The sequence below is a fragment of the Tursiops truncatus genome, chromosome X (assembly GCF_011762595.2).
Source record: "Tursiops truncatus isolate mTurTru1 chromosome X, mTurTru1.mat.Y, whole genome shotgun sequence".
In the NCBI taxonomy this organism is placed as follows: domain Eukaryota; kingdom Metazoa; phylum Chordata; class Mammalia; order Artiodactyla; family Delphinidae; genus Tursiops; species Tursiops truncatus.
In genome coordinates, this window is record NC_047055.1 from 19,442,209 (window position 1) to 19,586,387 (window position 144,179).

The following is a 144,179-nucleotide window of genomic DNA, read 5'->3' on the forward strand; positions in this document are numbered from 1 at the left end:
ACATCTCATGTCATATAGTAACAAAACAATTGGCAAAACTGTCACCTGCAGGGCTTCCCTGGTGGCACAGTGGTTGAGTCCACCTGCCAATGCAGGGGACACAGGTTTGTGCCCCGGTCCAGGAAGATCCCACATGCCACGGAGCGGCTGCACCCGTGAGCCATGGCCACTGAGCCTGCGTGTCCAGAGCCTGTGCTCCGCAACGGGAGAGGCCACAACAGTGAGAGGCCTGCGTACCGCAAAAACAAACAACAACAAAAAAAACTGTCTCCTGCAGTAATGTGGAAGATGGAAAAAAATGTACCTAATGAACTTGTGTATCTAGTTAAGGAGAATGTCTAGTCATGAAGAATGTTGAGGGTGTCATTTGACATTTAGCTGCACATCATAATGTACAGAAAGACAGAGGTGAGCTTAACAGAATTTACAAAAAGAATTTTAGAGGAAATATCGAAAAGCAAAGATTTTCTGGGTCAGAAAATGAAACTGTTTCACATTTTGAGTTTTCCAAGCCAGCAAAGATTAAGAGTGTAACTGTAAGATCCTTTGTGAAGACACCAGAAAGATATAAGCTGGTGCCTAAGAGACACTTTCAAATAGAAAAAAGGCATTGTATGTAGGCAGAACACTCTTTGACATAAATCATAGCAATATATTTTTGGATCTGTCTCCTAAGGGAAAAGAAACAAAAGCAAAAATAAACAAATGGGACCTAATTAAACTTAAAAGCTTTTGCACAGCAAAGGAAACCATCAACAAAACAAAAAGACAACCTACTGAATGGGAGAAAATATTTACAAATGATATGACTAATAAGGGGTTAATATTCAAAATATATAAACAGCTCATACAAATCAACATCAAAAAAACAAACAACCCAATTAAAAATGGGCAGAAGAACTGAATAGACATTTTTCCAAAGAAGACATACAGATGGCCAACAGGCAGATGAAAAGATGCTCAACATGGCTAATCATCAGAGAAATGCAAGTCAAAACCTCAATTAGATACCACCTCACACCTGTCAGAATGGTTATTATCAAAAAGACTACAAATAACAAATGTTAACAAGGATGTGAAGAAAAGGGAACCATAGTACATTGTTGGTAGGAATGTAAATTGATGCAGCCACTATGGAAAACAGTATGGAGGTTCCTAAAAAAACTGAAAATAGAAATACCATATGATCCAGCAATTCCAATCATGGGCACATATCCAACAAAAACACTAATTCAAAAAGATACATGCACCTCAATGTTTATAGCAGCAATATTTATTGATTCAATAGTAAAGATATGGAAGCAATCTAAGTGTCCATCCAACAGACGAATGGATAAAGAAGATGCTTCTTTATGGAAGCATCTTGGAATATTATTATTTATATTATTATAAATAATATTATTTATATTATTTATATAATAATATTATTTATATAATATTATTAATATTATAAATTATATTATTTATATTATTATAAATAATAATGGAATATTATTCGGCCATAAAAATAGAATGAAATTTTGCCATTTACAACAGCATGGATGGACCCAGAGGGTATTATTCTTAGTGAATCTTAAGTCAAACAAAGAAAGACAAATACTGTATGTTATCACTTATATGTGGAATCTAAAAAATAAAACAAATGAATAATATAACAAAACAGAAACAGACTTACAGATATAGAGAACAAGCTAGTAGTTACCAGTGGGAAGAGGGAAGAGGAGAGGGACAAGATAGAGGTAGGGGATTAAGAAATACAAACTATTATGTATAAAATAAATAATCTACAGGAATATATTGTACAGCACAAGGAATATAGCCAATATTTTATAATGATTTTAAATGGAGTATAATCTATAAAAATATTGAATCACTATGCTGTACACCTGAAACTAAGATAATATTGTAAATCAACTATACTTCAATTTAAAAAGAAAAAGGGCATTGTCCCACAGCCCTTAACATGCTACCCAAAGTAGAGAGAAGCCCGTCTCAAAAAGTGTTGTGGGTATAACTTCTGTTCAGTGGAGTCAGATTCATATGAACTCATATTTTTAAGAGAGCTGAACTAGCAAAATACCTTCAAATAGATCTAAGAGAGCCTAGATTGCTCAATTTGCAAATTCCGACTGGGCCCCCAGCTTTCTGTGGGCAGGGAGGGGGAAGGCTGAGAAAGCCACTAAGTTGTAAACACAGGCCATTTCTTATATAAAAGTATGACCCATGGGGCCAAGTCAAGAGCCCAGAGGATGAGACTAAGAGCTATGGATAACAGTGAACTAGAAAGCCACTCCCAGGGAATATAATCAGGATCTAGTCAAGGATATCTCTGCTCCAAGAAAAGGGGGACCTGGCAACATGTACCCAGGTGGATTCCATAGTTGCTATGGGTCAGTGACTCCTTTGTACCTCTATTTTCAAATGGGAGTGTTTATTTACTGTAGTTATCTTTTCCTTGTATCACCACTGTTGGTTAGAGGGTGGTACAGATAACTTGTGTGGCAGATTGTATTTTTCCAAAGATGGTCACATCAATATATAGACTATCCCACATGCTGTTCTCACAATGTGACATTGACAGCTCTCCATCAAGATGGTGGCATCCATGTTCTTTTCCCTTGAACTTGGGTGGACTTTTGTAACTGCCTCAACCAATAAAATGTCATGAAAGTGATGCTGCATGACTTCTGAGGCTAGGTCATGAAAGGCAACAGAGCTTTCGCCTGGCACCCTCTCTCACGTGCTCTTGCTCTAGCTCTCTCTCTCCCCTTGCCCTTGCAATGCAGTGCTATGTTGTGAGGAAGCCCAGTCAATACAAAGAGGTTAGTGTGTGTGTTCTGGCTGACAACCCCAGACAGGCTCCTAGCCAACAGCTACAAGACACACATGTGAGTGAACAAAGTCTTAAGGTGCTGCCAGCCTTCACCTTCAGCTGAAAGGGCCTTCCAAGTGAAGCCCCAGACATCATGGAACAGAGACAAACTATACTCTCTGATGCCCTGTCTGAAACAGAAGCCAAGGAGGTAATAAATGATTTTGTATTGTTTTAAGCCACTAAATATAGGGGTAACTTGTCACATGGCAATAGATAACTAATGCAAATTGCTTTACAGTTCATAAATCTCTGGAATAACAAGAAGCTACCTCTGGGTATGACTGTAGATGACAAAATCCTGAACTTTGAGCTGATGCTATAATTGGATGAAACTTTTGGGGTCTTGGGAGAGGTAAGTATATTTTGCCTATAGGAGGAACAGGAATCACAGGGACCAGAGGAAGCCAGTGCTATATTGTCATATTAATCACCAAAGATAAACGACACCTCTCTGTATCCATGCCCTTGGTTAATTCTCCGCTATATTGACTGGGCTTGTCTGTGTGACTTGCTTTGGTCAAGGTGATGCAAGCCAAATCTTGAAAGTAGTTGCACTTTGGGGCTTGCCCTTTCTTGCTGCTGGGAACCCTAAGACCACCATGTGAAGAAGCATGGCCTTAGCTCCTAGAGCATGAAAAACTCATGGAGAGAGAGCCCAATTACCCCGGTCATTCCAATTGAGGCCCCAGAATTAGCCAGGCAAAGAAGGGGCATAGTCATTCAAGGCAGAGGGGACAGCATGAGCAAAGGCACAGAGTCACGAACCAGCAGGTTGTGTGCAGTTCGATCTTACTGCTGGGTCAAGTTTGAGAGCTGGTATTGCAGTATGTCTTGGAGAGGTAGACAGGGACCAAGTCACAAAAAATGTTTTATGCTTTGTTTTCATTCTTTCTTCCTTAGGATCATTAGGGGTTTTAAGCAGGGGAGAGACATGATCTGTTAGCAGTTTAGAAAGATCACGTTGGTGGCAGGATGAAAGATGGATTAGAGAGTGAAAGGTGAGAGATATTAGGAGGTTGTGATAATGGTGTGGACAAGAAGTGATGAGTTGCTTAATTGGAGCAGTGGTAGAAGAAGTGGCAAGGAGAGGAAAAATAGAGGAAATATTTAGGAGGTAAACACAGCAGGACTTAAGGATGGATTGAATGTCAAGGTCGTGGGGAAAGAGAGGCATCTAGGAGCATTCTCCGGTTTCTGGCTTCAGTAGAACTAGTACGAGTCACTGACAGAGGAAATACAGAAGGAATAATTAGGCCTTTTTTGGTTCTGTTTCACTGAGGAGAGGTTGAGTTGAGTGTTGAGTATGTCAATTTCAGTTGCTTGTCAGACATCTGTGTAGAAATGTTTGGCTGGCAGTAGTGTATATAACCAGGCTAGAGTTTTAAATGCAGGAGTTGTAATCATATATGTGGAATTAAAACAAGAACACATATAAGAGTACAGTGTATTGATTAAGAATATAGCTTTTGGAGTCAGCTAACTTGGATTCAAATCTCAGCCCCATCACAAATTATCCATTGTCATTGTGAACAGTCTTCATCTACAGAGATGGAGTAAATATAGATGGGGTTGTTGTGAGGATTAAACGAGGCAAGGTTTAGCACAGAATCTAAAATTAATAAGTTCTCAATAAGTGATAGGTATTGTTACTAAATGACCAAGATATAACAAAGAAGTAGACCAAAAATATGGAGACAAGAAATGTCCAAAAGGCACATGAAAAGATGCTTGACATCACTAATCATCAGAGAAATGCAAATCTAAAGTACAATAAGATATCACCTCACACCCATTAGGAGAGCTAGAGGAAGGAAGAAAGGAAGGAAGGAGGGAAGGAAGAAAATAAGTGTTGGCAATGATGTGGGGAAATTGAAACCCTTGTGTACTGTTGATGGGATTGTAAAATGGCATAACCACCATGGAAAACAGTAGAGATCCTCAAGAAGTTAAAAATACAATTACCATATCATCCAGCAATCCCACTTCTAGGTATATATCCAAAAAGTTTTGAAGTAGGGTCTCAAAGAGACATTTGCACACCCATGTTCATAGCAGTACTATTCATAATAGCCAAGAGGTAGAAGCAACCTAAGTGTCCATTAATGGTTGAATGGATAAAGAAAATGTGATATATACATATAACAGAATATTATTCACCCTTTAAAAGGGAAGAAACCATACCACATGCTACCACACATATGAACCTTGAAGTCATTATACTAAGTGAAACAAGCCAATCACAAAAGACAAATACTCCTTGATTCCACTTATATCACTTATATAAGGTATCTGAAGTATTCCAATTCATAGAAACAGAAAGCAGAATGGTGGCTACCAGTGGCTGGGGGGAAGGGAGGAAAGGAGAACTGTTTAATGGGTATAGCGTTTCAGTTTTGCAAAATGAATAAGTTCTGGAGATCTGTTGCATAACAATTTGAATATATGTAATACTACTGAACTGTACACTTAAAAATGGTTAAGATGGTAAATTTTATGTTATGCACTTTTAGCACAATAAAAAGATGCATGAAAGAACAGGGAGACAAAGTACAAATTCCCAACAAACCAAGTGCAGCCTCGGCTCTCAATGTATTTACCCGGGCGACCACTGTCTTGGCTGCCCAGACTGGATGTGGGCGTGGAGCGGGAAGGGTGTGCGTGAAGAGAAGAAAGGAAGACTGCTTGCTGCGCCCCAGCCCCCAGCCCCCTGGGGGCTGACGTATGGCCATGGATCTGTATGTACCTCAGCAACTGTTATAACACTGCCCAAGCCGCCGCCGCTAAGGCGGCTGCCAGCAGCCTAACTGCCGACAGGGGGCAGTGCGACTCCGTGAGTGGCGGCCAGTCGGTCCTCCTCCGGGATCCGGGGCTGGTCTCGGAAGGGAAGGAGGGCGGTCAGATGGAAGAGGGGGAGATCTCAGCAGAGGTGGGGATGGGTCTTTGACGCTTGGCTTCTGGCTCCCAGGCCCCCGGCAGTTAGTGCCTAGCGCTGCCTCTGGCCTGGATTAGCTCTGAACGGTGCTCAGAGATAGGGTTGGTGACCAGGGTAAACTGGGAGGCCTTCCAGGTTGTCAGCAGGACGGGTTCTTTCAACCCTGAGTGTGTGATTCTTTGGTTTATTTGGAGGTATTAGCCTATTGAAGTTTAAGTAGATTGGTCTAAACTAAAAGAATAGTTCTAGAAAAAAAGAAACTTTCTAATTATATCTGACAGAGCTCTCAAAAAAAAACCCATTCCAGAGGTGGGAGCTGCTCATCTATTGAATCTTCCTCTTGGGGTCAAGCTGCCTACAAATTTAAGTGAAAAGGTAAACTAACTTTTAATAGTGCTGAAGTGATTTTCTTGACTGTTTTCAGCTTGCTATTAAACTTGAAACACTGCTATGATTCTGCTTTGAGTCAACTTCAATTTCACACACCAAGTGAAGTTAAAATGAGTTGAAGTGTTCAGTGTCTGAACCTCACTTTAATGATAGAAGCCCCCATGATATGCCTCAGCCACCCAATTCAGCTTTATCTCCAACCCAGAGCCTCAACTCTGAAAGGTCGGGGTTTTTTCTGCCTACCCACACGTACCATGCTAATTCCTACTTCTGTGCCTTTGTTCTTCTGGCTCCTGAAACCTGGCATGCACTCCTCCCCTTCCTGACCTTCAATTTGAGCCATCTTTCAAGAGCTACTATATGAAGCCTTTCCCCAGTGTCCCAACCCCCAACTGTCTCATTCTTCCTTAGAATTTACATTGCCCTTGGCCTGCACTATCTCACTCAGCACTGAAAGTACTATTACTGGTTCAGAGTGCTGCACTCACATTTTTACACATTTTAAGTCCTCTGCCTAACACTCCGCACACTGTCCTTAGCTTTAGGCCAAGCCTGAAGGAGGTTGAGAACTCTCTGGTTGAGTGTGTGCTTTGATCACAATAGCAAAAGGTTCTACAGGAATATTTATGACATCCTTACCCTTCCACTCTCTAGGGTGTCATCAAGGATGAGTACAGGGCTCCTTGGTATTTCAGACATTTGTCTAATATATATGATTTTTTAAAGTTTTATTGCTGGAAAACAATATAATTTCTATTTTCAAACCCAATATGTTCTACCCACTCCCATGAATTAGCATTCCTAAAACATACTCAAAGCCTATTTCACTACTAGCAATAACACTCCTTTTTACTTTGTAAATGTAGCCCTCTCTGTTGGTTTCTTCCTCAAATATCTTTTTTTTAATATTTATTTATTTATTTTTGGCTGTGTTGGGTCTTCGTTTCTGCGCGAGGGCTTTCTCTAGTTGCGGCAAGCGGGGGCCACTCTTCATCGCAGTGCGCGGGCCTTTCACTGTCACGGCCTCTCTTGTTGCGGAGCACAGGCTCCAGAAGCGCAGGCTCAGTAGTTGTGGCTCACGGGCCTAGCTGCTCTGTGGCATGTGGGATCTTCCCAGACCAGGGCTCGAACTCGTGTCCCCTGCATTGGCAGGCAGATTCTCAACCACTGCGTCACGAGGGAAGCCCTCTCAAATATCTTTTATTTGCCATATTTATATTGTGTTATTCTGTTATTCACTTGTTAGCTACTTCTTATTTCCTGATTTTTTTCCATACTTAATTATACTGATTTGCTCTATATTATACTGATTCCCCCAAAACGTATGCATTTATTTTTTTACATATAATTCATTTTATTTATTTATTTTTGGCTGAGTTGGTCTTCGTTGTTGCGCGCCGGCTTTCTCTAGTTGCGGCGAGTCGGGGCTACTCTTCTTTGTGCCGCGCGGGCTTCTCATTGCAGTGGCTTCTCTTGTGTGGAGCACGGGCTCTAGGCATGCAGGCTTCAGTAGTTGTGGCTCGTGGGCTCAGTAGTTGTGGCTCGCAGGCTCTAGAGCATAGGCTCAGTAGTTGTGGCGCACAGGCTTAGTTGCTCCGTGGCATGTGGGATCTTCCCGGACCAGGAATCAAACCCGTGTCCCCTGCATTGGCAGGCAGATTCTTAACCACTGCACCACCAGGGAAGCCCAAAACATATGCATTTAATCATGGTCAGGTACTATATTCAACTCCTGTAAAGACTAACTTAGTGGGATCCTTCTTTGTCTTTTGGCAAGATCTCCTCAAGGAAGTAAGACTTTATATTTACACATTTAGTTGTTTTTTTTTTTCAACTTAACTTTACCCTCATGACCACCTTTTAAGGTGAAGCTATGACAGGTAGATGGTGGCAGAATTTAGACCAGAACCACAGTCTCCTGATTTCTTAGGCCATGCTCCTTCACCTGACCTTGCTGCTTCCTGAACTGCAAACCACTTTAGCAGAGTGCTACAGAAATGTAATTTAAAGGTCTTTCATATTATTTTGAATGCAAGTGTAAGGGAAATTATAGTATTCTACTGTCTTCTTTTCAATAAGATTAAAATATAACAATGTAATGTACCTGTCTAGCTATTCATTAATCCAAACCTGACAACTGATCCTATTACTTCAACATTTTTAACTGAAGTATAGTTTCTGTACAATATTATATGTTACAGGTGTACAACATAGTGATCCACAGTTTTTAAAGGTTATACTCCATTTATAGTTATTATAAAATACTGGCTATAGTCCTTCAACATTTGATAGTAAACTTATTCTCAAGTAATTTATCTATAAATTAATTTGCTTATTAGTATACTATACTTGAGTAGCACCTGTTCACAAACTCCTTAAATTGGTTTTACCATAAAGTAAATAGTAAATACTTTGCCAATTAACCTTGACACTTTGCTTTCAGGAAAAGATACCACGTTAAGTGAAAAGAACAATTTGCCTACTTTTAAAAGTCTGCCCTATGATCTCCCACCGGCAGGTAGTGATGACATAATAAATTCTTCTGTTCAGGGAAACCAATTATTTTGATTGACAATAGAAAGCTTACCCTGGCCTTAATGAATGGATTTGTTCTTTCCTGATAGGTCAGTAGCCAAGGTTTGGTCAACACATGCCATCACCAACAAAAGTCAACATCTAAAAGAAGCAATAATCAACCCACTAACTGCAGCACTGTTTCAATTGCCATCACTGCTGATTGTTTCTCTTCTAGGAAAGATATGGGCTTCCTGTTTAGTTTCACTGTAAATTAAATCATTGCCCAGAAGGATGTCTTTCTTTGCCTTTTTAAGAAGACATTGGTAGTCAGGGAATCCAGCTTCCTTATATAGGTCCCTTGGGAGAGACAAGAGGCTGGCATCAATCAAGTAGTCAGAAACTTACAAAAGAAGCTTTTCAATGGAAAAACAAAGCTAGAACCCATCATGCCCCTTCCTGTCTGCTCCTCTGCTCATATTTAGTATCCTACCTACCTTACAGGAACATTTAGGGCCATATCTCAGTGTCCAGGAATGGGATTGAGGCTGAGGCTGCCACCTCCAGCCTAAAGTCAGCTCTGATAGAGAGGAAGAGAAAGGCATTAGATTTACCCAAATCAGCCTCACTTCAGATTCCCTCTGAAGGAGGGAGTATTCCCTCACTTCAGATTCTTCTTGCATGTTTTATTTTCAACAAACAGCCTAATCACTTCAACAAATTGAGGTTTAAAAGTGTGCTTTCATTCATTTTACACGTAGTACTTTTGAATCTGTGTGTTTGCAGCTTTATCAACCTTCTTATGACTTTAACCTGACTGATTCTTATTGTCAACTTTTGGAAACAAGCTATAAAAGCCTGCATGATCCACATTTAAAAATATACTATAGGCGAAAGGATATCCTGAGGAGATTAAAGAAAGGCGGCTATGTCACCAGCAATAATAAGGTGGGTTGAATCCTGCTTCCTGTTAACCAGCAAAAACATATGGACTTGATAGATGCTTGCTTCTGTACTTCACTGGGAGCCTGTGTCAACTTTTAATTGAGCAATAAAGAATACCTAACAGAAAACTCAATGAATTACTCAGTATTTGAGTAAAGAGAAATCAGGCGGCTGTTTCTAAATAAAATTGTTCCCACTTGATCTTTTTTCTTTGATAAAAGCAAAAGATAAGCACCAAATGATTTGAATATGTAAAGACATATACATACACATTTATTTATTTATGTATTTTCTCTCAGCTGTATTATTAGTGCCTTTCCTCTGGCTCTAAAAGTAATAATGGCACTGTATACCTGTCAAGGAATATTTCCTATACCCTTTGAGAAGACTAGAGACAAAATGGAAACCTAGCAGAATACAGCTTGATAGAATAAATTCTTCTGAAAGTTAACATCATTATTATACTGGTTTTTTTGTTTGTTTGTTTGTTTTGTTTTGTTTTTTTACGGTACGCGGGCCTCTCACTGCTGTGGCCTCTCCCGTTGTGGAGCACAGGCTCCGGACGCGCAGGCTCAGCGGCCATGGCTCACGGGCCCAGCTGCTCCGCGGCATGTGGGATCTTCCCGGACCGGGGCACCAACCCGTGTCCCTGCATCGGCAGGCGGACGCTCAACCACTGCGCCACCAGGGAAGCCCTATACTGGTGTTTTAATAACAAATTCATTAAGCATAGTAAATTCTTGATTATGATGTGAACCATATTATTGAAATAATATTATTTAGGTAGAAATTGCCTGGTGATAAACCACTATAGAGAGATATTGCCTTCCAAATTATTACCAAAATATGCTATCACTACCCTTGATCCCAAAATTGTTACTAAAATGAATGTTCTTATGACTCTCTTCTCTGGGAAGTTTCATGATTGTTACAACTTTCTATTTATATATTTGGTTTTTGGGTTTTGTTTTTATAGGTTGTATGTACCTTGAAGGAATTGAATAAGTACAGGCAGTATCTCACCAGTTTAAAACTAGACTTTGAAAGAAACTATATAAGAGAACAAGTAAGTTAAACACTTAAATTTGTTTTATTTGAGGCCTGTAAGAAAGTTTTTATGTAGGTTGTAGAAAAAAGGTTTGGTCTTATACAGAATATTTTCTTAATGATATCCTGACCTAGAAGTATTAAGGTAACAAATCAAAAAATATCTCTAAATATCTGTGAGATAAAAATGAGACCTCTGCCTTTCACTTACAGAGAAATTTTCACTTATCTGGAGTGGAGCCACACTAGACTTAAATGCAGGTTAATTAACCATTTGTAAACTATAGGAAGTTTACCAAGCCCTAAACATAAGAAGGCATATCAAAGAACAGGGTTATTTCTGGCCAATATAAAAACTTTTAATTCTTTTTTCTCTCTCAGAAAATGATTGAAAAACAAGTAAATAAGTTGTATGAAACCAAGAGAGCCTGTGACAATTATGACAATACACAGTTCCAAGACTGGCTGTTACAGGAAAGTATACAAACAACTCCAGACCAAGAGCTGTTAATAAAGCAGAGGTATGACCAAAGTTAATGCATCTTTTTGCGGACATATTGTGGACCCCAGAAAGTTGTAAAAGTACTAGAAATAATTGAAAGCAGAATGAAAAAAGTATTAGACACTATTTAATCTCCTGTAGTCTTCAATGTGGAGAGAAAGGAAAGGAGATTAAGAGGTAACAGGGATTGGGAACCTTGGTACCATGGCTAGGGAGGAGAGTTTCTACCTGAGAAACTGGAGTCACTAGGGAGCCCAAGAGGTAAGACAAACTGATATTTGAAGAACAATTCCAAAGTACAGATCCCTGACCTTGGGAAACCCAAGTCCATAGTAACAGAGGAAAGAAGGTGTCATTAGCACATTTCAAACTTAAGTTTAAGGAAATTACTGCAAGATCAAAAAGAGAGAGTTGCTGTAACTTCATCTGATGATAATATAAACAGGTGTTATTCCCCAACCAACTGTGTATGTTCATTCAGCTATTACCCACACACATTCAATGTTACCATTCAGCGGCCAAGCCCATGCCCCAGGAGGCAAAGCGATGAATTATATATAGTTCCTCCTCTTTCTCCTTTATCAGGGATGGGGGCCAGTTCTCCATCACCTGGCTCTTATATTGCATGGATTCATGTCATGACATGCCAGAATATATACTGATTCACCAGAGTGGCAGACTAGTAGTCTACAGACCTATCTATACATGAGAGGTTGTTCAAGAACTTGGGAATTACAGAGAGGCCAGTACCCACTTATTTTTTAAAGGAAATTCAAATCTACTTGTTTTTTGAAGTCAGTGCTTAAGTTGATTTCAGCTGTCTTTGGAAACTCATGTTCCCAGAACTCCTGAGTTATGACTAATCCCCGTGTAAAATGCTTTTAATCACTCAGTTCTATATTTTGCCATTGTCCCAGCCACAACAACAGAGTCTGATAAAATTAGTACATTATGGTGAGTTGGTGGATCTGACTAGCTTAAAAGTCCCTGAAAATCTCTACGTTTCCTGTAGTTCAAGAAATAAAAAGCAACCCAGAAGGTGGTTTGGGAATGTCAGAATAGATAATACCATCATAAGGGAAACACCCAATTTATCTTCACTTATATTTACACTTTTACTTAGATATTTAGATATGATTAGTAGGGAATTAAACAAGCTTGAACACATGGCAGAAAAGCAGAACATACTCCAGATAAAGGAAGAAGAAAGAGGACATTGGGACCACATTCTAAGAAAACTTAGTCTCCGTAGATAAATTGAAGAGGTGAGAAACACCAAATTTTAAATGTTGATGGGAAAATTGTGCATGATTGTTTTATTTATAAACATTTTTAACAGTCCCACCATATTACCTGAAGTTATTTCAGGTCTAAAAAGTAAACCACTGTTTATAATTTTTTAAAATAATAAACTGCTATTAATCTTATATCACTGTTATAACAGACAAGTTTTTAGTTAATACAGTGAGACTGATACCACACATTATATATCCATCACAGTACAGTCACACTTCATCTGCTCTTAAAGTTTTAGAATTTAACTCTAGTGAAAAATAACCATGCCTGTACTCTCACTCCTCAACATTCAGACAAGGCTACTTGTTTAGGTTCTCTGTCAAAATACATTTAAGGTCAACAGATCACATATGATAACCCCCCAAATCCATAAGAGAAAGTCCCCTTGCCAGCATCTTTTTAGATCCATCTTTGGAGCCGGGCTTATGTTTGAATTGTTTCCAGTAAGAAAATAATTTCCTTCCTTTTGCCATTCTGTTGCATCCACCAATATATTCTGAATAAAAAAGCAGTAAGATAAGCCCATTCTAAAGCCAATGTAAGATTTTCATTATGGTTGTCCAAATTTCTGTAAGGCCCTTGATTTGACCTAATTCACCTACTGACAAAGACAAAACAAAACAAAAAAAGATTATGAAAGAGAACCCCTGCTGACTACCATGACATTGTGCTCCTTAGGAATGGAAAACAAAAGAAATGTTACTTCTGGGCTTCCCTGGTGGCGCAGTGGTTGAGAGTCCGCCTGCCGACGCAGGGGACACGGGTTCGTGCCCTGGTCCAGGAGGATCCCGCATGCCGCGGAGCGGCTGGGCCCGTGAGCCATGGCCGCTGAGCCTGCGCGTCCGGAGCCTGTGCTCCGCAACGGGAGAGGCCACAACAGTGAGAGGCCCACGTACCGCAAAAACAAACAAACAAAAAGGAAATGTTACTTCTAACAAAGATTGGAGAAGAAGTAAAAAGAGAAGCAAGAGTTGAGGAACAACATAGAAAAGTCAAAGAAGAAGCTCACCAGAAGGTAGAGTGAGCTTTGACCAATAATTTGGGCTATTTTGAGGACAGGCTTTTGCCAATTTTGATATTTTAAAGTGTGAATTTTCAGAAGTGGCCTAAACTCACAAGGATATCTATTGATGGAGAGAGCGAGTCTGGTCTGAACCTGGACTTCAAGGGCTGGTCTGAAATGCGACCAGTCTCCAGAAAGTAGGAAATGAGTTAAATTAGATCTAGTTATTAAAATACATTCTTCATGCTGGACAACAAAAGGAAACTTACCCTTATTACCTTCCTAGCCTTATACTCTTTGTGACTTTAGAAATCTCAAGACAGGAATGAGGGCTCCCTTCAAATGTACCATCATATTTGAAGTATTTGTTTTGCATTTCCAGTGGCAAGTTGATATTAAATTTTTAAACATAAAAATTATGCACCACAACTACAGAGCCCATGCACTCTGGAGTCCACGCACCACAATCAGAGAGAGAAAACCCACACACCACAACGAGAGAGAAGCTCACACACCACAACGAAGAGCCTGAGCACCAAAATGAAATTGAGTTATTTGTAATGAGGTGGATAGACCTAGAGTCTGTCATACAGAGTGAAGTAAGTCAGAAAGAGAAAGACAAATACTGTATGCTAACACATCTATATGGAATTTAAGAAAAAAAATGTCATGAAGAACCTAGGGGTAAGACAGGAATAAAGACACAGACCTACTAGAGAACGGGCTTGAGGATATGGGGAGGGGGAAGGGTAAGCTGTGACAAAGCGAGAGAGTGGCATGGACATATATACACTACCAAACATAAGGTAGATAGCTAGTGGGAAGCAGCTGCATAGCACAGGAAGATCAGCTCGGTGCTTTGTGACTGCCTGGAGGGGTGGGATAGGGAGGGTGGGAGGGAGGGAGATGCAAGAGGGAAGAGATATGGGAACATATGTATATGTATAACTGATTCACTTTGTTATAAAGCAGAAACTAACACACCATTGTAAAGCAATTATACTCCAATAAAGATGTAAAAAATATATATATATATATTTTTAAAAATGTCTCCAGACATGTCCAAATTCCATTATCCCCTGGGATACAAAACTGCCTCCCATTGAGACCCACTACCTATCCTCTCTAATTCCTCCCCACAACCCCATATACAGATTAGGCTATGGCTCCCTCCTGTTGGGCATGAAAGGATAAATAAAATCTATCTTGAATAACTTTGTCATCAGCACTATTAAAAATAAATATTGTGTTTTTTTAAGCTTCTTATCCAAAGATCAAGGAAATGAGTATCACTGCCGGTCACCAGAAATTACACCAAGGACAAAAACGTAATTGTAATATTATGATTAGAAATACTAAAATAGTAATTTGTGTAAATACTGGATTTGGTACTGATTGCTTCTGCTTATAAGATGGATAAATCCTCTGTCCTCTGTTATAAATGATGGATTTTGAGTAATGCTTACCAACAATGCTACAGCCGCTCTTGCGGTCCTAATTACTCAGTTGGAGTCACTGTCTCCACACGCCTCTGAACAGGACAGCCCACGTTTTGCAGCTGACAACTCTGCAAGCCCAGTGCAGAGCCCTGTCCCCTCCACACACAGCCCCTGCTCCTGATCTCATTTCTGTACTTTTCCATTCCCAAAAAGATCCCAAAGCATTTTTTTACACTGTGCTTCACCGACTGCTGCCACCACAGCTCCCATACCTTGCTCAGCAGTTCTGCCTCCTAGGGAAGCTCATTGGTTTCACCTGGAGCATCATCCTTGCAAATTGCTCACTGGAGGTGCTTGCTACTGATGTTTCTGAAGCCTATGGCCCTAAAGACCTCGTGAGGATCAAGACCTGGACCAGTGCTTTCTCTCAAAACCCTGCCCTTCCTTAGGCTTTGGACTTTTCAGGCCTGAAGTAACTTGTCACTTTACTAGCAGCAGAAGTATTTCATTCTGCCACATATTTTTCTGCAGCAGTGGAGTGTGCAATCAGTGTCACCACTCTTTTTTTTTGGCGGTACGCGGGCCTCTCACTGTTGTGGCCTCTCCCGTTGCGGAGCACAGGCCCCGGACGCGCAGGCTCAGCGGCCATGGCTCACGGGCCCAGCCGCTCCGCGGCATGTGGGATCTTCCCGGACCGGGGCACAAACCCGTGTCCCCTGCATCGGCAGGCAGACTCTCAACCACTGCACCACCAGGGAAGCCCCAGTGTCACCACTCTTATTCCCCTGTTCCTTTTAGAACTGCCCAACTGAGTAGTAGCTGTTGCCATTTTAACATTTCAACCTACTTCTTGAGTTGGCTTCTTTAGCACATGTAGGGCTAGCACTATTTGCTGGATCTAAGTGCCTTCCTTCCTTTTGTTTTCTGGCTCAGTCATTGATTTTTCTAACATACTCCTCTAGATTCTGCCTTTATGGAGTCCCCAAAATGGCTCAGACCTTCAGAGAGCCTCCCCACTTTTCTGCTGCTTTCCCAAAGATGTTGTCTGGGGCAACAGGTGTGGCTTATGTTCTTACTCCTTTAAGTGTTAGCAGTATGGGCATCACCAGGGCGCTTATTAGAAATGCAGATTCTCAGGCCCCACCCCAGACCTACTGAGTCAGAATCTGCATTTTCATAAGATCCCCAGTGTATTATATGCACATTAAATTTTGGGAAACACTGGCTTCCATGACCTCGTGGAGGTGGAATAAAGTAAGGGGGCTTGGATGACTTTTTTGTCCTCTGCCTTCTCTGGTCTTCAGAGAGATGCCCTTATCTCCACTGAGATAGTCCTTGGCCTGTTGTCATTCACAGCTGATTTGGCCATCACTGCCATGACTCATGGTCTAGTCTCGCTGGGCTTAGTAGAATCCTCTGGCTTTCCCATTCCACCTCAGCTCTGGCTGGCTGCTCCACTAACACTCGGGATGGAGCCCTCTTACCCCCAGCCTAGTGACTCCCCATGGCAAGCTTCCCAGCTAGATTCTCAGCCCTTTCTGGGCCATGTGTATACCACATGGGAACCAAGAGTGGCTTAAGAAAGCAAAACCTCAAGGGGAAATAGGGAGAGGTTGGTAAAAGGGTACAAATTTTCAGCTATAAGATGAATAAGCTCTGAGGAGCCGGTGTATAACATGGCAACTATAGTTGAAAACATTGTTTTGTATAATTAAAATTTGCTAAGAGAGTAGAACTTAAATGTTTTCAACAACAACAACAAATGTAAATATGTGAGGTGATGGATGTGCTAATTAACTAAATGGGGGAAATCCTTTCACAGTATACATATATATCAAATCACCACAATGTATACTTTAACTGTCTTACAATTTTATGTCAGTTGTAAGATAGTTAAAACAAAACTTCAGAGAGAGCCTTGCTCTGCCTGACCACACTGTATTGCAACGTTTCTGGGTCATGCCCCAGGTGAGGAGGAGGTGGCAGGGGCGGGGGTAGCCGAAAGAATCTCTTTCTAGAGTCCAAAACAGAGTAGAGCAATAGCTCTTCTTTTCTCTCCATATTAACCTCAGTTATGAAGCACCAAGGCCCAAATGTGAAGACCCATCTTTGCTCTCCAGCCTCTCCCACCACCTTTCCATTTTCCCACCATCTCTGAGCTGCTAAAGGAGTGGACTTTTTTCCCCCTAACTTTTCTTAAGTCATATCCCTTCTTTCTGAGCCCAGATAACTGTTATTGGTGGGCTTAGGGTATCTCCAGTACACTAAAGGAGAATTTTCTAAGTATTCCAGGCTCTTGCTACACAAAAAAGAAGATAAAATTTAGGGAAATTCTTGAGACAGTTGCATGGCTTGCAGGTCATACTGTCTTGGCTGTGTCATCGTATTTTGGGATGACAGGTGCTGAATATTACCTGGGTGTTTATCGTGGCATTCCTCCTGTTAAAAATTCTAACCTCCCCTCCCCTAGTTCCACCCCCAGGCAGGTGGATGCCTATGGAAGACTAGGGTAGAGGTCTTGTACTTAGAGAGTCAAAAATGAAAAAAAATATATACAATTTAAAAAATAGCCCTGTTGCATAATGGCTGTTTCGCATCTGTCAAGCCCCAAAAGTGAGCACAGCAAAAGATGGTCTCCAGACCTACATGTAGAAGGCATGATCACTGTAAAAAGTGTAAAATATAGAAAAACATGCAATATATGTAATGTGACAACCGAATAAACTTGGGCAAAAGGCATGAACAACCATTTTACTGAAGACGTACAGATGGCAAATAAGCACACAAAAAGCTGTTTAACATTATTAGTCATTAGGGAAATATAAACCAAACCACAGTGAGATAACATTATACACCCTGTAAAATGTCTAGAATTTAAGTAACTGACCATACCAAGTATTTGCAAGGACGTGAAGCAACTAGAACTCTCTGACATTGCAGGTGGGAATGTAAAATGGTACAACCACTGTGGAAAACATTTTGGCAGCCTGAGTTAAACTTACATCTACCACATGATTCAGTCATTCCACTCCTAGGTATGTGCCCACAAGAAATGAAAATATATGTCCACATAAAGACTTGTACATCAATGTCCATAGCAACGTTATTCATAATAGCCAAAAAACTGGAAACAACCCAAATGTCCTTCAGCAGGCAAATGGATAAACTGTACTGCATCCATACCATGGGATACTACTCAGTAACAAAAAGGAAAAAACTATTAATACAGGCAACAATATTGATGAATCTCAAAATAATTATGCTGAATGAAGGAAGCCAGATCACCCCCCCCAAAAAATGATTAGTTCATCCGGTTTGATTCCATTTATAGCAAACTCTAGAAAATGCAAACTAATTTATAGTGAAACAGATCAGTGATTTCCTGGGGGACAGGAGTAGAGAGAGGGATGAACTATAAGGAGGCACAAGGAAACTTTTGGGGGTGATGTAAATGTTTATCTTGATTGTGGTGATGGTTTCATAGGTTTATATACATGTCAAAACTGAACAAATGGTACATTTTAAATATGTTCAGTTTATTGTACTTCAATTATAATTCAATAAAGTTTAAAAATTAAATGATTTCTCTTTCATTTGCTATAGGACCATCTCACCATTTGTATAGTTCTGTAAATATTCCTGAAAAAACATCACCTTCATTATCTTCTCCTCATGATGTACAGAGTAACACAACAGAACAAAAGGTAGAAAGCTGTATGTCTCGGGTGCTTTGTATTGATCATTTATTTATCTGGTTAACTTTCCTGTCTATGGGATAGCCCCTTCACTGGCATGGTACTGATTGGTTAGAAATAATGGGGTTCTACACACGTCTGGACCCTCTCCTTGGTAGAGAAGGTTCTGAGTCAGCTTCATGCTAAATGTACCATGTAGTTGAGCAGAAACTAACAAATATTCGATGATGATGATGATGATGATGATAGCTAACATTTATTGAGAACCTGCTGTGGGCCAGGTCCTGTGCTAAGCTAGAAGGAAGGAAAAGGGGGGAAAGTAGGTGACATAGGATACAAAGACGGAAAAGACATCATCACTGCTCTTGAGGACTCATCTTCCAGGGATCAGACACACATAAACAGAAGTCCTTACACTCAAAGGAGTGAAGAGTTTTGATTTGTACAAAATGTAGAAGCACATAAGATTTAGAGAATAGTCCTCCCAAGAGAAATCTAAAAATGCTTTATAAAAGGAGGGCTTAATTGAATTAGGTCTTGAAAAATGAGTGGGAAGTTTCCAGATGAGTAGATGTGAGGATATGGTGAGGCCGTATTACAGACAGGCTTAAAGTGTTAAGTGAAGGCATGAAAGTTCAAGCCAGCAAAACCATGGCACAGGAGGAAAGCAGACTAAAAAGGTAGGTTGAAGACAGAACTTAGTATACCTTGCTGAGGTATGAATTTATTCTCTCAGTAGTAGGGAGCCGATGCAGGTTTTTGATTAGGGGTGTGAAATAAGAATGATTTGGGTTTAAAAAGATAATCTGGTTGCAGTGTGTGATATAGATACATAGAGAAAAGAGATTAGAAGCAAGATAGTTTTGAGTCTATTGGGATAGTCCAGATAAAAGTGATAAAGGCCCAAACTAAAGCAGTGACAATGAGGGTAAACAAGAGGCCACAGACTTAAGATATTTCAGAATCAGACTATGTCAGGATTTGGTGACTCAACAGATGAGTAGAACCAGAGAAAGGGAGACGACAATGATGATGATGATGATGATGATGATTTAATTTTTGTGTATGGGTTTTCTGTGCTCCCATAGTGCTGAGGCTTACCTCTATCTCAGAAATCATTATACTCCATCATATATGCCTGTCCTTTCTACTGGATGATAAACTTCTTGAGGTCGGGAATTATGTACCTTATTTCAGTTACAAGCCGTGTACTCAATAAGCATCAGATTGGATTAAACTAGCCTTATCTGAAATAAACGGAACAATTCTAAGCTTTCTGGAATGGAGCACTGGATGGATTGTTAGGCCTTTAACCAGAATATGGAAGACAGAGAAGTAGCAAGTTTGGAAAGATGGGAGTACCTGAGTACACGATAAGCTTCATTTTAAACTAGTTAAGTTTAGGTACCTGTAAAAGATATCCAGTAAGAGGTTAATAATAGATATTAGCATTGAGACCAGAGCTTAGGAGAGAAGTAGGGGATGAGGGGAAAGGGGAGATACTGTATTAATTTGATTGCTCTAGAGTCAGCAAAAGTCTCTTTTAGAAGGCTGAGTACTAATTAATTTTTTGTCTTGAATGTTAAACCATACAGAAAGATAGAGAAACAATTAAGACATCATATCCTTTAAATGATGGAGGTAAGAAAATGAACAATATTTGCAATTGCTCTGATATCTTCCAGTTAGTTTTATCATATAGTTTTCCAAGTTATGCTTTTTACCCTGATTATAAAATCTATGATTAATTTGATAAAGGAAGATATAAAAATTATTCATGATTGTAAATATTAGTATCACATATTTTTGAGTGATTGCTAGGTGAACAGGCCCTTTGGAATTGGCAAAGAAAGCGTGGGGAAGTTATACCCTCTGCTGTGGCTGCCTATATAAATTCCCAACATACTGCCATTAGGGAGTCCTAGTACAGAGAATTCTCCCCATGAAGGTCTCTACCCTCTAATGCCATTTTTCTCCCCAGGCATAAAAATACATCCTGTTTCCCATCTCCCAGGACTGGACTAGAGGTTAGCTAAGTCTTTGTTAGTCTCTGCAAAAGATTCCCACGCATATCCTGCACACTCACCAAGAGCACTAGGACATCTCCACCTGGGCAGCCCACAAGCACCTCAGATCCAATATGTGTAAAACCAAATTCATCATCTTCTAGTCACCCCCAAACCCATTCTCTGATTCTCTTAATTTTATTCAGGCACAAGACCTGAGTCATCTTTGACTCTTTCCTACTGCTCATATCCTACATCCAAAAGTTGCCACCTTCTGTCCAATCCACCACCTTAAATTCTCTCATAATCTTCCCTTCCTTTCCATTCGTGCCACCCATGCCCTTAAGTACTGCAATAATTTGCCTACAATCTCTTCTTCCTCTTAATCTATCCTACATATGGCTGTGAATGTAATCTTCCTGAAATACAGCTTTGGACATATAATTCCTTGACCAAAAAGTCCTCGGTGGTTCCCCCTTGCCTACTGAATGAAGTGCAAAACAGTTCATTCTAGGGCAGGGGAGTGGTGGGAGATTTAGCTGGCAAAGTAATTTAGGGCCAGAAGTTAGGGAGTTCAGGCTTGTCCCTGATGGCAGTGGTGGGCCACTGGAAGCTAGTAAGCAGGGGACTTCAAAAAAAGGCCTTTTATACTTAGAGATACTGCCTTAACTTCCATAAATAAATACATCGTTGACTATGGTAATTCTAGACATTATGGCAGCCCAACAAGGAGAACGATATCATTTTTTCTTATTTAAAGGTACCTCTTCTTTCCCCCAGAAATTACAAGTACTTCACTTCAAACTCCAGGTGTTTCTGCAAAAACAGCAAATGTCTATAGACACTCTCTACAGGATACTTCAAAACAAGAGGCAAGTAATATTTCTTTTGTCCCAGATACAGACAGAACAAATGACATATGAAATTATGATCAAGATTGGCATAACACAGTTTCATGTATTAAATGACAATTCAGAACAGCCTTATTCCCTGAAATTAACCACCCTATAGTAAGATTTTATAAAAATTGAAATGTGAACCCACAGGAATAATCCTGTGCTACTTCAGACTTCCAGCACTCATGTTATCAGTTATGTTAATCAGTTATGTTAATGTTGCCATACTCTAAGTGTAGGGAATATCAGTAACAAGCTGTAAGCTAACAAAAGAAAAATGGTGAGCCTGAGAGTTTAAATGTGTTAAATAGATCCAAAATTTGAATATTTGTCTCAATTCTTAATAGAGATTTACCAGAAACAACTTGAGTGTTCCCACTTAGCCCTTAGGTTACAGTCTTCCTAAATGATGAGCTTCAAGAGCTTCAAGGTCCATACCTATGCCCTGCAGAAGAATCAATATATTGGGCTTTTGTGAATCATTTCTCTTCTAGTGCTGATGGGTTGTGCAGAGACAGCCATACTGCCTCGCCCTATCCCCTTTGTGACCAGTGATCACTCATCTGATGGCAGGAAGTTGGCCACAGACATTCAGGGTACCTGGTCACAACATATATTACCTCTGTGGGTTGCCAATTTGTCATTCATTATAAGAATCAAATGTACCTCCTTGGCTCCGTTAGCACTGCATTAACTGGCTCACCTGTTCTAAAAAGTTAACATATTTTGCCATATTCTGTGTTAAATGCATAGAAAGTGACAGACCCGATTACATATCTCTTCAAATGTAGCATGTTAGCCACAATATGCTTCTCTATATAAACACATATTTATAAAACACCTGCTGTGTCTAGGGCACTGTGCTACTGTGCTAACATCCATAATCTGTATGCTTAGTATCTAATTAAAGAATCTTAACCACTTTAAGATAGTTTAGTAGTTGCACATCAGGAATTAATAACTTTTTTCACTAGCCTCACTATACAGTCAAAAAAAAGTATTCTCTGAGTGTAGCATGGACGGCAAACTTAGTACTACATATGTTATCAAAAAAACCCAATAAACGAATTTAGACCATCTGTTTTTAAAGAAGGCTTTAAAATACATTGGACAATATGCATAAATCAAATGGTCACAAATACCTAATTTATTTTGAGAAATAGCATGACCACTTTTATTACAATAGAATCCAATGCTATTTTCCAGCTTATTTCACCCATCCCATCAGTGTCAGGAAATGTACTTCTGTTCAGCTTGTGTTCAGCTCTCAGGCCTGGAAAACAAATAAAGTCTACTCTGTTGGATTTATCTTCCTGTATAATTACCTAAGCAGGTAGAGCTCTTGGCCAAATCAAAGAGTCACATCCCTTGTGTGCAGAAAACCTGCTCTGTGCTTTCCACCTCTCTCAAAACATTTTCCCTATAGTTAACTTTCTTTAAAAACCACACATACTCTTTTTAGCTATTCAACTGATTACCTTCCATGCTGATCAGTGCATTCCTCAGTTAGTTAATTTTAATAGACTAATAAATTCTATAAGCCTTTGAATTCTGTAAGTAATGTACGTAATATAAACCAAATGAAACACGTGTATATTATAAATGGACTTTTTAAATCACTTTATTAAATTTCTGTGAGAAATAGATGATGTTCAAATTCTTTGAAAACTCATTTGAGGATTTTCTTTGTTTTTTCTTGTGGCATGTATAGGTGACATATGCTGATGTGAATGGGGAAAAGGCCAAGAAATCAAGCTTAAACTATGAGTCAGGTAAACATGAACAATAACTATTAAGGAAATCCTGCAATCCATTAATGCATTCATTCAACTAACATTTATTGAGCTTTTGCTACATGCCATGCACTATGCTAATTATTGAACACATGAAGTAGAGAAGCCATGGTCCCTATCCTGGATTTTACAGTTTACTGTAGAACAGTCATGCCAGTAATCACAATCACAATATAATAAGCCCAATAAAGGAGGTATATAAACAAAGTCCACTCTCCATAGGGAAGCCAAGGAAGCTTTTACAGAAGGTGCCACAATTGAGCTGAGACATGAAGGATGAGAAAGAATTTTCTAAGCAGACAAATGGAAAGAGAACCTTCCAGGAGAAGGGAATACATCTACCAAGATATACACATTAGAGCATAGTGGGTTTGTGGAAATAGTTTTTTTTCAGAATTGCTTTAACTAAAAGTTCAAGTTAGAGAATTACAGATGAAGCTTGACTGGTAGATAAGGGTTAGATCATTAAGATTCTGGTAAGCTGTGCCAGGAAATCTACCTTTTATCCTGTTATCGAAGGGCAACTATTGAAGAATATTCGCAGGAGCATAATATGGTCAGACTTTGCCTTTTCTGCTCACAGACATAGAAAACAAACATACGGTTACCAAAGGGGAGAGTGGGGGGCGGATAAATTAGGAGTTTGGGATTAACAGGTACACACTATTATATATAAAATAAATAAAATACAAGGACCTACTATATAGCACAGGGAACTATATTCAATATCTTGTAATAACCTATAATGGAAAAGAATCTGGAAAAGAATCTGAATCACTTTCCTGTACACCTGTAACACAACATTGTAAATTAACTAGACTTCAAAAAATGACCAAAAAAAAGAAAGAAAAAAAAGGATTTGCCTTTTATAAAAAAGGAAAGTGGAAGTAGACGTGAAGAGACTGGAGGCAATGAGACAATAAAAATAACAGTTAGCATATTGAACACTTACTATGTACCAGGAACTATACTAAACTATATTCTCTCATTTAACCCTCCCAACAATAAAAGTATTTTTATCTAACATTTTACACATAAGTAAACTAAGTCTCAGAGTGGTAAATTATCATGCCCAAGATTTCACATAATATGTGGCAAAGCCAGGGTTTTAACCTAGGTCTATCTTGCTCAACCAATCCTAACTGCAATACCATACTGCCCCTTATTACAATTAAGAGGCTATTACAATAGTGAAGGCTAGAAATGAGTCCTGAACAAAGTCAGTGGCAGTGAGGATGAAGAGCTGGGCACAGATTGGACTCAGACGAGGGTCAAATGGATGAGATTTGGTTACTGATTGAATATGGGGGAAGAATGAATTGAAGACAACTCCCAGATTTCTAGTCTGAGCAACTTAATGGATAGTGAATAGTGATGCCATTCAGTTGACAGGCAATACATTAAGATGAACAAGTTTGGAAGAGAAAAAATAAGTTCAGCTTTGAATATGTTGAGTTTGAGATGCCTGAGGGCATCCAAGTGGGACATCTAAGTGGAACAGTCAAGGGGGCAGTTGTAGATATTGGTCTGGGATGCATGGGAGAAGCAGTGAAAAGAACACCTTATATCAAAACCTATGGGAAATAATAAAAGCTGTTCCCATAGGTTTGATATAAAGTTGTTCTTTTTAAGGTAGATTATACTTTCTCCTTTTTATTCCCTCTTTGACCTAAGAGTTATCCATAAGTATGTTTCTTAATTATCATGAAATTAATATTTTCGGCCACATTTTTAAAGTTAGGTTCAGAGAATGTAGCCTGTAGATCTTTAACACATTGAAGTTGTTAACGTTTTCTTTGTGGCCAAATATGTGACTGATATTTGAAAGTGTTCCATGGACATACAAAAAAATGTATAATTCTTTATTTAAAGGATGTAAGGCTCTAAATGAATTTTAAATTATATTTATTGATTATATTATTCAATTATTATATGTCTTTACTGATTTTTTTGTCTACTAGACTCTTTTCTTACTGCCTGCTAGATGTATCCAGCCATCAAAGAGGTGTATGGAAGTTCTACACTATAATTGTATTTTTATCAAATTCCCATTGCATTTCTAATAGGTTTTACACAGTTAGGCTCTTTAGGATATTTAATGCACCATGTTGCTAGAAACCATAGAAGAGTTCCTTATTCTTTTAACCGCGCCATTATTTATCTATTGCTGAATAACCAAAAAAAAACCCCTAAAACCTGGCAGCTTAAAAAAATCATCTCACAGTTTCTGTGGTTAGGAATACAGAAGCAACTTAGCTGGATGGTTCTGATTCAGGGTCTCTCATGAGGTTATGGTCAAGATGTCATCCAGGGCTGCTGCAGTCATCCTAAAGGCTTGACTGCGACTGGAAGATTCACTTCTAAGGTTTCTCACTCACATGACTGTTGGCAGGAAGTCTCAGTTCCTCACCATGTGGGCATCTCCATACATCTCTTGAGCATCCTCATGATATGGCATCTGGCTTCCCCCAGAGTGAGCAATCCAAGAGAAAGGGGCTGAAGCCACACTATATTTTACAACCTAGTCTCAGAAGTTATACACCATCGCTTCCACTACATATTCATTAGAAGCAAGTCACTAAGTCCAACCCACACTTAGGAGAAAAGAATTAACCTCCACCACAGGAGGGAGTATTATGAAAGAATTTGTAGACATATTTCAAAAACACCACAACAGTATTATCTTCACACTTTTTTTCAGGTTTGTTCACTATTAATTCCAGCTCCTTCCTTTCCAAAACTGTACACACTCAAAAACATACTCATACACAAAGAAACTCAAGAAGGTACATAAAATTTAAGTAAAACTTCTATGCAGATTGTTGGAATTTACTGGTTATTCACAATACACTTTACATTTATTGGGAGAAAAATGAATAGATATTCACCTTGACTTTGAACTGGCTTTAATTGGTAATACTACCAATACTTTCTAATACTTTCTATTATTCAAAGTATTCTGTTTGTTTAAGACTGTTTAGTCATGATTGTGCACAACTGACATACACCATCCCAGTATTCCTATGGATGTATTCTACATGAAGACTTGCTTTAGTATCATTATCCAGAAATAGCTACTAAAATCCACTTATGGAACTTTGCTAGATGGCACACAAAGCATGTTAGACAGTATTTGAGTGGGAAGAGATTAATGACAGGCAGACTAATGAACAAACATTGAGCCAACGCGTGTGTTAAAGAATTAATTCAAGGGACTTCCCTGGAGGTCCAGTGGTTAAGACTCTGCGCTTCCACTGCAGGGGGTGCGAGTTTGATCCCTGGTTGGGGAACTAAGATCCTGCATGCCACGTGGCGCAGCCAAAAAAAAAGAAGAATTAATTCAACAAATAAATGTTCTTGAGTGCTTAGTATATGCCAGGCACTGTAATCTAGTACTCACAATACAGCATAGTAAGTCCTATAACAGAAGGATGTATAGGGTGCTTCAGGAGCATTGACAGAGAATGCGTCTATCTAGGCAGATATCAAGGAAGGCTCTCTGAAGGAGGTGACACAAGCTGAATGAGTCCTAAAAATGAGAAATTTAAGAGGGACACTAGAGTTACAAGGGAAATAGTGAGGGCAGAGGCAAAGGGAACTGAGTGTTGTTCAGTATCTCTGGAGCATAGAATATATGTAGAATGGTGACCAGAGATGAGGCTGGTGAGGAAGGCAATCATCCCAGACCTTAAGGTGTATTTGATGCCTGACTGGTAGTCCCTGGAGGGTTTAAACAGAGCATTGACAGCAGGGAATAAAAGACCTATTAAGATATGTTAATTACCATTTTACAAGTAGCCCATGAAGGATACCAATAAATAGTAATTTTCTTTTTCTCTCTGAAAATTCACCTGCAGCTCCCGGAATCTTCTTTTCTCACGACTCATCAATTAAGTAAATATCTAAGAAAACTTAATAAAGTAATGTGTTGCTTTAAATTAATATTTAAATAATTACACAGGAGTGCTGTTTGAATCTTCCATTCTTGTAGTTTTACTTGTCTGTAGTAAAACTCTCCCCTTTTGCAACCTCTCAGGACTAAGCTAAAACTGTAAAGTAGGCAAAGCTAGCTGTTCGCGCTCTTCCACCTCCTTCTCTCTTTGTTCTCCCTTTAGTCCTGTGCCCCCCTGATAGACAGTACTTTCACTCCCCTTTCAAGGAGCACTACTTCTGGGATCTGGATCTATTCTTTTCCCCTGTCCCCACTCAAAAATGCTGCATTACTTTTGCCTTTTGAGGTTACTGGTTTTCTAATGATGATACATTAGTTTACTATATATTTATTTATTTATTTTTAACATCTTTATTGGTGTATAATTGCTTTACAATGATGTGTTATATATATAGTATTAATGACTTAATCTGTTACCCCCCCTAAGGATATTTGCACTGTAATCCGAAGTAATCAGTCTCTCATGATGCAAAATAAAGGCCAGTGGAGAACTTTTCTTTGGCCTGGGAGCCTTTCACCCCTCAAACCTTGGTGGCCACCCATTCTGCTGATGTCCTATTCCCCTCAAACTTGAATAATAGTTCATGCACATAAAATAACTCCTGATGGAACACACATACCCAACACCATCATCTTTTAAGCACTCAACAAACCAAATGAGGTTCAGGATAGTTTTTATAAATCCCAAACTCTGATGCAAATGGTTGGGTAAAGTGAAGTAGTGTGTGGTGGTAAATGGTGTTGATGTTCAGACCAAGGTTTTTAGAAAAGGATTTGGGGGTAGGAGTGATAGCAGTCAGCTTGTCTGATTTGCTGAGGGCTCATGGGATACAAGGATGCTGAAGGAAGGAAACTGACTAGCTCAGTATCAAGGTAGTTTCAAGAAATAAAAGTGAGAATAATGATTATGTGTAGTTTTATACAGTGTTAATTCCTGCCTCCCTCTTCCTCCTGACCAACTCCCACCCTAGACTACAGAATCACTTGAGTCTTTTCGATAGCAAATGCTCTGGATACCCTTTTATTAAAAATCAGCTAAGATGAAGAACTCTGTATATGACCTGGAGCTTCTCTCCCATTCCTTTCAAATACACAGGGTTAAAATACCTTTAGCTATACCTAGGACAATTCCAGGACACAGCACAAGAAAACCTAGCTACAACACATCTGGTATGGCTCTGCCCATTGCACCCACGTCACATTCCTTTACCTTACAGAAAAGAACCCAGGTTCAAGGCCTTTGGCTTAGTCCTCTTGTTCTGATGCAGCTCTTTGCTTCCCAAGACTCAACTGTGAACGCATCATGTCTGTTCCACCATTTACCTCCTCTCTCTTCTCTTCCTCCAACTCCTTGGTTCTCTGTTTTTTCTAATGCTAACGTAAAGGACATACACAGTAAGCTTAATAAAATAGAATTAGGAACCAAAGAAGTCAGGACAGGAGGAAGCAAATGTGATAAGATAGCGATGTGGTAAACAGTTGTAATTATTAAGCTTTGCATTTAGATACTGAGTATGTTCTGATGATTGGGATAGAAGATGAGAGGAGAAACAGAGTAAAGAAGGCAGTGAGTCTGTTGCCCTGAAGACTGTGCTCAGAAGTTTGTATTTCACTCATTGAGTGACAGCCTAAGGTTTTGAGGAGAGATGTAATATTATCAAATCAGTAACTTTGCTGAACACCCCTGATAGCATCATATACGACAAATTGAAGACAGACACTTCTTCTCTGCAGAAGTCCATTAATGATTTGTAGCCTGCACAGTGGCCTTCATTTGTACACATAGAGCTAAAATATGTTAAATGGAAATTTATTTACCAAACTTTCTTGAGAACATACTATGTTCAAAGTATAGTGCTGGTTATTAGACAGATACCAAGATGAATAAAGCACTGCCCCTGACCTCATTTGTGCTTCACAAAGCACAAGGAGAAAAGACAGGGAGACATGAGCAATACCAGAGAGTGAATTGAGGGCAGGACAGTGGATAAATTGTTAGGCAAAGGGAGGGCCACCCATGGAACTACCCCAGTTTTTGGCTTATCAGATTGGACCACTGATGTTAGGATACAGATGTGCTGCTTTTAAATCCCATTCAACCACTGGAATGAGTAAATGGATTTGGCAATAGAATGGACTACATGTATGTATGATCAGGAGGTATGAGACATCACTCCAAAGCTGTGGGCCTGAGGTACCAGTAGAGGACGACCAGTTACATTAAAACTTAGATATTCAGAAGGATTAGGCAGACAGACTAAAATTCAGTCTTGTCACATTAATCTTCAAGGGGTGGTTGGCCAGTTATCTTTTGGACTAAAGTGAGGTTGTATGGAGGAGAAGGTTAGGAAGAGAAAGGTTATATTTATAGTTTTATGACATAGCAAGTTAAACGGTGAAAAACTGTGCCTTATCTTTGGGGCTTCTAAACTAATTATCATTAATATCACTGCCCTCTTTATTTAAGAAGTAGAGAGTTGGCAGTACAAATGACCTAAACCTTAGACGTTTTAGTAGCATCAGCCTATTAGGGAAAACCACCTAAGACTAGGGAAAAGTGGATGGAATATTATAGCACTCCTAGAATTGTTGTGGAACTTTCCAACATAACAGTGAGTTCATTTGCATGTTTCTGCTCAATTGACTCCAAAGAGAAACTGATAATTCATTGCAGATTGCAGATTTGTATCCAATATTACAACTAGTTTCTAGTGGTCTTATATAAGGCTTTTCTGATCTATATGGTTAGTTTTGTTCTTAGTTCTGTGCTATTTCCTTTTATCTAAATGCATGCCTTTGGGACAGAAAGTCTGTGGGGAGAAGTAGAAACATACACAGGACTCCACTTGCTGCCTGTGGTATAAGATAGGGAGAGCAGAAAAAAAGAATCTGGGTGCATTGGATTGCAGAGGATCTACAAAAAAGAAATTGTGCTGGAGTTGGCCTAAGAAACTGGGTCTTAGAAAAATGAATGAAGCCAAAGGATAGGAATTATGTCACTGATGTGAGCATTCATGTTCTAGGTTCTATATTGCAAAAAGGTATTAGTCTGTGGATGGGCTATTGATGCCTAACCCTAACTGAGACCTTTTCCTGCTAGGATTTAGGTTGTAATTTCACAGTCTGACTGTATGTCTCAAAATTAAATTGTTAGGCCTTGGAGGAAAAAGTAAATTTGATAACATAAAGGCAGGACAAGTAAAAATGAAAATAGAAGCACCATGTTTCCTTTAAGAAGGTCAAGAAGAAGAGAGGCAAGGGATCCATGGAGGCAGAAAAATATGAAAGTAAATCATAATTAGTCTTAGGCCTTGATTTTTTAAAACTTTTTGTTATTATTCTATAATTTACATGATTTTGTTGTTCTCTTGCTACAATTTAGTAAAATATAATTTTGGTTCCATGTAGTAGGTCATAACAAATAATTCTGATTAGAACACAGAATAGAATATTGTGATACCTAGAAAAGGGCTCCATCTAATTTGGTATTGCATATGATCTGAAACCCGTTATTTTAATCTATCATTGTCAGTGGATCATCCATAGATCTTCTCCTACTGTGGGGCAAGGAGAGGAGATTAGGAATTTTGAGGAGGTGGGTAGAAAGTGAATTATCAGAAAGCTCTGATCAAGCAGGACAGGCAGAAAGGACTAGCCCATCCCCTCTCTCGCCAACCCCATCCATGCTCTTCTCAACTCACTACAGAACAAACATGGCTAAGGTGGATCAACAGTGGTAATATCAGATAGGTGTTAGTTTACTCAGCACCTATTATTCTACTCTTTATGCAGCAATTATTCTACTCCTCTGAGTAATAAATAGAGCATGTCCTATACCCAGGGGCCAATTTCTAAATAAGAGGCTAAATAGGAGGGTTAGATAAAAAAATAAAGCTTATTCTTCTCTGTGAATTGCTGGGGAGGAAAAAAACCTCCCAAGCACAAAGCGGGTAATCTGATTCAATGATTAGGAATTTGGAGGAAAGTTACATAAATTATTAACCATAAGAAATAAAATCAATCTCTTTTTACTTTTTCAGGCAACAAGACTACCATCAAAATCACTGTCAAGAAAAAGTATGTACGATGAAACTCACTGATAAAGCAATTAACTATATTTTCTAATATGTTATTAGAGAAAAATCTGTGAATCAGACAACCAGCAAAATCATCTGCTGATATTAGTCAGTTTCCCTCTTGGCCGTTTTCTCTTCCTTGCCTTTCACTCTCAGTTAATCTTGAGTTTTGCAGAGGTCCAAAATTATTGTTAAAAGAGTTATTGTTAAGGGGGGTACAAAGTTACTGTTATTGGCCTTTTGCCCAGGGGGCTCAGGAGGGTAGATTGGGGGAGGCTTAGGAGGTTTAATCATCATGGGGAAAGCATCAAATACCACAAACCCACTTCATAATGGGAAGACATTAAGGGAAATACCTTTGCAGACCCCTGCAGATCTGGCTCAGGGCTGAGCATCCTGCCCCTCAGGCAGGTGAGCCAGGATGCCTAGATCTGTCTCTTAATTCTCCTGGGAGTAAGAAGAGTCTTACGATAGCTACTCCATCAAAAGAAGGGACCTGGTCACAAGAGAGCTGCAACTTGGGCCTGGCAGAGAAGAGGGTAAATTTGATAAGCCCCAACTCTGGGGCTAGACAGAGGAATCATGAACAAGAAAGGGGTTCAGGGGAGTAGCACACTCACACACTCTTTCAAACATACACCTGACCAATTCATAGAATGTGCAACAAACACAAAGGTTGAGACATACTGGCACCAAAACGATATTTCTTGGTTTAATAGTATAGTGAAAATGAGCTGAATAATCAGATTCTACTTATCGCATTTCGCTTCATTAAAAACTTGATGAATGTTCCAATTTTATATGTCAAAGTTGGACATGCTTCTTCTCAGCTACCCTAAGAGTAGTAATGTAGGTCTGCTGTACATTATCTCTGGTGATAAGAAAATAATATATATTGAAATTCTTAGCTCATATGTATTGGAACGGATTTAGATCAATTTAGACCAAGAAGGTGAGTAACTTACTTATTAATGTTTAAACATTATTCTTAGAAGTGTTTGATTTAGGACATTTTACATAAGTAAAACAAGTCTTTTTCAACCATATGCTGTCATTTCAAACTATGTTTTTCAAACTCAGTAGCCATTTTCTGGTCTGCACAATAGGTGAAAAAAAATACATTACGAGAGCTAGATAGTAGTGATGTTTGTGCAACATTGTCAATGTACCTAATGCTGCTGAACTATACACTTTAAATGGTAAATTTTATGTTATGTGTATTTTATCACAATAAAAAATGCATTAGGAGATTTGGGAAATGGACTCGAATAAAACAGCTTTTCCTTGAAGCGTCCCTCAAACCTTCTCTAATGGGTCAGGAGAGAATATGCTACATACGGCAAGGTGTTAACTTTGATTGTTGGCCTAAACCTGAACAATCTGGGGCTACCTTTGGAGATAATTCTGAGGCAACAACAACATTATAGGGAATCGGGTGCCCAAATGCCAGGATATCAAACAATGCACAGCTAAAATGCCAGGCATCCAGCCTTTGCTGCCACTGACTTGTAGCCACAGCCTTGAAAAGTAGAGTTCCTGTGGAAGGTTCACACTCCTGGTCTGGCTGTCTTGAGGATAACAACTTTAAAAAGAATACTGTTTTATTATAGGCAAAAGGATTTTTATGATCCCAAAATATATCTGCAATAAGTACACATACATAAACAGTTATAGAGTTTGGCAGGTGCACTTTGCATCTGCCCCTGGTCCAGTCTAAGCTGTAATAGTGAGCATAATTAACCATGAGGAAATGGCCATTCAAGTCTGGTCCCTGGGTTTCTACTTCAGCTCATACTAAAAGAGCCCCAACTTCCCTCCACTGCTTGGCCTTCTGGCCCTTTGAGTACGAGTTCTGGCTCAACCTTCTTTCCTTCCGAAATTAATGTGTTTCTTTATTTCTTGAGCTGTCCTCTGCCTCCCAATCCAAGACAGTTTGCACTGATAATCTTTCGTTGGACCTAAGCCTGTTCATTTCCCTTAAATCATCAGTGCTAACCGTTGCCCATTGATTAAACTTTAACAACTAGCTGTAGTCATTTGCATATATAAACACAGTCAATTGACAGAGGAAGGCAGCAATAGGCCAGCCACAGAACCCACAGGCTGATCCCTCCACTATGGGGCTTCATTTTTTACCCTCATCTCCTAGCTAAATGGATGCCTAAGTAAAAGGAGGCTATATCCACAAAGGCACATAAATGTTTGAACTGCAAATTTGTTTCATGAAATAGTTTGTTAGAGGTAACCTGGTTTGTATTTTTAAGAAATATTGCTTGGGTCATAAACACAGTCTTACTTCTTGCCAGGGCATTTGTTTTCTACGAGCCTAGACACCCACTTGGCTGTTTTTTTTTTAAACCAGGAAGCCATTTATCCTCAGCAATAAACTTTTATAGCTCCAAGGGATTTGGGGGGTTTTTTCTGCTTTATTTTATTTTAATGGGTGTACTATTTTATTAACATTTAAATTTCACCAACAATGAGCTCAAGTATATGCTAGCCCTATGTTCAGATTTTTGAAACAAAGATAACATGGACAGACAGCTTTAAGGGTGCAATGTATTTAACACTACACAATATATTCAACAATTAGACAATCTAGGTGGTGGTATAACTATACACTTAGGAGCACAAGTATAGGGTCCAAGGGATTTTGAATCAAAGAAAATCTTATTCAAAAAATAGATCACAGCCACAGAGAATAAACCAACTTGAAACTAATCTGGTGTTCTAAATAGATTTCCTATGTTCTCTCTATACACCGTGGCTGGATTGTAGCTATGCATTGTTTGATAAAAGGAATTAAAGGTTAGTCCCTGTCCCTAAAATAGAGTAAATTCATATGTGATTTCCCTTGACTCCCCGCTCACCTCCTTTCCAGATAACTTCTAAAGAATTGAACAGTATAATTCAAAATATAATGACCTGCGTTGTGGCTGCAGTGACTAGTGTATTATATCCAGCCATCACAAAATATGAAGAAAGGTCACGAAATACTATATACCCAATGCCTGATGACTCTACCCTCTCTTCTGATAGTGAGAATTGCTGTAGCACATGGCGTGAAACATTTCTATATGAAACAAGTAAGATAGATGGTTCAGGCAGAGCCCTGTGCAGAGGCAGCTGACAAGTCAATAGGGCAACCAGTGGCACCGTCAAAATCATCTTCTGCCCATAAAGAAAGAACAGATGTAGAAAGAATATATCATAGGAAAGAACACTCAGAAAAGAAACCTAAAACCCCCGAACCTAAATATAATGAGAAATCTGAACCCCCCAAGCTTAAAACCTGTAAATCCAATAGTCACCTTGTTGCACTGATTGAAACAGGCACAAGGAAATGTAAAGATGCTACCACTGAAACAGATGGCTTAGAACGCCCACTGTCTCCTGATGAAAAAGCAAAAGCTGTAAATGAGATGCAGGAGTTAAATGATGTTTTACTTAACTTTAAATATCACCTAAAAAAGGAAACTGAGTTGATTTTAGAAAACATTTTTCATGAAATGGTGTCTGAATTAACCCAGACCATCCCCACCCTTTCCTTTGTTATGGCCGAAGCTTTGGTTGACCAAACTGACACTGACAAAGGAGACTTGCTCTCCAGTGTTGATATTTCCTCAGCAGCTGCTGAAATTATGGAAAATGTGCTTGAGAAGCTACAGTCTGCAGTTGAGAAAAAATGTACCGAGGAATTTTCACAAGAAAATGTATCCGTTCACTTTAAATCAAACTTAGTCAGTGGAGAACATTTCATTTCTCCAAAAGAAAAAACTTCAAAAGCTTCACTGCCCTATGCTTTGGAAAACATGAATGATATTGCAGAGAATATGGTTCATGCGATTTTAGAAAAGCTGACGGCTCTTGCATTTTCTAAGCAAAGTGAACTTTTTCATCTTGAAATCACAACTGAACTGGCTTATCAGCAACACAGGGAAGATCGAACATATACATTCCTTCAAAGAGCCAGCAAAAGGAAATCCAGTGTTGAACCTGATGCTGCCAATTTGATTGGCAAGGAAGAAATACAAAATTCAGTGTCAAATATTTTTTCCCAGTCCTCTCTGGTTGGTTATATAGAGGAAGCAATCAGCACTATACTAGGCTATATACAAATTGGACTTAATAATGAAAGGCTCATTGCAACTGAAGAAACAGTGATCATCCTTCAGCTACTTGATGATATCTTGGCTCAGCTACATCAGACACCAGTGAAAACAGATGTCCAAAAGAGTAGACACTCCAGAATGAGCAGTCCTTCTGGCACTGAAGAAGACAACAGACTCACCAGCACTAGAGTAACTAATGCTCCTAGGTATGTGTGCCTATTTCCACCTATTAATGTTCCTGGTATGGTCCTTTACTCTGAAGACAAAAATGAAGAAATAGACAAAATTGTAGAAAATGTATTGATTTCATCTATCAAAGATGAAAAAGCAAAATTACAAGAACAGGTTCCTGATCACTGGTTAACAAAGGAAAATGCTGGTTTTAAACACAAAAGCAATATGAACTTACCTACAAAGCCTGCTTATCAAGACAAAGTAGTATTTCACGATCAGGGATTAAATACTGACCTTCCAACTTTTAATAATAAGGACCTTTTTAAGGACAAGCCTGGTGTGAATAAAGACATTTTACTTTTCAGCCAAGATGAAACGTATCAAATACAAAAAGCTTTAGAAAATATAGTTAGAAGTATTTTAGCACAGATGCTCAAAGATATATCTTCTGGGCTCTCTGAACACTTAGACTATAAAAATGGTAGAGAGGCTTCACTTCTTACCTCAGGAAAACCACAAGATCTGTCACATCAAGAATGGATGGACCAGATGTTCTCTGTGTCAGAAATCCATACGGTAGCTCAAGATATTATAGATGCTGTATTAAAAATACTTGACATGGCTTCTAGTCACATTATCGGACATTCTTCATCAGTACATCAAACTTCTCTAGATAATACTGACATACCAAATAAAGAGCCATTAGCAACATGGTTTGACAGTAAACAGAAGAAATTTTTATCTGCACTTGGTGTAGACTCTACAAAACATACCTGGTTAGAATCTGGAGCAAGTGGCTCGACATCTGAACCTGTAGATCACATTAATGATAAGATCATTAACACGATTTTTAAGAAGTTGAACTCATTTGTTTGTCCAAAATTACAAAACCGCTTCAAACCAGAAAGCCATGCTGCCCATTCAAAGCCTGCGCCTGACAAGAAATCTTTGTCTCGATCTCACCTTAGTGTTTACACAATTAAAGTGATAAAAATTGTTTTGGATGCTATCCAGGAAGAACTACAATACAATAAGAAAAATCTAAATCTTAGCAGGGGTAGCCCTCCCAAGAATTTTAGAGGTAGAGGATTTTTCACTGACACTGAAAATGAATTAGACTCTGTTGTCACAAAGCTAAGTAATGACATTATGACAAGTTCATTAGCAACTTGCATTTGTGAGGTGTTAAGTGGAAACACAGATAAAAGCAATATTTTACTCCCTTCAGATAAACTAAGGTCTAAAATCTCATATGGAACTGGTGGCATTGATCAACAAAAACTTTTGCCTTCTCATTGCCAGCACATGCAGGAGGAAGTTCACCAATGTACTAGATTGCAAGTGTTAGATAGAATTGGAGATACCTTATATGACATGTTATGCAAGCTCATAGGAGACCATCCACAGTCTCCCCTACCTGATGAGCAAAATACAGAGAGGATCAACGAGAAGTTGAGAACAACCAGTACATTGCAGTCCAATCTTAAGCTAATTTCTCATACAATTCTACAAGGTATTGTTTCAAAATTATGTGGTGTTGAGATAGATTGCATTTTCAAAAATTCAGAATTTAAAGCTATCTCAGAGTATATTGACACTGACAGCCTGTCATTTGCTTTGCTTCTTGAGGAAATGAGCAGAGCCTCTGACATAATCTTCAGCATGGTGCCCAATGTGACCTGGCCAGGTAGCCAAGAGGTGACTAACAAAAAGGGAAAAACTACTGCCCCCAAAACAGGAACCACAAAAGAAAAGCATCTAAATAAACTGAAAATCATGGCTTCAGATATCCTTAAAATGGTTTTTGCTAAATTGGAAGGGTTTGCCAATGGAAATTTAGAAACTCTGGACGCTATAATCAGTGGAAATAAAAAGAACAGCAGGACATACTGGGAAAGTGAAAATACCAACATTTGTGCTAACACACGTGAAAAACGATTGCAGTCGACTTTATACAAGCATGCAAAGAAAGTGTCAAGTACTATTTTGAAAGCTATTCAAACTGAATTAAATGTGAGCTTGCCAGATTTGGAAACATGTATAAGCAAGCCACTACAAGAGAAACAAACACTTAAGAACTTAGTCAATTTCATTTTGGATGCAATTTCTCCAGATATCTTTAATGAAACTGAACCAGAAGAGAGAGGCATTGAAAATTATAGATACAGGCCAACCTATGGAAATTTTCTTCCTGGAGGAGCTGACCCAGAGTCATATCTAGAAGACCCTGCAGAAACAGAAAGAAAGTGCTGAAGAGGAAAGACCAACAGAAGAAGAAACTAAATCAGATTCTCTTAAGCAACAGGAACTCGAAAGAACATTAAAAAAATTTGAAGTAGAATTCAAAGAGCTACAAAAGTCCCCAGTCGTGCCCATTATAAGAAATACTTTGAATGAAATTTTTCAGAATGATTTAATTGATCAACCGAATGTGCTTCCTCTTCCCCAGTCCCATTTATGTGACATTCCTCATGCTGGTGATGAGCCACTTGCTCAAACATCTGTTCAACCCCTGGATAAAACAATGGGCCCTTTAGTGTCTGAAGCGGATGTAACCATTGTTGCAGATAATATTGTTAGAACCATATTTCAAAAACTTTATTCTGCTGCTATGACAGATAGAAATGAAAATTAAAATAGGTATAATACTATCACCTTTCCAGCAAATATCTCTTTTACTGAACATACCAGTGGAGGAAAGTCCCCTGTTTATTCTACCATACTGGACAGAAATCCATGTACACTTCAGTCCACACTCAATATTGGTAAACTGACCAAAATAAATGTAGTTGAAGATATTATACAGTCAGTATTAACAAATTTAGAAACATTTGCTAGTACCAAAGTAAAAGCCCTCTTTGTCCTCTTATCAATTTCACAGTTCCAATGGCTTTACCTTTACAGCAGGATGAGACTGCTTCAAGCCAACCATGCTTATCAACCAAAGATTCATATTCTGATGACCAATTTTCTTGTTGCTCAGTGGATCATAATAAATCAGGAAAGACCACCTCAATATGTCAACTGAGTGCCTCTAAATTAAATATATATGCAACAGAAGTGGCTACACAAATTTTACAAGGAATCAAACGTAAGTTAGATAAAGAAATAAAAACTCCATTCTTAACTCATAATGTTGTGGCTTCTGAAAGTATTCCAAGTCAGGTTGTTAACACAATGTTAGATATTGTGTCTACTAAAGGCAAATATGAAAAGAATATATTTGACAGAGAGACTGATCCAGGTCGGCCAGAAGATATTGTTGAAAAGCTGTTCAATAAAAGTGATTATCGGGAAAAACTTCAATGTCAAATACTAGATACCATTGAAGGTATCTTAATTGACATCTGTGAGGAAACAATAGATGAGAATAATCTCCCATTTGCTGTATCCACTCTTAAGTGTAATGTAAGTGGGAGACATTTAGAAACAAACTCTGAAAGGGATCCCGAGTATGCAAATAAGGCTATTCTTAGGCTTTTAGTTCCTAAGGAGTATGTTGCTATGATTTCCAATGTATGGTGGATATTGTTCTTCAAAATCTCACTTCTGCTATCATGCTTGCAGTAAATGCAAAGGATTCTATTTCTCCAAGACTGCCTCTGATATTTTCTGACGCATTTCCCATAGCAGAGGTCAACAATCTCCTGTTATAGACTCAATGAATGAAAGGAAAAGGGAGAGATTTCCATTTGCAAGAAATGAAAGAGATGTACAGCTGAAATCAGCTTATTCTGATGATAATCAGACAGCTGTACTTAAGAAACAAGATGCCGGACTTCTCTGGTGGCGCAGTGGTTAAGAATCCGCCTGCCAATGCAGGGGACATGGGTTCGAGCCCTGGTCGGGGAAGATCCCACATGCCGCAGAGGAACTAAGCCAATGTGCCACAACTACTGAGCTTGCGCTCTAGAGCCTGCGTGCCACAACTACCGAAGCCCGGGCACCTAAAGCCCGTGCTCCGCAACAAGAGAAGCCACTGCAATGAGAAGCCCGCGCACCGCACGGAAGAGCAGCCCCTGCTCGCCACAACTAGAGAAAGACCGCGTGCAGCAGTGAAGACCCAACACAGCCAAAAAATAATAATAAAATAAAAATTTTTTTAAAAAAAGAAAGAAAGAAACAAGATGCCAAGAAATCTGCTCCTGAGCCATGTGAGGAAAATGCTCATTTCATTACTAAAACTATTTTGAATAGATTAAAATCTTTTGCCACAGAAAGAATAGATTTGCTACTTATTCCTCATACGGAGACTAGAGAAAAACCATATGTTGGATCAGAATTTACAAACTGTAAACAAGATGACAGCGTATTTCTTGAATCAAACCAAATGCCATTAGATATGAATATCCTGAAAACATCAACAGCCAAAACCGTTCTCAGTCAACAAGTCACAAATTACATATTTGCTAATTTCAGAGAAAAACATGGGACCTGCAATTCATGTATCACAAGCTAGTCTTAAGGAATATGCTGACATAATCGCCAGTACCATTTTTTTTTTTTTTTTTTTGCATTACGCGGGCCTCTCACTGTTGTGGCCTCTCCCATTGCAGAGCACAGGCTCCAGAGGCGCAGGCTCAGCGGCCATGGCTCACGGGCCCAGCCGCTCCGCGGCATGCGGGATCCTCCCGGACCGGGGCACGAACCCGCGTCCCCTGCATCGGCAGGCGGACTCCCAACCACTGCGCCACCAGGGAAGCCCGCCAGTACCATTTTGACACATAAAAAATGACATATACCTAGAAATCCAAAAGATGTATACATATCAAAACAATACTTCATTCCAAGAAAACATCATTGCAAGTGAAACTGTCAACAACATCTTAAAGAGTTTACATGATAAAATATCTTTAAAGGCAAGTAGCTTTTACTCAAAGCAGGACCCTGGTCTTTTTACACAACTAACTGTACAAAATGAAATATTGCCTGGTCAAAGAAAAATGGAAGACAACACTGAACTGCCTCTCTTTTCAAAATGCTCAGATCAAAACCAAATTATATCAGAAGGAGAAAACCAAAGAAGGACTTTGGAAGAAATATTTAGAAATGGAGAATATGGACAGGAAAAAATAACTTCTTTGTTAAGTGTAGTTAAGGATATTTTAAAGAAGGTATATCAAAGGGTAATGGAAGATACAGACCATTGGCCTCCATTTAATGAACTCCCCCACTTTACATCTGATTCTAAAATTAAAACATCAGCACACAAAAAAGCTTTCCAGTCACATATAAACAGTGTCGCAAATGACATAGTTGAAAGTGTTTTCAGAAAAATGTTCTCAATAATTATGACATCTTTATATGAAAACAGTGAGACCAGGGGAGAATTGGAAGCATCTGGCAATGAAGAACTGATGATGAATCCATCGTGCTTTAGAGAATTGAAACAAGCAGAAAAAAGAAGTGTTCCCCCTGAACCTGTGATACCGCAAGTTTATCCTTACACAGGTATTGGAAGTGTCACTTCATTGGAAAACATTGTATTGCAATTTTCTCCATTGCGACTGGGTGAACAATTGGTCCAAAAGGTTCTCAAAAAGAACACAGATTTTGCTTTGCTGAATCTAGAAGAGAGTTCATCCCTTAAAGGTCAATCTGATGAAATTCGATATCTGAGGCCATGCAGTTCTAAAGCTAGCCCCAAGGGCAGCCCTAAGGCAAGTTTTAAAACAAATTTTAAAACAAAATCAAAAGTTACCTCTTTGGCTAAATTGGGAACAAAGTCACAGCTAGGACCTGGTGGAGCTAAAGCCGAAAGCAAAACCAAGTTAGGTCTTAGAGAGAAGACTCTAAGAGGCAACCAGTCCAAGACTTCCATGGGGCTACCAGGCCTGCTATCCACAGGGGATGCCAAAAATCTCTCAGTGAGAGCAAAACTCCCCACTGTGGAGGTAAAAGTGTATTCCAGGGATATAGTAAGTAATATTCTGGAAACAACTGTGAATGAATTTCAAGAGGTGAGGCAAAATAGAGCAATGGTAAATGTAAATACTTTACCTTCTGATCAAATTGAGATAGCAAGTGAAATAGTTGATGCAGTTTTGCAAGGATTATACGCTACAAAGAATAATTTGGCCCATCCAATAAAAGGCTCATACTCAGATGATCTCAAACTTTCACAGGGATATTTTAGTACAATCTCTTTTGCAAATCCAGAAGCCCATTTCTCTTCGGAGAATGTTTCTTCACAACTAGAAAAAAAATCTTTCCTAAAGAAAATATTTTTAAACAAATGTTTGATAAATGGCAAACAGAACCAAGTGACGTGGATAACGAAAAATATAAGCTATCGACGATAGCTGAGGCTGCTTTGAATGAAATTTCAATGAAAGCAAAAGAATTAGAACAATCTGTTTCACTTTTAAGTTTGTCAGTTCTTGAGCCTTGTGAAAGCAGGCACCATAATTTTAAAAGAGCTGCTTCTAGAGTTGAGGATTCCCAAACACAAATTAATACATTTGGCCAGGAAATTGTTGAAAAACTATTCGAAAAATTAGAGTTGTGCTTCTTGACTCAGATGTTCACAACAGATAGTAAAGAAACCCTAGAAAGCAAGAAAGAAACTGCTGCTACAAGTAAACGTAGTTCCTTGAGAAAAAACAATCTCAATTATGTACCATGTTATAACACAAAGTTATATTTGCTCAAGAGATAAATTGCTCAAGAGATCTTGGAAGGGGTTCTGAACACCTTAGAGTCATTTGTAGACCTACAGTTTAAACATGTCTCTACATATGCTTTTTCCGAAATTGTGAGAACACCTATTGAAAACTTTTTTGCTGTGCAAAGGAAACCATTAATGAAAATAATATTGCCCAAGTTACAACACTGAATAAATTTCCTGACGAATCTAAATCAAGTAGTACGATTTCCCAGGAAAACATACAGAATACCCTTCAACAGCTTTACTCATTCCACTCAGAATTGCTTACTTATACTGTTAATACTGTCAATGACATGCTTAGTATAATTAAGAACAAACTAGACAAAGAAAAATGCCATGAGGAACCATCTTCAATTAGCATGTTTGAAGAAAACATTGTAGCAAGTCAGATCATCAGCACACTGATGGACCAGTGCACTTATTTCTATGAGCTGATGAGCCAAAGCCACCCAAAGGAAAATCTGCTCCAAGGAGCTAAAAATGCCTGCACTGCTAATTGGTCCAGATTTGCAACTGGAATGGGAATGTCCACTTCAAAGTCAAAGGGAATTAGCTTCCGGGATGATCCTCCACAAATCCCTGCCTTGCCTTATTCAGAGAAAGATATGAAAATAAAGGACAAGACTTCCTCAAATATACCTTCAGATGTCAGATACTCTGCAGGAAATTCAACTAAAACCACAGAGCCAATGGAAGGGCTCGAATCTGACCTTAAACCATCATCTTCTAGAAGTGAAGCTCAAGTCTTCAGCCATTTTGATCAAGCTGTGAAAGGATACTGCTCTCTCCTCGAAGGCACTGTCTTACAAAAGCCATCTCAGAAATCTAGTGACTCTGCACAAGCAGCACTAGAGCACCCCATGCCCTTCAGAGAAATGGGAGAAGGTAAAAATCAAAGAATGCTTCACTATGATCCCCCCAAACCAGTTGTTAATCCAAACCAAATACAGACAACCATTTCTCCACTCAAAATATGTTTAGCTGAAGAAAATATTGTCAATACCATGCTGTTGAGTTATGGCCTTTCAAGTCAAACCCCACACACTAACGAAAGTATGAAAACTATGAAGCCATTTTTTGTATCAAAGGAAAGGCCTTTCTCTGTAATGTGTGAAGAACAAAAGGATGCGAAAAGCTTGCTTAAAATATGGGGGAAAAGAAACAGCTATGAAATTGAAGAAGAAAACAAAAGCTTTGTGGCAAGTGGAGAAGATTACACTTTACTGGAAAAGTGGAAAAATAAGTACCCAAAGTTAGAGAAAATAGCAACTCTCGAAGAGGCTGAGGTCATTGCTTTTGCAGATCAGGAACTGGGACCACATGAAATCCATCTAGTAGCAAGATATGTTACTATATCTGTGGTCACACATTTCAAGAACTTCGAAACCAGAGGTGAGTGAGGACTGACTTATAAAGAGTTGGCATCATTTTAGGGAAAAAAAAGTCATTGATAATTTTAAGAGTTTTATTTTTAAACCTCACACGCAAGAAGCTACATTCACTGCTTCTCTGAAAATAGCCTTAGATTTGGGGTGGCTGTTTATTTACTTGTGTGTTTTCAACTGGTCAGTATGATAAAAGAAAAAATGTTACCCATTTACATAATTTTTATATGGAGGAGTGTTTTTCAGTTTTCCCTATCTACAGATGAGATTAAATGGGCATAATTTAAGGTGGGATATTTTGGTTGGGCATGAGGTATGGCTATGAAATGATGTTTTGCTTGGGACATACAACTGCTCTAAAGGCAATTCCCAAACAGAAGTTCCAAGAGGGTTTTTTTAAAGTTCTTTAAAAAAAGACTTCTTACATTATAGTCAGACCTCATGCATAGTTAATTGACTGTAATGATCCAACTTCTTTTTGAGGTATACAGTTAAAGTCTTTACAATTATTGATGATAGTTTATAAGAACAGTGGCATTAAACTTCTTGTTCTGTTCATGTTCCAGTGTTCTGACCTAAATCCTTTTTAGGTATAATACTCTAAACCCATGCTTACGAGTATGATATCTGCACTCCCTTTCTATGAATGCTTACATGCATATATTGGGTTGAACCATATGAAATAGCCATTTTTATATGTCAAACATCAGCAGTTTCATTCTGTTCTATTTATTATATACTATTTAGTCCCAAATGGGATAATTAGCTGAAGAGCCAAAAATGTTTTCAAGAATTATATGAGACCTCTAGATATCACTGGAATCACTCTAGGGCCTTGTAACACTAAAAGCTAGAAATCATTTCTCTGCCCCAGGATTTCAGCTTCTTAAAGCAACATAGCTATCCAAGGAAGAAACCAGCAATTAGAGATTTGAATTCTAAATGGGCTGCCCAGCAGAAGTAAAGATTCCACAGGTGGGAAACAGAGATTTGAAGAAAACCCAGTTCCTTTCTTGACTAGTTTTTCCTATTTCTTGAGTGAGGTATACCCAAAGTGAAATTCATATGTAAAATATTGCCAGTATTTTGAATGGTCAACATTTTTCCTTAATGCATGTTAATAATACCAATGTTTTCTGTTTCAAGGTCCTCTTGATGAAAAAGTGTCTATTATTTCCATGCTGTTAAGCAAAAAATACAAATCAAAACAGCCTCTAAGAAGCATAAACAGTGATTCTTCACTTAATTAACTTTGTGAACATCTCACTGAATTGGTTATTTCCTATATAATTTCAAGCATTTCTGATTGCACCAAAGATGGTGGAACAATACAGAAATCACTGGAAAACCAAGATGCAACTTTTAGCAAGGTTATTTTAGTTCATTCCCAAGTGTTTGAGAGTCGGTCAAGTTCTATCAGAGGACTTGCTTTAAGCATTTCTGAGATCATTATTCGAAGCCTTTTAAATAGTGACATTTTAAAGGCAGACGTTACACAAGTGGTTTCTGTAAAAGCAAAATATATTTATTGCCCAAAACCAGCTGTGGCTGACTTCAGCGATCTCTTTCAGGATCTCTTAATAGGAGTAACCCATGTTCTGTCCAAAGAAATAGGAATAAATCATCACCTTGACAGCAAAGGAAGAAACAAATCACCGTCCGCACCTAAAAGCCATAGTTTTCCCATTTGCAACAAAACCAAAACTATGAAAAGACAGATAGGTGCCAGAGGTTGGAAATCAGCTCCTACTCACCAAATTAATCAACTAGCACAGAAAAATAAACTAAATTCTCTAGCATGTAAGTTAGACATTCTGGTTGGCAGCCTAAGAACTCATGAATTCAAAGAAGTAGTCAACAAAATTTTCAATATTGTTTTCAATTTGTTTTTGCCAGATGAATGCCCAAATTGTGATACAGATTCTGGTAAAATAGCAAGAGAAATGTTCCTATCTTCAAATAACCAGCAATGTCATAGAATTCCTAGAAATAACCTAGGGCTCTCCCCCAAATCAGCTTTTCTTCTGAATGTTGTGTGTGAGAAACTTATTAGAATACTCTTGGAAGAATGCACAACCAACAACTTCCTTACAGATGGTCCTCCTTCTGATGAAATATCAACAGAATGTCAACTGTTCAACATACTTCAAAATGTAGAGGATTATTGCAGGGGAACAATGGACTATGGCTTACCAGTTGAAGGATATGACATATCAGACCTTTTGGAAAATCTGGCAGAAATAGATCAAGAATCTATGCTTAGTATTATTTCCCATAGCTTGGTAAAATCCTTAATGGAAAAATTGTCATGCAGTATACAGCAACCTCCCAGAAGTCTACCACTTAGAAACAAGCATTTAGCATATAGGACAAGAGAGAGACCTCCTAGTTTCCCAAAAGCAAAAAGGCCAGAATTAAAAGAATCAGGACAGGGTAAAGACTCTGTGAGATTCATGAGTTATGACAGCAAGCCTCTGACAGGACCATTGAATAATCATAGGGTGATTCATTCCAAAATGCAAACCCCATTCCGTAAGCAATTTTCAGGAAAATTCCCTTCTCTACCTCCTCTTCGAAGACCAGGTAAAAAGGAATTGAATGCAATAGCCTTTCTTAACATGTGATATCCAGGAGGCATGAACACAGGAGTGTACTCTGCCACGTTTCTGGAGGAAATAATTGCAGACATTTTTCTTAATCTCACCACCTCGGTGCAGGGCAAAAATGTAAATATCACTGAAGCCCAGCTCAACGAGATGAACATATTAGATGTCAACTCTGTGGTGAATGAGTTTAATAATGCTCAAGTCACTGTTTTACAGGATGTTGAAGAAAGGATATGTTTGCCACCAATCTATAAAGAAACTGTTAGTAAGATTGTTGACTCTGTTTATAATGATGTATTGTGGGACTATGCATTTCAAGTTACCTGTGGCAATCATCTGGCACATGCTGCCACGTCAGTAGCAGAACAGATAACTAATGGCATATTGAAAGAGAGTATAGACTACCAACTCCCACTGTGCTTTGTTGGAAAGCTCATGCCTAATTCATATTACCCTCTCAAAGCTGAAAATATACTACAGAAACTTCAAAACAACCTGAGTGAACTTAATTACCAAGGTCAACATTCAACAGGCTATACTACCATCCTAACATTCAACAGGCTATTACTACCATCCTAACACACGCATTTTTAGAAGATGTCATCAGAAGACTATTATCTCAGCTCATTCCTCCACCCAGCGAGGCTTCATGCTTGGGAAAGAAATACTTAATGACTTTGGATTTTAATGAGATGGCCACCTATATAATAAATAAGGTTTTGTTAGCCATTTCAAAGCATAAGATTTGGCTCACTAAATACGATTGTCAATATCTATATACAGAAAAAACCCTTCAAAATATGCTGGAGTCTGTTTATAATAATATTTTGCAGATGTCTGGCTTGATTGCATCAATACAGAAAAGTATAGAAAGCCAGAGCCTAATAATGGTTGACCGAATGGCCAGTCTTATTATTCAAGAGATTATTGAAAATCATCTTCAACCCTTTTTGTGTGAAGAGGGCTTACCTCATTCAACGACTCTATTGGATGAAATACCAAATATGGTTAAAGAGGTTCTCAGTGAAGTCACAGGGTCACACAGACCCCAGAAGCCATCATCACTAGGTATGGACTTTTTTTTTTTAATTTTTTTTAAAACTAGATCCTTACTCTATCTACAGTTTCCCCTTTCTTCTTTGCCTTTAATATTTATTTATTTATTTATTTATTTTTGTCTGTGTTGGGTCTTGGTTTCTGTGCGAGGGCTTTCTCTAGTTGCGGCAAGAGGGGGCCACTCTTCATCGCGGTGTGCAGGCCTCTCACTATCGCGGCCTCTCTTGTTGCGGAGCACAGGCTCCAGACGCGCAGGCTCAGTAGTTGTGGCTCACGGGCCTAGGTGCTCCACGGCATGTGGGATCCTCCCAGACCAGAGCTCGAACCCATGTCCCCTGCATTGGCAGGCAGATTCTCAACCACTGCGCCACCAGGGAAACCCCACTAGGTATGGACTTTTATCCTAATGCATTTGTAGAAGAAATTGTTGCCAGACTATTTGCAAAGCTCTTCGATCCAAAATATAACACTGAGTGTGATTTGGATAAAGTGACCCAAAAAATAGTAAACTCAATAAACAACCATTTTAACAAAGCTAAAATCTGCATTCTTCATGATGACCAAGAGCAGCCATTCCCCACTGTAGATACAGACACTGTGGATGAACTTGTCAATCCAGTTTATGAAAATGTTCTGAAACAGCATGGGCTGGCCCCTGAGGTTGATAATAAAGAACTCAAAGACAGTGATATTTTTGTGGAAAACATTACCAATTTAATCATAGCAGATATTTCTGATTATCTTTTCATCCACTGTTTTCTGGGGATTTGTCGGCTTCTTCCTATGCTACTTTAACAGCAGAAAACATTATTCAGAACATCTTTAGTGGCATCACTGAACCTACCCAGCCAAGCCAGCATTTATCTCCATATAACACCTTGCTGCCATACACATTTTTAGAAGACATAATCAGAGTATTATTATCTAGAATCTTTCCTTCTTCATCTAACATGGTTCTATACAGTGAAACTCCAAGATAGATCAGGAATTAATCACAGCGAAATCTCTTCAAAGTTAATCAGTGATATTAGGATGAAAATTTCCCAACGTGAAATTCGATTTTCAAAAGATGAAGATGAAACCGAATCTGTTTATTCAAAGGATGATGCTCAGCGTCTCGTTGATTCCACATTCAGAAATATCTTGCAAAACTCTGGGTCTCAAGAAGCAGTTGAGCACGATAACACAAGCAGTGACAATGTTCTTATTGATAGAATAGCAGGTTTTATCATTAAAAATATCTGTCAACAACATCTTCATCCATTTGTGTATGGAAAGTTGTCATTTCCCTCATCATATGCATACTTTGATAGTATGAGAAGAAGGCAATGTTTTTTTGCCAGTGTTTACTCCTCAGCCTTTTTGGAAGATGTTATCTCTGGGGTTTTAAGCAAAATATTCCACAGGGTATTAGGTATTGTGCAAACAAAATCACTAAGAGATTCAGAAAAAGAACTGTTGGAAACAGCTGGAAAACTCATATATTTGATAATGGAAGAATTCTCAAAAGTTCAAGTTAGCATCCTAGAAAATGCTAAGGAACAACTGTGCTTGCCCCTAGTAGATAGAGACATAATGATAAAAATTATTGACACGGCATATAGCAAAGTTTTACAAGAATGTGAACTGGAACCTAATAAAGACCTTCTCGGTGACACCAAGACACTGGCGGAGAGGGTAACTAAAATTATCCTGGCTGAAGTTTTTGATTTCCGAATTCCTCCACATTTCATAGCAAAGCTGCCTTTTAAATCATACTCAAAACTCAATGCTGATGTTTTGATAAAGAGAGTTCATTATGCGATCAGTAAATCAAGACTCCGAAGACAGACTTGTACAATATATACCACCATATTATCATATACACATTTGGAAAATATAGTCACTCGGGTTTTATCTCAGATATGTCCATTGAACTGCAGTGCAGAAGACCCATGCCTTTCGCAGTCACACTTCAGCAACACAGTTGTGAGAATGATCGATGAGATCATGTCAATAATTTCTAAACATGCAACATGCATTATTAAAGATGGAAGTGAAAAACAAAATGTGATTTCAGAAAAGATATCCAGGCTATGGTTGATGCCATTTATAATGACATTTCTAATTCAAATCTATACCAGTCTCTTTCAAAAGATAAAAAAGGCATAAGTAATATACCTGTTACAAAAATAGCAAGTTATATAAGGGAGATATTTAACCATCATCTTGAGTCATTCTTTTTTCTTGCGGTACGCGGGCCTCTCACTGCTGTGGCCTCTCCCGTTGCGGAGCACAGGCTCCGGACGCACAGGCCCAGTGGCCATGGCTCACGGGCCCAGCTGCTCCGCAGCATGTGGGATCTTCCCGGACCGGGACACGAACCCGTGTCCCCCACATCGGCAGGCGGACTCTCAACCACTGCGCCACCAGGGAAGCCCCCATCTTGAGTCATTCTTATCTGGAGATAAAACTCTTCCTTCAGGTACAGTGGATCAAACTTATCAACAGAGAGCAATAGATCCTAAACAAAGAGAATTATCTTTCATTGTGAATTCAGCCATCTTTTTGGAGGAAGTAATTTCTGAGCTTTTATGCAAAATCCTTCATGTATTCTCACATAATGTCCTGGCTGCCGAAAACCCATGTAAAGCAAAAGCCAATGTTACTGATATTGTTACAAGATTAGTAAAATCAATTGTGCTGGAGTTCACCAGATCACAAATTTTAGTTGCAGATCACTTGGATGAAATCTGTATTTTTCAGAAGGATATAAAGAAATGGTTAAAAAACTATCAACATTATTTATGAAAAAATATTAGATGATTATCGATCTCTGGTTCATGTTTATAGAGCTATACAAAATGATGCTGTCAATTTGGGGGAAAAATGTATTATTTGCTGTTAGGAGAATTTTATGATTATCAGGTGGAGTCATTAGTTACAGGAGAATTAGCAACTTCTTCCTATTCCTCCCTCCAAGAGGAGAACATCATCAGAAATGTACTTGACACCATCAACGATGATAGCCATGACTTGCCATCATGCATCACTGTATTGCCTCGTTCCCTTTTAGAAGATATGATTTACAAGCTTCTAGCACATATGTTCCCTTCATCTGAGACTGAAACAGAACCAAATGAGGAAGAGGTGCCACCAGATTATGAGTTTGTGAACAGTGCTTCAAAACTAACTGATGATATCATAACAGAAATTTCTGAACATGAGATTAGACTTGCCAAGGCAGAGGAGCATGTGGAGAGTTGGCAATTAGGGGTAATCAATAACTTCGTTGACTCCATATGTAACAATATTATTTAAAAAATTAAGTTTGAAGATGAAGTACAGAAAGATACATGCAAAAGAGGAGGCTCATTCCTCAGGAGAATAGCTGGTTTCATTATGGAGGTAATTGTGGACCACCATCCGCAGCTATTTTTATGTGAGGAAGAATCATTTCCCAGTGACTTACCCCAAAATGACCATGTCACTGAACTCTTGAATCCCATGAAAGAAAAAATACAGTCCTTCCCACAGGTTTCTGTATACTCTGCTGCATTTTTGGAAGATGTTGTAATTGACCTTGTTCGCAAATTTTATACTCTACCAAGAATTGCTGAAAATCCTAAGGACAAAGAGATATCAGAAAGAGATATCATGGGTCTAGCTATAAAATTTGCAAATGCCCTGATAGGGGAATTTAGGAAAAGTGAAATTAAAGTTCTAGCGAATGCTGAAAAAATGTTTTCATTTCCACCGATAGATAAAGAGACAAGTCGATAAAGTATCTGATTCTGTGTATGATGAGGTCATAGACATATATGGATCTAAAAATGTTCAGAAACATGATAGAAGTAACATTGTTATAGAGATGATTGCTGTTTTGGCCAAGAAGGCAATCTCTGCTTTCCAGATTCAACCACTTTTTTCGGGAAGCTGGTCTTCCACCTTCTTTTCATTTCTAGATGTGGATAGCATCATCCAAAGAGTTCAAGAACTACCATATAAAACCTTTACAAAGATAAAGAGAAGCTTGAAGGAGAGCCCAGTTTCTTCACTAGAACAATTATCTACACTTATTCCTCTAACCTCAGACCTGAAAGACAAAATGGACACTTCGGAAATAGATGGAAGAGCACTTAACAGAAAAGAGAACTTCAAAAAGGAGAAGACATCAATGAAAACAGGCAGCATCCAGAAGCCAGTATGTACCAATATACATAGCATTATGAAGAGCGAAGTAACTACCCTAGCATCAGGGTGAGGTGGAGGTGTGCCAAAGAAAAAGAAAGAGGATGAAAAGAAAAAGGAAAGTTCAATTGGAAAAGATAATGAGAAGGTATCGAAACTCACTTCAACAACAACCAGTGTGAAAAGTAAAGATACTCGGGGCCAGATTTGGGTACAGAACTTACAAAGAATGAAATCAAGAAGAAAGACCGTTTGGCTAGAAAAGATGAGAAAGGGTGAGGTGATGAGGTATACCAAAATCTTTCACCAGCTATCGATGATACAAAAAACAAGGTTGTCCTGGAACCAGATTTTAAAATAGATGATAAAAAGAAGAGTGACAAGAAAAAAGAAAGTTCATTAGGAAAACGGGACAAACCTTTTGAATTACCATCTCTGAAATCCAAGGTGAGATACAGAGAGATCCAAAAGAAGAGAAGAGATTCTCCAGCTTACGCAGTTACAGATGACAAACAGATCTTGCATTCTAAACATGCCCAAAATGTCACTGGAATCATTTACAGAAATGTTTTAGAAATATCTTCTTTCCAAGGACCAGTGGATGACTCAAAATCCCCAAATCCTGTAGGTGATAAAGCAGCATATGTAACTCAAGCGGATGGCAAGGATTTTGCAAAACCTGCTTCAATGAATTCAGCTAAACAGAATGCTCCTGCAAAAGAGGAAGAGAATGAGAAAAGTAAAGATAAAGAGATTAAAAGTACACCTAGTAAACGGGACAATCCTCAGAACCCACCAGAATATAAACCCGGGATTTTCCCTGCTAACTTTTTAGAAGATGTTATCTCTGAAATAGTTAACAAATTGATTTTTTCTTCCTCATCGGATACAGATGATGCATGTCAAAATGTAAGCAGAGGTGTAAATCAAGCTGAGCTCTATGACACGGCTATGAAACTGATTGATTCCCTGTTAAAGGAGTTTTCAGATGCTCAAATTAAAGTATTAAAGCCAGATCAAGGAAGTAGGTTCCTACCATCTGAAGATAACATTTCATCAGTTCATAAAGTACCTCTCAGGCAAAAAGAACTGTCTGTGGAAAAAAGACCTCCCAAGAAAAAGATAATTATGGATAATATACCACCCATGCATAACACGGCACCTGCAACTAAAATACCTTCTTCAGATCAGGCATCTTTTATAGCTAAAATACCATAAATCAATAAAATTTTGGTCAATAAGATTGTTCACTCCTCTATATGCAATATTTTGCAGGAGTATAGATCTCAAGACTCTATTTGCGAGGACATAAAGAGTAATGTTGAAAAATTAGCAAGAAGGCTAGCTAATGCAGTAATAGAAGAAACTTTTCAGTATCAGCTAAACTTGCTACTTTATGATGAGACTCCAGATTCAGTATGTTTGCCTCTAGAATCTAAGGAGGTTATGAAAAATGTCCATAAGGTGGCCCAGACAGCCTGCAAAGAATGTTAGATATCATCGCTATATACCATAATGCTGCTTTATGAATTTTTAGAAAGGATAATTTCTTCTCTTCTTTCAAAAATTTTCTCAACAGTAGCCAATGCTAAAACAGAAATATCTGAGGATAATTTGTACACAGAATTGGACTTCCTTCAAATGAAATTAGCAAGTATAGTTATAACAGAGATCTCCAAAAATGAAGATATGATTATACATTATGTAGAATCTTTACATCCTAATGATGATGAAATTATTCAATTAGTGGTTAAGACTATTTATAATAATCTTTTGCAACAATTTGGATCTCAAGAGAGCATACAAAAGTGTGTCAGCAGTGGTTGCAAAATCCTTTCAGAAGGCATAGTTAATTTAGTTGTACAAGAAGTGACCAGAAATCACCTACAGAACTATTTTTCTGGAGAACTAACGCCACTGTAAAGAAGTTGACAGTGTTGTTGAAAATATCCTTAAAGATGTTATCCAAACCACTGAAATTCCCCAGCCTCAGCCATCACAGGCTTACAAACTGCCTTTTAACATAATAGAAGAAATTGCTATAAATTTTTTGTCAAAGCTTCTATTTAAGTTTCCAAAGCGGATAAGGAACAAAACAATTCTCTAAATGCTGAAATGCAAAAAAATAAGCTCAAAAATCTTAAATTCATTCCAAGAATATATCTCTAAAAGTCAGATTACAGTAGTACTACAGGTCAAAGAATCATCCACTGTATCTTTAGCAGACAGTGCGACTATTGAAAAAGTAGTTAATTCTGTTTATAACACTGTTTTAAAGCACTCTGGCTCCCATATTTCAGTATATAAAGATTTAACAGGTAAGAACAATGTCCTCTCTGATATAATAGGATTTTTAATGGTGAAGGAAATTTCCAATTCAGAATTTCATCCTCAAGTAGAGGAAGAAACATCAAGTTCAGAGTTAGCTCTGGAAGCTGTCAAAATTATGGAAAAGATGGCTAAGATTACTGATGATCTTAAGTCAAAGAAAAAACCTTCATCCAAAAAAGAGGCTGTATTAGATGCCAGGTTTTTAGAGGAAACACTTGCCTTGTTCTTGGCTAAACTAGTAAAGTTGCCAAGTGCCTCAAGCAAAGATGCTAAAAACTTATCAAAGCCTGAGTTAAATAAAATTGCATCTCAATTGACAAAATCCGTGACAACTGAAATTTCCAGAAAAAACATTAGTATTGTAGCTGCTAATCCTGAAGAAAAATTTTTAAATCCAGAAAGTATAGAAATTATTTCTTAGATGGCCGATTCTGTTTATAATCATGTACTACAACAATCTGGAACACATGAAGAACTTTATCATGACATGAAAGGTACAAACCACATCTTTCCTAAAGAGGTGGCTTCTTTAATAATCAGGAAAGTTTCCAATTGTCCATTAGAAACAATTAGCCCAGAAGATTCACATGCTAATCTCTTTGGCGATCTGGACATTGGTCAAATTGTTGAAAAGGCACATGAGCATGCTGTCAAAATGGAACCTGAGCTACAGCAAAAAGGGTTACATCAAGGTTTAAGGCAAGAGGAGCTTTCAGTTAGGATAATTCTTCACCGTGGGAAACAACCCATCAATATTGATCCAGACATTGGTACAGAACACTTAGGGGTCATTTCTATAAAAACTCAATTGCTAAAAAAAAAAAAAAAAAAAAACTCAATTGCTTAAGAAGCTGCAGGTGGAGTGTTTAGCTAGAACTGGACACAGCATTGAAACACTGAGAAGAGGGTCAATAAGTGGGAAGAGTTACTCAACTGATACACCTGATACAAGAAAGAGAAAGACAAATGCATCTCTTTGGATCAGGCGGGACGACTGAACATAAAGCTGTTAGAGGTAAGTGCAAAAGGCACTAGTGAAAAGAAATGAGCAGTCAGTGAGACCTGGCTGTCCTTCTGTGATTTCCTTCCTCAGGTAGGTCTACAGGAATGCATTTGTACAATATGGTCAATTTTCTCTTGTGCATCCCAGTAGAACCGAGGACTCCGATTCCTCCAATACAATCCTCTGCTTTCCTGGGACTAACCCCATCAGCAATGTGGCTCAGTGTAAAGGTGGCAGGCTAGTTTCCATTAGCCAGTCAAACTGAACTGCCATTTTCTGAAGAACGGGAGTACAGAGAAATACCCTTAACAGCAAACAAGACTGATTGGAATTGTAGTCCTCATTTGGCAACTCAGAGGAAATGCAGTTTTTACAATCACCACAGTTCTTTTTAATGGATATACATTATCATAGTACTATATGGATCTAGAAGGACCAGTTAGAATATCAGCTAAACTAGCCTCTATTAGAGATTGAAATCCTCAAACTTAATTTAAGGTTCCACAGTAGTATTGTTTTTATTTAGCAACATTCATCAACAAACATTAGACTGCAAGCTCTTTAGAGTTCGTTTCTCCTTATTTCACTTTTGTTACATAACACCTTCCCAGTTCTCCATATTCTTACATCCTCAGGATGTACTCGGTTTCTTTCCTCTTCTACCCTTGTCCTAGACCCAGTTGTCTTCATGCTGCTATTTTTATGAACTAGTTTCTCTGCAGTCCCATATTTGGGCTCCAAATGTACTTCAATAACGGGGACCTGAAATGCAGAAATGCTGTCCCTGGTACAACGCATCTATTGAAAAAGTAGTTAGTTCTGTTTACTGATCTTAGGGATGATGTTGCCAGGAGATGGAGTTACACCGATCCAGCCCAATATTCTCATTTAACGCCAAAGCCCCTAGGTAAAAACTTTGCAAACGGAGCAAAGTTCTATGGGACCAGCCTGCCTGAAGCCTAGGCCTAGGAGTATGTTTTCATTACCATTATTTTCCAACTCACTGAACTAAGTCTAAGAGCTGGTGAATACATTGATGGATACTTGTTTTGTCTCAAATACTGAGACTTTCATAGACACTGATGGAATCGCCTTGGTCCTTAGTTTCTTGGACTAGATGAAGGTCTTTTCTAGCTCTAAAATGTCCTTTTCTCTCTGGGTTCTCAAAGTTATATTAGCATTTACTTAGTAGTCTTCATTTATATGTAAGTAACTCCGTGGGCACAAAACCTGTTTGTCTAAACTGTAGAACATTACTCCCAAGTCATTACTTCTTAATCATGTGCAGAAATATCTATCAGTTCTTCTTCTTGGCAACCTGCTTTCTTCTCTTACATCCTTTATCAGTACTTTAACTATCTCTTTATAGCCTAGAGGAACTTGGAAGAGAATAGCTAATCCAAAACAACTACCCCTGCTAATCTTAAGGGAAGCAAAAGCTGTCTTAAGGAAACTAGACGTAGATGGTGCAGCAAGTTTCAGCCATGTTTTGATGCTATCTGGATAGCAGTGCCATCCATCCCCAGCATGAGGATGAGGGTTGCAGAAAGAACAGATCAGTTTAGGGAACCCAGACAACTCCCGGGCTATTGCTCAGTCAGAAATCCACAAGCAGGGTTTCATTTGCTATTTGGAGGTACCAAAACTTCCCAATACACCAGACACATGCCTATTAAAGGCTCATACAGTGTTACATTCCAAAGCCATATAGAATGATTTTTGATTTTTTGAACCACTTTCCTTCCACCAGCACAAATAACCAAAATTGATTGTGTTTCCATTTCTTACAGAAGTTCTTTAATTTTGTATTGCACAAAAGATATTCCTTTAAGGCAGCATTTATCTGAAAATCTGGTTTGCAGTGTTGCAAAGAGATCTAAGATTGATAACTCAAATTAACTTAAAAGTTCTGTGGCATCATCAAAAGGCTACAGAAATGGGAGAAGTCATTTGTTTAATTAAAACTGTCTCTTCCTTGATCTGTCTTTAACATTGCAAAATGGAAAGTGACACTTGACTAGGGAGGTGAGGAGAATGAAGATTTGCTCTTTGAAGCTTCCTTTAGAAAATACATTCAAAGGATTAGGGTGTGGAGGGGTGAGGAGTGAACATTCAAAGTCCTTCACAATTTTGGCTATTACTCATCATTTTAAAAAATCCAAGTCAGCCAATACTTTGTCTTTTTTCATGAAAATTTCTGTATTTAGTTCGTCTATTAGTTCCCTACTAAGAAGTTTAGAAAAACATTTAATCATGTCTAAATCTGTTAAAAAACTTTCAAGACAAGTGATGAAAACAGTGTAATTAAAGTATTTGTGCATTTTGCACCTCTTGGCGAGTAAAAGGTAAAATTTGAAGCAAGAGAAAGAACCTTAGGGTTTCTTCTTTGAACTGGAGTGATAATCTTGAATGCAAAACAAATTATAGAAATGAGCAAATATTGCTTGTGATCTTCATTTATTTCTTCTTTTAAATATATCACTAATATATAAGTAAAAGCACTTGAAGATAAATAATTTTACTAAATTGAAACTAGATACCATGTGAAAGTTGCCTTATTACAATAGAACCACAGCAAAAAAGACTGAGGCGATTGTTTTTAATATTCATTGTCTCTTTAATTCCAGACTGCTAGTAGGAATTCATTTCAGAGTTTAATAAAGCCTGACATCACCAAAGTGGAGCTTTTAAAAGATGTCCAAAGCAAAAAAGATCTTATCATTCGGTTGATAACTCATGATATTAATCAAGAAGTTTTACAAAAGAAAGCAGAAGAGAGCTTTACTTCTGATGAAGATGAAGTTGTTTTACAAGAGGTTGTAAAAGAAGAATTTCCAGAAGGCCCACCTGAAAATCAAATAAAAGAAGACGTGAAGCCCACTGCCAGCACAGGGGCTTTTCCCAAGCCACTGATGAGCAAAAGCAATCTGAAAAAATTTTTGTCACTAGGAAAATGTTGTCAGCCAAAATCCAGTGTAACTACAATTACTGAAGCATCACCAGCTCAAAAGACAGAATCTAAACAGACACAAATAAGAACTGTTTCTAAAGTTGATGTAACTACCTCAAAATTCTCGACTGACACAAACTCTTCCTCTTGGGAGAAAAAGACACAACTGAGCGTAAGTGTGAGAACTTTAAGTATCAGTGACTGGGTTTCTATAGAAAGGGTAGAGAGTTTCACAAACTTAGTACAAGTAATATACACTGGGTAGGAAGACAAGGGCACAAACTAGATCTAGGCAGTCTCTCCCACCTCTGACGATATTTACAACAAAAGGGAAATGATTAACAGATGAAGCCAGGAGCTTCAGTTGAAGAAAAACAGATCATGGAAAGAGTCCTAGGCTAGTTAGAAGGACAAGAAAAACAGAAAATGGAAACCAGTTAGGAGAAATACAAGCTAATTATTTAAAATGATAGATTGCATTCTTTTTTTGTACTCTTAACTATAAATATTCATTGGAAGTTTTGTGCATACAAACTCCATGCCAGTGGGCAGGACCAGAAGATGGGCTTGGAGGGGAGTAAAAAGATTCATGCAAATTCAGCCTATCTGGGTTTGAATTCTGACTTTGCCACTTAGTAGCTATGTGACCTTTGGGCAAGTTACTTAACCAACTATTTTCTTAAAAATTACTTACCCGGCTTGTTGAAACATAGCAAGTTAGTTGAATATGTTGAATGTTCCTCCTGTAATCAGCCCATAAACTCCACTATCACTTTGACACACAGCTCTTGTCCCTGGTTCTGTATCCTTCTAGTGATGGTCTGGGCCTCACTGACCTCTTGGGTTGGCCCTACCCCCAAAATTGTATCTTATCATGTGTATGGAGATTACATATGATTTAGAATTTCCTGGTAAGACAATTCCCTGGATTATCCATTTGCAGTGATTCCCACTTAACCCAGAAGCTGCACTGAACCAGAGAAAATAAAACACAGGGATACAATTCTGGCCAGTTCAGGAGCTCATCAGGTCAATAGCCTTAACACAGACTCTAATCTATTTATTGGGATCTATTTATTTACTGGGAAGCCATGTGAAATTTCAGGACCAAACAAAGTGTGCTTGGTCAGAAATGCTGGCAGTATATGTTACAGTATATTTTATTTGATTTGTTGTAAACTCTCCTTTGTGTTTTACCTGACTTGTACTTTTCCAGGGAATAGAAATGAAATCTAGCACCAAACCGACACATTACTTCATACATAGAATTATGAGTTCATCCTCATATAATGAAGAGGATCTGCCTTCATTTTCTCGGTACAGTCAGTTAAAGCAATACTAGTTGACTAAGGAAATAGAAATCTGAAATGAAGATTATGCTGATCGAAGAATGGGCCACTCAAGTAAACCTGTGAGGAAGCCAGTGTTTAGCCCTTCAACCTCCCCTCACTCCTTCCCCTAACTCCCCTCTGTGGTTACTTCCTGGGCCTTCCCTTCCCATCTTCTCTCCCATTCCTATTTATCTGGTCTCCACTTCTCCTGGGACCTACTTTCTAGTATAGTGATCTACAGTATGGTTAGATTAAGTCTTTAACTAATGTGTTAGGTTCTTGAACCTGGGAGACAGGCCCTGAGTCAATAGTCCCCACTCTAATGGCCCACCTAAAGGAGTTCATATTTAGTTCCCATATGTCCCTAAATGCTCAACCGGGTGGCACTGTCAGAAGAATCCCAAGAATGGAGGGGGCGGTGTAAGTTGGAGCATTCAGGGAAGAATTCTCAAAAGCAGTGGAGTTTGAGTTGGGCCTTAAAAGATGGATAAGATTTAGATAAGACCATCCAGGTTGGAGAAGACTACAAGAGAAAGGCTGGACTATGCAGTACCTATAGGGACAGGGCGGAACAAAGTACACTGCAGACTTGAAGTCTGATTAATACTTTTTCTAGAATAGCCAAAACGTGTCTAAAATCGTTCTTGTGTTTATAAGAATATTCACAAACTGGGAACAGTAGCACTTTGTATCATGGGAGAAATAGGGCATAGGAGAAAAATCAACCTTGTTCTAACTATATTCTTTTCCACCTGGCACTATGAAATTAAGTTTTCTTTTTGACCTGATGCCATTTTAGGACATCGCTCCTGGCCTACCACTGGCCCTATCTCCCGTCACGATTGTTTTAACATAAATAATTAGTAATGCAGGCAAATCTCAATTATTTGTATCATTGCATAAGAAAAGGGCAAACATATAAAACCAAATAAAGTCAATGTAGCAATCATTTTTCATTATTTCACAATAATCATTTTATCATTTTTACTTGAGAACTCAGAGACATACCATTCCAGGTTTGCATCTATATGAATAATGACTTTGACAGGTTGTTCTTTAACTAGTATTCCTTTAACAAGTATAAAATACAAAGAAAATGAAATGTTTTTTACCTTTTTCTTTTAGTGGTGATGACGAGCATCCCTCAGATCCAACTGCCAAAATAACAGAAGGTTGGATTGATTATTTTTTCATTCAAATTAGATAGTATTTAAAAAAGAGACTTTGTTCATTGAATTGATGAATTTTCCTGTCAAACCTAAAGTTAATACTGAGCCTTCCGGTAGGTTGATCTACATTGGGGGAGTACTGGGTCAGATAACTAGTTAACATGAGCCAACTAGTTTGCTTTTTCTGAAACACTAATAATATTTCATTAATAATTTTGGTGGAAAGTATGTGGTGTGACTATAATTATGAGTTTACAATTACCAGGCTCCTGTGGGAAATATCTAGGAAATAAGGGTTTATCACATCTATATGTGGACTACAGCCCATGCTACTAGGATTTAATCATCTCTTTAACAGTGTATGTTTGTATTTAAAGTGATAAAATGGAAAAACCTACAAGCAAGATTACTCTTCCCAGCAAGGATCTCATTCAGATTCGACGGAGAAATTAAAACCTTTACAGACAAGCAAAAGCTAAGAGAATTCAGCACCACCAAACCAGCTTTACAACAAATGCTAAAGGAACTCCTCTAGGCAGGAAACACAAGAGAAGGAAAAGACTTACAATAAGAAATCCAAAACAATTAAGAAAATAGTAAGAGGAACATACATATCAATAATTACCTTAAACGTGAATGGATTAAATGCTCCCACCAAAAGACATAGACTGGCTGAAAGGATACAAAAACAACACCCATATATATGCTGTCTACAAGAGACCCACTTCAGACCTAGGGACACATACAGACTGAAAGTGAGGGGATGGAAAAAGATATTCCATGCAAGTGGAAATCAAAAGAAAGCTGGAGTAGCAATTCTCATATCAGACAAAATAGACTTTAAAATAAAGACTATTAGAAGAGACAAAGAAGGGCACTACATAATGATCAAGGGATCAATCCAAGAAGAAGATATAACAATTGGAAATATTTATGAACCCAACATAGGAGCACCTCAATACATAAGGCAAATGCTAACAGTCATAAAAGGGGAAATCAACAGTAACACAATCATAGTAGGGGACTTTAACACCCCACTTTCACCAATGGACAGATCATCCAAAATGAAAATAAATAAGGAAACACAAGCTTTAAATGATACATTAAACAAGATGGACTTAATTGATATTTATAGGACATTCCATCCAAAAACAACAGAATACACATTCTTCTCAAGTGCTCATGGAACATTCTCCAGGATAGATCATATCTTGGGTCACAAATCAACCCTTGGTAAATTTAAGAAATTTGAAACCGTGTCAAGCATCTTTTCCGACCATAACGCTGTGAGACTAGGTATCAATTACAGGAAAAAATCTGTAAAAAATACAAATACATGGAAGCTAAACAATACACTACTAAATAACCAAGAGATCACTGAAGAAATCAAAGGGGAAATCAGAAAATACCTAGAAACAAATGACAATGAAAACGCGATGACCCAAAAACCTATGGGATGCAGCAAAAGCAGTTCTAAGAGGGAAGTTTATAGCACTACAATCCTACCTCAAGAAACAAGAAACATCTCAAATAAACAATCTAACCTTACACCTAAAGCAATTAGAGAAAGAAGAACAAAAAAACCCAAAGTTAGCAGAAGGAAAGAAATCATAAAGATCTGATCAAAACTCCTGTATTCAAAATGACATAATTGAGAGCTTTATTATAAAATGATAAATATGTTGTACATGAAGTGCCATCTTCTGAAGAATATAGGCTGGCCAGGGCACTTTCGCATTGATAGAAGGTGATAAACTACATCTCAGAATTGCATCTCAGAATTGAGCAGTGACCAAGGACATCCTGCAGAGTTCAGTGGCAAGTAGAAAAGATCCCATCTAGGTTTCTAACTAGCATGTCCAATCAAAGAGTAAAATCATTCTTCTGTGCCTTTAGTTTGACAGGGACACCTCCTCCCAACCCCTGCATTCGGCATATTACAGGAACTCACTGGGAAGCAGTTATAAATTCAAATAACATACTTTTGCTCTGATAAGGGCTTTTGGAGGAAGAAATGCAGAAATGGCCACCTTGTGCTAAGATGCTCAAAGTAGTAAAAGCCCCATAGAGGATAATTTATTAGAAATTACAATGATGCCTGTTTATGAAAACCGACAAAAAAGGGGGGACTTCTGGACCAACACATGCCCATTATAGCTTATGGTGTATTTTTTACAGATAGGGTTTTATTGGGAATCTAAATCAGTTCATGGTATGAAGTGTCATTCTATAGCACTTGGCATGCATCACGGCCCATCCACTTTTGCCATAAACACCCCAGACATGTCTCTCTCTTCAGTGACCAGTACCAACCAGGTCTCTTCAGAGTGACCACTGTGCTGCCCACAAGCTGATCTAAGCAGCATCAGGGTGTCTTGAAGGAGAGCTGGTCTCACCAACCTTGCTCCATTTTGACATATGTAACTCCTACTTCCAATACACTGAGAATGCCACACCTACTACTTGATTTCTCTTTTCAGCAGCTTTGCTTTGAAAGGAATATGACTTGTTAGCCAAAGGGTTCATTGTGCCCCTAGGGATGAACTTTGTGTGTGCTGTCATTCTAGCCAGTGCCCATCTTGAACAATATGCAGAATCTATTAGTGACTGCAAACTAGGGGCAGTGTCTCAAAGTGTCATTCAGAGACTGCTTGCACCAGCATCACCCAGGATGCTTATTTGCAGAATCCTGGCCCTTCTCCAGACCTGCACAGTCAGTATTCTCAGGGAAATCGTGTCCAGGCATCTGCATTTTTAACAAGACCCACAAATTGCAAAAACAAAGCTTCATTTTTCCCCTCAACATTTTCAGAATGTGGCTTTGCGGTACATATCTCAATCCTGTAACTGTCTTTGTCTTGCTTTTTCAGAGATCTCTCCATTCAAGCCTTTATCTTTCCCTCTGCAGATTTTGGCTTTTTCCTTATTAATTTCTTCATTGTTCTTATTTTGTTTAAACTACCAGCACATTCCAGTACTGCATTATTAATCTGAAAACCTGAACTATTTTCCCCCTTATTTGGGGGTAAATTTGCTATCTGCTACCTTAGTTTTAATCATAGATCCTTGAAGTTCCTAAGGTTATACTGCTAGAGAAGATAAAAACTAGGGAACTGCAAGAGGTATAGGAGAACTTTGTCTTTTACTAGAAATAAGAAGGTATGTGCTTTATTGCCCTGTGTCTTTTCATGACATCCTGTCATGATGCATCCGCAACATAGATAACTGCTCATTTCTGTCCTTACAGATACAACAATCATTTCATTAACATAAACTATGATATACTTTAAATAAGAGCCCGTTGCATAAAACAAGTGGTGCAGAAAAATTGGTCTAAATGGAGACTCTTATTGGCCACATAAGTCCTTTATAGCTCACACAACAAACAGATCACTTGGGGTTAGTCAACTGAAAATTTACCCAAAGTGAGTGAGAAACGATAGCCTTTTTAAATGCACTGCTGCTTCTGCCTGGATATTTTGAAATGGACACCAGTACTGTTGAGAGTTGAAAGTTACCTTTTCATGTGGAATTAGCTCAGCAGGCTTTTTTGGATAGTTATCTGCTAGCACGAGGGAGGCAAGGCACTGCTGAGCTGGCTCAAGAAGCATCAGGGTGCAGGGAGTGAAGAGCTGGCCTGCACATCAGAAAGCCTTGGCCCTAGGGCAAATCTGGCCACTTTCTACCCACATGACCTTAGATGAGGCATCTGACCTCACTGAATTTCTCCTGCTTCCTTCCCAGGGTTGTCAGAAGGAGAAAAATACTCTTTGTGAAAGCACTTTAAAAACCAAAAGCTATTATATAAATACTTCTTTCTGAATCCAAAATTATCACTCCCCTTGCCTGACAGCCTCAATTGGAAAGGCTGATAACTGACCACATTTCTCTTTTGGTTTGTTCACAGACTCTGATAAGCCCAGTACTTCCAAACAGGGGTCTGAAATGATGAGGAAGGTATCATCAGCTCTCTCCAAAGCGTTTTCAAGATCTAATGCCAATGTTCCCAAATCTTCCTCACCCTAACCCCCTCACCAAGACACAAGCTGACGCTGCTACACCTGATATCAATTAGCATGTTGACCTTCCTCAAAAAATAAATGGTTTTTGAAGCATGACGTTGTGTCCTACATGCTGATTTTTATACATACTGAAAACAAGAGCAAAGAAAAAAAAAGGCAGCTGGAGAAAAGGAAGGCTTGATAAATGCTTTTGATAAGCATTTTGGGATGAAAAGAGAAGCTGTGCCTCACATATAGATGCATCTAACAGGCAGTGTGGGGTTTAAGTTCTGCTCTTGAGGGCCCTGCAGCCTTGCTGGGAAGATGAGACTAACTTAGAAGCAAAAGTGTAACACCAATAAAACAACGTGTCATCACACATTTCAGGTGCCGTAGGGGTTCAAAGAAGGGAGTCATCGCTGTGAGCTGGAGTGGTAAGGATAAGTTTCCTGAAGGAACTAGAATTGAGGCAATCCTCAAAGGACCAGTAGGATTAGACAGGCCTGGAAAGCACCAAGGCCTTCCCCTTAGGTCACATAGCTGCATACAGTGCTGCCATGCCTGAATGATTTAGTTAGCACTGTCTGATACGATGTTCTACGATGATAGAAATGGTCTATATCTGCTCAGTCTGATATAGGAGGCACTAGCCCCACGTGGCTATTGTCACTAGTATGATTGAGGAACTCAGTTTTTCATTTTGATTTATTTCAATTTAAATAGCCACATGGGGCTATTGGTTCCCTTATTGGACAGTGCAAGTCTAATTGGTACATGGCCTCAGGGCCACCAGCCAATTCTGATTAGATTGAGGGATTCCCTGGAAGTTCACTTCCAAAGTCTATCCTCAAACACCTAAAGCAGTGTAGAGATCTGACTCCTCGGCAGGGGGGGGGGGGGGGTTTGAAGCCTCTAGGCATCCTCTTGGTCCCTTTAAGAGACACGAACCACCAATGTGGCCAGAGGGAAGCTCATGGTTTCCAATCATATTTGTGCCCCTGCACTTGCCAAAACTCAACTGACAGAGAAAGGATAGGCCCCATTGAGAACACCAAAGTCAAGGAATCACAAATAGCAAATTGGAACCTCACCTGCCAGCTGGCCTCAAACACTGCTTGGCTAAAAACTGCTTCCATGGGACAGAAACGTATGACGAAGATCACTCACTAGTCATTCTCATACCAAGGCTTTATCCAGGAATTTAGGCCAGTGGAAGGACTCAGATTTATACAAAATGCCCAAGGGAAATATTTCAAGGCAAGTAAATGTCTCTTACGCTGTACCTGTAGTCCATAAATGTTATGTTAACTGAACTTTAGTAAACAGAATGGCAGGCACTTCTGCCCAAATATCACATATACCCAAATTTGGCTGCCTTCACCTACTCACTCATTTCTGCCCTTACATACTGAAGTTCATCACAGGCAGCAGCATAAGTTTTAAAGTTAGTTTGTAAAGGTTCACAATAATGACCAACGCTGATCTTACATATGGCTTTGTTTTTGTTAAAAAGTAATACCAATCCAGTTTGGAATTCAAAAGTTACAAAAGGTACAGTGCAAAGTAAGGCTCCTTCCCTCTCCTTTCCCAAATGCTACCTGGTTCTCCTCTCCAGAAGCAATTTCTATTACCAATGGATAGAGTATCCTTCTCGAGATAGTCTATGGATAACAAGTGTATTATCGTATGACTTTAGAAAGAAGTCTAATTGAACATCCTCCCTCAAAACGGCAGAAAACAGAGAAAGAGGAAGAGAGGGAGGGAGGTGAGAATGAAGGAGAGAGAGAATGTGCACATGCTATCTGGCAGCTACTATGTCCTGATGTCACTGCTTGGGTCTGTTTCAATGGCTGCATTTGTAGCTTCAAATAAAGTCAGTCCTCATTTTTTAAAATGCTCTTTTGTCTAAGGAACTAAAGGTCAAAAGGTGAGCAGCAGAGTGGTAAGAAAGGCACCTACCATAGCTGTTCAAAGCCTGCTGGCCAAAATACATTAAGAATGTATGAGCTTGCAGCTCAATATCAAAAAAACAAACAACCCAATCCAAAAATGGGCAGAAGACCTAAATAGACATTTCTCCAAAGAAGATATACAGACTGCCAACAAACACATGAAACAATGCTCAACTTCATTAATCATTAGAGAAATGCAAATCAAAACTACAATGAGATATCATCTCACAACAGTCAGAATGGCCATCATCAAAAAATCTAGAAACAATAAATGCTGGAGAGGGTGTGGAGAAAAGGGAACCCTCTTGCACTGTTGGTGGGAATGTAAATTGATACAGCCACTGTGGAGAACAGTATGTAGGTTCCTTAAAAAACTACAAATAGAACTACCATATGACCCAGCAATCCCACTACTGGACATATACCCTGAGAAAACCATAATTCAAGAAGAGTCATGTACCAAAATGTTCATTGCAGCTCTATTTACAATAGCCAGGACATGGAAGCAACCTAAGTGTCCATCATCGGATGAATGGATAAAGAAGATGTGGCACATATATACAATGGAATATTACTCAGCCATAAAAAGAAATTGAGCTATTTGTAATGAGGTGGATGGACCTAGAGTCTGTCATACAGAGTGAAGTAAGTCAGAAAGAGAAAGACAAATACCGTATGCTAACACATATATATGGAATTTAAGAAAAAAAATGTCATGAAGAACCTAGGGGTAAGACAGGAATAAAGACACAGACGTACTAGAGAATGGACTTGAGGATATGGGGAGGGGGAAGGGTAAGCTGTGACAAAGCAAGAGAGAGGCATGGACATATATACACTACCAAACGTAAGGTAGATAGCTAGTGGGAAGTAGCCGCATAGCACAGGGAGATCAGCTCGGTGCTTTGTGACTGCCTGGAGGGGTGGGATAGGGAGCGTGGGAGGGAGGGAGACGTAAGAGGGAAGAGATATGGGAACATATGTATAACTGATTCACTTTGTTATAAAGCAGAAACTAACACACCATTGTAAAGCAATTATACTCCAATAAAGATGTAAAAAAAAAATTATACTAAGTGAAAGTCACCGAACACAAAAGGCCACATGTTGTATGATTCCACTTATATGAAATGTCCAGAATAGGTAAATCTACAGAAATGGAAAGCAGACTAGTGGTTGCCAGGGACAAGGAGGAAGAGGAAATGGAGAGTAGCTGCTCAATGGGTACAGGGTTTCATTTCGGGATGATTAAAGTTTTGGAACTAGATAGGGTTGGTGGTTTTACAACACTGTGAAGGCACCAAATGCCACTGAACATTCCCTTTAAAATGGCTAATTTTATGTTAATTTCTTCTCAATAAAATAAAGTTGTAAGGAAAAGATGTGGAGACATATCAACCAAAACAAAACAAAAAAAAAAACGTCTAAAATTTCAAAAAAGGGGGAGGGGAGGGGAGGTGGGAAGGGAGCAGGCTGATGTTAAGAATCCTTACCACATTCACCACAAGCTGTCTGAGCCTAGTGAAGCCACACTTCTCTACTCTATGGTTATACCTGCTAACTGGAAAGGTTACTGCAAGGGTTTTAAATATCTCACAAAGACTGGAATTCTAGAATTGCCTTCCTGGCCATTTCATCATAAATTGGGGTCACAAATTCAAGGGCCATATTTATGAACCCAAATTTAGGATACATACTCTGGTTAAGTACCAAAAGTACCAAGTATACTCCCAGGGACAATGGATTTTGCTCAAAAATCCAGGACATTTAGCTGTTAAAAACTACAGCTCTCTCAATGTTTCTAACACTCAAGGGATTAAAAGAACTCATCCTCAGATATTTTACATATAGAAATAGTAAAAGCATAACTGAATTTCACTGCATTTTAAAAACACAGCTCAGGGGCTTCCCTGGTGGCGCAGTGGTTGAGAGTCCACCTGCCGATGCAGGGGACGCGGGTTTGTGCCCTGGTCCGGGAAGATCCCACATGCCGCAGAGCGGCTGGGCCCGTGAGCCATGGCCGCTGAGCCTGCGCGTCTGGAGCCTGTGCTCCACAACGGGAGAGGCCACAACAGTGAGAGGTGCGCGTACAGAGAAAAGAAAAACAAAAACAAAAAGAAAACACAGTTTATTTCCAATTCTACCATGCAGCTGAACAGGCTGTGGCTTCAGTGATGCCTGTGGTCACTAGGATTAGAGGACTCCCGGTCCCGGGAGTGCCGGGCCCTTTTATGCCTGTGAGATTTATCTTGACTCCTACTTCTGCTTCTGTGACTACGCCCCTCAGAGCGCCCACTGTGCCAGCTGCAATGTGCGTCTGAGCTTCGACCTCTGTCTCTATCTCTGTTCTTGTCTTCTCTCTCTTCCCTCCTGCTTGATGACTTGTGTTCGTGCTTGGGCTTCTCCTTCCTCAGCTCCCTCTCTCGGTCCTCTGTTCCACCACAGCAGGTGGCCCTGATCTCAGGGGAGCTGGGGTGGGGCTTCCACACCTCCCTGGACTCTGACTTCTGACCCCTCTCTGAGTTCTTGCCACTGTGCTTTTTAGAGCCAGGGTCATCCTTTTCCTTTATCATCTTGCTTCTGGGCGATGAAGAGGAGGCTGGCTGCTCTGCCTGTACCTCCTGGTCAGTCTTCTCTTTTTCTTTCTTTCTTTTCTTTTTTTCCTTTCTGTCTGGAGGAAAAGAAGGGCAAAATAAGAAAAGGAAGATGGAAAAGATGGAGGACATGCAAAAGGAAAGCATCCTTGGCAGCAGCGTGAAGCAGTCACAGTCTCTACTTCCAGAAACGTGCCCCCGAGAAGCCAAGCTGGATGTCTGTCACCCTTGATATGTCGAGTTGCTGTATAAGGCAACCCCCACTCTTAATTACTTCTTTAAAGACCCTACCTCCAAATACAGTCACATTCTGAGTTACTGGGTTGGGGGGGGCGGTTAGGACTTCAACATATGTATTTTGGTCACAGAATTCAGCCCATACCATTAGCCTTCTGCTGATACCTCTCCTTTCCCAATTAAAGTAAGCTTCCCCACACCTTCCCCCTTCACACTTAAGAACTGATTACCAACTCTCAGTGAATGCTAAGAAGAGCAAACACTAAGCCTACCCAGAATCTTCTCTTGGGCCTTAATGCTTTACCTTTTTTGTGTTTTTTGGTGGGTTTGCCATCTTCAGAGCCCTCAGATGAATTCAGTGAGGGAGTGTGAGCCCCACAGCCCCTCTCCTGCAGCTCTCTGGTCACATCATCCATTTCTTCTGAGTCCTTAGGAGCCCGATAGTTAGACACATGATCCACTCGGATAGTTCTTCCTTTGATCTAAGACAGACAGGCAATGCTTCAGCAAAGACAGCCCTCCTATCTAACTATTTGAACCCAGCTGCAGAAATCCATGGTTTGAACCATACCCATTACCCTCCCGCTATTCTATTTCTCGGGAAATCTTGAAAGCAGACCTGCCCAACTGGTGTGTCACAGCACATATCCCTACACATTAATTCGCTCAGCCCTTGGGGCAGCCAGGTGGGGCCTGGCGCAGCTGGAGCCCCCAGGGCAGTTGTACTAGGCAGCCTCATCAGTTTACCCCAGAGTGCCATACTAATATCTTCACGTTCTACGTGTGCCATGAAGTGAAAAGAGCCTGGGAAGTACTGCCCCAAAGCACAAGCAGCACGGAAAACTGTAAGAGTTCAGACGCACAAACAATGAATTACCCTCAATCTGTAACACCCACAGTGAAACACACCATGAAAAAGCCTGGCAGCAAGAGGGAATTCCTGAAATTGAGCTCACTGCTACAGCTGCTTTCCCGACACAGCAATTAGGACAAGGCCAAAGCAGACCAATAGTTGGGAGGGGGGAAGGAATCTAGAAAGGACTACTTTTTTTTTTCTTAAGCCCTCACACCTTGCTCTACCCCCACCATACTGGAACAACTGGCTCACGCTGATACTATCGCTGCAAAGCACAACTCTCCAGGTGAACAACAAAAAATTGACCCCTTACTTAAAACAAAAACATTCAGGCAGATACAGACTTATTCTATAGACAAAGCCATCTGAAATTTGAAATGTCTGGCTTTTACTGTTCCATTCAAGAGCAAGTTTTTACTCTTACCTTTAAGCCTGAGCACTTTCTATCATCAATCTTATTCCCCATTTCAAAACATTTTTGAAAACCTTCCCTTTATGGTGACTCCCTTTGACTGCCGGCTCTCTTAAAAATCAAGCCTAGAACCTTTTTCCACCCTGTCCTATAATCTCCAGTTGTTCCACACTGGTGCAGTCAGTGACAAACTCTCCAAGTCAAGAGTTACCCCTCTGACCTGTGACAATGCTCGTTCAACGGCAATGCTTTTCCTAAACAAGCATAGGGACCACATGGAGCACAGATAAGCCTGACTTGCCCCATCCCCTTCTCTTAGCCAAACGTCTCACTTACAAGGGTGGAAGAGAGAGGGGATCAGAGGAGAGAAAACTTCAGAATGAGTTACTTTTGTAGAATTTGTCATCAGATTTTAACTAGAGAATTTCCAGGGCCCAGTACTGCTAAGTCAGTGGAGACATATGACAGACATACATGGCTATGTCCTCAGCCATGAAACCATGATGGAGCCCCAAATTTCCTGACACAGGACAGCATGGAAGAGCAGCATTTGCTAGTCTCTTTGTTCTCCAGTATACCAGAAATGAGACTGGAGTGTGAGGAGGGAAAGGTGAGAAATAGAGGCCTGGTTGGGTGCCGGGTGAAGGGGAGTGGGGGGTCATGGTACCTATGCTCCTGAGAAGATGGTTTGCTAAGAGATGGGTAAAAGGAACAAGTGCTGGCAGAGTCATGAGCCAATGGAATTATTTTCTGGGATCATTTCCTGGTCAATATGTCCCCAAACCTCTGCAACCCTCACAACACACCCAGCTGACCAGTACTGCCCTTGAGCCTGTGGCTATCAGGTGGGAAATGAAACTGAAGCCCTACATGAAGGAAAAGTTCTGCTTAGTAAGCATACTCACCTTGATCCCATTAAAATTGTCAACAGCCAGAATTGTGCTCCTCTGGTCTTCATAGCAGAGGAAACAGAATCCTTTGGATTTCCCAGTCTTCTTGTCCCGTACCAAATTAATGTTAACAATTTCGCCATATCTATTTATTTTATAAAAGAGTAAGACACTATTGATTTAAAATGCAAAAACTTTCAGATTGGATGACAAAACAAAATTCAAATAATATAGTCTGTACGGGAGACACATCTAGAACAAGATGACAACGAAAGGTTAAAAATAAAAAGTTAGACAAAGATATATCAAGAACACCCAATTAAGAAATGGGTGGTAGTATTAAGATCAAAGATGACTTCAAGGCCAACAGAAAAAAACATTTACATGTGACTAAGAGGGCTCTTTTGCTCTGAAAAAGGTCCTAATACATAACAAAAGTCATGAAATTTTATGCATAAATCAACAAATCAAAAATTATAATTAAAAATAGGATGAGCAAGTAAGAGTGAAAGTATGAGAGATTTTAACACACCACTTTGAGTTCATAACACATAAAATTGACAAAAATAGGCCAGAGGAATTAATTAACATAAAATTATATAATATAAATACAAATAAACATATAACTAATAATATAACAATTATATTGTTAAAAATATTAACATCAGACTAGTATATGTACAGATATATTTGATTGTACAAAAAGATGAGTTTCTTCTCAAGAATCCATGAAACACATATTAAAATTGACTGTAGACTAGGTCTCAAAGTAAACCTCAATCATCTCCAAAAACAGCACAGACCATATTCTCCAACCACAATGTTAAACTGCTGGAAATAATATTTTAAAACAAAGAATACCCTACCTAGAACTTGAAACCTATTCTCCAAGCTAACAACTGGATGAAAGAGAAAGTAAAACAAAATAAAGGAAAGAAATCAATGGCAGACTCTTTAGAAAATAACAAAAATGGGAATATATACCAAAATTTATGGGATGTGGCTAAAACCACACTCAGGAAAATCTGTAGACTGTACATCCCCTAAAAAGTCAATGTTACCATAACATAATTTAAACATATGAATAAATGAATGCATAAAAATTTAAAAAAATAATTTTGCATAGCAAAAAGATCACAATAAGCAAAGTCAAAAGTGAAATGACAAACTAGGAGAAAACGTTTGCAATTTATATCACAGATTAAGGACTAGAAAACCATTTTTTTCCTTTTGCTATAAAAGACATTATCAGGACAACTGGTGGAGTTGAATAAAGTCTATAAGATTAGATAATAATACTGCAACAGTGTTGATTTCCTGAATTTGATCACTATACTGAGGTTAAACAAGAGAATGTACTTGTATTTTGGGAAATACACATTGAAGAATTTAGGAGTAAATGGGCATCATGTCTGCAACTGACTCTCAAAAGGTTAAAAAAAATATGTATAGGTGGCAAGAAATAATAACAAAGCATATGTGGTAAAATGCTAACATCTGAGGACTCCCAGTGAAGGGGGTACAGGTATACTTTATACTATTTTATAACTTGCCTGTTTTAAGCCAGAAATTATTTCAAAATAAAAAGTAAAAGAAAAAAGAATACAGGAGTTGGCTTGAAGGGACTACTACAGACCAAACTGGGACAATTTGAGCATCAAGAAATAAGAATAACAGCAATGTAGTATAACACATCAAATAAAAAAAAAGTCCACAGCAATACAATACATGATAAAGTGTTACAACAATAAGTTAATACCCTTAACACATGAACAGCTCTTGTAAAATCAGTAAGAAAATGAGGAATACAGTAATAGGGAAAAAATAGGCAAATGATATTAATAGACAATTTACAAAGAAAAAGAAATAATAAGGGCCTGTAAATCTATGAAAGGATGTTCAACCTCCCTGATGATGAAATAAAGGCAAAGTAAAATAATACTGAGAGGCTGTATTGCAAATATTTTTTTAAATAACGATTACTGATTTGGATTCAGAAAAATGACCATTCTAGTGAGAGTGGAAATTGATACCACCTTTTCAGTGGAAACTGAAACAACCTTTTCAGAGAGTAATCTGGCAATGTTTATAAAACATCTTAAAAATGCTACCATACTGATCCAGTAATTTCACTAAGGAAACCATCAGGGATGCATACAAAGATGTATACACTACAATGTATATTGCAGTATAATTTATAACAGCAAAATATTAGAAATAATGCCCAACTTTGAAAAGAGGACAATAAAGAAAAACACCAAGATGTTAACAGCTTTTCCTTAAAGTACATTCTATTTTCTTCTTTATACTTTTTCTTTTTGCCAAATGTTCTTTTTTTTTATAACTATAAATTTTTTTTAAACATCTTTATTGGAGGACAATTGCCCCACAATGGTGTGTTAGCCTCCACCCTACAACAAAGTGAATCAGCTACACACACACACACACACACACACACGTCCCCCCACTTCCCGCATCTCCCTCCCTCCCACACTCCCTAACCCACCCCTCTAGGTGGTCACAAAGCACCAAGCTGATCTCCCTGTGCTATGCGGCTACTTCCCATTAGCTATCTATTTTACTTTTGGTAGTGTATACATGTCCATGCCACTCTCTCACTTTGTCACAGCTTACCCTTCCCCCTCCCCATATCCTTAAGTCCATTCTCTAGTAGGTCTGCGTCTTTATTCCCATCTTGCCCCTAGGTTCTTCATGACCTTTTTTTTTTTTAGATTCCATATATGTGTTAGCATATGGTATTTGTTTTTCTCTTTCTGACTTACTTCACTCTGTATGACAGACTCTAGGTCCATCCACCTCACTGCAGGTAACTCAATTTCGTTTCTTTTTACAGCTGAGTAATATTCCATTGTATATATGTGCCACATCTTCTTTATCCATTCATCTGTTGATGGACACTTAGGTTGCTTCCATGTCCTGGCTATTGTAAACAGAGCTGCAATGAACATTTCGGTACATGACTCTTCCTGAACTATGGTTTTCTCAGGGTATTGCCAAATGTTCTATAATGACTATACATTACTCTGATAATCAGAAAACAAAATACTTTTTGAAAGCCACTGTTATCAATCGCAAAGGCAATCTTCATGGAGAGCAACGTGTATAGCCAGAACAGAGAACTGGAATAAACACACACACTAGCTGTGTGATATAAACACACTCAATGCAAATAAGACAAAAACAGCTCCCAGATGGAAGGCTGGATCAGGGAGAGGTATCACAAAGGAGTGGAAATTATAGGCTGTACCTGCTGTGAACTTCCCAATAACCAGGAGTTGGAGGAAGCAGCCTCTGTCCCTCTCAGGGCCTTCTACCATGGCCGCCTTCTTCTTGTTGTTGTTGTTGTTTTTGTTTTGCTTTTTGTTTGTTTGTTTGTTTTGCGGTACACGGGCTTCTCACTGTTGTGGCCTCTCCTGTTGCGGAGCACAGGCTCCAGACGCACAGGCTCAGCGGCCATGGCTCACAGGCCCAGCCGCTCTGCGGCATGTGGGATCTTCCCGGACCGGGGCACGAACCCGTGTCCCCTGCATCGGCAGGCGGACTCTCAACCACTGCACCACCAGGGAAGCCCCATGGCCTTCTTCTTGCCCAATTTCTTTCCCATGGCCTTCTGCCCTATATGCTGCCCAACCATTCTGCCAGAACCTGCTGCCCCCTAAGTTGCCCAACCACTCAGCCAGGGCCCTCTGCCCACTGGAAGGCCCAACCATGCCCTGCCATGGCAATGACTCTGCCAGGGTGTGCTAGCCGTGTTTGCTTGCCCAACCTCTTTTACCATGGTCCTCTTCCCCTGAGGGCTACACAGCCCAGGGGTCATGGCCCTCTGCTCCTGTGAGCTGCCAAGGCCCTCTGGCCCTATGGACTAACTACTCTATGTAGCTCTGGGGTTGTGCCCAACCCCTCTCCTACCAGCTGCCACTACTAGTGTGAGTTGCCAAGACCCTCTCCCACCCAGTGCTGCTGCTATCATCCCATAGCAGAATGAAGAATATAAGGTTCTCCTAGACATTCTTATTCCTCAGCAGCCTGTGATTCTCAGCCTCCGGTTAGAGACTGGCTCTGCTCACTAACCTTACCCTAATCTAGAAACAAAGCAAGCAAACTATTGCCTAAACTTGTTGCTTTTTTCCCAATTTCTCTGTGCTTTGCCCTAATCCTACAATGCCACACAGGTGTGGGTCCAGAAGGGCCCCGTGATCATGAGTTACCACGGGTTTGTAGGAGCCCAAAGAGATGGGCCAACACAGTACCTTCCTGGGAGTTCCAGCCTGTTCCAGTGTAGGCCTCACTGAAAAAGTAATAAAAATAGACCAGAATCCCCAAGACAGCCTCCTAAATCATCCAACTTCTTGGATCTTCCACATTGGGAGAGTACCAGCACCATGTCCTGGGACTGATCTAAACTAGAGCAGAAGCTCCAGCCCTCCCTGTGCAGGGAGGCCGGTCAGCCTAGAATTAAAATAAATGGTTTTTGTGATGCCATAAAATGCATTATGGAAGCAAACTATGCTCATGACTGAGAAGGCAGAAAATGAAAGGGGACTTACTGTGAGAACACACAGATGATGTCCCCTTCAGTCAGCTCATAAGGAAGCCCTCCTAGAAGAAAAAAACACATTTCAGTTCAGCAAACATTTACCAAGTGTCTACTATGTGCCATGCATGCTTCCAGCTAGGCACTGGGGGTGCAAAGAAGAGTAAACAACAGGGCCTGCCCTCCAAGAACTCACAGTCTGATGCAATCACAGAAACACATAGAAGATGTAGCAGTAGTACAGAAAAAACAGTGATTAACCCTGAGTGGAAAGATCAGGGCCACCCCTAACCAAACTAGTCCTCCTCACACCCAAAATCTTCTGGACAAAGCAGATAGTTTCCAGCACAAAACTTGGATTCCATAAACATATCTTGAACTCATGTGCTCTTTATCTACAAATTCAACAGCTAAGATGCAAAATCAGTTTAAATATGCAAATATTAACCCCAACTCACACAGACTAAGGATTATAAAGTCAATTGTTAAGCATTTCATAGGAAATAAATTCCCCTGCAAATGTTTCCTTCCTCATCAGTAGAATGGGGATATTAGTACTTTCTTCACAGAATTTTTATAAGAATTAAATAAAACAATGTTTATAAAATGCTTAGCACAATGTCTGGTGCAATAACCTCTTTGAATAACCTGTCAAATTACTGGATGTGACACAAGTGAATACAGAGATGGTGATATGACCATGGATAGAAGGCAGGAGCTAATTAGATGAGGAAAATAAATTCTGAGGGAAGGGGAATGGGGCGGGAGGGAGTTGGCAGTAATATGGGATAGGGGCTAAGACCATGAGTTCTAAAATCCCATAGTTCTGGCTGTTTCACTTACTAGCTATTGGAAGGAAGTCTATTAACTTCTCTGCACCTCAGTTTCCTTAGCTGTATAAATGGGGGGACGGGGGTGATAAAAATGGTCTCTGAGGGCTTCCCTGGTGGCGCAGTGGTTGAGAGTCCGCCTGCCGATGCAGGGGACACGGGTTCATGCCCCGGTCCGGGAAGATCCCACATGCCGCGGAGCGGCTGGGCCTGTGAGCCATGGACGCTGAGCCTGCGCGTCCGGAGCCTGTACTCCGCAACAGGAGAGGCCACAACAGTAAGAGGCCCGCGTACCGCAAAAAAAAAAAAAAAAATGGTCTCTGAGAAACCAAGTGGCACGATTCTTAGCATAGTGGATGACAAGCAGTACCTATCATGAGCACTGACTTGGCAGAGAGAGAAAACTAGAAATGGGGGAGAGAAAAGACATGGAAAACGGATTCACAGGCAGAGAGCGGAAGGAAATAAAAGTGAGTGATGAATGTCGGGAGGACTGAAGGGCGGGAACGCTGAAATGTTAGGGAGCAGGTCAGGAGAGAATGAGGAGCCCTACGGGAGAAAGATGTGGGCCTCACCCAAGAAGATCCAGGCGCTGTCCTTGTACTCGGAGTGCCAAGACACCTTCTCCGCTACCCCCAGCTGGACCTCACGCTCATTCAGCTCGTTGATCAGCTTAACCTTAGTTAAAGGGCTGCACAGGGCGCGAAAAAGCGCACAAGTAAGCGCGGCCCGGCCTGAGGTAAAGGAGAGCAAAACTGGGGGACTAATTTTCTAGTCTCCCCGCCTCTCCCGCCCCTCAGCCCCGGTAGGCCACCTCCGGCTGCCCGTCCCCGACACCTCCCCTCAGAGGGAAGCTCTGGGGCCTTACTTCATCTCTGCAGGTTCACGCTCAGAAGCTAGGAACAGCCTTCACGCTCAGAACCCAGGAAGAGACTTCCGGGAGAAGCCGTAAGACACATGCGCAGCCCCAGCGCCGCGCGCCCATTGGTCTCCGCAGAACTTGCGCCGCGCCGGAAGAGCGCAGCCGCGCGCCCATTGGTCTCCGCGGAGCTTGCGCCGTGACGGAAGAACGCAGCCGTGTGCCCATTGGTCTCCGCGGAGCTTGCGCCGTGCCGGAAGAACGCAGCCGCGCTCCCATTGGTCTCCGCGGAGCTTGCGCCGCGCCGGAAGAGCGCAGCCGCGCTGCGGACGCGGCGCCTGCGCACTAGGTCGAGAAGCCGCATTCCTGGTCTGGTGAACTTGTTCCGTCAGAGTTTTTCTCTGGTCCCTCCCTTCTTTCCTCTGTGAAATTGGGCGAGAGTGTGAGCCTGGTCTGTTACAGGACTCCTAGCTCTTGGACGACGCCTGGCATTGATTGGGTTAGCTATAAATGTTTGCTGAATTAAGACTGAAAAAGGTGCCTGATACGGCGACTTGAGTCCCAGCCTTCGCTCCCAGGGCTAATTCCCACTCCATCCTTCACTCCAGCCGATTACTCACACGCACACCCCCATCAAATCATCCCTGTTCAGGAGTGATGGCAGAAAAGTGAAGAAGATACGTGAGGGGGTAAATCTTTTTTGTCTCTCAAATCCCAATGCATAGGCAACTGACAAGTGTGCCTCCATAGGCTGAATTGAATACCCAGATTTGTGTGAAAGCTGCTACCCCTTTTCCGTAGTCACTTTCCTACTCAAGCGGGAGGTAGAAATTCATATTGTTAAATTAATAGCTAACAGTTGAGCAGAAAATGCTAGATTGTGTGCTAATCAATTTACATGCGTTGGCCCTCTGTCCTCGTAACAACCCCGTGAAGTCTATAGATACTATTATGGTCCCCATTTTATAGAAGAAACTGAGGTTTAAAGGAGTTAAAGAGCTTGAAAGGTACTCTCTCTCTACCCATCAGGTCTGGCTGATTCATCAATCCTTACTGAGCATCTGTATTTGTCCTGTATAGAAAGTCTGTAGACAGGATTGTAAGGTTGGGTTCTCTGCCTTCAAAGAGCTATAATATCATCGAGGGGACAGGGTATATTTGCTTGATAGATTTTACTCCAGAAATAATCAGGAACATGTAGAAGAGGTGGTGGCATATAATGTGTGAATAAACCATACTGAAGACTTGAATCCATCTTGCATATGTGGACAACAGTATCTGGTCTCAGATCATGCATGGTCTAAAAGTGAAATTCCAGAGCTGTGTAGTTCTCTGTGTAGGCCTAGCTCAGAGCCCCAGAAACTAGGCACTTCATAAAAGTACTTTGATGACGATGGTGATGATGACAACTGTACCCTCAGTGGTTCACGATGTACTCTTGCCAAGAAGCAGAACAGAGGCTGCCCATAAATGACAGTTTCTCTTCATTCATTCTGTGTCTTTTCCCCTCCCCTACTCCAACCCAGCTACTCATTAACTTTGTAGAATTACCTTGGCAATGAAAACTAAACAGTGACAGATTGCATATGGGTTTTATCTGCTCCTAGAAACCTTAGGTTGCTTAGTTGTAGGGTTGAAGTAGTCACTGCAAAGTGGTAAACTAGCATGCAGTATTATCTGGCTGGATTCTTCAGGCAACTGTGAAATGAGAGAATTGGAGCAATACCTGGGCCTTAGTCATCAGAGTTCAAAAAGAAGATGAAGCAAAAGAGGAGAATAAGATGAACAAAATAATAGCCAGCTTGGATGGCAAACGCTGGTCCTCCTCTCAGACATTAAATTCAGAGGGTCCTCTGGATTCCCGTCCCCTTTCCACTCAGACTTATGGAAATCTCTAGGCATCATCTTACCTACCAATTCCTACCAAGTGGAAGCACATTCATGGAGATGTCCCAGGTAAACTAGGAAGATTTTTAGCTTTCCCAGCTTCTACTCCTTTCTCCACCAATAACATTCATTTAGCACCCATTGTATGCAGAGCTCACTTTTAGGTTCAGTGGGTAATGCTAAGGAAACTGAAGGCAGTCCCCACATTCAAGGAAAAGCTGAACAATATGTCTAGACAAATTCATCTCTCCACTTCCCACCACCACACCACATCCCAATGTTATCACCATTTTCCTGGTTGCCCAGGTTCAAAAACAGGGATGTCATGCGTCAGTCTTCCCTATTACTCACCCAAAAATATATATCCAGGGCTTCCCTGGTGACGCAGTGGTTGAGAGTCCGCCTGCCAATGCGGGGGACACGGGTTCGTGCCCCAGTCCGGGAAGATCCCACATGCCGCGGAGCGGCTGGGCCCGTGAGCCATGGCCGCTGAGCCTGTGCGTCCAGAGCCTGTGCTCCACAGCGGGAGAGGCCACAACAGTGAGAGGCCCGTGTACCACAAAATATATATATATATATACATATATATATGTATATATATATGTATATATATATGTATATATATATACATATATATATCCAATCACCAATTCCTAATAATTGTGTCACTGCAGTGTCTATAAAACACATCCGTCTACTCTGTGGTGTTTTGAGTCATTGTCACATGCCTCCTAGCTCTTTCAGTACTCTTATAACTGCCCCAGCCCCTATTCTCCGGTCTTTTCTCCCACTGCGCCTCACCATGAAGCCTCAACTTCAGCCAGGTTCCACTTCTATCCATTCCCTCAAGGGCCCCTTTCATTATCCAATCCAGATACCTCTTCTGAGAGAGCCCCATATCCCTGGGCCACTCGCCTCTCTCTAACTGAAACCTGCCCAAGCTCCAAACTCTCATCAAGGCATCTCTCATACAGGAAACCTTTCCTGACCTTGCCAGCCTGCAGTGATGGCTCTCACTTCTGAACTCTGCAGCACTTTGCTGCTCTTTTATGCTCTCCCCCCAAAAAGACTGTGAGATCCCAGAAGGTAAAGACTGCATCTTTAAGCTCTCAGCACCTCAAACCTCAAACACTTTCCTGCACACATAGCAAGCACACAATACACTTATTGGTTAATGAAACTGAAAACACAACTATGGTTACCTTTAGGGAAACAGATGAAGGTAGGGGGAAAGAGGCTTTTATTTTCCCTTTGTCCCTTTCTATACTGTTAGAACTTTCTTACCATTATCCAGCTATCTTACCTTTATCACACTTTTTTATTGCCATGTTATGATCTTAATTTTCTTGCTTTTGTCTTTTATTCATTCAACAAATATTTATTGAGCAACTATTATATGCTAGACACTGTTCTAAGTGCTGGGGTTATAACAGTAAACAAGGCAAGTGGAATTCCTGTCCTTATGGAGTTTACATTCTTGTTGGGAAAGAAGGAAAACAGACATATAAATATACATTTGATGTTGATAAATGCTATGAAGGAAAAATAAAGCAGCATTAGGGGGCAGAGAGTGAGAGAGTATTGGTATTTTATAAAGGGTGTCAGTCAAAGAAGCCCCCCCGATAAAGTGATATGGAGGTGGAGATCTGCAAGCCATGGGGGTATCTGGGGAGCAAGCCATGGGGGTATCTGGGAGAAGACTGTTCTAGGTAGCAGGAACAGTACGTGCAAAGGTCCTGAGACAGGAGTGTGTTTGAGAAACAACAAGGAGGCCAGAGTGACTGGAGAGGAGCAGGCAAGGGAAAGAATGACAAATTTTTGTTTATTTAACAAAATCCAATTTAATACCCACCATGTTCCAGACATTGTTTTAGGTACTTTACACATATTAATTCATTTACTTCTGACAACAGCTCTATGAAGGAGATACTGTAATCCCCATTTTGCCGATGAGGAAACTGAGGCACAGAGAGGTTAAGTCACTTACCCTAGGTCACACAATGGGAGAGCCAGGATAGTGTGGCTTCAAAGTCTGTACCCTTAGCCACTATGCACAGGATAAGCGGGGTTCAGGGGAGCAAATCAGGCATGGCCATGTTGGGTGGCAACTTCGGATTTTACTCAATGTGAGGTGAGAAGCCACTGAAGGATTTTAGTCTGACTTACATTTTAGCAGGATCACTTTGGCCACAGATTGGAGGTGGCCAGGGGCGGGGAAGTGGGAGGGGGAATGCCTAAGGTAGAAGCAGGAAGACTAGTTAGGAAGCTCTGCAATAATTCAGGCAAAAGATGTTGGTGGTTTATCTCAGGGTGACAGCAAAGGAGGTGGTATTCCATGCTGGTATCTTTTTAAGCTAAAAAATATATTTAAAAAAATAAATAAGAACACATCTAACACCAACATAAAGTCATATCCTGTGTTTGCGAGTGTTTAGGTGCTGGGCTAGTTGCTGGGGATACTACAGTGAACAAGACCACAAGACACCAGCTCACAATGTTGCCAGACAATTACATATGTGAATAAATATAACACAAAAGGATGAGTGTCAAAATGAAGACATGAGTGAACTGCTATTGGAACTAGATAAGGAATCAGTTAATTCTGATTGCTTGGGGTCAGAGGGAGCTGGGGATGGAAAGCAGATTGTCATGTAAAGATACAGAAAGGCAGGTAACAGTTGAGCTGGACCTTGAAGGCAATCACCATGCAGGTGGAAGATAGGGGATGGGTGCCATGCAGAAAGAGCGTTTCAAGCAGAGGAACCAGCAGAGGAAGAACCACCAAAGGCAAAAGCATCAAAGTGTATGGTGTACTTACAATGCCAAGACATGGAAGCAACCTAAGGGTCCATCAACAGATGAATGGATAAAGAAGATGTGGTATATATATATATATATATATATATATATATATATATATATATACACATACATACATACACACACACACACACACACACACACACACACACACAATGGAATACTACTCAGCCATTAATAGAATGAAATAATTCCAAGTGCAGCAACATGGATGGACCTAGAGATTTTCATACTAAGGGAAGTAATCCAGAAAGAGAAAGACAAATATTATATAGGTAAACAACAAGGACCTACTGTATAGCACAGGGAACTATATTCAATATCTTGTAATAACCTATAATGGAAAAGAATCTGAAAAAGAATATATATATATATATTTATATCACTAACTTTGCTGTACACCTGAAACTAACACAACACTGTAAATTAACTATACTTCAATTTTTTTAAAGTGTATAGTGTGACCAGGGGATGGAATGGGGGGCAGGACATCCTATGAAGATGGAAGAGTTCAGGCCATTTTGTGAAGGGCCTTGTAGACGAAGCCAAGAAAGTCAGATTCCATTCTTTTACATGTAGCTATCCAGTTTTCTCAGCACCACTTATTGAAGAGGCTGTCTTTTCTCCATTGTATATTCTTGCCTCCTTTATCAAAGATAAGATGACCATATGTGCGTGGGTTTATCTCTGGGTTTTCCATTCTGTTCCATTGATCTATATTTCTGTTTTTGTGCCAGTACTATATTGTCTTGATTACTGTAGCTTTGTAGTATAGTCTGAAGTCAGGGAGCCTGATTCCTCCAGCTCCATTTTTCTTTCTCAAGATTGCTTTGGCTATTCGGGGTCTTTTGTGTTTCCATACAAATTGTGAAATTTTTTGTTCTAGTTCTGTGAAAAATGCTGTCCATCGACAGATGAATGGATAAAGAAGATGTGGCACATATGTACAATGGAATATTACTCAGCCATAAAAAGAAACGAAATTGAGTCATTTGTAGTAAGGTAGATGGACCTAGAGTCTGTCATACAGAGTGAAGTAAGTCAGAAAGAGAAAAACAAATACCGTATGCTAACACATATATATGGAATCTAAAAAAGAAAAATGGTTCTGAAGAACCTAGGGGCAGGACAGGAATTAAGATGCAGAGGACATAGAGAATGGACTTGAGGACACGGGGAGGGGGAAGGGTAAGCTGGGACGAAGTGAGAGAGTGGCATGGACATATATACACTACCAAATGTAAAATAGCTAGCTAGTGGAAAGCATATAGCACAGGGAGATCAGCTCGGTGATTTGTGTCCACCTAGAGGGGTGGGATAGGGAGGGTGGGAGGGAGACACAAGAGAGAGGAGTTACGGGGATATATGTATACGTATAGCTGATTCACTTTGTTATACAGCAGAAACTAACACACCATTGTAAAGCAATTATACTCCAATAAAGATGTTTTTAAAAAAGTCAGATTCCAGCCTGTAGGCAATGAGAGGTGATCATATGGCTCAGTCATTCAGTCATTCAGCCAACCAACAAGGCAGCTGCTTTTATTGAGGACCTGCTATACGCAGATACTGCATTAGGTACTGAGAATACAAAGGGGAACATGCTCAGTCTCAAGGGAAAACATATATGTGGGGGGAAAAATATAATCCTGGCATTCTCCCTTAACCCTGGGAATGAAATTGTCAATTTTATTTTAGATCACCTTGGAACCACTATGGAGAATAGACTGAAGGTGCACGAGTTCTTATGTTGGGAGAGCAGTTGGCTGTGATGCGCAGGACCAAAGTCAACAGACTTCAGTGGCACAATATGTTGATTGAAGTAAATGTGGGTGGTGAGGAAACATCTAGGGATGACGCTTAGGTTTCTGGTTCAAGACTAGCTGGGTAATGACATTCTGCCGAGGCAAGAAAGGCAGAGAGGAAGACTGGTTTGGGAGAAAGATTATGAATTCATTGGTAAACTGTTGAGTCAAAGTGCCTGAGGAGCCAACAAAGGAAATGAGGAGGAGGATGACAGATGAAGATGAAGCAGCAGGAGAAAGTAGGATTCAAGAAGAGTGAAAGGTGATCAACATTGTCAGACACTACAGAAAAGGTCTCTTGGTAGAAGCACCTTTAATTTTTCAGTGTTTTCATCCACTTATTTCAATTGATCCAAAAACAATGTCACCATCAGGAAGGCTGACTCAAGAGGACCCATAAATCTAAGCAGCATGCCATCCTGTACTTACCTGCTCCCACACTGGAGACTTAGGGGCAATGCTGCTTGATGGAAGCAAAACAGAAGCCTAAAACAATGGATGCAGGCCACACTTTACTTGAGTTAAAGAAAGCTGTTTAAATGTATTTGTTTCAAAGATCTGGTCCTGATTTGTAGGTTTCCTGGAGGACTAAAGGGAATAAGAAATGATACATTGTGTTAACAGAGGATCTTATCATCTCTTCCTGGGACATTAGCTTGAATCCATGCGTGGGCTTCAGGGAGTCTATGAAGACCCTGAATTTGTTTGTATGATGTGTATGTACATGAACATGTGCATTTTTTAGAAGGAGGTCCACAGCTTCCATCAGATTTTTAAAGAGTTCTATGATTCAAAAACAACAGCTAGGAGAGAGTATGAAGAAAAGGGAACCCTCCTACACTGTGGGTGGGAATGTAAATTGGTGCAGTCACTATGGAGAACAGTATGGAAGTTCCTTAAAAAGCTAAAAACAGAGTTACCATATGATCCTGCAATCCCACTCCTGGGCATGTACATCCGGAGAAAACCGTAATTCAAAAAGATACATGCACCCCAATGTTCATTGCAGCACTGTTTACAATAGCCAAGACATGGAAGCAATCTAAATTTCCATCGACAGATGAATGGATAAAGAAGATGTGGTACATACATACAATGAAATACTACTCAACCATGAAAAAAGAATGAAATAATGCCATTTGTAGCAACATGGATGGACCTAGAGATTATTATACTAAGTGAAGTAAGTCAGACAGAGAAAGACAAATATCATGTATCACTTATGTGTGGAATCTAAAAAATGATACAAATGAACTTATTTACAAAACAGAAATAGACTCACAGACATAGAAAACAAATTTACCTTTACCAAAGGGGATAGGTGGGTGGGGAGATAAATTAGGAGTTTGGGATTAACATATACACACTGCTATATACAAAATAGGTAAACAACAAGGACCTACTGTATGGCACAGGGAACTGTACTCAATATTTTGTAATAACTTAGAAAAGAATCTGGAAAAGATTATATATATGTATAAATATATGTATGTATGTATAACTGAATCACTGTGCTGTACAATTGAAACTAACACAACATTGTAAATCAACTATACTTCAGTTTTTAAAAAATACCACAATAACAGCTAAGGATAACTGCCTTAGATAAGCACCTTTGATTATCTGTGAATACTGTCATCCACAGATAATTGAGAGCAGTCTGCAAAGCTTAGCAAGAAGGTGTTGCAGGAGAACTGGCATGAGTTATGTGAGTCAGGTATTGGTGAACTGGAAGCACAACTGCACCCCTATGGGCTCCCCGCCAGGCTCAGCACAACTGTTGGTCCCTGGCAATCTGATGCTTTAGGTAGAATCCCAAGTAACTGGACGGAGAATCCCGAACTCTTGAGGAGCAAGAGGCCAAGTTGCTTCCAGGAGTGAGTTTGCCTTCTAGAAGACACACAACAGATGTCCTTTTACCACCTGGCTGTCATTTTCCCCTTCCTCCACTGCCCAAAGCAGCAGCTTTCTACACGTCAAGCATCACAAATTTCAGAAGCAGCCAAGATTTCTGATAAGCTGACTTTGAAAGCAGAATCCAGTTCCAGAGAAGAAAGTGAGAGAGTAAAGAAGAAATTGCTGGGGGAGTAAATGGCTCTGATCCAAGAGGAGCCTCCTGTAATCACAAATCACATTTACTCTAAATCCATGATGTTAAATCCCCATTGGCATGCAGGCCTATGGAGTGTGTGTGCTGAACTGAACTGAATGGGACAATCATACCAGATGGGGTGAGGAACAGAGCTGGGCCAATCCAACTGGAGCTGAATGGAAAAGCAATTTTTTTTTTTTTTTTTTTTTTGCGATACGTGGGCCTCTCACTGCTGTGGCCTCTCCCATTGCGGAGCACAGGCTCCGGACGCGCAGGCTCAGTGGCCATGGCTCACGGGCCCAGCCGCTCCGCGGCACGTGGGATCTTCCCGGACCGGGGCACGAACCCATGTCCCCTGCATCGGCAGGCGGACTCTCAACCACTGCGCCACCAGGGAAACCCGGAAAAGCATTTTTGAGGGATGACAGGAGCCTGCCTACTCAGGTCAATCTCCAACCCAATGACTAGTGCTCTACTCCCTATTCTCCAAAATGTTCCCTGCATGATCAGCTTTTACTGTCCTCATTTTCACTATTTGAGCCAGACTTTTTCTGGGGTGTTCTGTTGCTGAGCCATATCACAGAATGACATATAGAGACCAAGGTGAAGAAGCTAGTTAGCAGGAATGATCCAGAAACACTGATCCAGAGAGTAGGAGACAGTCTGCAGATTAGGGAAAGGAGTGGCTGGGCCACAGGGCAGAGAAGCCAGATCACTGAGACACATCATTGAAAAGACTAGATCAGATGGGCGATCAGAGAGACAAGCTGAGGGGCAAGAAAAGCCCTCAGAAAAGAAGCACAGGACGGGCCTGTCTTGGCTCAAGTCACAATGACATTGCATGTAGGCTGGCAGCATTCTTCTCGTATGTGGTGAGGGCTAGCATCCTTCATGAGGCTGGGCACAGGTTTTCAAAGCCTTCAGATGATGCCACACAGCTTTCACCCTTTCTCTGGTCAGCAATTTACATTTCTGTAATAACGTTACAATTCTGAAGAGACCAGCTGACAGAGTTAGGAGAATATAGACTCTGAGGCTTGGCAGACCTGGGTTCAAACCCCAGTTCCACCCCTTGCTAGCTGTGGAACCCTGAGCAGTTTAATTAGCTTCAATGAACTTCCATGTGCGTTGGTGATAATATCATTTCACGTGGATATTGTGAGGAATAAATGAGATCACACATGTAAAGTGTGTGTGATAAAATGTAGGTATTACTAATATTAACAATAATCTTCTCAGATTCTACATACCCCCAGGCATTGTTACAATCCCCCACCCCTTCTGCAGCCCCCAAATCTTACCCCCAGATCTTCCTCAGGAAACAGTTGGAAATGGCTGTCTGAGAATGTGTGTGTGTGCATTTCTGTATAGTCCGAAAAAGGCCTTTGCAAACTAGTGCCTGAGTTGGAATAGGAAGGGGGAGTTTTGAGGAGGTTTTTTCTTTTGAAATTACATGAATACATCCTCACTGTGAGAATATATAACAAGTAAGAAGTATTCAAAGTAAATCATGATGGTCTCTCTTCACCCCCCATCAATCCCACTGCCCACCTCACAGTTATTCACTCACTGTTAACAATCTCCTCTCTATACATTTAGCTGAGGTTTGGGGTTTTATTTTCATAAGTGGGTTCAGACTCTACATATTGATGTGTGACTTGATTTATCAACCAACAACATGTCTTGGAGGTCTCTCTGTGTCAGGACATATAAACCCATCCCATTCTTTTCACACCACTGCATAATATTTCACAGTAATGGATGTACCAGTCTACTCATTCAGGAAGAGATATTAAAGTCCTGGGAAAGATGCAGCTAAACCATCACCGGCAGACGGCTGGTCTAGGCACCATGAGAAATCAGGTGTAACTTGTCTTGAATATCTTCCTAGAGCTCCTCTCCCACGAGCCTGGCTCCAAAGCCAGGCTCTGTTGAAGCCTGGCATCTCCTGCACTCCCATTCCAGCTGAAACCTGTGGCCCTTTGTCCCATTCCCTAGGGGTGGATGAAGCGCCCTGTTGCATCCTTGGTGACAGCTCATGTGACCAGCCTTTAATGCATTCGTTATAGAATAGTTTGACCGGAGATTAAGCCCTTTCATTCTTCCCTTTCTCAACCCCAGCTTGTTTGCCTTGTCAATGCTCCACACTGGAGACTCAGAGTCCTCAGTCTGCTCCAGGACTGTAAGGACCAGCAACCAACCTCCCAGGAAGGAGCCATGTTCTCTGTGGCTATGATCTAGGACACACAGCTGAGACCAGGTGGTGGTGTGGGAAAGGGGGTAGAAAATACCAAGGGAAACACAGAGATGGGGGTAGCTAAGAATGAAGGGAGAGAGCTAAGGGAGACTCTTGGAGGCCCATCAAAAACAGATTGTGTAGGGAGTGAAAGACAATTCAGTGGGAATAATGATGTTTTGCACCACTGCAGAATCTCCTTCTAAGGCCCTCCTGACAGGTGGGCATTCATCGTTTACTTGCATACTTCCAATGACAGAGAGCTCACTATTTTCCAAGGATGCCTAAATTAGTTTGAATCTGCGTGTGGGTTCCTGAGACAGAAAACAGGGAAGTGTTAACGGCTAAAAGAAAACAAATAACTGTCTAGGATATGAGCAAAGGAAAAGTAGACTGAGAAGAGCATCTGTTGGGGATGGAGGGAAAAGAGACCTGGGCAGCAGAGAATACTGGTGCAATAGGCAGAATAATGGTCCCCACACCACCAAACATGTGCACATCCTAATCCCCAGAACCTATGAGTATTTTACCTTACATGACAAAAGGCACTTTGCAGATGTGATTAAGGATCTTAATATGGGGAGGATATCATGGATAGCCGGGTAGACTCAAAGTAATCACAGGGTCCTTTAAAAGAGGGAGGCAGAAGGGTAAGAGTCAGAGGAGGAGATGTGATTATGGAAGCAGAGGTCTGAGTGATGTGCCATGAGCCAAGGAATGTGCTCAGCTTCTAAAAGCTGAAAAAGACAAGGAAATTATTCCCCGCTAGAGGCTCCCGAAGGAATGCAGCCCTACCAACACCTTGATTTGAGCCTGTGGGACCAGTTTGGGACTTCTGATCTTGAGAACTAAGATAATAAATTTGTGTGGTTTAAACCGCTGTGTTTATGGTAGTTTGTTACAGCAGCAAAATGAAACTAATACAACCAGGCACCTGACAGTAGGAGAGAGGAAAGGACAACTTTACCATGCCTACAGATCACCTGGAGATCTTGTTCAAATGCAGACTCTGCATCAGTAAGTCTTGGGCAGGGCCTGAGATTTGCATTTCTACCAAGCTGTCAGGTCATACCAATGTTCCTGATCTGATACACCCTTTGATTAACAAGAGGATAGAAGAAAATCAAGAAAAATACCTGTGTAACATTTTACTGTTCATAAAGCCTTTTTGCATCCATCATATCTCATTTTTATCATACCCACAACACTGAGAGGTAGGTATTATTGCCCCCATGTCACACATGAGGAAGCCAAAGCTAAATCAGAGAGGTGAAGTCATTTGTCCACACAAAAGCACAGAAATAGCGTCAGGCTGGCCCCCAGGTGCCCTGACTCCAGAGCCTGTGCTTCTGCCATTTGACAGTGGTTCCCACCCCTGGCTGAATATTAGAATCACCTGCAGACCTTTTAAAACTCCAGATGCAGAGGTCAAATCCCAGACTAATGACATCAGAATCCCTTGGTGTGTGACCCAAACATCACTAGTTTTGGAATCAACAAGTGATTCCACTGCACAGCGAAGGCTAAGAACTGTTTCACTAGAGCATTTCACTAGAGCAGCATCAGCATCAGCATCACCTGGGAACTTGTTAAAAATGCAGATTCTTGGGCCCACCCCAGAACTAACACATTCAAAACTCTGGAGGTGAGGCTCAAGAATCTGGGTGTTAACCAGCCCTCCAGGGGATTCTGATGCACTCTTGAGTTTTAGCATGGGTTTGAAAAGGGCCACCTTGACTCCACGCATAGAGTCAAGGGCTGGGGAAACAAAAGCACACCTTAGATCCAGGTATAAAATTAGGCCAGGTGCTAAGCGACTGAAACCAGCCTCCTAATGGATGTACCAAAGAATAAAAACAGTTCTCAGGTTGGCAACCAGAATACCAAGTCCCCACGCCACAACCTTTCTGATCCTTTGTAAGAGAGACATCTGCCAAAGGCCCTCTCAGACTGTCAAAACATCCTGGAATATAATATTTGCTTCCAACTCTGCACCTTGCTCTTCACTCCCTCACTTAAAACACTAACCTTTCCCATTTGTGCTCTGACCTGAACTGAGTAAACAAGCTTCTCACCACTCTTCTCCCCACCCCTCTCTTCTTGGTATCCAAGATGAGAGTAGCAGGCAAAAGGTTAGTTCTAATGTACCTGAGCAAATGGATATACAATCTAAAATAGCAGTGAGTTACACAGCCGCCCTCCCTGGGCCCATCTCACCTGCCTCAGCAACACTGCCGCCCTTTGGCCTAACTCTATCCCAGGAAAATGGAAAATTCCACAACCAAACATTAGAGTAGATACTTTCCAGAATGGAGCTCACCTCCCCTTCTCCTGTCCCAGAGATACCTCAAGTCTACAGGATCAAGAAAAACAAGGCTAATATGATCCTGCAATCACACTCCTGGGCATATATTCAGAGAAAACTCTAATTCGAAAAGATACATGGACCCCAATGTTCACTGCAGCACCATTTACAATAGCCAGGACACGGAAGCAACCTAAATGTCCATCGACACATGAATGGATAAAGAAGCTGTGGTACATACATACAATGGAATATTACTCAGCCATAAAAAAGAATGAAATAATGCCATTTGCAACAACATGGATGGACCTAGGGATTATCACACTAAGTGAAGTAAGTCAGAAAGAGAAAGACAAATACCATATGATATCACTTATATGTGGAATCTAAAATATGACACAAATGAACTTATCTACAAAACAGAAACAGACTCACAGACATAAAGAACAGACTTGTGGTTGCTAAGGGGGAGGGAAGGTGGGGAAGGGAGGGATTGGGAGTTTGGGATTAGCAGGTGCAAACTATTATGTATAGGATGGATAAACAAGGTCCTACCATACAGCATAGGGAAATATATTCAATACCCTGCAATAAACCATAATGGAAAAGAATATGAAAAAGAACATGTATATATGTATAACTGAATCAATTTGCTGTACTGTAGAAATTAACACAACATTGTAAATCAACTATACTTCAATAAAGTAATTTTTTTAAAAAAAAGAAAGGCAAAGCTACAGGATCGAGAAAGTAGAAGGCAGGGAATTTCCTGGCGGTCCAGCGGTTAGGACTCCACACTTCCACTTCAGGGGGCATGGGTTCAATCCCTGGTCAGGGATCCTGCATGCCTCACGGTGTGGCCTGAAATAAAAAAAAAAAAAAAAAGAAAGAAAGAAAGTACAAGACTGGCAGCCACAACTCATGACCAGAGACATGGTCCAACATAGTGCAGAAAAAGTTCTCAGTGAGTATACCCAATAGACAGCAGCTCTCAACACGGAGTAGGCTCTATTCTAAACTGAATGACAGCTAGTAACAATTCTGTTTTGCTTTTCCTGCCCTTCTGAATCCTCACCTAATCAAGTTCTGAGGGATGAGAAATAGGGGACCAGCACACCCTATTTGAAAGAATTAGAATCTGAGGTGTTAGGAAACAACAGGTATAGCTGATTCACTTTGTTATAAAGCAGAAACTAACACAGCATTGTAAAGCAATTATACTCCAATAAAGATGTAAAATATATATATATATATATATATATATATATATATATATATATACATACACTACCAAATGTAAAATAGATAGCTAGTGGGAAGCAGCCGCATAGCACAGGGAGATCAGCTCGGTGCTTTGTGACCACCTAGAGGGGTGGGATAGGGAGGGTGGGAGGGAGGGAGACACAAGAGGGAAGAGATATGGGGATAGATGTATATGTATAGCTGGTTCACTTTGTTATAAAGCAGAAACTAACACACCATTGTAAAGCAATTATACTCCAATAAAGATGTTAAAAAGAAAAAAAAAGAAACAGCCTAAGCGTGTGGTAACTCCCCTGAAAGTATGCTAGACCCTAAAATAGCTTGTCTGCCCTGCTTCCCACTTCAACTGATTATGATCATCTTGCTTGATTAAAAGCAGACATAATAGTAACTGAGAATTTGTTATTAAGCAAATGCTTAATTAAACTGAGATTAGTTGTTAAGCTAGAACTTGAGGCTTAGGAAGAAAAGAAGTGGACATCTCAGATCAAGCTATGGAGAAAGAAAAAGTGTGATTAGAATCAATTATATATTCTGCCCGATGGAAGACCTGATGAATGTCCGAGTCTCTCCAAAGTCCTTGAAACATCAGTGAAGGGAGGGAGCCTGGTGAGACAATGGGCAGCAGGTACTTGGGAGTTGTCTAGTAACTTGGTGGTGGGAGGAGGGACTAGCTCAGGACCCAGGGAAACGTCTGCGCTGGGATTGCTGCCTTCAGAGAGTTGGAGAGGCAAGAGGCTGAGGACTGAAAACGAGACGGGGAGTGATTCTCAGTGACCAGCAGTATCCCAAAGAAAGGAAGCTGCCGGCCTGGACTGCCAGCGATGGCCGGCACTGCGTTGCAGCTCTGAACCCACCATTCTGCCTCCCCACCGTGAGAATTTGAGCTGGAGAGCCAGCATGCCCTGGTAAGTGGAAATACTGCCACTTCAAGACATGGAGTCATCTTTCTCATTTGGAGTGATCCTTGCTATCCTGGCCTCCCTCATTATTGCTGCTAATGCCCTAGTGGTCATGGCTGTGCTGTCGTTGATCCACAAGAATGATGGTGTCGGTCTCAGCTTCACCTTGAATCTGGCTGTGGCTGACACCTCGCTTGGCCTGGCCATCTCTGGCCTAGTCACAGACCAGCTCTCCAGCGCGGCTCGGCCCACACAGAAGACCCTGTGCAGCCTTCAGATGGCATTTGTCACTTCTTCTGCAGCTGCCTCTGTCCTCACGGTCATGCTGATTGCCTTTGACAGGTACCTTGCCATCAAGCAGCCCCTCCGCTATTTCCAGATCATGAACGGGCTCATGGCCGGGGCCTGCATTGCCGGGCTGTGGTTGGTGTCTTACCTCATTGGCTTCCTCCCACTCGGGGTCCGCGTATTCCAGCAGACCACCTACAAGGGGCCCTGCAGCTTCTTCGCTGTGTTTCACCCGCGCTTCGTGCTGACCCTCTCCTGCGTTGGCTTCTTCCCAGCCCTGCTCCTCTTTGTCTTCTTCTACTGTGACATACTCAAGATTGCTTCCATGCACAGCCAGCAGATCCGCAAGACAGAGCATGCAGGAGCCCCAGCCGGGGCTCACCGGCCCCCACGGACCCCCAGTGACTTCAAGGCTGTCCGCACTGTGGCCATTCTCATTGGCAGCTTCACTCTGTCCTGGACCCCGTTCCTTATCACTAGCATTGTGCAGGTGGCCTGCCAGGAGTGCCACCTCTACCCAGTGCTGGAACGGTACCTGTGGCTGCTTGGTGTGGGCAACTCCCTGCTCAACCCACTCATCTATGCCTATTGGCAGAAGGAGATACGGCAACAGTTCTCCCAGATGGCCCTGGGAATGAAGAAGGGGCTCGCCGCATTCCTCCTCCTTCTCTCAGCCAGGGATGGTGGCCCACAGGGGCCCAGGGAAAGTGCCCGTCACATCACCACCATCTCCCACTCAGAGCTTGACGGCTAAGATGGTAAGGGCAGACAAGTTTCAAAGTGCCCCTCTCTCCCTTCTCAGAGCCCCAGCTAGGAGACCAGGTGGAGCTAGGGAAAAGAGAGCACTTGCTTCCAGCAACTGACCACCCCCTGCACCTCCTTACCTCAGACTGAGAGGTAACTAAGGCAGGGTGCTGACTTCACTCTATAATCAGCTTCCCCATTTGCAAATCTCCATTCCTCCCTGCCCTTCTTTTGCGATGAGTCTGTTTCTCCTGTAGAGGTATACTTACTCAAAGCAAGAAGTGTACTACTGGAAAGATGCTTAAACTCAAATCTTATTTTTGAATACACTAGAGCAGCACTGTCTAATAGAAGTCTAATGCAAGCCACCTATGTAATCTTAAATGTTCTAGTAGTCATGTTAAAAAGGTAAAAAAAAAAAAGCAGGCGAAAATAATGTTTCATTTAACTCAATATATCTAAAACATTAATTCAACGTGTAATCAATATAAAAGATTATTACCCTATTTTTTTCATGCCAAATCTTTGAAGTCTGGTGTGTATTTTACCCTTATAGAATACCTCAATTCAAACTAGCCATGTGCCAATGCTCAAGAGCTACACGTGGCCAGTGGCTATCATATTAGAAAGCACAGCACTAGAGAAATGAGGTTCTGTTCTTTTTAACTGTGTACTACAGTGATTGCTTTGGTGAAATGAGGGGTCCTGCCCTCCCTGATGTAAATCAGACATTTTATGTAGTGAGGTTGTACGAATGTAGGAACCTGAATTAGATACTAAAGCTTGTCTTTTTCCACACTTCACGGTGTTCAAAACAGTGTTTCTTTGGCGAATCGCCTGTCTTGTAATTATTTCTGCTGTTACCCCTCCAACCCACCACCTTCCTAACTCTGTGGTGCCCCTTCCCCTCAGTTGGCCTCTTATGTCACTTGTAGCTACTTGCTGATGACGATGCCAAACCACAGATTCTGAGACATTGAAAGGAAAGAAAGGGAAAAAAGGGGTAGGTACCAAAAAAGGCACTGCCAAGCCCTCCACACTGGACCCACTTTGCTCCTCAGAGACTGACCTTCTTCCATTTACTCCCAAATTTGCATTTTCCTAAGAAACTCAGTTGCATAAGAGGATGTCTCCAAAATGGCCCAGGAGACCAGCCTTATCCTGCTTTCTTGCAGGTACAGAAAATGACTGTTGGCAACTGGGAATTATACTCAGGCTCCCCCTGGGCAACCCTGGCAGCAGAAACTACAAGAATAGAGTGGGGAAGAAACCCAGGAACCACGCTCAGCCTTCCTGAGCTTTCCTGTAACCCTTTCCACAACCTCCTGGTCTCCACAGTACATTCCTAGAGAGTTTGTCTCTTAAGGCCCTCAACTAGATTATCTCCCTAGAAAGCTGCTGAGTGGACAACAAAAAAGGGCAGAAGAAACCAAAACAGTATGAATTGATTTGTCTGGGATTTGGTACCAAACACAAACACAAATAGTAACTGGGTTTGGGGACAAAATTGAAAGCAGGCTCAAATCAATGCCCTCCTTACTGGTGGTTCAAAGCTTAATTTCCTGGCCTTGCTGCAAAGGACTGATCTTCCCAAGGTAACACAAGCAAAGTGGAATGGAAGCTAGTTACAGGAGAAAGGCAGGAGCTAAGGGGAGGCCAGCTGATCGTTGTGTTATGAGGTTCAGTCTAAAACACCCTGCTATTCCTGGGAGTCAGTGTGAGCAGTGGGAAAATCACAGGCTTTGAAGTCCAACAGACCAGTGTTCAAATTATGATTCAGTCATTTAAATTCTCAAGGCCACAGTTTCCTCATTTGTAAAATTGGGATGATAATGCCTACCTTATTTGGCTATAGTGACGATTAATTCAGACAATGCATATGAAAATGCCTAGTACACCACAGCACATTTCATTGTTAGTACTCAGAAAATGTTCTCTTCCTCTTCCTTAAAAAACCTAAAGAATAAAACATCCAGCTGACCAATTTAAGGGAATCCGTCACATCTGCAGACATTAGGAAAAATGAGTGATGAGAGGTGACTCAGGCTGGAAAAGACAAACATAAATCTAATACTTTAGCAGGATCAAGACAGAGCAGATATAAACAAGGCACTGTTATCATATTCTTGGGTTTAAGAGTAACCGCAATTAAGAACACTGTGTTTAATAAGCCACCAAGAGCAGAGATACAGAATGCTATGCTAAAGAGTCTAATGGCTTTCTTTGACGCAGGCTCCTGCACAGATAAGGGAATGCACTGGAGTGGAGACATTTAGATTTCATTCACACATCCAATGTTGTCTCCTGATGGACTTGCAGAGAAGCCAGATCCTGTTCAGCAATTTGATCAAAATAGCCAAAAAGATATTAAGACCTTATAGGACAGAATGTAGATCAATTGGTCCCATCTATAATTTCCATGAAAAGCTTATTGTGAATTCATTAAAAAACATTGTGACATGACTAAGTTTTATACTAATTCCTTGGGTAGCTAATGTTATGTACAGCATACCTCCGTTTCAGAGGACTACCCTCAAGAACAGTACACACAGCCCTCTGGACAGGGTCATTTTGAGTGGTTTCACAAATGTTAGAGGCAGGTTGCCCTGATCCACCAACACTCTCCTGCTTGTCCACATGACCAAAAAGCCCATCTCTGAGAGTTGGCCAGCCAGAGTTAGCCTTGGGATATCTTCTTCCTATATGGTGAAGTGTTTACTGGTTCACATGGGAAATGAACTTGTGACACACATGCTCAGTCACTGGCCAAACTAAACAGAGACCAGTGAAAACAGCAGGCTCCAGAGATACTTCAAGGACACACAGAACAAGAGGAAACATGGTGTTGACAGCTGGGCAATGAGAACAGCAATGGGCCCAAGGCCAGACCCAACCCCTTGCTGCCATCAGCCACTCACTTATTTTGTGACTCCTTCAGTACCTTCCATGTCATCCTTCAAATGGCTGACTGGTCTGGAATCTTCTCCTTTTAATTAATAAATCTTCATTTGTTATTTCTTGCAATCATATAAACTCAATGATGGTACCTACAAGTGTCAGCTGGCATTCATTCATTCATCTGTCCATCCATCTACCTACCCCACAAGCATTTATTGAGGGCTAGGTGCTAAAACTACTCCAGCTTTCCTGGATTTCTTTTAGAGCTATATATTGATGTATGCATGATGTTCATTATTTTTTTTCTGATTATAAAAGCAATTTTTTTCATTTTAGAAATTTTTGAATATACAGAAAATCATAAAGTTACCCATAATTATACCACCCAGAGATGATCACTGTTATTTTCCTTCATCTGTTTTCTTCACTTAATATTATATTGTGCTATTTTCCTATGTCATTAAGCTTTCTTCAAAAATATGAGTTCTAAGGGTTGCATGTTTTTCAACATGAGTATATAATATTTTAACCATTTTTCTATAGTTGTACATTTATGTTATTTCCAATTTCTCACTGTTATAATACCACTGTAAATACCCTTGTATATAAATCTTTGACATGTCTGTTTAATCCCCTAAGATAAAATTCTCCAAAGTAGTATTACTAGGTCAAGGAGCATTAAACACTTATAAGAATTCTGATTCATACTTTTGCTGGCCTTTCTTGAAAGGTAATGTTTCCCTAGGATATTTGCTATGAGAAGTCAAAAGTGAGCCATAAATGAACAGACCACAGTGATATGAATATCTCAAAGAAATAAAAGTGCATGGCTTCCTGAAAGCATAAACCATACCAAGGGGGCTGACCAGTTTTTTTTTTTAACAAAAGGAAACCTGTTGCTATGCCCTACTGCTAGAGTTAATCTGCAAATCCAGAATTCTGGACTAATGGGACACAGCAGTCTAACAACACCCCTCACAGGACAACTGCATCATTGATACAGCATCGTGTGATATACAGATACCAATTTCAGTGTGTTTTCACTCTTAAAATCTTCTGATAGTGGCTTTGTGCAATACCATGAAATGCTAAATAGGCACGAGAATATGAAAATATGATCACATGGAGCCAGGAGCCAGGTCTTGATGCAGCTGAAGCCTCGAAGCCATGGTCTCGCAGCCTTGCTGACCAGGAAAGATGTGCTCCACCTAATGGATCCACTGTGGCAGGGTGAAGTGTGGGAGAGCTTAACATGCTACTAGCCAGCCATATGTTCACTGGATTTACAAGCTGTTGGGACCATAAGCAGCCACTGAGCTCAAAGAGCCCTCTCATGAGGAGTCCTAGAAACAACTAATGCAGCTGCTAAGGGTCTCAGAGTCTGTTTTAATGCACAAAGCAGCTCCTGTTTCTTTCAAAATGCCTTCTACACAATGGCACGGGCAGAATTCATTTGCTCCAAAGCTCCAGAGGGACTAAAATCAGACCAAGAACCTGGGGGCTGGGGGGTTCTCTAATTTTTTAGGTTTCTTTTCATTTGGTGGATGTTACCCAATAGTTCCATGATTGAATTATATTTCCCATTTAATATAATAAATCCATATTGGTTCCAGTTCTATCTCAACTGAGTTGACATTATGGCACTAAAAAGATGATGAACATGCTGAGATAACAGTCATTGGCCCAGTAAAATGCCATGCTGTCTTACAAAACTGTTCATTGTGCTTTTACCACTCATAATAGTTCTGCGGATTTGCCCACTGAGCCATTCGACAAATACTAAAGCACATCCTATGGAAGAGCAAACTGATGTCATCTCAGTCATCTCTGTCATCTCAGAGGTGGTTTAAAAAGTAAGAAAACTGAACCAAGAAATTAGAGCTGAATGGCTGTGGGGTTATTTCAAATGTGGAAAACGGGCTCATGATCCAAAATTCCAACTACCACTTTAAGATTACCAGGTCCCTTAGTAATCTTATGCAATGATGTGTTAAATTGTTTTTCTTATTTGCTAAATAAACGGGAGAGCCAAGGATGCATGAAGAGTGTTTATAATGAGTTAGGCACAGCCCCTAATACAACTGAATTCTGATGCTAATCTGAGACACTGGATAGACAGAAGAGATATCCTTTACTGAAACCTCAGGAATTAAGATTAATGCGAGTGGCCATGCTAACTGAGAAGATATGAAGATCAAAAATATTATCCCTTAAGGGATATGTTTTAGTGAATAGAAAAGAAGTATTTATAATCAGGTTCTTAGAAGTTTAATCATTCCTCCCATAAATTTATAAGCCTAACAACAGACTTCTTTGCACAGGAGGAAAGAGGGTGAGAAGTCTAGTCCCATGTTCAAATTACTCAATTTGAAATTAGTGAGACCTGGGACTTCCCTGGCAGTCCAGTGGTTAAGACTTCACCTTCCAATGCAGGGGGTGCGGGCCAGGGAGCTAAGATCCCACATGCCTCGGGGCCAAAAAACAAAACATAAAACAGAAGCAATATTGTAACAAATTCAATAAAGACTTTAAAAAAAGAAATCAGTGACATCTGTTCTTCAATAAATAGTATTACATACAACAAGAACAAACTCCTGTGTGTATGGTATGCTCACCTAGACTGGGGAGGAAGAGGGGGATAGTGAGGAAGGAGGTCATGGAGAAGAAAGGCCAACAAAGGAAACATAAGGAAGCAGTAGAAAGTGGAGAATAAGAAGAAAATGATATATTTGCAGTCACAGGTCTCCAGGAAAGTAATTTAAATCTAGTCTTACAGTTAAGTGTCAAAGAGTGATCAACCACAACGACCATTGACCTTCTTTCTCCCAGGGTGCTATAAAGACAGGGGAACTAATGAAATCAGTATTCTTTACTGCTCACCTGCCATAAACTTTAAGTGACCCTGGACAAGGCTAAGTCAGTACACCTCTAGCATGGTGATTATAAGCATGGGCTCATGACCCAGATGGCCTGGGTTAGAATCCTGGTTCTGCCATTTCCTAGGAATGAAGTTTTTACCTTTCTGTGCCTCAGTTCCTCACCTGAAAAATAAGAATAGTACCTATCTCATAAGATCGTTGAAAGGATGTAAACAGTTTTATAAACATAATACACTTAAAACAGTATCTGGCACATAAAAGCTTTATAAGCCACTTTGGAAGATAGTTTAGCAGTTTCTTACAAAGCTAAACATATGCTTACCATACAATCCAGCAATTGCACTCCTTGGTATTTAACCAAATGAGCTGAAAACTTGTGTCCACATAAACGCCTGCAAATGAATATTTATAACAGCTTTATTCATAACTGCCAAAACTTGGAAGCAACCAAGACGTCCTTCCGTAGGTGAATGGATAAATATACTGTGGTACATTCAGAAAGAAAAAAGAGAAAATGAGCTATAAAGCCATGAAAAGACATGGAGGAACCTTAAGTATATATTACTAAGTGATATATACTTATATATAGTATAGCCCATATAAGCCTAAGAAGGCTACATACTGTTTGATTCCAACTATATGACACTCTGGAAAAAGCAAAACCATAGAGACAGTAAAATGATCAGTGGATTCTGGGGGTTTAGGGGAGAGGGAAGACTGAATAGGCAGAGCACAGAGGATTTTTAGGATAGTGAAACTATTCTGTATGATACTATAATGGTGCATACATGTCATTATACATTTGTCAAAACCCACAGGATGTATAACACTGAGAGTGAACCCTAATATAAATGATGGATGTGAACTGATAATGATGTGCCAATGTAGGTTCATTGACTGTAACAAATTAATCACCCTGGGTGAGGAATTTTGATCAAGGGGAAGCTGCATGTATGCGGGGGTAGGAGGTACACGGGAAATCTCTGTATCTTCCACACAATTTTGCTACGAATCTAAAACTTCTCTAAAAAATTAAGTCTATTAAAATTTATTTTGAAAAGGTAGTACTTTAGATTGACAATTAAGAAGACACTGTGGGGTGGTAGAATGAGACAGAGAAGGAATCTGATAACTATGTGCTGGCCTCAAATCTGCCATAATCAGGCTATGTGACTTAGGACAAATTTTCTTAGCTTTTCTGGACCCTATTTTGTCTACCTGTACAAAAAGGGGAGTAAAGCTCAGTGGGGCTTAACCTTGTTTGGGTTGCTCCCTTCCAGGCTACCCTCCACACAAGGATTATCTTCCTAAAAAATAAAAGCTGGTTATATTATTCCCTATTTTAAACTTCCTTTGCCTGGCCCCTCCCTCCAGGATAAAAGCCAAACTCTTTCTTAGGATATATAGAGACCCTTCACAATTTGACCCTTTTGGCCACACTATTCTAATTTCCTTTCATTCTAGTCCATATTTCTTTTTTTTAAATTAACATTACTTTTCTGTTTTCAAATCACCTTACTTTTAAAAAATATTTATTTAGGCTGCACCAGATCTTTTTTTTAATTAATTAATCTATTTATTTATTTTTGGTTGCGTTGGGTCTTTGTTGCTGCGCACGGGCTTTCTCTAGTTACGGCGAGTGGGGCTACTCTTGGTTGTGGTGTGCGGGCTTCTCATTGTAGTGGTTTCTCTTGTTGCAGAGCACGGGCTTTAGGTGCGTGGACTTCAGTAGTTGTGGCGCGTGGGCTCGGTAGTTGTGGCGCACAGGCTTAGTTGCTCCGCGGCACATGGGATCTTCCTGAACCAGGGCTCGAACCCGTGTCCCCTGCATTGGCAGGCGGATTCTTAACCACTGCGCCACCAGGGAAGCCCTGCACCAGGGCTTAGTTGCAGCACGTGGGCTCTTAGTTGTGGCATATGGACTTCTTAGTTGTGGCATACATGCGGGATCTAGTTCCCCGACCAGGGATCGAACCCAGACCCCCTGCATTGGGAGGGCGGAGCCTTAGCTACTGGACCACCAGGGAAGTCCCTAGCCCATATTTCTTTACAAGTGCTTCTCAAAGTGTAATCTAAGGATCACCCTCCATCAAGTGCCTATGACAAAAGCAAATGCCTTTGCCCCAAATAAGGTTAGGATCTCAGGTGACAGGGTGCAAGAATCTACATTTTCACAAGATCTCCAGGTGATTCTGCCTCAGGTGGTATTTGAAAACCATAACCCTTTATTTCAGCCATGTTGAAATTTCCCCCATTCCCCTGCCTGGAATGTCCTTCCCTGCCTTATCTACCTGGTAACATCTGCTTTTTAGCACAACTGTCACCTCCACTATGAAGCCTTTGGCCAATCCCCTAGGTAATTGTCTGTTTCCTCCTCTGTGCTTCTACAGCACTTAGTTCATCTCTCAGACAGTACTTAGTACCTACTGTACTGTACTTAGTACCTACTTACATGTCTGTTTCTTCTACTATAATGTGACCTTGAAATCAGAGGCTATGTTTTAATTTATTTTTACATCCCCAGCATCTAAGACATAATAGATAACAATAAATGTTTGTTGAACAAATGAATGAATGGATAAAGATGAAGAACTAAAGTATTCATCTCACAAATATTTGAGTGCCTACAATGTGGTAGGCACTATTCTGGTACAAGAAAGTAGCCAGAACTTTTTGCCTGTAAGACAATTAGAACCCCGCACACAGGGTTCTATCTTAAGCCTCTTTCAGCATTTTATCTGTGGAAACTTCCAAATGAGCCCCTTGTTTGTTTATGCATTCTTTAGGATAGAACCACTTGTCTGATGTTTACAAGTGGCCTTATGACAATGAATGGCAATGGGAAAGCACAATGTACTTAGTCCATTCCCATAAATGTGCTTTGGGAGTCCAGACTCAACTTCATAGTCACCTTCTCTTTATTGCTTTCTGGAGAATATAATATAAAGATTTGGCAAATGAGAAAACAGTAAATGAAGACAAAGCCAAAGTTATTCTGCCAATAAATACTTTAATGAGAACCGAGGTCTGTAACATAAATAGCAGTAACTGCCCTGGCCTATGCCTTCTGCTCTAGCCCAAGTCTGGGGCTAACAAACTACATTTAACCCACATTTGAAGAGAAGGTCATTTTGAGTGTCATCTATCAGTATCCATCTTCACAGAAGATACCAATCTGGGGCCAGAGTCTCAGTGTTAATACTCCCTCTCAGGGAAAAGTTCACATGGCAACACAAACACATGAGCAATTTTGAACCATCCTATCGTTCTTCCATCAGGAGGGCCTTGGGAGACCAATGATTCAGTAAACACTTACAACTTTGTCAAAATACATTAGAACACAGAAAAAGGGAAAAGAAGAGTAGAAAGGTTGGCAGGGCTTGACTCACATATATTCAGTCCTTAGATTTGAAGCCTCTTGAGCTGCTCGTATGTAATAAAAAACTGAAGAGTAAGTCATGGAAGATCACTGGGATGATACTGAAAGTCAAACCCGGTTCTAAAATTGTGCATTGCATTCTCTTAAATTGAGGTACTTAGTCTGTGCTATTCTAAGTTGCATTTGTTTTAAAAGTCTTTTTTAAAACAATATCTAGCAAATCAAGCATGTGTTGAGTGCCCACCATGTGCCAATTTTGATTGCTGGCATTTAGCAATATAAACATATTAAAATTCTAACATATTTATATTCTTCAGGGGCAAACAGGCCATACACACACACACACACACACACACACAAATATCCAAGAACATCAACGACATATAATTCAGTGCTAGAGTAACTGTTACAGACATTAGGCGATCAGAGGAATCCCAAGGAGGGAGGGAGATACTATCTCCATTAACCTATAGACTCCACAAGGGCAAGGATTACTTTTCAACCCTGAAGTGCTCACCACTGTACAAACACCACCACACACACTATCCAACTCATGGCTCTTCCCATAGGAGGCACTCAAACACAGCTAAAGGAAGGAGGGTCATCCATGAGGAAAGAGCCCTGCTTCGCTCTGGATTCTTTTGCTCTATGAGTGTTTTCTGTCTTATTATTTCCCCAGCTATTTTAGTCATACACTTAGGGGTAGGAAATATGGATTACCTCAGCATGGACCTTCCTGTGGACATCTCCTAGCAGGGTTTCCCAAAACTTCCTAGCCCCTTCCAGATTTGGCTGTGTTTGTTGTTGTTGTTTGTTTTAAAGAGGAAAAGAAACTTTGGCATTTCTTTTCTAATCCCTTTAGTTTGTATTAAACTCCAACTGAAAGCCATTTCTGTACTTAGTTCCACCCGCAGTGGTCACCATTAGAATGCTTGAGTAGATTCTCACTTGCCTAAAGGCTTCAATAATCAAATTTTCCTTCCTATAGCCTAGAATTACCTGGGAGCTTGAAGCATGTACTTCCATTCTCATGTTCCAAAAGGATACAATGATGTTCCAGGGTCCAAGTCGAAGCCAGTTTGGCCAAAATCCTTTATAGAGTGCAAAAAAGCCCTCATGTTTCCACATCTGACGGAAAGATATAATAAAAAAATGAGTGAATTCTCCTTACATTTTACATCTGACAATTACTTTTATTTTAGTACTCATCTTCCATGCCCCTCCCCAACAACTTAGAATCCATGAATGGTCCTTTTTCTAAAGACATACATTTTGTGTTCTAAATCCACCCACCCACTCATTCAACAAGTATTTACTAAGGACCTACAATATGCAAAGTATTCTTCTCCATGTTGGGATAATAGTAATAATAGTAAACAAGAGAGAAAGTGTCTGTGTTAGCCAGCCTCCAAGATGGCCCCCGATGAAAGCCAACTCCAGTTATTCACACCCTTGTGTAGTCCCTCCCACAACATATCAGGATTGGTCTGTGTCACCAATAGAGTATGGCAGTAGTGAACGTACGTCACCGCCAATGCTATGCTATAAACGTTTTGTATATAATAAGGTTTTGCCTTGTTCTGTCTTTGATCATTTACTCTGGAGGAAGCCAGCTGCCATGTCATGAAGAGAAGCCCATGTGGTGAGAGACTAAGCCCTCCAGCCAACAGCCAGAGAGGAACAAAGCCTTCCTGCTGACAACTACATGAGTGATCCTTGAAGCAGATGTCCCAGCCCCAGTCAAGCCTTCAGATGATTTCAACCCTAGCTGACATCCGGACTATTACCTCATGAGAGAGCCTAAGCTGAAATCATTCAGCTAAGCTGCCTCTGAATTCCTAACCCACAGAAACTGTGACATAATAAATGCATGTTGTATTAAGGCACTGAGTTTTGGAGTAATTTGTTACACAGCCACAGATAACATACATTCCCTGCCCTCATGGAGTGCATACTCTAGTGGACCTGACAAACGAATACATAAATTGATATATATTATATTCACAAATAATAAGTACTAATAAGACAACTAAAGCAGAGTAGGGGAAGAGGAGTTGGGCAAGTCACTGTCCTTCTCTGAATCTGTTTCATCACTGTAAATTCTGTGTATGTAATGCCATGGATGACCTCATGTGAATGACCAGAGGATTAGATGAGGAATAGTGTAAAATGCTTTGAGTTTAAGTTTTCTGTTTTATACACTGTAGGTCCTACATACGCCAACTGAGTGGTTATTAGAATTAAATGACACAGAGATTGGTTCAAGATGGCAAAATAGAAGGACATGCGCTCACTCCCTCTTGTGAAAGCACCAGAATCACAACTAACTGCTGAACAATCATAGACAGGAGACACTGGAACTCACTAAAAAAGATACCCCACATCCAAAGACAAAGGAGAAGCCGCAATGAGATGGGAGGAGGGGTGCAATCACAATAAAATCAAATCCCATAACTGCTGGGTGGGTAACTCACAAACTGGAGAACACTTATATCACATAAGTCCACCCATTGGAGTGAAGGTTCTGAGCCCCACGTCAGTTCCCAACCTGGGGATCCGGCAACGGGAGAAGGAATTCCTAGACAATCAGACTTTGAAGCCTAGCGGGATTTGATTGCAGGACTTCGACAGGACTGGGGGAATCATAGAGACTCCACTCTTGGAGGGCACACACAAAGTAGCGTGCACATCAGGGTCCAGGGGAAGGAGCAGTGGCTCCATAGGAGACTGAACCAGACCTACCTGCTACTGTTGGAGGGTCTCCTGCAGAGGCGGGGAGTGGCTGTGGCTCACCGTGGGGACAAGGACACTGGCAGCAGAACTTCTGGGAAGTACTCCTTGGCGTGAGCCCTCCCAGAGTCCACCATTATCCCAACCAAAGAGCCGGGTAGGCTCCAGTGCTGGGTCGACTCAGGTCAAACAACCAACAGGGAGGGAACCCAACCCCACCCATCAGTAGACAAGTGGATTAAAGTTTTACTGAGCTCTGCCCACCAGAGGAACAGCCAGCTCTACCCACCACCAGTCCTTCCCATCAGGAACCTTGCACAAGCCTCTTAGATAGCCTCATCCACCAGAGGGAAGACAGCAGAAGCAAGAAGAACTACAATTCTGCAGCCTGTGGAAGGAAAACCACATTCACAGAAAGATAGACAAAATGAAAAGGCAGAGGACTTTGTACCAGATGAAGGAATAAGACAAAACCCCAGAAAAACAACTAAAAGAAGTGGAGATAGGCAACCTTCCAGAAAAAGAATTCAGAATAATGATAGTGAGGATGATCCAGGACCTTGGAAAAAGAATGGAGGCAAAGATCGAGAAGATGCAAGAAAAGTTTAACAAACACCTAGAAGAATTAAAGAACAAACAAAGAGAGATGAACAATACAATAACTGAAATGAAAAATACACTAGAAGGAATCAAGAGCAGAATAACTGAGGCAGAAGAATGGATAAGTGACCTAGAAGACAGAAATGGTGGAATTCACTGCTGTGGACCAGAATAAAGAAAAAGAATGAAAAGAAATGAAGACAGCCTAAGAGACCTCTGAGACAACATTAAACACAACAACATTTGCATTATAGGGGTCCCAGAAGGAGAAGAGAGAGAGAAAGGATCCGGGAAAATATTTGAAGAGATTATAGTCAAAAAATTCCCTAACATGGGAAAGGAAATAGCCACTCAAGTCCAGGAAGCGCAGAGAGTCCCAGGCAGGGTAAACCCAAGGAGAAACAGGCCGAGACACATAATAATCAAACTGAAAAAAATTAAAGACAAACAAAACTTATTGAAAGCAACAAGGGAAAAATGACAAATAACATACAAGGGAACTCCCATAAGGTTAACAGCTGATTTCTCAGCAGAAGCTCTACAAGCCAGAAGGGAGTGGCACGGTATATTTAAAGTGATGAAAGGGAAGAAACTACAACAAAGATTACTCTACCTGGCAAGGATCTCATTCAGATTTGATGGAGAAATCAAAAGCTTTACAGACAAGCAAAAGCTAAGAGATTCAGAATCACCAAACCAGCTCTACAACAAAAGCTAAAGGAACTTCTCTAAGTGGAAAACACAATAGAAGAAAAGGAACTACAAAAAAGAACCCATATAGCACAGGGAGATTAGCTCGGTGCTTTGTGAACACCTAGAGGGGTGGGATAGTGAGGGTGGGAGGGTGACGCAAGAGGGAGGAGATACGGGGATATATGTATACGTATAGCTAATTCATTTTGTTACAAAGCAAACTAACACCATTGTAAAGCAATTTTACTCCAATAAAGATGTTAAAAAAAACAAACCAATAACAATTAAGAAAATGGTAATAGGAACATACATATCGATAATTACCTTAAACGTGAACGGATTAAATTCTCCAACCTAAAGACACAGGCTAGCTGAATGGATACAAAAACAAGACCCATATATATACTGTCTACAAGAGACCCACTTCAGATCTAGGGACAAATACAGACTGAAACTGAGGGGATAGAAAAAGATATTCCATGCAAATGGAAATCAAAAGAAAGCTGGAGTAGCAATACTCATATCAGATAAAATAGACTTTAAAATAAAGAATGTTACAAGAGACAAGGAAGGACACTACATAATGATCAAGGGATCAATCCAAGAAGAACATATAACAATTATAAATATACATGCACCCAACATAGGAGCACCTCAATACATAAGGCAACTGCTAACAGCTATAAAAGAGGAAATCGACAGTAACACAATCATAGTGGGGGACTTTAACACCTCACTTACACCAATGTTCAGATCATCCAGACAGAAAATTAATAAGGAAACACAAGCTTTAAATGACACAACAGACCAGATAAATTTAATTGATATTTATAGGACATTCCACCCAAAAACAGCAGATTACACTCTCTTCTCAACTGCACATGGAATATTCTGAAGGATAGATCACATCCTGGGTCACAAATCAAGCCTTGGTAAATTTAAGAAAACTGAAATCATATCAAGCATCTTTTCCGACCACAAAGCTATGAGATGAGATTAGAAATCAATTACAGGGAAAAAAACGTAAAAAACACAAACACATGGAGGCTAAACAATATGCTACTAAATAACCAAGAGATCACTGAAGAAATCAAAGAGGAAATAAAAAAATACCTAGAAACAAATGACAAGGATAACACGATGACCCAAAACTTATGGGATGCAGCAAAAGCAGTTCTAACAGGGAAGTTTATAGCAATACAATCCTACCTCAGGAAACAAGAAAAATCTCAAATAAGCAACCTAAACTTACACCTAAAGCAATTAGAGACAGAAGAACAAAAAACCCCTTAAGTTAGCAGAAGGAAAGAAATCATAAAGATCAGACCAGAAATAAATTAAAAAGAAATGAAGGAAACAATAGTAAAGATCAATAAAACTAAAAGCTGGTTATTTGAGATGCTAAACAAAATTGATAAACCTTTAGCCAGACTCATCAAGAAAAAGGGAGAGGACTCAAATCAGTAGAATTAGAAATGAAAAAGGAGAAGTTACAACAGACACCGCAGAAATACAAAGCATCATAAGAGACTACTACAAGCAACTCTATGCCAATAAAATGGACAACCTGGAAGAAATGGACAAATTCTTAGAAAGATATCACCTTCCAAGACTGAACCAGGAAGAAACAGAAAATATGAGCAGACCAATCACAAGTAATGAAATTGAAACTGTGATTGAAAATCATCCAACAAAGAAAAGTCCAGGACCCGATGGCTTCACAGGTGAATTCTATCAAACATTTAGAGAAGAGCTAACTCCCATCCTTCTCAAACTCTTCCAAAAAATTGCAGGAACACTCCCAAACTCATCCTATGAGGCCACCATCACCCTGATACCAAAACCAGACAAAAATGCTACAAAAAAAAGAAAGTTACAGGCCAATATCACTCATGAATATAGATGCAAAAATCCTCAACAAAATACTAGCAAACAGAATCCAACAGCACATTAAAAGGATCATACACCATGATGAAGTGGGATTTATCCCAGGGATGCGAGGATTCTTCAATATATGGAAATCAATCAATGTGATACACCATATTAACAAACTGAAAAATGAAAACCATATGTTCATCTCAATAGATGCAGAAAAAGCTTCTGACAAAATTCAACACCCATTTTTGATAAAAACTCTCCAGAAAGTGGGCATAGAGGGAAACTACCTCAACGTAATAAAGGCCATATATGACAAACCCACAGCAAAGATCATTCTCAATGGTGAAAAACTGAAAGCATTTCCTCTAAGATCAGGAAAAAGACAGGGATGTACACTCTCGCCACTATTATTCAACACAGTTTTGGATGTCCTAGCCACGGCAATCAGAGAAGAAAAAATAAAAGGAATACAGATTGGAAAAGAAGAAGTAAAACCGTCACTGCTTGCAGATGACATGATACTATACATACAGACTCCTAAAGATGCCACTAGAAAACTACTAGAGCTAATCAATGAATCTGGTAAAGTTGCAGGATACAAAATGAATGCACAGAAATCTCTTGCATTCCTATGCACTAATGAAAAATCTGAAAGAGAAATTAAGGAAACATTCCCATTTACCACTGCAACAAAAATTATAAAATACCTAGGAATAAACCTACCTAAGGAGACAAAAACCTGTATGCAGAAAACTATAAGACACTGGTGAAAGAAATTAAAAATGATACCAACAGATGGAGAGATATACCATGTTCTTGGATTGGAAGAATCAATATTGTGAAAATGACTATACTACCCAAAGCAATCTACAGATTCAATGCAATCCCTATCAAATTACCACTGGCATTTTTTACAGAACTACAACAAAAAATCTTAAAACTTGTATGGAGACACAAAAGACCCCGAATAGCCAAAGCAGTCTTGAGGGAAAAAAATGGAGCTGGAGGAATCAGACTCCCTGACTTCAGACTATACTACAAAGCTAGAGTAATCAAGACAATATGGTACTAGCACAAAAACAGAAAGACAGATCAATGGAACAGGATAGAAACCCCAGAGATAAACCCATGCACCTACGGTCAACTAATCTATGACAAAGGACGCAAGGATATACAGTGGAGAAAAGACGATTTCTTCAATAAGTGGTGCTGGGAAAACTGGACAGCTATATGCAAAAGAAGGAAATTAGAACACTCCCTAAAACCATACACAAAAATAAACTCAAAATGGATTAAAGAGCTAAATGTAAGACCAGACACTATAAAACTCTTAGAGGAAAACATAGGAAGAACACTCTTTGACATAAATCACAGCAAGATCGGTTTTGATCCACCTCCTAGACTAATGGAAATAAAAACAAAAATAAACAAATGGGACCTAATGAAACTTAAAAGCTTTTGAACAGTAAAGGAAACTACAAACAAGATGAAAAGATAACCCTCAGAATGGGAGAAAATATTTGCAAACAAATCAACGGACAAAGCCTTAATCTCCAAAATATATAAACAGCTCATGCAGCTCAATATTAAAACAACAAACAACCCAATCCAAAAATGGGCAGAAGACCTAAACAGACATTTCTCCAAAGAAGACATACAGATCTCCAAGAAGCACATGAAAAGCTGCTAACATCACTAATTATTAGAGAAATGCAAATCAAAACTACAATGAGGTATCACCTCACACCATTTAGAATGGGCATCATCAGAAAATCTACCAACAACAAATGCTGGAGAGGGTGTGGAGAAAAGGAAACCCCCGGGCTTCCCTGGTGGCACAGTGGCTGAGAGTCCGCCTGCCAATGAAGGGGACACGGGTTCATGCCCCGGTCCAGGAAGATCCCACATGGCACAGAGCGGCTGGGCCCGTGAGCCATGGCCACTGAGCCTTCGCGTCCGGAGCCTGTGCTCCGCAACGGGAGAGGCCACAACAGTGAGAGGCCCGCATACCGCAAAAAAATAAAAATAAAAAAAAATAAATGGACCCATGCAGTTCAAACTCATGTTGCTCAAGTGTCAACTATACAATAAAATGTAACAAATGTGATACAGCCATACCACAGAATATTACCCAACCATAAAAAGGAACAAAGTACAGGCATACCTCATTTTATTGCACTTCACTTTACTACACTTTGCAGATAGTGGATTTTTAACAAATTGAAGGTTTGTGGCAACCCTGCATGGAGCAAGTCTATCAGCACCATTTTTCCAACAGCACTTGCTCATTTTGTATCTCTCTGTCACTTTTGGTAATTCTCGTCATATTTCAAACTTCTTCATTATATTATATTTGTTATCATGATCTGTAATCTTTGATGTTACTCTTGCAAAGAAATGACTCACTGAAGGCTCAGATGATGGTTAACATTTTTTAGCAAATCAAGGTATGTACATTGTTTTTTTTAAGACAATACTATTGCACACTTCATAGACTACTGTATAGCGTAAACATAATTTTTACATGCACTGGGAAACCAAAAAGTTCATGTGACTTGCTTTATTGTGACATTTGCTTTATTGCGGTGGTCTGGAAGCACACCTCTGAGGTATGCCTGTACTGATACATGCTACAGCATGGATGAACCTTGAAACATTATGATAAGTGAAATGAGCCAGTCAAAAAGCTCACATAGGGCTTCCCTGGTGGCGCAGTGGTTGAGAGTCCACCTGCCAATGCAGGGGACACGGGTTCATGCCCCGGTCCGGGGGGATGCCGCATGCCGTGGAGCGGCTGGGCCCGTGAGCCGTGGCCGCTGGGCCCGCGCGTCCGGAGCCTGTGCTCCGCAACGGGAGAGGCCACAACAGTGAAAGGCCTGCATAACGCAAAAAAAAAAAAAAATGCTCACATATTGTATGGTTCCATTTATATAAGATATCCAGAATAGGCAAATCTACACAGATAAAAGTACATTAGTAGTTTCTTAGGGCTGGAAGACAGGGAGGTAATAGCTAAAGGGCACAGGGTTTCTTTTTGAGGTCATGAAAATGTTCTAAAATTGACTGTGGTGATGATGGTTGCACATATCCGTGAATATACCAAAAGCCTATTCACTCTGAATAGGTGAATTTTATGAATTCTATGAAGTTAAAGAAACATCAAAAAAGATGTTTTTTTAATTCAAAAAGAGTCATGTACCAAAATGTTCATTGCAGCTCTATTTACAATAGCCTGGAGATGGGAACAACCTAAGTGCCCATCATCGGATGAATGGATAAAGAAGATGTGGCACATATATACAATGGAATATTACTCAGCCATAAAAAGAAATGAAATTGAGCTATTTGTAATGAGGTGGATGGACCTAGAGTCTGTCATACAGAGTGAAGTGAGTCAGAAAGAGAAAGACAAATACCGTATGCTAACACATATATATAGAATTTAAGAAAAAAAATGTCATGAAGAACCTAGGGGTAAGACAGGAATAAAGACACAGACCTACTAGAGAACGGGCTTGAGGATATGGGGAGGGGGAAGGGTGAGCTGTGACAAAGCGAGAGAGAGGCATGGACATATATACACTACCAAACATAAGGTAGATAGCTAGTGGGAAGCAGCCACATAGCACAGGGAGATCAGCTCAGTGCTTTGTGACCGCCTGGAGGGGTGGGATAGGGAGGGTGGGAGGGAGGGAGACGCAAGAGGGAAGAGATATGGGAACATATGTATATGTATAACTGATTCACTTTGTTGTAAAGCAGAAACTAACACACCATTGTAAAGCAATTATACCCCAATAAAGATGTTTAAAAAAAGATGTTTTTTAAAATATATTAAATGCTATGACAGAGCAAGTATACAGAACTACATACACATACACAGTTTAATGGTCAGGGAAGGCCTTTATGAAAAAATAATGCAATCTGAAGAATGAGTAGAAGCTAGCCGTCTAACAAAGTATATGGCATGGGTGAAAACTTGGGAATGAAAGAAAAGTCTGGTACTAGAACTTGTTCAGTATGTCTGGAATACAGAATAAAGGTAGCAAAGATAAGGCTGTAGAGGTAAAAAGGGGTCAAGTCATATGGACCTTGCATCAAAGAGAAGCCATTCAAGGGTTTTAATATAGAGGTAACAGGATGAGATTTGCAGCTGCTCATTTCTACATCAGAGATGAATGCATAATTCCATTCACCAAAGTGTTATGGCACTCTTATAGATAAAATAAAAATGTATGATGACAATAAAGAGCAAAGTTGTTTTAAAGAATTTTAATAGCAAGTAAGTGAATGAGTGAGTAAATATAAGTACTTAAAGGTTACTGTCAACATGAAAATATGTTTCTGACAATATCATACAGCATAGTGGTTACAAGTATAAACCCTGGAATCAAACAAACCCTGATTTAAATCTCAGATCTGCCACTTATTAGGTATATAATCTTGGGTAAATACTTAGCTACTCTGAACCTGAGTTCTCTCCTATATAAAATGACAAAGATATTATCCACTCTATAGGGTTGCTGAGAGTTAAAGGATATACTCTAGTGTGTGGTACATAATAAGCATTCAATAAATGCTATTACTATATTACTATACCCTCTATCTCCTCTTAGCCAACCTTCTTGAAAGAGTATTTTATACTTGTCTACTCATCCTCACTTCCTATGTGTTTATCTGTCTCTTCCTATTAGAATTAAAATGTCATGAAGGCCAGGACTTATTTGTTCACCAACCTAGAACAGTACCTAGCACAGAAGACACAAACATTTTTGTAATGAATGAATGAATGATTAAACACACTCTTCAATGCACAGCAATCTGACTTTTACAAACACCAATCCAGCAAACCTCCTCTAGAAAATATTAAATCCAGCAGACACTTTGCAGTCCTTATACTGGATCTCTCTATTCCATTTAGCATTAAATAACTGCTCATCCCTTCTTGAAGCTCATTACTCCCTTGGCTTCTGTGACACTACTCGCTTGTAAGTTTCCTCGTATCTTCTGAACTGTTATCTTTTTTTCTTCTTTTTTTTTTTTGGCCGCACCACATAGCTTGTGGGATTTTAGTTCCCCAACAGTGGACTGAACCCGCACCCTCAGCAGTGAAAGCGCAGAGTCCTAACCACTAGACCGCCAGGGAATTCCCTGAAGTGTTACCTTTTGGTGTCTCTCCTGGGTTCCTCGTCTGCCAAGCCCTTAAAAGTTGGTATTTCCCCAGAGTTCTTTCCTTGGTCCCACTTCTCTCTATACCAGTGACTGTCAAGTGGAAGGGTGAGCATGTCAGAAATAGAAAGGGGGTCTTTTGCCAAACTCTACTCCCCAGGGTATGAGAATCACTGCTTCTGTGAATCACTGTTAATGAATGGAAGGAGTTTTATAATACTCCAGTGTGCTAGGAAAGCAAAAAAGCTGTGAACTCCTCTACCTGCTCTCCTTGGCCTCCCCCTCCAGTTATGTAACACCTGTACACTACTGCTTCCCCAGGTTCTTATCTACACCCCTGAACTCTCCCCCAAGTTAAGACTAAGATATCCAAATATATTCACTGGGTGTTCCTCAAAATATCCAAAACTGTGATGTCTCCCACAAAACCTGCTCCTCTTCCTGTAATGCCTCTGTCAATGAATGTCACTACATGGTCACCAAGGCCAAAAACTGGGAAGTTATCTTTTTTTTTTTTTGGGAAGTTATCTTTGACATCTTCTTTCTCCCACACCTCTCCACATCAAGTCAACAAAATCCTGTTGACTTTATCAACTAAATTATTCTCAACTCTATCCCCACTATTCATGCTCAAGTTCAGGCTCTCATCATCTCTTGCTCAGACTACTATAAGAGCCTTCTAATCAGTTTCCCTATCTCTAGGTCAGTGGTTCTCAAAGTGTGGTCCCAGACTAGGAGCATCAGTACTGCCTGGGAACTGGTTAGAAATGCAAATTCCCAGGTTCTTCTCCAAACTTATTGAATCAGAATCTGGTGATGGGGCCCAGCCACCTGCATTTTAACAAGCCTTCCAGGGGGTTCAGATGCATGTTAAAGTTTTAAGAACCACTGTTCCAGGCTTATCCCCTTAGATTAATGGTTTTCAACCTTGGGCGAACATTGCAATCACCTGAGGAGTTTTCAAAATACTGATAACCTGGCTCCCACCCCAGGCGTTCTGAGGTCATTGGTTTAAGGTGGGTGCAGAGCTGTGAATGTTCCCCAGGTGATTGCAGTGTGCATCTAAGATTGAGAACAACTGTCTCCACAAAGCCAGCGTGATCTATTTAAAACGTAGATCTGACCTGATTAAAATCTTTCAATAGCTCCTCATCAAGTAAAAGAATAAGTCCAAGCATCTCAGCATAGCATTCAATATCCTTTATAACCTAACTAACCCTCATCCACCAACATGAGGAAGGCACCACAGTGTGAAGAATGTTGGGTTGAAGCCAATGGTCTAAGTTGAAATCCCAGCTCTCCCACTTACTAGCTGTGAAACCTTGGGCAGGTTAGTTAATCTCCTAGCACTTCAGTATGCTGTACTGGTAAGGATTAAATGAATGAATACATGTAAGTCTCATTAGGACAGTCCCCGATACACAGTAAAGCACTCAACAGATGTGAGTTACTATTATTTTAGACGCTCCATCTACAGGAAACCTATCCCAAACTTCCAAATTGGACTAAAATTTCCTCCCATAGACCCCTGAGTTTATCACTTGACAAGATGTGTTGATTATCTGTTTGTATACATGTGGTACACTGTAATTTCTCTGTACGTACTAAAATGGTGCCTGATAGATAATAGTTGTTAACTAAACTGAGAAACCATATGACAATATCATATTTTAGCTCCAAATTTGTTTTTTGTAGAAGTATTATCATGAATGATTATATAATATATAATACATGTATGATATTCAGCTTCCTACAAACATAACATAGCAGAAACTTTCAAAGCCAAACCGTGAACAATAGTACAATGCTGAATGGAAACCAAGTACCAGATTTTCTATTATAGCATCTCTGCCTTGTCTGAAATGGGCAAATGTGGGATAATGTTAAGTCCTTTCTATCAGTAATTCTACATGGTGCTATTGATAAAAGTATCCTGCAGTCTTAAGCATTCAAACTGGAATAATAATATTAAGGATCACTGTGCATCAGCAGATTGCCAAGGAGACAGCTTTCCTACCTAGGAATTACTCTGAGAGGCTACTAAAAATAGACATAATGATTCTTCCACCTTCAGAATGAAATGCAGCAACTAAGAATAAAGACTGCAAGAAGGTCCGAGACATCAAAGAAAATTAAAAATACAATCCAAGTTCACAGTGTGCGTACCTTTAAAATACCATCCAAAGTGCCTTTGTAGAGGTCCACATGTCCCACAATTGCCCTCTGGTTCATCATGCGAGTTCGAACCACATCAACTGGATTGGAAGCCAGAGCCCCAGCCAAGCCGCATGTAAAGCTGGAACTAAAGATAAAAACTTTAAGAAGACAGACTGCCCCACTTCCACCTCTGCCCGCTTAAACTGAAATTAGTCCAAATATAAATGTACAATGAGTCAGACTCATCAGATAAAACCTGGCACTTGCCCTTTCATTACAATCTAAAAAGAAAGGAAATATTTACTAATCTTTACATTATTCAAAAGTTGTCCCCTTCACTTTTCAATCCAAAATTCAGATAGCCTTTTTTTTTAAGGGGACAGTTTATATAAGTCTAGCAAATTCCCTAAGCAGGAAGTATTATGCATCATCTATTAGTTATGTACATTTTTCAAACCACAGCATCATACGCCAAATGCATTTGAGTAGTAAAATATCATAAAACTTGCAAGATGAAGAAAACGTAGAATGAAATTAGCAACAGTCTTCAGCCCAAAACTGTGGTTTTGTTTCACAGGCCCTATAAAATTTCACCCTTTTATTCTGTTTCTCATTGAGAAAATTTGCTTTCTGATCCAAAATTAACCAAAGCAAATAACAGATGAGTTTATTAGATACAGAGGCTGTGTATGAACAAATGCAAATCCTACAGACCTCTGATAGGCTACTGTATTAGACACTGCCCCCAAGTACCAAAGTGCCCATAGCATCTGGAATCTCTGTACCTGTATCAGAAGGCTTGAAGTTCTGGTGATGAGAGAGAAAAAGGTATTTAGACCATATGTAGCCATTATCAATTCTACCTGAGGACTTCAGTGAAAGATGCTTTTTGTGCTTAAAGTACTAAATATATGGAATGAGTACAACCTATCATACTTACACAAAGTGAGTTAAGATTGTGTCTCCCACCACCCCTGATAATATTAAGTGCTTCTTCGTAATGTCATAGACTGGTAGCTCTACTCCCACAACGATGGCAGCCCGCTGAGCAGTTGGGACAACACCCTACAAAACATAAGTGACATGAGACACCAAGGAAATACACTGGTAGTGACATAAGTCTAAAAGTGAACAAAGTAAGTCAGGAATTAAAAACTAACAGAAAAAATCCAAGTCTGAAGTATAGGGGTTATTACTCCTTCAAATCAATAGCTAATACTGGAACATTTATAAATTTCCAATTCACTTACTGTACTAAAAAATAAAACCATTGATATGACACCCAAAGCACAAGCAACGAAAGAAAAAATAGATAAATGGGACTTTATCACAATTAAACATTTTTGTGATTCAAAGGATACCATCAAGAAAGTGAAAAGACAACCCACACAACGGGAGAAAATATTTGCAAATCATATATCTGGACTAGTATATATCATATATTATACATGGACTAGTATCCAAAATAAAGAACTCTTACAACACAATAATAAAAAGACAAACAACCCAATTAAAAAATGGGCAAAAGATCTAAATAGACATTTCCCCAAAGAAGATAAACACTTATACACTGCTGGTGGGAATACAATATATGGCAGCCACTGTGATAAACACTTTGGCAATTCCTCAAAAGTTAAACATAGAATTACTACATGACCCAGCAATTTCACATCTAGATACATACCCAAGAAAATTATAAACATATATTTATCCAAAAACTTGTACATGAATGTTCATAACAGCATTATTCATAATAGCCAAAAAGTACAAACCACCCAAATGCTTATTAATTGATGAAGGGATAAACAAAATGTGGTATATACATACAATGGAATTATTATTCAGCCATAAAAAGAAATGAAGTACTGATAAATGCTAAAACATAGATGAACTTAAAAACAGTACGTTAAACTAAAGAAGCCAGTCATAAATGCCACATATTGTATAATTCCATTTACAAGAAATGCCAGAATTGGTAAATCTATAGAGACAGAAACTAGATTAGTGGTTGTCTAGGTTTGGGAAGGTTGGAGGTCATGGGAAGTGACCATTAATGGATATGGGGTTTCTTTTTGTGGTGATAAAAATGTTCTAAACTTAGACAGTGGTGATGGTTGCACAAGTCTGTGGATATCCAAAAAACATTAAATTGTACACTTTAAGATGGCAAATTTTTATGGTATATGAATTATCTCAATAAAGATGTTATTAAAAATAAAACCAGGAAGCAAAAGTCAGTAGGGAGAAAAGAGCTTTCAAGTTTATTTCACAGAATTTAGGATGTGCAGAAAGGACACACTAGGATGACAGCAAACGTATGATGCAGCCAGGGAGAAGGCCAAGGCAAAGGAGTACCTCCTTATGAGTCCTCCTGTGATAACACTACCAGCTTTTCACTCACTAGTACAGTATTCCTATCACAGCTCACGTTACAACATAGGGCTGCCAGAGCATTAAAAGTCCTGTTTTTGAAGAATATGAATGATATGAGAAAATGCCTACAACGCTGAAGAAGGTAAGACATAAAATTACTTATAGTATTATTCTAACTTTAGGGGAAAAGGTATACAAACACATGCCAAATTTTTGTAAAAATTTTCACAAGGAATGTTTTACTTTTACAATTGTGTTTAAATTTAAATATCATTTAAAAAACTGAAAATAATATACGATGGGGAACAACTGCTTTCTGTGATACCTGTTATAATTAAAGAGTTCAGTCATCTCTAAATTCCCAAACTCCATTTATAAAGTGGAAGTGAGGTAGCTGTGCTGTCATCAGGAGATGTTTGATTCTGCTGATCAGGCTGGCTGGCCCAGCAGTACCTTCCTCTCTGATCCTTCCACCTGCTCAACTCTGTTAGAAGATGGTCTCAGAAGACTAATTTGGTGAACCGTAAGGCCCCACGGGCTGAATTCAGGTCACAGACATGTTTTGTGTGGCCTACACAGTGTTTCTTAAAAGGCTGAATTAGCTGTCAACATAAAACAAAAACAAAACCACAGGAATGGTTATTTCACACAGGAATGCAAATTTCCAGCTTCTCTTGAAAGCCCAGAAAATTTGGCCACACTGGATTCACGTGGTGTACGACAGCAATGAACAGGGCAAGTGCTCTCCAGTTCACTACTCTACTATCTGTCCAACTCTGACTTAAGTGCCAGTTACTCTTTATTACTGTACTCCTGTTGTTATTTCTTACAATGGAGTTTGGAAGAAAGTGAAGTGTTTCCAGTGAAAGTGAAATGTTTCCAGTAGCCATGTTACAGTCAAAGCAGGAAAACAAAATACAGACATGTGTTTGAAGAAAAATGTAAACATATTTCCTTGTTGAAATGAAAAAAAGATTCCCATATTTTAATATGTAAATAATACATGTCTGTGTCAAAAGAATACATAACACAATATACTTCACTTCTCCTTACATGCCTGGATGAAGTAAGTAGCCTGGATCATAAAAGTAGCTATGTTCAGTTCCTCAAAAAATTAAACAGAGAATTACCATACAATCCAGCAATCCTACTTTTGGGTACATACACAAAAGAATTGACATCAGTCTTGAAGAGGTATCTGCACATCCATGTTCACAGCAGCATTATTCACAAGAGCCAAGATACAGAAACAAACTAAATGTCCATTAATGTATGAATGGATTAACAAAATGTAGTATACGCATATAATGGAATGTTATTCAGCCTTAAAAAGGAAATTCTGACACATGTGACAACATGAATGAACCTTGAGGACATTATGCTAAGTAAGGACATTATGCTAAGAAATAAGCCAGTAATAAAAAGACAAACTGTATGATTCCACTTATATGAGGTACCCAGAACCATCAAATTCATAGAGATAATAAAAGGTTGGTGGCCAGGGGCTAGGGGAAGAGGAAATACGGAGTTGTTGTTTAATGGGTACAGAGTTCCAGTTTTGCAGGATGAAAAGAATTCTGGAGACTGGTTGTACAAAAATGTGATATTTTATATGTATTTTAACACAATTAAAAGATTATTTTAATTAAAAACAAAGTAGCTATGTTCCCCTGACAAAATCTCCAATTCTACTTATTGTTCTGTCTTTGCCTTTTCCTTAGCCTTAGTTTGTGAAAAAAGTTCTAGTTAGTTCCATTTTCTGGCTTTAAATTAGACTAATCAAGAAAGTGTACCTTGGGACTTCCCTGGCAGTCCAGTGGTTAAGACACCACACTTCCACTGCAGGGGCGCGGGTTCGATCCCTGGTCAGGGAACTAAGATCCCACATTCCGTGCAGTGTGGAGAAAGAAAGAAAGAAAGAAAGAAAGGAAAGAAAGGAAAGAAAGGAAGAAAGAAAGAAAGAAAGAAAGAAAGAAAGAAAGAAAGAAAGAAAGAAAGAAAGAAAGAAAGAAAGAAAGAAAGAAAGAAAGAAAGAAAGAGAGAAAGAAAGAAAGAAAGAAAGAGAAAGAAAGAAAGAAAGAAAGAAGGAAAGGAAAGGAAAGGGAAGGGAAGGGAAGGGAAGGGAAGGGAAGGAAAGGAAAGGAAAGGAAGGAAGGAAAGAAAGAAAGAAAGAAAAAGGAAGGAAGGAAGGAAGGAAGGGGAAAAGAAAGTGTACCTCCAAGTGCTTTTTATCAAAAAGCAAACATCAAGGATCATTAACGGATGCTAAGATCATTTGGTGAAAGGTCATTAAGTAATAGGATATATGCACGTTGTTAGAATTTTACCCTACAAATTACTTGCTAATTGCAAAGGGGGAAAGAAACGTATCTTTTACTATGATAAGACCTGGTAGGCATCATCTTAACAAGTAAACGAACTTGGCATCACCAATTTTGGGACAAACTATCATTTTGTGTCTCTTGCTGTGATGCATATGAAATAGTGTCATCTATGAAGTTTAACATGCATCTAATCAAGCCAACAGATCTAACTTCTAGCTTACAGGAAATACAGGGGAAATGCAAGGAAACATTTTATATAAGAAAACTGACCTGACCTCATCAATAAAGGAAATTTGAATATGGACTAGGTATTAGATATTAGGGACTTATTAATTTTCTTAGGTGTGACAATGGTATTGTTATTATGTAGGAGAATGTCCTTATTCTTAGGAGATGCATAATGAAGTACTTAGGGGAGTAACACGATGTCTGCAACTTCCTTTCAAATAGTTTAGGAAAAAAAGGAAAAAGAGAGACTCATTAGATATTTAAACAAAAAAAGAGAGTGTGCACGTGTGTGTGTGTATGTGTGTGTGTATGGGTATGTGTGTGCATGTGTGTATATACATAAGTAGATAAAGCAAATAGGGCCAAACTTTGAGTCATTTAATCCAGCTATGTAGGTGTTCATTGTTCTGTTCTTCCAACTTGTCTGTATGTTTGAAAATTTTTATAGTAAGTAGTTAGGGAAAATTATAAAGAAATAATAAAAGTAAAGCTCTCTCTTTTAAGAGTCTATTAATGGATTTCCCATTCTACTCTCTACTACTAGTAGTCTTATTTAATATTACAATCCTAAGTGATTAAAACTGGATAAAAAATGACAGGAACAAAAATATTTTAAAAAGTATAGATAGAAGAGTGGAAGATAATACGACAAAATGTTAACAGTGATATCTCTAGCTAGTGGGACTACTGGATATTTTTATCTTTTATATACTTTCTCAACATTTTATAGTATATCTTTTACCTTTTATAATGTTAAAAAAGTTGTTTTAGGCAATAAATTTTGATCATAAGCACTACAGAGACTACCATAAACATACATTGCTGTGTTAATACAAAACTGGCAAAAATATAGATTGAAAAGTTAAACTCACTGTGAATTTGAACAAACCAAAATGGCTATCTCAAACAATATAACTTCTCTCACAAATACAATCCCCAAACATTAAGCAGAAATAAAGACAACTGATAAGTTTTGGTCCTTTCATAGCTGATAAGGAGCTTCTTACCTTATTTTTTAGGTTACCAAGAATCTTACATAGTATAAGGTGACAATTCACAATTTTATGGCTTTATATAAAAGGTAATTTTTGCAAATTCTAGCAACTGTGTAAAGAATAATACCAAGAAAAGATGACTCACCCTCCACAGACCCCTGGTACCTTCTTGTTGGTATATATCAATGAAGCTGCCAATCATGCTGCCTTGGAACAAGCTTCCTTGAGCCTGCATTCGAATCTAAAATCAGAAGAGGTGAACATTTTATTTTGACAGAGAACCAAATTGAGATGTTTCACTCATTTAAAATGAAGAAAACAGTATTTGGGAATTAAAAATCAGCTTACTACTATGATGAAATTAATGACTTAAGCTACATATAGAAAGAATGTAATTTGTGTCAAAGTATATTTTATAAAGACAATTTTTATCAGCCTCACATTCCTCATACTAAGTCCATCATTTCTGGAGTTGGAAAAAAATTTGGGGAAAAGAAAGAATGAGTACTCTGTAGGGATAGAAAATAACCCATTTAAACTATGATTAGTTTAGTGAAAAACTATAAACAACCTATATGTCCAAAAATAACAACAAAGGATTAGCTGCATAAACTATGATACATCCATTTAAGGGAATACTATGCAGCCATAAAATTTTATTGTAGAATAATATTTGTGGATATTGGAAAATGTCAACAATTAATTGCTAAATAGAAAAAGCAGGTTGCAAAGCAGTATGTATGGTATATCATTTTTATCAAAAACATGTAGACTTAAAAATAACCATATGTTCAACAAAGAGACTGACTAAACATACACACCCAAATGTTGACAGTGGCTTACGTCTAAGTGATGAAGCTCCAAGTGGGCATTTTTCTCTTTTGTGTTTTTTCCTGCCTTCCACTTTTTACTACATTGAACATGCATTGCTTATTGAAGTATAAAAAGCAGGAAAAAAGTTTAAAAATATAATTTAATGCTTACAAGACCTTAAATTGAGTTTTACTTGTAAAAAGCATGACACTGTATTCTGCAAAGTAGCCTTTGAGAGGCACAAGAAAGGAGATACAGCATTAAAAGGCCATGTAAAAGATTTGGTACAATTTCCACCGAATGCACATATAGATCATAGTAGTCAGTCACTAAGTACTAGTGGCCCAAATGTAGGCCTGATTTTCATGAAGCACAACTCTAGGTTTTAATAAATGCTCTTGGTAAATCATGTTACAGCAGCATGTTTTTATGCGGAAAGTCAACTGCTACTACTAAGAGTTTTGAAATAAAACCTAAACCAAATTAAAATGGAATAGAAACTATCACAAAGACAAATTGAAACCACAAATATCCTATGGTAAGTAGAAGACTTCTTTATGCAGGTGATTCCTGACCAGGGCTGGGATGAGGGTGAGGCAAGTGTGGCACTTTCCTCAGGCACAAAATGTAGTGGGGGGGGGGGGGGTTGTAAAAAACCTCAGTAATCCAGATAAATAATATCTTAATGTGATATTTTTAAAAATCAAAATTAATGCACAAAAACCCATGATGAACCAAGTATCAAAACTGTAATTAAAGACAGGATCCAACAGGGCGGGATTAGAGTGAGTGAGACGGATTGTACAAAATATTGCTATTTTGTTCATCATGAATTTTTCACATTCATTTTAATTTTTGAAAAATATTGCATAAAAATGTTATTTCTCTTGATTATTGAATTTTTTGGCACACCCTTACATTTTGCACCCAAGGGGAGTATCTCCCTTGTCCTAGTCTTGGCCCTGTTCCTGAGCAGTCTTGAAGGATAAATTCATGAGGAAAGGGGGAAAAGGCATTGCAGGCAAAAAGAGAACTACATGCACAAAGGCAAGGAAGCGGCACGTAGTTCAGAGAAAGATCTATTCAAGGATAAATGAAAGAATTAAACAGCCCAACTGTGATTATAACTCCTATATAGGATTGTGACTACCCCCGACCCTCCACGTCCCAGCACCACTCACCACTCAGCCCTACCTAAGGATATGAAAGGAAAAGGGAGATTGTAGCATTGGTCAATGGTTGTAATTGTACCAGACAGGTCAGAGCAACAGGAAATTGAAGTGAATCACTTATATGATTAAGTTTAGGACCCTGATGGATAACAAAGGAAGTTTTAGGGAATTAAATATTATTGTTCTTGAAAAGCACATTCTAACCAGTGTAATTATATTGCACATATTTTAGAGTTTTAGGATATAGTCAATTATCTTCAAAATACTTGTTCTGTAAATCTAAAGTGATATAAAAATTCTGTAGCTAAAGTATTCTCAATTTAACCCAGAAATATCATTTCATATCATTTCTTCATCAACCACCACTGGTTTCTTTCACGTGTGTTGTTTTTCAAGTCACTCTCTCGGTTCTCAAAACTCTGAATCACAATAGATCTCCCCTCCACCAACCTAGCCACTTGTGGTTTCAAATAAATAAAACATATGTTCTCTTACTCTTTTTTCTCACATTCCCCCTAAAATGATTTTTAAAAACTTGGGATCCTCTTACACATTTTAATCATATATTTAGTGCTTTTAATTATCGTAAGTGTAAATGAGTTAATAAGTAAAAAATGTTAACGATTTTATCTCAAAAATAAGATGCGGATTGCTATTATTAGATTAAGTTAGATTATTAGATTAAATAAGATATAGATTGATATCATTGATATTATTAAATAAATGTTTTATTCTGAATTTTGATAAAATCTGAAAGAAATTCAATTACGTTGTAAAAAAACTCAGCACCACTAACCTATACTGTTCTGGTTCTGAATTCAGAATATCTCTAATAGGCCAAAATATATCATTTTAAAGCCAAATCTCATTCTTAATAGAAATATGGATAAGACAGGAAAAGATAGCGACATTATAGATTTACAGTATTTCAATTAGTTATTAAAGGAGGCTTCTCTAAAAACTGTATTTCACTTTATCTCTTTGTCTGATACTCCAGGTTACACCACAGGTCAATATACCATACTGTGTTTTGGAATGGGTGGGGGAATGTGCCTTTCTTTTGTAAAGTGGGGCAAGGGCTGTTCTAAACACAAGCTCATTTTCAGATCAGTTTTTGAGAAGGGTACAAAGAAAGTAAGGGATCTGGAAATTGATTCCCTTAAAATTGCATAGCCCCCCCCCCAAAAAAATTGCATAGCCCCCTTGGAAAGAACCTATAAAGGTTTGCATACTCTAGTTTGAAGACCAATGGATTAATGCACATCATAATAAATTGACTACTATTTATTAAGCATCAACTACCTACCAAGTACAATGATAACAGTTTACATATATTATCTTTAATCCTTAACAACCCTATGCAATACATACTGAATTATCTTCATTTTACAAATGAAGAAACTGAGGCTTAAAGCAGTTAAGTGATTTGCCCAAGGTTTTACAGCTGGCAAGTGACGGAGTGGGGATCTGAGCCCAAATCTGACTCAAAGCTCATGCTCTTTTCGTGTCACACTGCATACATCCAACGCTGCCAGACTTCTCTTACCTTTAGCACATCGGTGGGATTGGCTATAGTGGAAGATATCACTCCTGACACTACCCCACATATCATATTAATTAAAAGAGTTTCATCTGTAAAAATGAACAAAAAAAAGAAAGGTCTGCTTGTAAGAGGTACCAGTTTCTGAGAACAGAGCGCTGAGCTATCAGAGAAAGGGAACCATGTCAGAGAACTGACTACAGAAATGAACCACAAAGCTTATGAAAATAAAGAAACTCAAATATTTCTAGGTTCCAAATCAGTACTGAAACATATAAAATTAAAATAGATATTTCTAAAACACACTGGAATATATCCTATTATTCTGTATAACTGCCAATATTCCATATAAATTCAGAATGTGCTATTTCTCCTTCAATCATTTCAAACATCTAAAGAAAAAAATTTGTAAGTCTTTTTCTGGAGAATCATCAACTCTAAAGACTCAGGAACCGAATGTTAAAGGATAAAATCTTATGTCTAATAGGAAAAAAAAAACCTAAATATTAATTTTAATTGGCCATATTATCTACTAGCCTCTATTTATTGACAGAAGATTTCTGTAGTTAAATGTGGAAAAACTAGTCATTTGGAACTAAATCCTCTCAGCTAGAAAAAAGAACAAAGAAACCACAGAGCGTATTGTTCTAAAATTCAATCTTCACCACGCCTCCTCACCAGAGCGAGCCTACAAGTTAAAACCTAGGTAAACCGGGCTTCCCTGGTGGTGCAGTGGTTGGGAGTCCGCCTGCCGATGCAGGGGACACGGGTTCGTGCCCCGGTCTGGGAAGATCCCACATGCCATGGAGCGGCTGGGCCCGTGAGCCATGGCTGCTGAGCCTGCGCGTCCGGAGCCTGTGCTCCACAACGGGAGAGGCCACGACAGTGAGAGGCCCGTGTACCGCAAAAAGGCTCCAGAAAAAGTTGACTTAGACAATAAAGCAATTCAAAGGACATTACGAACCGAAAAGCTCTCCAGCTGTCCCCAACTATGCAACAGCCTCAGGCCTGTAGTAAAATAACCATTTTAGTATAGTATTGAGCTGAAAAAGCTACAGCAGCAAATAGAGAGACATATGGTAATGCTGAATGTGGGTTAAGGTGGCCATATTTTGTATATATATAAAACTACTCTACCTGACCAAAGCTTATCAAAACCCACAGCTAGAGGATTCCTTATAGTTGAAGTCCTCTTGTAGATGAGGACAGCATTAATTTTCTCAACAAGTTTGCTCCATGTTCTCTCTGTGAGGACCAGAAGCCTTTTTTTGTTCGTTTGATAGGAAAAGGGACAAACTTGAAGAGCAGGTCCCTCTAACCTATACATCACCTCTGCAAGGATTAATCCCAAATCAGTACAAGCTTATTTTGTCCTTGCAATGACTGCTACCCATTCTCAGGCACCCTGTGATGAACACTTCTCATTAAGCATGATTTCAACAATCCCTTTGAGTGTTACCTTAAAAGAGAATAAGGAGTCTTATACTGACCTTCTAAACGTTCTACAAATAATCTCTTCAAGCTCTGGTAAATGCCAATTTTAATGGTGCCATATGATGCCTGTCTTAGTAAAGCAGGAGCGATTCTGCCAGAAAGAAGGAAAGAAAAAGAAAGTCAGTTATACTTAACATGCACTCACAGATTATACATATCTAGACAGCCTACTCACTTCCATCACCCCCCTCATTCCATAAAAACAGCAAAATACGCATTTTTTTCAAGCATCCATGGATTCATCAAGAGAGCACATCTAGGTCATGAAACAAACCTCAAAAATTTAAAATAATTGAAATCATATAGAATATGTTCTCTGACCATAATGGAATTAAGCTGGAAATCAATAAGGAAAATCCACAAACACTTGGAAATTAAATGATACTTCTAAACAATCCATGGGTGACATGGGTGTATTTTTTAAATAAATAGAATTGAATGAAGATGAAAATTCAACCTATTAAAATATGTGGGATGCAACCAAAGCAGTGCTGAGAGAGAAATTTATAGCACAAAATGCTTACATTAGAAAAGAGGGAAAGTCTCAAAATAATCAATAATTTAAGTTCCTACCCTCAAGAAACTAGAAAAAAGAAGAGCAAAATGAACCCAAAGCAAGCAGAAGGAAGTAAATAATAAAGAGCATAAATTAATAAACTTGAAAACAGGAAAATAAAGAAAAATCAATGAAACAAAGTTATTTTGAAAAAAAATCAATAAAACTAATAAAACTCTAGCAAGGGTCCCAGTAGTAAAAAGAGAAATGTCACCAACAGGAATAAAACGAGGAATAGCACTACAATTCTGCAGTCATTAAAAGAATAATAAAGGAATACTATAAACAACCTTATGCTCATAAATTCAACAACTTAGAAGAAATGGACTAATTCCTTGTAAACTACAAACTACCAAAACTCGATCAAGATGAAATAGATAATCTGAATAATCTCATAATCATTAAAATTTTTTAATTTATAATTTAAAAGTTCCCAAAAAGGAACTCTCCAGGCCCACCCAGATCATTTCACTGGGAGTTCTACCAAATACTTAATAAATGAATGCCAATCTTACACAATCTCTTCCAGAAAACAGAAGAGGGAACACTTCCCAACTCATTTTATGAAGCTAGTATTACCCTGCTAACAAAACCAAAAAAACAGTACAGAAAAGGAAAACTAACTACAAGCCAATATCTCTCATGAACTTAGATGCAAAACTCCTTAACAAAATATCAGCATATTGAATCCAGTAATGTAGAAAAAGTATACACCGTTACCCACTTCATAGATTTTTTTTTTAAATCAACCTTACTTCCTAGCAGATGCAGATATATCTTCAATCCTATCAAGGAGGTACCAGAGCCAAGATTTCACCCTATTTAAGTTCTGCTTATAAACTGAAGACATTCTCACTCATACCTCCTTTGAGATTCTTCCAAACTGCAGAAGTATACTTTAGCTGTTATAAATAGAAAGACAGCAGCAGCTCAAACAGTTAAGATTTTAAAATGATGACAAAACATGCATATTTCTGACTTTATTGCTTGCTATCTGAAAAAAATAATCTTGTGATCATCTGTGCTGATAAAAGAACAAGGTGAAACAGATGATCCATGATTCACTTGCTTAAGGATGTAATATTTGATTTTTTCCCCCAAGTAAACTATCTTTGAAATTAAGGCTAACGTAAGTTAATAATAAAACTGATATCCATTCTCTGAGCAATAAACTGGTACCCTAGATGCAGGAGTGGACTAGTAAATTGGCAGCAGATAAACAACACACTGGACAATAAACCACTGACATATGAATAACCAAAAGATGACCCCCCCCCAAAAATGATGGATCGCCCGCTCTTTCATTCTGCATTTTCTATTTAAACTGCCAGAATAGTATTTCTTTAAAGAGGAAAAATTTTTTTACAAGTCAGTATTTGGCAACTCAGGAAGATTATCACAGAAATATATACTGCGAATTGGTGCCGCTATTCACAGTGGCTATGGATGACTCTCAGGAAAACAGGAAAAAGCCAATGCTGCTTTGGCTTTTGAGATATCCACTTTAAAATGTATCGCTTATAGCCAAATGAACACAAGATCCAAAGCTCAAGATTTACAAGCAGGTGAAATATAAACTGGCACATCAATATTGAATTATAAGTTGAAATGGTGAATATAAAGGGCACAAACTATCAGACAGCTGAAATACATGGCTTCTCAAAAAAGTATTTCTATTCGTGACGTAAGGAAAGAGTCCAGTCTCACCCTGAATACAGAGCCAATACACCTTCTTCCTTATAGATTCGGAACAAGGCATGAAACATTCCTCGGTATTTTATCTCTTTGAAGCGGACATCAATACTTTGGCCTTGAACTTGAAGTCGCGTTTTGGTCAAGTCCACAGGGAAAGTTCCTGTGAAGGAACACACTCATTTATAAGTTTTTCCAAAGAATCACAGTTAAGTTTTGGATGAATTTAAGCCAATGGTAATTTTTAAAACATAAGACAAAGTTCTTTTTCTAACACCTAGGTCTCTACTTAAATATCACTATCAGAGGACAAGAGTTGTATGTGATAAAGTGAAATGTACTATATCTAGGCAGCAGGATTTGACCCACAGTATAACTGAAACTGTGATATAATAAAGTGCTTTAGGATAGTCCTAATACACTATAAATGCAAAATACGTAAATGTTTTAATTTCATCTGTTAACATACAATCTGGCATTTATCTGTCTCTTCCTTCTGCCCCCCTCCCACCTCAAGTCTCCCTACTTCTCCCTCATAAAATCTCCCCAAATCTTCACCAAGAAGATAGGAAAGCATGGGATTGCTGCTCCACATACTCTTAAATACTATTACAAAGTTTTGTGGGTTTTTTCTTTTATCTGTCTATGAGAAATAGTTTTCTAGTATTATGAAAGATAATGGCAAAGTCCTATTTGGCCTACTCATCTGGGTTCCTTAGGTAATTCAGGACTAACACCAGCACAGTGCTGAGTGGGAAATTTTCTTTAACCAAACTTCTTTCTCTTATTATATCAACACAGAGAAGTGGTCATTACATTGGCAAAATATATTTCAAGGACTATTTCAAGGTCTAAAACTAACAAGATATTTATGCAGCTCTGGTCACTGATGACCTTGATATCATAACACCAGACAATATGCCAAGAAAGTCAATAAAAACTAGTGGATTGGGGTCACTTATGAACAGTTTAGGAAAGAAAATTTGGAAGATGAAAAAACACAATCTAAAAGTATTTCAAAATTAAAATCAAATAGAAAAGAATCTGGTTTGATCTTGGTCAATCTTCTAAAATGGGAAAGAGGTTTGAAAAAAGGAAATCTGAATACTTACTAAGAAATTTATAAACAACTGAGCACACAGAAAGGCCACTTGTATAAGAATATAACAGAAACCCCTATCTTATCTCACTCCCTCTATATTTTCATGTATGTTTCCTAAGCATAGCAAATTAACAAATAATTAAACTATCAAAACAGCTTCCTAAAATTGACTTTTCTTAACTTCACTTGCCATACCGTCTGTAGTACTTTTTTTTCTTTAAGGTGTACATCTTTTTTTTTTAACATCTTTATTGGAGTATAATTGCTTTACAATGGTGTGTTAGTTTCTGCTGTATAACAAAGTGAATCAGCTATACGTATACATATATCCCCATATCTCCCCCTTCTTGCATCTCCCTCCCACCCTCCCTATCCCACCCTTCTAGGTGGTCACAAAGCACCGAGCTGATCTCCCTGTGCTCTGAGGCTGCTTCCCACTAGCTATCTATTTGACATTTGGTAGTGTATATATGTCCATGCCACTCTCTCACTTCATCCCAGCTTACACTTCCCCCTCCGCGTGTCCTCAAGTCCATTCTCTACATCTGCGTCTTTATTCCTGTCCTGCCCCTAGGCTCATCAGAACCATTTTTTTTTTAGATTCCATATATAAAGAAAATATTACTTGATAGCTTTGAGACAACAGTTTTTAAAACAAATAGGGCAGGACTTCCCTGATGGTCCAGTGGTTGAGACTCTGCGCTCCCAATGCAGGGGGCCCAGGTTCAACCCCTGGTCAGGGAACTAGATCCTGCATGCTGCAACTAAAAGATCCTGCATGCCACAACTAAAGATCCCACATGCCGCACAAAGATCCAGCACGCGGCAACGAAGGTCCTGCGTGCTCCGACGAAGGCCCGGTGCAGCCAAATAAATAAATAAATATATTTTTTTAAAGTACATTACTTTCTTATGATAATTTTTTTTTTAAATAGGGCAAGCGGGCTTCCCTGGTGGCGCAGTGGTTGAGATTCCGCCTGCCGATGCGGGGGACACGGGTTCGTGTCCCGGTCCGGGAAGATCCCACATGCCGCGGAGCGGCTGGGCCCGTGAGCCATGGCTGCTGAGCCTGCGCGTCCGCAGCCTGTGCTCCGCAACGGGAGAGGCCACAACAGTGAGAGGCCCACGTACCGCAAAAAAAAACAAAAAACAAATAACGCTACCATATCTATACCCTAAGGAGCAGGTTTCTCAGTTTTCACTTTCTTACCAAACTCAGCAACAATAGAGGCAAGGCCGCCATATACGAAGGGTTTCCAATTCAGACCAGACATCTCATGGCTTACAGTGGCACTTTTCTGGTGCTAAAAGTAAACACAAATCAGAACAAGGCACAAGAGTGAGGAGCATCTGTTAGTGTATGATCACATAATTTATATCAACAAAATTTGCAAATAAAACAAACGTAGAGAAGAAACCCTACCAGGTGGAATGACAAAAAATGAAGGCTCCTGTTTTATGTGATGATCATGAATGTGTTCTTTACTGCCATTCTGTAGAGGTAAGTGTTCGATTCACTCAAATATCAACCTGTGCCCTTCACGTTCTCTAGTTTCTTTAATGTTATTCGCATCCCCACCCAAAGAAGAGGTTTCATTCCATCCAGCACACCCAACTTAGACATCCAACTAGACAATTACAAGTGAAGGAGCCTGGACTTTAAATTATATAGGCTGAGGCATCTCATAAAAGCAGTTCATGGTATTCAGTTAGCTTGATTCACGTGCAAGGCAGACTGACACCACTACCCTCTCATAGTCTTAGTCCTCTCATCTCTCCACTAAATTTTAGGGTTTTATTTCATCTAGCTACTTTCCAGCTACACACAACCTCCCCCCACTAGGCCCAGGGTAAGTTAAGCACATTTTCACCTTCCTTCTGGTTCCCAGAGGAATGATGGCAATATGGATGATGTCTCTCCTCTCTCTGACATTTAACATACATCCATCTAATGAATCTCCTTTTCCCTGGCCTTTTAAAGCACATACATACAAATATTGTTTTTCTTTGATGTTTGGGTTCTTTAACAATGTATACTACTCCCCATCCCCCTCACCTCCTTCCCCATCCCGCCCCCATTAGACCTGTCACCCTCAATATTTTCAGCCTTTTTTTCCGGCCACTCCCAGCTATTTCCCTCTTGGATTTTATTTTTTCCAGTTCTGCCTTCTAAATCAGTGGTTTTCAAATTTCAATGTGCACCAGAATCATCTAGAAGGCAGATTAAAACATTGACTGCTGGGCCTTACCCTCAGAGTTTTTGATTGGTGGTCTGGGAAATTTGCAAATTTGCAAATAATGCTGATGCTTCCACGCTTTAAGAACTACTACTCTAGGCATTGCCTACTAAATCCTGGTCCAGCTGGAAGCAATCTATTTTCTGAGGATGGATTCTCAGATTTCTTTTAAATATTCCTTTTTCAGATCTTCATGGTATGCATACTATTGAATTTCAAAAGCAACTTCAAGTGGTTTACAGTCAGGAATGAAGACTCTAAAGTCAGACTTGCCTAGGTTTAAATCCTGACACCACCACTTATTAGTTCTGTGACCTTGGGCAAGTTATTTAACCACTGTGTGCCTGAGTTTTCTGAACTGTAAAATGGGAATAATAATAAATACTATATTATAGGGTTGTTGTGAAAATTAAATAATATATGTAAAACACTTAGAAAAGTACCCGGCACCTAGTTCAACTATTAGCTATTATCATTATTACATTTTTGAATAGTTAAGTACTCAAATATACATTTTAACAGATAATACTTACTGCCCACCTCCCCTACTGCCCAATCTGGGGTTAGCACCATTGAATCACAGTCTCTTTTTATGGGAGACAAGGTTTTGTTTCGTTTCCACATAAGGAATTCTCTGTAACTAAGCACAAAAGAACAATTTTCCAGAGAGGATAGCTAACATGCAGACAAATGTTTTAGAGGCCAGAAAAATAATTATGGAAACTTCCTTTCAAACATAGTATGATCAGCCAGTCCATCTGACAGAGTCTGCAGTAGACAACTCTTTTGGAGGAAAACTGTTGAAAATAATTCTAAAAAGCAAAGTAGCAATAAGCAACTCAATTATCAGCTGCAGCTTGAGATAAGTCTTGAGTACTAAATACTACCTTATCAACATTTTCAGCTATGCCCATATTTTAAGATTACAACTGATAGTAAAACATGACACAAATGATGAGAGGGTAGGCATGGAAAAGCAAGGACCATGGCATATCCCTTCTCTAAGTTGGGGCAAGGTGGAATGCCCTTTCCATTCACCAATTTAGAGATTGCCCAAAACAATCAAACATTTCAAATGGCTGCTATACTTGTCTCCAACACTTTCTCTTTATAACTTCCTTCAACTCTTTTCATCGCAGAAGAAGCCTGACTTGACTACCTGCTACCCAGCCTTTTAATAAAGAAGATGTGCTCAGGGTTCAGGGATCAATAATAAAGCAATTAAAGGCAGGGGGCAAAGCCACAGCAGGGACCAGAAAGACCAGTCACAATCTCAGGTCCGTTAGCCCAGTGGTTCTTTAATGAAAATGTTCACGATTCTGGCTTGAACTAAAGAAAATAAGGGCACCTAGTGCCTTTTATTTCAGCTAAATGTATTTAATGTAAAGGACTATTACAAGATCATGTTCTTCCTACTCCTGGAGCATTTTTTAAAAATCACCTTTCTTGTATGAAATGTATTAGTAGTTGGTAGCTGATATTGTTTAGTGTTCTTATTTGGCAAAATAAGACTGGCTACCCTACTTTGTGCTCATTTTTGTCATTCTCTATATTACACTTCAATTACTACAGCTGAAAATTTCAGTCATTTTTGTAGGGGCCATATCACACTACTGAATCACTCAAATGTCAGCTAAAACCTTTTACATAAGGCTGTATATATGCATGCATGTTATGTCATAGCTATTCCACAGCTGTATAATGCTCTTTTGAGCCTTCATGTATCCCTTATATATCTTAAATCTCAGGCATACAAATAATGACTAGGATGAGGTTTATCTTCTGGTTGCCCCATGTCATTTTCTCTCTTAACTAGGTAAGATCCCTGAAGGCCGACACCATGTCCCACAGTACTTTTTATAACCCCTACAATAGCTGGTACAGAACTGGGTACACGTCTATTATTGATAAATACTTGGTTGGTTCCAGTGTGATGTCCTTTATGCATGTATACAGCCTGTATGTAAAAGGTTACGGGGAAAATTTGAAAGTTAACTTACTGGACCTGACCAATGCTACACACTGTACACAACACTTTGCTGGTCCTCAGAGATTCTCTCCCTACTAATTCTCTCCCCTGGCTTTTGTTGCAGAGAATTACTTGTGTAAAATACCCCAAGCACTCTAAAAATGATTTTGACTTGTGGGGGCTATCCCCAGATATGGGTAAAAGAAAAGAGTCATATCTGAGTTGAAGTAGAAATATAGTACCTTAAATATTTTTATCGTGTTAAGAAGCCAATGAAAAATGCCTTCAAAATGCAGACATGTATTCTGAAGTCTGACTAAGGGAAATCTTATAGCCTAAAGAGTCAGAAGAATATCTAGAACACAAATTACATAACCCTGTTACACTACTCCAAAGATCTGGTCAGAAAAATGCAGGTGCCTTTCTTGCTTTCTCCTTTAAGGAAGAGTAGGCGTTAGAGATTCTCAGATTCAGGAGGTAATAATGGAGAGTCAAGCAAATGTTTATTGAAGGCATACTAAATGCCCAAATGTGCTATGGGTATAAACATGATGTTTAAAACAAACAAACACACACACACACACACACACACACACACACACACACACACACATGTTCTAACACCATGACAATATTTATGTTTCCTGGATAATTAAGGAGATGGGTGTGGGGATAAAAGTTGTATGAAATACAGTTCTTGCCTTTCAAGAGCTTATAAACTGGTGGAAGAAATCAGAGTAGTTCATTAAAGAAAAAAATAAGTGCCAAACTATGTAGCACAAACTATAAGAGCAGGAGAAGCATGGAAAATGAGACAATCCGCATGGGCTTGAATAATTTGAAAAGGCTTATGGAGATGAGAGAACTTAAAGTGGGCCTTGACAGAGGGCAGGTAGAATCTCAACAGGTATAGGTAAGGAGAGGGTGCGGGGAGGAGAACAGGATGGATAGATACAAATGTGGGGAAAAACACAGCATGTGGAGGCAAGCATCAGTATGGTTTGACCCAGAAGGAAGAGTGCAATCTAACTGGAACAGAGAATTATTTTATCTGACTGAAACAGTATCAGACAAAAAGTATGATAAGGAACAGGTTAAGTTGAAAGTCCTGAAACCAAAGTGTGTGTGGCAGGGTGGGAGGGATACTGTAAATTTTTGAATAGGGAAGTGACTTGAGGAAATCTACCACATTTAGTTAGCCTACTAGGGCTGCAGCCAACCAGTGGATTACAAACAGGAGAGGCAGGGAAACTAGCTTAGGATGGTGTGAAGTAAAGCAGACAAGATGTTTGTTGGCAGTGAGGTTAGAGATAAACTTCTAAAACAGAGACACAAAGGAACTTGATGATGTAGGGAATGAAGGGGAGGGAAGAGTTCATGATGACTTGAAGCATCCCCAGCCTGAAAAAAACAAGGAAACACTGACAGAACACTACAAATGTCCCTGCTGTTACCTTGTCTGAGAAACTAATTCATGTTAATAATGGCTGTCATCCTAATTAGTTAGCTGAACTGCATTTTAATAGATGCCTTCAATGCCTTGACCTCAAGGAGTGGCAGGGGGTAGAAACTGAAGGGGAGCATCTTTCAACAGCATCCGTCACACTAATACAATGGAGGTGTTTGCTTACTCCGCTTACAATCACGGCCGCCGTTGCAAACTTCACCCTTAGAAAAATTAGGATTATTCCGGGAAAGATACCCATTCACCCTCTGGGTAGCAGGATCTTGCCAGTTCCTCAGCTGTCAGAGCGAGTTCGTGGAGAGAAGGGAGGCGCCTGAAGGAGGCGGCCTCCCTGGGGGGTCGAGGAAGCAGGGTTCAATCGAAGAAGTAAAACCACCGATGCCAGAAGAGTGAAAGACAGGGAAGGGACTCAGCTGAGGGGAGAGAGAGACCAAAGGACCGTTAAGCCCCTCCCAGGCCGGGAACCAGGCCAGCCCGGCCCCGCGCGGCCTGGCGCGGCCCAGCCCCGCTCCCCAGCCTTGAAGCCCAGGAGCTCCCCCTCACCTGCTCGGGCTCATCGGACGACTGGGAAGACGAGGCTCCCACAGTCGGAAGCGCCACTGCAACGCCAACCCGGAAGTATTGGTACCAACGGAAGTAACCAAGTCGTCGCCTCGGCAACGGTGGTACAGCCATTCCAACTCCGCCCCCTCCGAGCCTAAAAGAGAAGGCGCGAAATAGGAGGCGGAAATGACAAGGGTCTTAACGGAGGAGTCGGGCAGGCTGCAGGCGCAAAGGCCCAGACGGGGCAACCCGACTCTAGGGAGGTGCAGGGAGAGGAGGCTAAGACATGAGAAATTTGGCAGCTTCTGCAGCTAACGTGGGTGCAGAGATGTCGCCCCGTCACCGCATCACCACCCACTTCGCGCGTACAAGGACTAGGGAAAGGAGGGGCGGGGTACGAGGGGCGGAGCCAGCAGAGTGAAAGGGCGGAGCGGGGCGCCTGCGGGCAGAGTACCAAAAAGGAGGGAATGTGAGGGGGCGGGGCAAATGCTTAAAACAAAAGTGGGAAAATGAGGGAAAGGGAGTGAGCGGTATTTACAGAGGTGCCTGAGCTGTGGGGGGAGTGGGGCGGGGGTGAGGAGTGGGACAGGGTGGGGGCAGAAATAAAGAGCAAATAACCTCAGCACCAGGTCTGAGGTCGCCAGGTGCTTAAAGCACATGGTTGAGAAAGAGCAAGTTAGAAGCAGAAAAGGGACCATAAAAAGTTCAAGATAAAGAAAATGAAGAGTAGAAATACTAACGGGGAAATCCGAGTTAATCCTCACCTCACAATCAGCCAGAAGATGATGAGAGGGCCTGGTGACCAGCTTCGGGCTCTAGCCCCACCCCAGGAGCCAGAAGGAATAACTTCAAAGCACCATAGATAATTACGTGAACCAATGGGCTATGTTTTTAAGCCTCTCGCGTGAAGGTTCCGTAATCACGCAAGAATACAAAATACTATGGTTTAGACGTTGAGTATAAGTAAAAGTAAGTCAATGCAAGGCCTGTGGCCCTAAATAATTATTTTTTAAATGAATAAATTTTGGGAATACCTTTGTTCCAAAAGGATGTGCGCACAACTACCCTATGAGACAGGCGCTATTATTTCCCCCTTTTGATAGCTGAGAAAACTGAGGTCTTAAGAAGTTAAGACCTCAAATTCAGTTCTGACTTCAGAGCCCAGGCTCTTAACCACTGCTATACTGCTTTCAACTTTAATAATACCCTTGTTACCTTCAGAAACTTCCTTACTAAATATAGAGATAATGTGAGAAACCCGTACATGCATTCCAAAATGCGAATACCCTTAAATTTACGTCTCAGCAAAGTACTTCCTTTCAGCCACACTAAGGGGGTTGTAGCTTAGAGTCTTTCTTATTTGGAAGGACTATACTCTCTCCAGTGACATGAATTGTATGTCCAGCTGTGGCTGTGGCCTGGGCCTGTCCCTCACATCCAGATTGCTCAACCTTGTAGAATTTTGGCTCTCTTTGTGACCAAATCACTATCTTAGCTTTTCTACGAGACTGCACTGCACTTTTGTCTCTTCAGCCACTGCCACTACCGGCTAATCTCACCAACCACCTAGGTAAATTTTGTTAAAAAGGAGCACTGTTTTCAAATGACTTATTTTAAAAGATCTACAATAGATGAATTTAAAAATAGCATTATAAACACATAGCACACTTTTATTTGACACATTTGCAGTTTGCTTAGTTTGTTTCCAACATTATCGCCTTCTATTTGTAGTCTCTACCACACAGACCTATATTTGATTATACTCTGTCTTGTGTTATGCTCAAATTCTGATCTCTCCAAGAGATAAGCTCTTCAAGAGAATAGAATCCTTGAATCTTCATGTTGGAAGGAGATTTAGCAGTCCCTTCTACAATATTCATTATAGACAGTTGTCCGGTCCCTGCTAGAATGCTTCCAGTGTAAGTATAGATCACAAGTCAGCCCATTACACTATTTGACAACTCTGAAAACTCTCACTTATGTTGAACCAAAACGTGCTTTCATCTTTCTACTCTCCCAAGAGAAACATTTGGTCTTAAAAAATGAAAAGAGAATTTTATTTGGAGTCAGAAGACCTTTTTTTTTATTAATTGAGGTGAAGTTCACATCACTAATACAATATTATGTCAATTATATCGCAATAAAACTGGGGGAAAAACAAATTAAATTGAGAACATTTTTATTTTCATTAAAAGACATGATTAAGGGAGTGAAAAGGCAAGCTCCAGGCTGGGAGAAGAGATTTTTAATCATTCATATATCCCACAACATCTCATATCCAGTATAAATAACTCCTAAACTCAGTGACCAAAAGACAGGCAACTCATTTTTTTAATCGGAAAAATACTTGAAAGACACTTCATAAAAGAGTCGATCCAAATGACCAATAAGCATATGAAAAAGTGCCGAACATTATTAGTCATCTAGAAAATTAAAATTAAAATCACACTGCACACCCACCAGCATGGCCGAAGTTAAAAGGACTGTCAAAACAAGAGGTTTGTACAGTGGAGAAAGGACAGCCTCTTCAATAAGTGGTGCTGGGAAAACTGGACAGGTACATGTAAAAGTATGAGATTAGATCACTCCCTAACACCATACACAAAAATAAGCTCAAAATGGATTAAAGACCTAAATGTAAGGCCAGAAACTATCAAACTCTTAGAGGAAAACATAGGCAGAACACTCTATGACATAAATCACAGCAAGATCCTTTTTGACCCACCTCCTAGGGAAATGGAAATAAAAACAAAAATAAACAAATGGGACCTAATGAAACTTCAAAGCTTTTGCACAGCAAAGGAAACCATAAACAAGACCAAAAGACAACCCTCAGAATGGGAGAAAATATTTGCAAATGAAGCAACCGACAAAGGATTAATCTCCAAAATTTACAAGCAGCTCATGCAGCTCAATAACAAAAAAACAAACAACCCAATCCAAAAATGGGCAGAAGACATAAATAGACATTTCTCCAAAGAAGATATACAGACTGCCAACAAACACATGAAAGAATGCTCAACATCATTAATCATTAGAGAAATGCAAATCAAAACTACAATGAGATATCATCTCACACCAGTCAGAATGGCCATCACCAAAAAACCTAGAAACAATAAATGCTGGAGAGGGTGTGGAGAAAAGGGAACACTCTTGCACTGCTGGTGGGAATGTGAATTGGTTCAGCCACTATGGAGAACAGTATGGAGGTTCCTTAAAAAACTACAAATAGAGCTACCATATGACCCAGCAATCCCACTACTGGGCATATACCCTGAGAAAACCGAAATTCAAAAAGAGTCATGTACCAAAATGTTCATTGCAGCTCTATTTACAATAGCCCGGAGATGGAAACAACCTAAGTGCCCATCATCGGATGAATGGATAAAGAAGATGTGGCACATATATACAATGGAATATTACTCAGCCATAAAAAGAAACGAAATTGAGCTATTTGTAATGAGGTGGATAGACCTAGAGTCTGTCATACAGAGTGAAGTAAGTCAGAAAGAAAAAGACAAATACCGTATGCTAACACATATATATGGAATTTAAGGAAAAAAAATGTCATGAAGAACCTAGGGGTAAGGCAGGAATAAAGACGCAGACCTCCTAGAGAACAGACTTGAGGTTATGGGGAGGGGGAAGGGTGAGCTGTGACAGGGCGAGAGAGAGTCATGGGCATATACACACTAACAAACGTAGTAAGGTAGATAGCTAGTGGGAAGCAGCTGCATGGCACAGGGATATTGGCTCGGTGCTTTGTGACCGCCTGGAGGGGTGGGATAGGGAGGGTGGGAGGGAGGGAGACGCAAGAGGGAAGACATATGGGAACATATGTTTATGTGTGACTGATTCACTTTGTTGTAGAGCAGAAACTAACACACCATTGTAAAGCAATTATACCCCAATAAAGATGTTAAAAAAAAAAAAAAAACAAGAGGTTTGATGGAAAGCATTTCAAATTCTCAGACACTGCTGGTGGGAGGCCCTATTAGTTCTTTATTGCTGTGTTAAAAAAAATGCCACAAATTTAGTGGCTTAAAACATCACACATTTACTGTCTCTTAGTTTCTGCAGGTCAGGAGTTCCAGGCGTGACTTGGCTGGGTCCTCGGGCTCTGAGTCTCACAAGATTGCAATCAATGTGTCAGCCAGAATGTGTTTTTATTTCGAGACTTAACTGGGGAAGAGTTCACTTCCAAGCTCACTCAGGTTGTTGCAGAATTCACTTCTATGCAGCTGTACCACAAGGGCTTCAGTTTCTTGCTGACTGTTGGCCAGAGGCCACTCTCAGCCCCTGAAGCAGTCCCCAGTTTCCCACGATGTGGCCCTCTCCATAGGCAGTTCACAGTACGGCCACTTGCTTCTTCCAGGCCAGCAGTAGACAAGATCCTAAGATGTGGTTTTATCCACGCAGAATATAGTGGGACTATTATTTTCTGTGATAAAGGACTATACCTATTTTTTGAAAGTACAATAGCTTCATTTCTCTGATTGTAAAAAAGTACATAGTCATTATAAAACATTTGAACTGTATACAAAAGTGGAAAGAAGGTATAAATTACCTGAAAGCCAAACATCCAAAGACGACTCCTCTTAGCAGTGTGGAGCACCTCCTTCCAGGCCTCTTTCTATGCCTACACACGTGCTTATACTATCACTCTTGTGATTTGCATGTTCCTGTCACAAGTTCCTGCAGGGTGGCCTTGTGCTAAAGTCAGTGTTTCCGGCTACTTCTAATTTATGGTCCCTCTATATTTCCCCGATTTTAAAAGTCCCCGGTTTTAAAAGTTATGCCTCTTTTTTTGGGGGGGGCGGGTACGCGGGCCTCTCACTGTTGTGGCCTCTCCCGTTGCGGAGCATAAGCTCTGGACGCGCAGGCTCAACGGCCATGGCTCACGGGCCCAGGCGCTCCGCGGCATGTGGGATCTTCCCGGCCCAGGGCGCGAACCCGTGTCCCCTGCATCGGCAGGCGGACTCTCAACCACTGCGCCACTAGGGAAGCCCAAGTTATGCCTCTTTATGGAGGAAAAAGGAAAATACAAAAACATATATTATAAAAGAAGTAAAAATAAAATGTAAACGTCATCCCCACTACCCAGATACTGGCGTTAACATTTCTATGTGTTTCTTTCCAGTCTTTCCGTCTTTTCTATAACTGTATACATGCCACATAAACCTTGCCTTACCTCCAGCCTCCTTGTAGACCTTGCTCTCTCACTCATCGCCCCCTTACTGATCCTGGAGAGCCAACTTCTCCCTTTCTTATTAACTTCATGTTCTTTCCAGGCTACCAAAGAAAGAAAATCCTCTTCTAACTCTGTGACACCCTCTAGATTTTGCCCGATCACCTTCCATTCATAGCCGTTTTAAAAAATTTAACATTTTACTTAACCCAATATAACCAAAATAAGATCATTTCAGAATGTAATCAATATAAAAAGTGTTAATGAGATGTTTTACAGTTTCTTTTTATACTAAGTTCTTGTATATTTTACACTCACAACTCATCTCAGACTAGATACATTTCAAATACTCAATAGTCACGTGTGGCAATCTGACCACCGTACTGGACAGCAGAGATCTAACTTTATGCTCCACCTGATAGATTATCACATACCTTCTCCAGCATCCACCCACCCCAAAAAATCATCTAGCTCACTTGGCTGCATCAACATCACCTGATGTTGTTAGAAATGCAGAATTTCAGGCCCCACAAAAGACTTGTTTAAATTAGAATCTGCATTCTAACACTATCCCCAGGCGATTCATTTGCATACAAAACTTAGAAGTCTGTTCTGCCTCCTGTTAAACACTTCCAGTAGCTGAAACTCACTATCTCATCCCCAAGGAAGCTCTTTCCATCTTTAAATGGTTCCAATTATTAGAAATACATTTGTCCTTCCTTTATTGAGGATTCCCTATAAGCCCAGCATTATGCTAAGCACTTCACATGAATTATCTCGTTTAAGCCCAGCACTCTATGTGATAGTCTAATTTTGTCTCCTTTTGTCATTGCTGCTGCTGTTGTTGTTGTTTATGGTAAAATATATATAACATAAGTTAACCTTTTAACCATTTTTAAGTGTACAATTCAGTGGCATTAAGTACATTCACAATGTGCAACCACCACCACTATCCATTTCCAGAACTTTCCATTATCCCAAACAGAAGCTCATTAAACAATCACTTCCCCTTCTCCTCTCCCTGCAGCCCCTAATTACCACTATTCTTTCTGTCTCTCTGAATTCGACTATTCTAGATACGTCATATAAGTGAAACCATACGATATTTGTCCTTTTGTGTCTGGTTTATTTCATTTAGCATAATGGTTTCAATGTTAATCCATGTTGTACCCTATATCAGAAATTCCTTCCTTCGTACAATAATTATTCCATTGTATGTATGTACCACATATTGTTTATGCATTCATCTGTTGATGGACATTTGGGTTGTTTCCATCTTTTGGTTACTGTGAATAATGCTGCTTTGAACATTGGTGTACAGCAATCTGTTTGACTCCTTGCTTTGAATTCTATTGGGTATACACCTAGGAGTGGAATTGCTGGGCCATATGGTAATTCTATAATTAACTTTTTAAGGAACTGCCAAACTGTTTTCCACAGCAGCTGCATCATTTTTTCATAGCTTTTTTTTTAAAAAAAAGAACAGTTATTGTGGCTAAATTTCTGATCAGAACATTTTAAAAACATGCTCTTTTAAGAAAACTGGAGTATAAAGACAAAGATTTTTGTAAAAACCTCTAATCCCATCATCCCATAAAACTCTTCACATATTGATAACATTCTTCCAGGATTTCTTTTTATGACAATTATTTCTTAAAATAAAGGTTTTGTTTGTTACCATGGAATTCTAAACATGTTTTTGAAGGAATAATATCTTAGAGATATACTTGCCTTAAATATATACCATTTTTCAAATAATATGCATCCATCAGAAATTATGTTTATGAGAACTATGTAATAATAATAATAAACTCTACCTTCTATTGACTACCATATTCCACAAACCTTTCACATGCTGACTCTATTCCTTACAACAACCCTGTTTAGGCTTTACCACTGATGGGCCAGATTTCACCAGCTGTGTGGTCTTGGATAAGTACCCACCCTCCCTGTTCCTAAGTTTCCTCCCCTGTGAAAACAACACTCCTGCTAGCACCCACCTCCTGAGTTACTAAGCATTCAAATGTGATGATCCACATAAGGCATTTGGAACAGAGCCTGGCGCACCACAAGCATTCCAGACATGTCTTTTCACCAAGTAAATTCCAGGTCCCCTGAAAATTTAAACATGAAAAAGAAAATCTAACCATGACAGTACTAGAAGAAAATGCAAGTGAACATTTTTATAATCCTGGGCTGAGGAAGACCTTCTAAGCATGCTATCAGAGGCAGAGACAATAAAAGCAAAGGATTACTAGAACT

The 144,179-nt window shown here is 39.7% G+C and overlaps 4 protein-coding genes across 10 annotated transcripts; 2 read left to right on the top strand and 2 right to left on the bottom strand.

Moving 5' to 3' along the window:
* Positions 1-5,612: 5,612 nt before the first annotated feature.
* LOC101316611 (fibrous sheath-interacting protein 2-like) lies at positions 5,613-64,365 on the top strand. The gene is given in 41 exon segments (XM_073799572.1): positions 5,613-5,769; positions 6,115-6,182; positions 9,498-9,659; positions 10,633-10,722; positions 11,085-11,224; positions 12,329-12,470; positions 13,180-13,190; positions 13,417-13,516; positions 13,601-13,701; positions 31,326-31,362; positions 34,243-34,452; positions 34,454-37,893; positions 37,895-38,505; positions 38,508-39,161; positions 39,164-39,285; positions 39,288-39,419; positions 39,768-40,073; positions 40,075-40,151; positions 40,371-41,239; positions 41,285-41,847; positions 41,850-42,474; positions 42,477-43,706; positions 44,846-46,810; positions 46,813-47,359; positions 47,736-48,103; positions 48,106-48,331; positions 48,333-49,417; positions 49,420-49,573; positions 49,779-50,086; positions 50,089-50,130; positions 50,133-50,213; positions 50,216-51,114; positions 51,116-51,728; positions 51,731-53,447; positions 53,449-54,690; positions 54,722-54,828; positions 54,831-54,877; positions 57,493-57,987; positions 59,032-59,132; positions 60,272-60,318; positions 64,202-64,365. Coding segments are annotated over 41 exon segments (20,055 nt in total).
* Positions 64,366-68,381: 4,016 nt separating this feature from the next.
* On the bottom strand, positions 68,382-77,628 carry RBMX2 (RNA binding motif protein X-linked 2). Its single transcript, XM_019919061.2, has 6 exons — positions 77,511-77,628; positions 77,218-77,333; positions 75,826-75,877; positions 71,273-71,402; positions 69,404-69,581; positions 68,382-68,939 (listed from the first exon to the last, which is right to left on the bottom strand). Exons 1-6 carry the CDS (start codon positions 77,513-77,515, stop codon positions 68,437-68,439), a joined length of 984 nt encoding a protein of 327 aa, XP_019774620.1. The 5' UTR covers positions 77,516-77,628; the 3' UTR covers positions 68,382-68,436.
* Positions 77,629-92,845: 15,217 nt separating this feature from the next.
* GPR119 (G protein-coupled receptor 119) lies at positions 92,846-93,853 on the top strand. The gene has a single exon (XM_004328512.4). The coding sequence runs from the start codon at positions 92,846-92,848 to the stop codon at positions 93,851-93,853; it is 1,008 nt and encodes a 335-aa protein (XP_004328560.2).
* An 8,757-nt stretch (positions 93,854-102,610) lies between these two features.
* SLC25A14 (solute carrier family 25 member 14) lies at positions 102,611-136,882 on the bottom strand. Of its 7 annotated transcripts, none has more exons than XR_012329380.1 (12): positions 136,730-136,882; positions 131,726-131,819; positions 129,429-129,576; positions 127,162-127,256; positions 125,678-125,763; positions 122,292-122,387; positions 117,167-117,291; positions 116,941-117,033; positions 116,236-116,371; positions 114,064-114,162; positions 104,047-104,127; positions 103,017-103,064 (listed from the first exon to the last, which is right to left on the bottom strand). XR_012329380.1 is itself a non-coding variant. In XM_073799575.1 (11 exons), the coding sequence occupies exons 1-11, from the start codon at positions 136,859-136,861 to the stop codon at positions 103,023-103,025; spliced, it is 1,128 nt and encodes a 375-aa protein (XP_073655676.1). In that variant the 5' UTR covers positions 136,862-136,880; the 3' UTR covers positions 102,611-103,022. The 7 variants fall into 7 exon arrangements, 4 of the variants coding, with proteins under 4 accessions (XP_073655676.1, XP_073655677.1, XP_033705444.2 ...); XR_012329382.1 differs by having other exon boundaries at positions 117,012-117,033; positions 136,730-136,881; XM_073799575.1 differs by lacking the exon at positions 114,064-114,162 and having other exon boundaries at positions 102,611-103,064; positions 136,730-136,880.
* Positions 136,883-144,179: the final 7,297 nt, after the last annotated feature.

Coding starts and splice junctions, on each gene's coding strand:
- SLC25A14 (XM_073799575.1), bottom strand. CDS start 136,861: ATGGCTGTACCACCGTTGCCGAGGCGACGACTTGGTTACTTCCGTTGG. Junction 131,820..136,729: donor CGTCCGATGAGCCCGAGCAG/GTGAGGGGGAGC, acceptor GTTTACTTTTAG/CACCAGAAAAGTGCCACTGT. Junction 103,065..104,046: donor TTGGACCCTGGAACATCATT/GTATCCTTTTGG, acceptor CTTACTCTTCAG/TTTTTTATTACATACGAGCA.
- GPR119 (XM_004328512.4), top strand. CDS start 92,846: ATGGAGTCATCTTTCTCATTTGGAGTGATCCTTGCTATCCTGGCCTCC.
- RBMX2 (XM_019919061.2), bottom strand. Junction 75,878..77,217: donor CAGCGCCTGGATCTTCTTGG/GTGAGGCCCACA, acceptor TTTTTCTTCTAG/GAGGGCTTCCTTATGAGCTG. Junction 71,403..75,825: donor ATCATCTGTGTGTTCTCACA/GTAAGTCCCCTT, acceptor TAAAATAAATAG/ATATGGCGAAATTGTTAACA.